Source organism: Cyclopterus lumpus, chromosome 3 (assembly GCF_009769545.1).
Source record: "Cyclopterus lumpus isolate fCycLum1 chromosome 3, fCycLum1.pri, whole genome shotgun sequence".
Classification (NCBI taxonomy): domain Eukaryota; kingdom Metazoa; phylum Chordata; class Actinopteri; order Perciformes; family Cyclopteridae; genus Cyclopterus; species Cyclopterus lumpus.
The window spans coordinates 16,808,937-16,931,414 of record NC_046968.1 but is presented as its reverse complement, the minus strand read 5'-3'; the positions used below and the strand labels follow the sequence as shown (position 1 = coordinate 16,931,414).

Genomic DNA, 122,478 nt, shown 5'->3' with positions numbered 1-122,478 from the left:
AGAAACATATGATAAGAGGAAAAAAGTAGCATTATTGTCAGTACTGAGAAGACCAAATACTTCCTGTCAGATGGTATAAGTAAACACCACAGTGTATATGAGCATGTACAGTATTTGGACATCATCCATCTTTTCTTTTTTTATGGATCGTTAGCTTCAACAAAACGATCTAAATCAATATCACTTAATTCAGGCATCCGTACAACATCAATCTACCACAAACTCTTCACTTTATTTTCACATCAGATACCAACACCATAATAGCTACTTCCTTTTAATTAACAAATGCATCAAATTGAGAATATATGTATCTGCCTTTTTCATGAACCCAATTGAACATGAAATCTTAAGTTGCATCTATGATGATGTCACACATAGATGGACAGTTTTGCTTTTATATACTGTATCTGAAAATAAAGGAAAGCATCTATCTCTCATATATTAGTTTGGGTGCGCACAAGTTACATTGACTTGATTGACATTGCGTTAATACTTAAAAACATGAACTTTTAGAAACCCTAATGAAACAGTAAAGTTATTTAATATGTGCACAGAGTAGCAGTTTTATGAATAGCCCAGGGGCGTTAGGACGCAAAGATGAGTTAATGCACATTCAAATCCCAAATCTTTGTCACAAAACAATTGTCTTTGCTCTTGTTCAGTTAAGCTATAAAATAAGTTAGCATTGTTTGTTTACTGGCCTTCAGGCATCTAAATGGTCTCAATTGGTGCATTTCATGAATAAAGACAAAGTTCATGAGAACTACTGACCTAATGAAGGTCTTACATCAGTACTCCTGTTCTAAGAAGTTTTACGTGCACAAACCATTGTGTAACATTGTGAATGTCTGCCTGAGTGTCGAATCAGAATCAGTGTACAGTACAGTACTTGTTATTTTCCCAAGAGCAGTTTCAGCCGCTGTGTTCAGTGTAGAGCATCGACGTGCCCTGGAATCATCCAGTTTGTAAGGTGCAAAGTTTAAATATGCGGAGGTAGACATTTACCTTCAAAGGCTAATTGATAATTGCAAAACAGCTTCATTACATTAGGCATCAATATGAATTATGTTTTAAATCATCTACATAGGTCATGAGAGCATCACCATTTAAGAAGTGGTCAAATTAGATTAAACAAAAGACTGCAGACGTAAATAAAAGCCAATGAGCCTTCCGATAGCTATTGAAATTAAGGAAACGTGTGCTTGCTCGTATTATTCCAGCAGCGACAAAAAGCGAAGGAGGTCAACTCTTTAATGAGTGGAAGATTGGGACAGTCATGATCCAATTAAGCTTTTTGATGACATGATTCAATTAATATCTTGAAGCTACACATTATCACTTAATTGGCCATCGTAATCAACTTTGTCACCCTATTTTATTTTGTCTGTTTTTGGAGTCAGACTGAAGCCTCCATACCAGGGCAGTGCACAAAACAAAACTACAAACTATTCAATGGAACAAAAAGTCATTAAATCATTGCACACATGAAAGACTTTCTCAGAAAGACTTGCATTTCACAGGGGCATAAATTCCTTCAATTGTTTACGATTAATTCTCATTGTGGAATTGCTGGCTTGGGAATGGGAAGTTGGACTGACAGATGAGTGTGTATCTGTAAGCCTGTAGCGCGGGTGCTGTGATGCAGTGGTTCTTAACCTTTTTTCAGTGATGTATCCACTGTGGATACAGTACCAAGTACCTCCTAACCAGCACAAGGCATTTTTGGTTGAAAAAAAGATGTAATAGTTTATGAACTTACACTTATATTTTATTGAACGTACCCCCATTTGAGAACCACTGCTGTAAAGTGTTTCCATAAACATTGAGATGCTACTGTTACTATATTATTGAAAATCACATGTGATGCTGATGAGTAACGTCTATGCTGGCATAAGGTAGATGGCAGTTGTGACATAAGAAAGACAACTATGTGTGAAAATGCCTTTATATAATTTCCTTTCATTGGACAGTATTGTTATTGTAGCAATCATGGAAGAATTTAGCCTTTTTGCATTATGGATTTTGAACAAACCCTTGCCCTCTTCCAAGAAATGTTCTTTTATACTCATGCCTGTTGGTGTCTAAGTAGGTATAAGGAAATACTGTATGTCTTAAACACAACAAGAACTTTGTTGTTGCTTGTTTTCCCAATATTCCTTTAACCCATTATTCAGAGGAGCACGTATGTCTTAAGAACTGTACTTAATACAGTGAAACCATTTTTATGTTCACCAGAAGTGGAAACCTTTCCACATTCTCAAGATGGATAATTGAAAATACTTGGCGATATTAAATAAAATACATATTAAAAAAATGTATTCATTCAATAAAATGATACATAAAGTGAGCTAAACCTATTAAAATCAATGTCTTTTTGTCTTCCTAACAGGATTCTCATTTCCCTTTTTCATGTGCTTGATCTCGTTATATTTGATGTTCCTCTGAGATTGATTTGAAAGTGAGACAAATGGAGAATGAAAGAAATATTAGCCTACGTGATTGAAATTAAATAAAAGATTTTATTAGAAGAATCAATCATTAATGTCTTCAATACCTCTTTTACTTTCTGCATGCCATTTGTCCTGATGAGTAATATAATTGAAACAATTGCTGCACTGATGCTCCACCTCCATTGTCTTTCAGTTTGCCACTTTATCATTTTAGACCAAATTAGTAGTAAAGGTGATTATTATGACCATCTATCTACACCACAGAGACTCATCCCTTGCACCATGAGGCAGATTAGTGGTTGAAGGTGAAGGGATTCAGAGGTTGGTATTTGTATAGCGTTAAATGACCTGCTGTCAGCCATGATGCCAGAGCTTCCATCGAACCCTAGGCCTCTATCGGGCTCAGGCTGAGTATCTCTGCAACGACACGGTGTGAGGGAATAATCTTGGTATCACTTTCTAGATTTCTGCAGAGGCGTAGGCATCAGTATACTTCTATGTTACTGGGCCACAGTAAATAAAGATGTACAAACCAGAATAAATTGTAAAAACCTTTAGCGTGAATATCCTTTTGGAATGATGCAGGTGCTGCAAAAAAGCTCTTGCAATTCACGTCACAACATCACAACAAGTGCAAAGTGGAAGAGGTTTAAGTAGAGGCATGTTAGGGCGGCATATCCAGATTGGCCATTTGGGTATATTTTGTCTCAGTGCAGGGAACAGGACAGGACAGGACAGCAAGGAAGGAAGGAAGGAAGGAAGGAAGCAAGGAAGGAAGGAAGGAAGGACCAACCCAAAGGCAGAATACACAGACTGACATACTCAGTGATGGTATTGCAATAGCATAAAGAACAAAGGAACTGCGGTGATATAAATGAAGTCACTAACTAACAAGGGAAGTGAGAACAGGTGAGAAGGTGAACGCAACTCATGAGGTACAGGTGAAACTGGGGCAGACAATCAAAAAAATTGTCAAACCAAAAGACAAGAATTAAAACCAATCACTACCTCTACATGTTCCTACTGAAAGAAAACCATAACCTAGCGGTCATCGTGGATAGCTCAGGTCTGTATTGAAGGAGAACGTCTTGGTATGAGTGCAGTAACCTTACCCCACTAAATGGGGACTCAGACCTTGGGCAGAAGTTCAAAGGCTGGAGGTAGAAGGCACTGCAGTTACTCCATGTCATGCAAATGAAAAGAGACCTCTTGAATCAACTCAAAATGATCCAGAGACATCAGAGTAGCCTTTTTCAGAGTTGACATGCCCTGGATCAGAACATTTGATAACAAAACAGCAAAGGAAAGACATCATTTATGGTTATGGCTGTATATACTGAAGTTCATTTGATTCTATTCTTCGGCTGCTGGTTCAGACCGTTTTGGTTATACGTTAGAGTAATAAAACAACATGTTATACTGTCTGAATCTGTGGGGTTTCAGTTTTTATATAATGATATTGTGCTGGTAGCATGTTGTAGCAAAATCACGAGCACCGCATGTGTGAATGCTTCGAGCTTTGTGTGCTCATTCAGTTGCTAGGTGTTGGAATCATGTTTAATTCAGGGTCAATTTGTTATCACAAGCTGAGTTTCTTCCAGTTTTGTGGGTATGCAGGATGAATATGTTGCTACACGTTTAACAAGTCCTTATCTGGTGTGGTTCCCATGTGCTCTTGATTCTGACTATTGAGACGTCTTTTTGGTGTACTGTAATGAATAGAGGAGAAATCATTATTTGATCTACTTATGTATTAATAATAATAACTTTGTCCATTGTTCTTGTCTTTTGATTCAAATTAAGCATAATTCCTTAACACATTCATACATACTGCAGCTTCCATCTTGTAGACTGGACTGCAAGGACGTCGTGGATCAGTGATTCTGATCCCTCCGGAATTTTTACTCTCAAGGAACATTGATGCAGTCGCTTGCCAACACAAACACCGTACACATTTTGTTTTGACAAGTGACTTCTGCTGCAGAACTTGTCAGCATACATTGTTAACATGATTTTATACCGTATGCACCAAAACAGCTGGACACGTAATGAGTGATGACCCAAGCTGTCATCCTGATGACTGGGCACTGATGGAGCCACAGCTGCTGACAAATGGCTGGTCCACATCCTCGGGCATTGTTCAATTAGAGCCATCAATTTGCCTTCATACACAATAAAACATATTCAAGTGCAGGTCCCATACACATTTACACAAGGGTTTGTAATTGAGGGGGAAATAAACCATACATTCATAGAAATGGATGCTTCTCACATTGATTACTACTGTTAACAGTAACTAAGCAAAAATGGTCCTCACGGTCCTCTTTTGTAATGTAAGGTCTCAACGTAAGGAGATCATTTTACTCTTCCAATGTTGGTTTGATATCAAGGTAAAATCACCTGCAAGCTTAGTGCTTCATTGGTATTTCTTTGGACTATTAGTTCTTTCTGCAGTTTCACCATTGTTGCATTAAATGCAGTGGAACTAATTTGACATTATCGTATTTGAGAAATATCCATGAATGTCACCTCCACACTTAATATGCTAGTTAATTGGTTTTCCTGTTTTGAATGCCCCGATATAAAAAATAAAAAAGGATAAAAGATAAAACAAGGACAAATAAATAGCATTTAGATAAAACAAGGACCGATAAATACTATTTAGATAAAAGGATGAATCACTTCAAAGCTCGACTTTGTGCAGACTATTTTTTCTAAATTTGAAACTAACCAGTTAGCCTCCAGGGGATTTGTATTTATCACAAGATCACATTCTATGTGTATGGATAACTGATTGTATGTGTGACCGCCATGTGTCAATACCATTCCAGAATCAGATTGCCCCATCTTTGTTTGTCTTGTGTCTGTGAACAAATAGTGCAGTAAATCTGTAGTTCAGCATTTTCCCACCAGGGCTCAGCCTTGTGCTCCGTTATATCTTCTTATAAGTCCTGATTTTAAATTGGCTGTTTGTACAACTTTTTTCTGATAGTGTCTTCTTTCTCAGGTAGAGTGTACATAACTAGAGTCTAATTTGGCCGTTATCAGATGTGATGTAACTCTTGAGGGCCTTTTATCTCCAGTAAAGGATAATTAAAGTAAGTACAGCCTTCTCTTGTGCAGCACAGGGATTAGATGATTACCACAATGGTCAGTGCAAAGACAGGTCAAGGAAAACACACTTGAAAGTGAATCAGTGAACAGCTTCCATACTCTGCATTTCCTCATCTCTGTTAAACTGGATTCAGACTGAGGTGTTGCTTGGAAGTATGGGTAATTACACAAGATTTGTGAAATGTAGCATAACCAGAGATTCTCTGTTTAGAAGGACTTGGTGAGACAAATGATTAATTACTTCACCCTAAAAGGATCTAATGACAATGGATATGCCGAATGATAACATGTTCCGCTTCTATCCAATTAATTTGATATGGATGAAAATGACACATTGCTTTCCACCGACAGAACCCTTCGCCAGTGGGGCAATTTTATTATGTGAACTCAGTGGGTGGTGGATTGAAAGTCAGACTTCAAACCAGACTGACTGCGTCTCATTAACTCAGGCGCCTCTGAACTGCACAGTGGAATAAAACATTAAGATTATCTTATTGCCTGTTGTGGCTCTGCAACAGATGCTTATTTCAAATGAATCATGCAAGTGCAGTAAATAAAGCTTTGCCACTGTTTCTGTGTCAGGGCAGTTGAGCTTTAAATAGACAAACCTTTAGGGTTTTTATAAGAGCAGTCTTGTGTGGTTCAGCCTGCTATTTGATGTAATTCTATTGATTATTTCTCTGCCTACTGCAGTCGGTGCATCTCAGTAAATTCCAGTCCACATAACTTGTCCACCTCCACAAAAAATTATCAGACCACTGCTATGACCTGATTACTGTGAGTGTAAAACTCTGCGTAGATTCTCAGCTCTAGTGCACAATAGGAAGATAACTATATGTCCCCCTCATATGCTGCTCCCTCTCTTCACATGTGTGTCTGTTTGAAGACAGGAGGGTTTTTCCAAGATACTGGAGCTTTTCTGCACGCTAAAAACCTACCTAACTCGATTTTTTAGTTTTAAATTATAATATATAAATTGGTCTTTCACCTGGCCACAGTCACTTTTTTATCTCCATGTTTGTTTTTGTTTGACTGTCTATTAAAAGCTCTGCAGCATGACTTTTAAAGGACTGCAGTAACAAATGGGTGCTCTCTCCCCATGAAGCAATTAACTCACTGGGAGTTTGTTCGTTAAGATTGAACTCATTTCTGAACCCACTCTTTACTGAGTATGCCATTTTTGCATACTCAGTAAGTATGCCATTTTTGCAGAATAATACGGATGGAATATTACTGGATCATGTTGTTTAGGAAAGTTTTCACAGTTTAACTTCTGGTGGTGGGTTGGTTGGTTGGTTAGTTAGTTAGTGGTTGCGTGGGTTTCTTTTTTGCTTCTGACACCGAGGGACGCAGAAGTAGGCGATGAAAAGAGTGGGAGTGGGTGGGTGGGGGTGGGATGGTTAGTTAATAGGTGGGTGAGAGTCTCTTCCTCTCTCTCTCTCGGCTGATGGCTTCTTTTTTTTGCTTCTGACGGTGAAGGAGGAGGCAAGGATGAGAGGGCGGGTGGGAGTGAGTGGGTTGGTTGGGTGTTAGTTTCTTTTTTTTGCGTCTGACGGCAAGATACGCAGAAGGAGACGAGGATGAGTGGAAGGAGGCGAGGATGAGAGGTGACAGAATTCACAGAATTGGTCAGCTGTTCCTTCATAGATATCTTAAGTTTGCCCACAGCTGCTTTTTGCTCAGATACATGGCTTTATTTTTGTCAAGATACTAATATATATTTTTAGCGTACAATAATAAATCTGCATTGCCGAGCTAACTGAGGCAATGCTGCCAAATAGTAGTTTTTGTCCTAAATTGCTAAACTTGATATCTTAAAAAGAATCAAACTACTTCTTCTTTGATATCATCTCTCTAAATATTGTCAAATATCTGGCCTTATTTCACAAACAGGGGAGAGTAAAAATATCACAACTACTTTGTCAACAAAGACACTTATATTTACGCAATAAATATTATTGAATAAAAAGGATTATGACAAGATACACTCCTTCCATGATATCAGTGCAGATCAGGAGGATTAGGCTGAAAACTCAATAGAAACAGTTTAAGCCTTATGTTTGTGCAATGAAAACCTGATCCAGGTTAGTTTTATAAGTGTTATAGCTTTATAACAGAATAAAATCAAATGTTTACATGACATCTGACAGCTTGGGTGGACCGATATTACAAATCCTTGTGGTTGCTGCTGAGCAGTTTGGGGTAGGACATGCCGATGGACAACTAGCTCCAGCACGTACTCGTCCACTTTCACCACCACAGACGTTCTTCTGAGTCGACATGAGGAAGACGATGGTGTAGATAGCCACCTCACCTGGATTCACACCAATGAAGCAGCTGCCAACCGGCTTCACCAAGCCGTTCCAGCTGAACTGCAGGTTCCGGACATGGTCATCAGACTGTAAAGCAATAACGAAAAAAGTGTATTAATTTTCTGCTCAGTGTGTTCAGTTAATAATCCACATGATGACACAGCATTTCCGTACAGTATCTTTGTTGTGTCTTGCTTTGTAGCCTTTGTAATCAACATGGTTGTGGTTTTCCTGCAGGTAGAACTGGACCCAGTTGTGAAGACCAGTGATCTCCTGGCCGAACTTGGTTTCTCCCACAAACACATGTTCAAACACACAGGAATCCTGTCTATAATCTAAAAAAAAACGACAACATATTTCAAATATTGGTTTATTATGTCTCCATGTGTGGCCTCATTCATCCTGAGATTATAACGGTATGTCCTCTTATCTTCTGTTATGTTATTTCTATCTATCTTTTCAAAAGGGAAAATTGGAATTGGTGGCAAGGTTCTGAACCTCCTCTACTCTGACGATGACATCACACGCTCTTAGTTGCGCAATACACACCCATTTTAACGTCAGAAACGGTTTGAAAAAAGTATAAAACATAAACAGTGACAGTTCAAAAAGCTTTATTTTCTCCTAAGCTGTAAGAAGTGATGCTCCCCTGTGTATGCAAGTACATGTGGAATATGTCTATTTGTATTTCTGACATTTGTATTTCTGTCCATCCAATTAATACAGTAAGTCAGTATTTAGGAATCAGTATGGCGTCATATGTTATTTTATTTAGTGGGCAAGTAGCGTAAGTGGCTGTGGCTAAGAAAAATGTCTTGCTCCCACTTTACACAAGACAATAACAATGAAACCAGTACTGCTTCAGTCTGCCCTTGTTCTTCCAAAGAGCTGATGAGGCAAGCCCACTGAATTTATAATTCCTCCTGTGAACCTCTATAAAACTGGGTAAGCCCATTCTCCCATGCTTCAATTGTCTGAATTAGCTCAATAGACAGTGAGAGCTGTGTATGGGCTCAAGTATTAAACAGTTCCTGCTGGTGAAGCTATCATGTAATGGCCCTTTAATCCGGATCCCCATCATTTGCTTACTGTTTTTAAGACTTATCCCTGCTCTGAGATTTTAACTATTTGGCAGAACTGTAAACAACAATCTATGGTTCAATAGATGATAGGCCAGTGAGGTTACATTTTGGATTAATTTTAGAACTAGGTTGGAAGCTATTTTGTGGTGTAGCAGGCTTGGTTTCTCCTTTGCAGCGTGGACATTAAATTACAACTCTGCCTCGGTTTTAATTGAAAGCATCTTTGCCTGTGTGGGAAATGCAGAGCTTTGGCTAGAACAGGAACAGAAAAGCTTAGCTCTCTTATGTGGACTAATATCTCCAATACCTGTCTTTGGGGAAATTAATGGGTGTTACTGTAAGCAGCTTTCTTTCTTCCTCAAACCTTTTCTGCTGATTTCTTATTTTCTTGACCCCTTCTGCTAGCTCCTTTTCCCTCTCTCTGTTGTCCCTCACTCGCCCTCTGTAGATTAATTGCTCAGTGATACCGTATGTTAAGGACTGCTGTGAGTTTCCCCACCCAGCTGTTTGAAAGTGCAGGAGTCAGCAGGATTTGGCTGCCTGGTCCTCACTTGCTACTTCTTATGCACTCCCTCCACTGTTAGAATTATTCTTCAAGGTTCCTCCTCTTGTCCTTTATCCCTCTCACTTATCTGTTTTTTTCCCTGCTACCACTGTCATGATGTAGGGAAAAAAGGAAAGACTAAAAAAGCCCTTAAATGTTACTTTTTATATTGCCACACGGATGTTTCGGGGAAGACACACCTACAGCGTGCATTCTGGCAATTTTACAAACAATATACACATGTGGGGTTAATTATTGGGCAGCCCCAACCTCTCCAGGAGCAGATTATCATGATGTAGGACACTTAAACATGAAAGATCCCAAGAAAACAACACAAATTATACAAGAAACTGTTATGAACTGGGGATGAAAATGAGCTTTCAGCTATATCTCTATATAATGCAACATTTTACAAATATTAAAATTGCTTTATCGTATGAGGTCCCAGGTGAAATACAGTTTGTGATGGTGAGAAGGCTGTCAATCGAACCTCAGTGTGGACAAAACAACGTTACCTTGATACATCGGAAAATGAAAATGAATGTGTCTTGTTTTTGGTCCTAATCTGTTGAAATGGGCAGTTCCTCATTAAAACGCAAGTGAGTGACCACACAGTTACTATGCCTTACATAATATTTGAGTAAAAAAAATATATAAATAAAACAAAAATCTTTGTGAAAGTCAAGAGCCAGTGTCAACACTAACCAAATATAAAATGCAACGATGATAATGCTTTTTTTGACCAGGACCAAATGAACAACAGTTAAGAGTCTTTAACACCCCTTCATGAAGCCTAAAGCAATACATTATTCATTATTGAGGAAGCAGAATCCTCTTCCTGATGTTCTGTGTTTAAAGTCAACATCTGTTACTTTGAGTGCTGGCTGCTTTGCAGCGTTTCTTTTCTTGACCCACTGTAAAGCTGAACAACTTTGCTGGAGTTTTTCATGAGATACAGTGTGCTCCAGGTGCAAAGCCACCAAACAAGCTACCATTACGTCAGGTTCATGGTGCAGTTGTAGTCTCACCTACAGACACTTTGCTTGGCAGATTCCACTTTCCACACTGTGACTTTTGTTACTGCTGCTGTCAAGAATAAGGAAGTGAAATGAGGTGAAGGAGGGAATGAGAGCCAAAGAGGCTTATTGAATACATAAATCACTTCCTGGATAGAGGGTATGTTGTTTCATTGCTAATGGATCTCTGCCAGTGCTCCGTAAATCACACTACACACAGCCAGACATAGTACTACTAGGAGGCAGGACTCTGATGATAGAAGGCATTATTCTGTTGCTTTCTAGTTTGCCTCCTTTCTTCTCATCCTTCTCTTTCAGGGATTTTGAGTTTCCGCAAAACAAGCAGTATTTAGGTAACTGCTGGGGGAAGCTGCAATAATACATGATATTTAAAAAATATGGAAGCAAATAAGGGTCATACATATTTTTGATTATGGGAAAGGATTTTCACAAATAATTTTACAGTCTGACACATTTTGCAAATAAAAAAAAATGCATCTATGCCACTGATTATAATAAATGCACACATATAATTTGCATGTGTAGTTGTAGAACAGTTTTGTGCATGTGAAATACAAATTTGTAGAATAATTTCAACCGTGAGGTTTCCCAGAGTCTGATAGAAGACACGCAAATTATGTGTTCCGTGTATGCGACACCGAAATAAAGGTAAGAGCACGATATTAACCCTGTTTTTAACCCTCTAGTAAACAAATACAATGTGTATTTGCGTTGTTGCTGGCAGCAGATTTTCCATTCCTTTATCCAAACCGCTAATCCTATTCAGGGTCGTGGGGCGCTGCAGCCGATCCCAGCTGACATTGGGTGAAGGCCGGGTTCACCCTGGACAGGTCGCCAGTCTATCGCAGGGCTCACACTGGACTGTGGGAGGAAGCCGGAGAACTCGGCGGGAGCACACGCTGCCACGAGGAGAACAAGCAAACTCCACACGGAAAGACCGCTCCGACCTGGAATCGAGCCCTGGCCCCTCTTGCTGTGAAATGTCTGCAAGCCACCGTGGTAGCAGATTTAATAAAGAATAATTAATATCAAGGTATGTAACGATTCTAAATGATGAATCATGAACCCATAAATTAGTTTAAAATGGTGATGGTAGTAAACTTCCGTGATAAGACACCGTTAGACAGATAATTTAACTTCAGATTCAATTTCGTATGCCACACAACTTTTAAGATGTAATTGATGTAAATAGGTATTTGTCTTCGTGGCTTTTTAGGTAGTAATTTAACACCTGAACATCTGAAAAGTGATTTTCTGCACCTCGGACTCCAACCGACCGTGATGTCACGGTGTACTGACACACCATTGAGTAAACTATTACATCACTGTGACAACTTTCTTGATCGCATGCCCTTTTTGCACATTTTCTCAACTGATGGCTGTCTCTGCAATAGGGATTTTGTAAGAAGTCTGATTCAATCAGATGTGCATAGTTGCTGCGTTTTAAAGTTTGATGTTGACCTACTCTCTGTCCTCTGTGAGGTGTGACTTTGGCTTTGTGCTCCTAGGCTCCTGACATCTCATGCTTCACTAGCCATACTGCAGTGATTGCTGAAATCCCTCAGCTGGAAAGAAACGCTTCATTAGAAGGTGGAGATAGTTAATGAACTCTGATCCCAGGCCCTTATTTGATTTACTCCCAGCTTTTACTACCTCTGGATTTTTCTTAGATAGAAAAACAAGTGAAAGGTGATGTCTTGGTTTTTGTTGTTTGGCTCTAAGGCATGTGGACAATAAGGATGTTTGAATGAAGCTACCCCACAGCCTTTCTAGTGTTTACCTTTCTATCGTGAGATGTGGGAAGCCAATTTAAAATCAGAAGATATGTTCAGTTCATTATGAAGCTGTAGGAGAAATATCAGGCTATTTCAGGCAATATCAGGCAATTTTGTAGAGTTTGTGCCGTGTCTTCCCCATAGAGCCTGACATGTGGCAATGGTAATATGTCTAATAATTTCATCACAAATTAGTAAAATTGTGCTCTTGAATTCCTTCCCTTAAATTACTGGATTCTCCCTCACATTAATAATTTGCTTTTTTAATGATTGTTTCATGCCCTCATGTTGCTGACACAGTTAGTCTTAAGTTAGTTGTTGGTTGTAGTTAACGGATATTTGTATCTAGTGAGCTGCTGACTTGTTGCCGACTGTGTTTTACTGATGATAATTATACAAAAGCAGTCATCCCAAGGCGTTATAGTTTGTTACTGATAAGATTATTTTTTTCACGCAGAAACAACTGATTAATTTCTCTTTACTGTGAGGAAATGATGAACAAAGCCAACAAAATGTAAAAGATGCGACTAATGTGGGCTGATGTAGGAGTTTAATGTGGGGCTGTGCAGGAGCGCTGGACTGAACAGAGCAGGGTGTGAATAATATATTTCTTATCATATTATGTAAGATGTTTTGAGTATTTATAAAAACAAAAACTTGTATTTACTGTAGGTACATAAGTATTAACCACATGCACATGACAACTTAATACTGTAGGCTAATGTTTTTTACAAAGTCATCTCTGTTTTTGTTATTTCACTGTGTAACATGGCCACTAATTAATTCAAGTTGGAAAACCTTTCTTTTGGGCAACCTACATTTTTCCAGAGGCATTTTTCACCTTACAATTAGTGAATGCAGATGGAGAGAGTAACACTGAGCCTTTCCTGCCCATCAAGCATGTACACGCTCTCACCCCTTGTGTTTTTGTCAGACTGACATGCACTTTGCTCTTTAAATTATGTAGAAACAAAAGCACAAGAGAAATGATACCTGAGTACACCTAACATTTCAGGGCTGTCAGTTCAGCCTTATCAAGGTACACCGTTATCAGCTCTGTTCAGGGTTCTAGTTTTGTTTTTGAGTAGGTGTCGACTTGTGAATGTTTGTCAAGAACAATACGCTGAAGGAAAAGATAAGTTACTCCAGAGAGGTATTATTTGTGTTTTAACAAACTGTATAGGGAATCATGTGTACTGAACATTTTGGACAACATGGAGGTAGGTCTGCTCCCGGAGAGTCCATAGATCTATGAAGAACTTTGTTCTCTTGTAAAGAATTTATAAACACATAGGTTGTATCGATATGAATGGTGATGACAAAGCAAATAAAAAGTCCCATCCACAAAAATGGTCAATGAGAGAGGGTCCCTGTTTCAAGATGTTGCAGACATTGCCACAGACATTTACTGAGGACATGCACTGAGGACATGAGGACATGCACTGAAGACATACACTGAGGACATGAGGACATGCATGTACATTTACTGAGGACATGCATGTATATGCACTGAGGACATGAGGACATGTACATTTACTGAGGACATGCACTGAGGACATGAGGACATGCACTGAAGACATACACTGAGGACATGAGGACATGCATGTACATTTACTGAGGACATGCATGTATATGCACTGAGGACATAAGGACATGCACTGAAAACATACACTGAGGACATGCATGTACATGAACTGAGGACATGGTTGACAATCGCACTGGGAGCCCCATTCCTCTCTGCAGGGAGCAGCGAGCACCACAGACTCGTTAAGAAACGAGGTCCAGGCGAGGACTGATGTTAAACCCAGACAGTCTCCCATGAGACAGTCTCACGGCAGTTTGTCAAATAGTCACGAAATGCAAAATCTAAAAAATATTAGTGTAAAGTAATTTATTTGGGACGGCACTAGGTTACAAAACAAACGTTAGGTTTAGGCATCAAAACCACTTAGTATTGTGGTTAAAAGTCCTGATTGTTGGCGTCCTAGGGAGAGGTCGCACAACGGGATTCTCCAACACCAAGCAGCTGTTGAATTGAATCCCGCTTGAGAAGTGTGAAGATATGTTCAGTTCATTATGAAACTGGCAGGACGCATTTTGACAATGTTAATGTAGTCAAAATCATCACTGAAACTCATGCACATGAATTTTTGGATTACCAGATAGTCTCGATGAAAAAGGGAACTAATAATCCAATTTGCGTAATGAACAGCCATATCCGATTTGAATCTAAAAATTCAAAGGAGATTTTTACTCCATTGGTACAATAGTGTATGGACCAATGGATGCACGGCTAGCAAAAACATTTTGAGAATCATGTTTTCTATACTATCACATCTTTGGAGGATAATTTTTGCATCATAATTTAATTTTGGTTGGTGGTCTGTATCTACGAGCATGGCATTTATTTGCTGCTTCTGTCTGTGTTTATGTTATAATTGTACACATTTAAATATTGTACAGTATATGCAACATTCTCATCTGTATCCTAGGCTGATGCAAACAGGAGTAGGACTACGCGTAAAGTGGTAGAAATGTATTTAAACCTGCAGATTCTTGTCTCAAAATACCTTTACTGAATTATTAAAAACAGATGGTTTACTGTACAGATTTAAAGAATACACAATTCCCTATGACCTTATTTTACTTATTTGGTCAGAGGGCAAGATAGTAGGGGGATGCCATATCAATAGCAACCATTAGAGTCTTTTTAAAGTTTTGATTACCAATTTACTGCCTGTTGAACCAGATGGGGTGGAGCGCAATGCATGAATGAGTCTATTACTCTTGAATAGAGTTTCTTATAAGATATAAGATGTTATTGACATAGAGGCATCCTTCTAGTGAACACTCTGTAGTCTGACCTTCATATCAGGACTGTTTAATTAAATGCTGCAAAAAAGAGAACAACATTACCTTTAAAAGGAGAGACGGGCAGAGGTGCAGACTTGATACAAAGCTTTCTCTGGACATGAAGCCTATTGTTGCTCTACACTTCTCTGGTGTATCAGTTAAGTGTATGAACTACACTCCAGACTGGATTCACTACTAACAGTGACACATGGAGTGACAGCTGACTCATATGAATGGGTCCAACATAGGTTTAATGTCTTATGGATGAAATGTCTGTATCCTCACAGGTCATGGGTCACATCTTCTTTTCACTCCCTTTTCCTCTCCTTGCTGTTCTCATATGGGATAACTTGCATCCGGTAACAACCATTTTCCTCTTGGGATTTTGCTTTTTCCGCCATGGCAGAACTTTAACAGTGGAAACACTGTTTGTTTTTGAAGCTTAGAGGATTGTTATGTTTATTGCAACTTCAGCAAAATTCCTTGCCTCATGTTTGACAACCAGCTGTGCTCACTCACCAGAGCAGCTCCAGTCTGCGTTTGTCTCTGCAGTCTATAGCACAGTAGTGTTTATCGGCTGTTGCTAGTGATGTATAACCATTTGGACAGTGCTGTGGGCGGGACATTGAGCAAGACTACAGAGGGATGACGACAGACTGAAAGAGGTGGCTGCATCAGAGCCAAAGGAGCTCGTTTTTTAATTAAATTATCTTATCAGCAACCCCCCCAAAAAACTGCAGAAATTCTGAATATTGCAGCTGATAATTGGCCACTACATTAATCGGTCAACCCTTAATCAGGACTGCTGATTTCTAAATATGTTTGATACAACAAAGAGCAAATCTTCTGAATAAGAATTGCATGCTCTTTTCGATAAAACAAGACTGTAATCTGTGGGTGTATCCTACAGGTTGTGGTATTGAAACTACCAAATCAACCCGCCACCAATAGCTCTTCTATTAGAAAGGCTATTACAGCATGTTGTTGACTTGGTGGACTTGATGGGAAAACATGTGCATGATCTCCAGATGGCCGTGCCCTAGTAATAAGATTGCACTGGGATCACTGCCATATGTATGAATGGGTCCATTTCACCATTTTATTTGTAATGTTAGTTTGCCATGTAAGAGATGGGCTCCAATTCTAGAGGCAATTCTACGCATGACTGACTCCTTCTCTTTTTCAGCCACCCCTTCCGTGTGAACTGAACTAAAATGGGAGATAGCTTTGATCCCTTATGAACACCTTATTTTCATCATTCATTTATTTTCCCTCTCTTCTGTTTGTGAAAAAGGAGATGTACGGTGTTCCTGTCTGAATAGTTTCATATATAGCTATCTTCTCTCAGTACAATAGCATTTCAGCAATTCCAGGTTCGGTGAGGAAGTGATTCGTACAATAGGTGGCCTGTTTCCATAAGGAGAGGAATGATTTCCAATGTCAAGAGCGCCTACAGCTTGGAAATTGCACTTCTATCTCACCTCTTCCCTCGCTGGTGAACAGTGACAAGCCCATATCTTACACTCAACCAAAGTGACATTGTTAAATAGTGTAGAGAGGAAGGCATGTAGATATGTGAGAGACATTGCTTTGTCCTTGTGGTGCTCTTAAAGCCTGCATATTAAATGCCATTGACCCTTAATCATCCACTGTATCCTGGTGCTGGCTCTTTATGGGCTGTCACTTATCCAGGGACAATGGACCGGTTTAAAATAGTGAAACATTAGTACTTAAAGTTGAAAGCATGGAACAGTACTATTGAACACACGCACACACACACACACACACAGACACACACACGCACACACACACACACACACACACACAACTTAATCATAAAAGTGTGTTAATTTACGAAGGTGGAAGTTGTACGTAGGTCTGTTGCAATTATCACATAATTACAATTATTTGGATTCCATAATGCAAATGTTACAAATGTAGCAACATAAAAATTAAAAAAGTAAATTAGGTGCGTTTCCATCAGCTTGGTTCAAATCTCTGTAAAACTACATGTGTAAGAAAGCTTGGCTGTCTAGAGCGTACTGCTGTAAGTCAGTTTCTCTCTGAATAAATACATTAATACTGTCTTTGTATTTCTCTGTTGCATATTCACTTTCAAAATCAAGCCTCCCTCAACATTAAGGAACCACATTTTTTGTTAGATTGAGTCAGCCTACACACACAACAGTTTTAGAACAAGCTATTTAAAATACAGTGTGTGCAGCAGAGCGAGAGGTGAAGCATTGTTTCAGCAAACAATTGATCAAATTGCATCATAAGTACCCATTGGAATTAACAACATGGATTAGGGCTAGTTGCAAAAGCATACCCGATTTACAGAAAAAGACAATGAAATTGTTCATTGCAAAATTATTTGTATGACAGTTAGTTCAGTATACAAAAAATGGACTGCCCTAGATGTAAGTTGTTAAATAAATAGTTGATGATGAATTAACACATACTTTACTTCAGTAAGAAACATTCTAGTCACAGTATCAGTTAGATATTGTATATATTGTTTTTCAATATTCGTTCTAAAAAGCTGTGTTTAATTGCCCTGAAAATCTGTAGTATTGAATAACTGGCTTTAAACTTTAAAATGAACATTCAGTCTTGACTGCAGTCAAGGTCACTGTGCTGTGATCCACTCATTTACCTGAGACACACACTATATAGATCCCCTGGTTAGTCTGGAACAGCTGGAGTCTTTGATTGCTTTGTCCTCTGTGCTCATTTTCTCATGAATCTAATTTAGGATCTCAGTGGTGAAGAGGAAGGAGGTCATAGATGACAGTGCACACTTATAGCTCCTTTGAGCGTAACATGCTTTTTTATGAGCTTTGAAATGGTACATGGAAAGTATACATAGAGTATAAAATTGGTGTTTGCATTTACAATCTTTTCATAACGTATTATGGTGGTCACTATGCTGCTAAGCATACTGGCCATTAACCAGTCTGCACCTCTGCCAACAGACATGTACATAATGCTATAGTTGAATAAAGTGCCAACAAATAAGAGCTTAAAGTTATTTATGGGATACTCTTCAAAGTCCTGAATGAAAGTCTTTTGATTATGGACGAGTCTGCTTTGGGCCTGCCAATCAGCGTTAATAGTAGGGAGTTGAAAAGGCTGTAATGTATGCTTGCAGGCATATGTGAAACATTATTTGTCTCGGAAAAGTTTTAAATTATAGTAAATTAGTCACTAAATTACCAGTTTTCTTGAGCGCAGAGCTGACGTTATTGTAAGTTTTAAATGATGCTGTAAAACATATGGAGGAAAACATTTAAAGATACAAATGAAGCAAACAACACAAACTTTTCCTGTCAAGATATTCCAAACAGGCTATTACATTTCACTCCCTCCAGCTGCAGCTCTCCTGATGTTTGAATGAGCTTTGCCAACTGCAAACCCAGCAGGAGCACGACATCGTGCATCAAACCGAGGCTCTGTAATGACCACTTAGTACTCAAAAGGAAGTCAAAGTCACTCTGCTGCTACTGCAGGCACCAAATGCATCTACAACTAATTTGATATGAACTTTCTCAGTACAATGAAATTAAAATATGGATGTCCTGTTTTGTTTAATGACTTACATTTTAATGATGTTCTTTACTTTTAAAGCAGAGCGATTGAGTTATCCAAACTTATTCCAAAATGCCATCTTGCAGAGCTGCAGACATCATATTTCAGCAGGCTTATCTGTCAGCAGTTTACTGCCATCATCTAACAATGTTTTTCACTCAAGTTTGAGGTACTATCACTATAAATAATATATAATATCGTTTGTTTACTTAATATTTTTTCTCTATAGCTATCAGCCGTATTTATGGAAAAATAGAATATGCTGGCAATAATAAATGTGTATTTCTATTGAATGTTTTTTATGAGATGAAAATATGAAGGGTCATTGATGGATGGAACAGGTACAGATTGAAGGTAAAATTACTTCACAACATGAAAAGATCTATTAAGTAATATTTTGAGAAAAGACAAAGCATGTATTCCACACTCACTGGTTGAAACATTTCATCTGCACCACAATAATTTGCTTGGATTCAGTAAGAACATACGGTGGAACATTGATAACACATTGATAAAAGAGATCACTGATGTTTAAGCTCGGTGTCTTGGTCTTGATGAATGTCTTTGTAATGCATGCTTTGAAACTCATTAGTACTCTTAAATGAGTTGCATGGTAACCCCGCTGAATTGGTTTAAAGTAATTAGTTCCACCTTAAATTATTCACCAGAATCCATCAGAAGTGAGAGAGTGGAGAGGGAGAGACATTGAAAATGCACACAGCCTTTATATCATTATGATCCTGGGGCTTAAGAAAGCCATGGAAGTGTTGTAAGAACGGAAGTGTGACAAGAATATTTGCTATTGTTTGCTAATGCTAACATTATAATCTTGGCTAATGCTGGTATGCTACTGCCTGTTTGTTTATTTACTTGCATCCAGTTCAATTACAATGTAAAAGCAATTAGTTAACAAGTAAGGTACTGTGTAAAATTATATAAAAACTATAAAAACAAGACCCAGGTTGGTCCACCTCCCTTAATTGGACCCATCTTCGAACTCGATCTTCATACTGATTTCAAGGATAATTTGTCATTGCAGTTGTAACGCATTTGCCACGCAAAAAAACCACAAAAAAAACAGTGGCGCATTCCTGTGTATTTTATTTTAACTTCTATCAGGGGGATGTAATAAGCAGCGAGATTTCACAGGGCGACATCCTAACATAAAACAATGTAAATGGGGGAAACACTGTCCATCGACTTTAACTCTGTTTGACGTACCATGGATGTGAACAGTGTCCGCCTCCTGCCGTCTCACTGGAGTCGAGGTTGAGGTTGATTTGGGAGATCACGATGGAGCCAATTCTCTGTAAAGATGTGGGCACAACAGTCACCGACTTCCCATTTTTGGTTTAGGCAGAATTTATCTACAAATTGCTAGGAGCAGATTGGGTGGTGAAATATAGCTTTAGGTCCTAGCTGGGTTAGCTCAGCTCTCCGCCCTCTTGACTCCTCCTTCAGTGGTGTTTGATCCAGCAGGTCTGGCCGGTAGTCAGCCATGGGCTCAAAATCTGGTCTCCACAAATTAATCCAATCTCCACATTTTCTTCTCAGATTTTGATGAGTTCAATGTCCTATTCATAAGAGTTTGAGAAATTAAGACGAAAAGACAACAAATAAAGGCAAAAATATAGCAAAACTATACCTACCTGAAAAGGTAAATGACGGTTGCGACGCTATCGCACTGAGAAAATCTATTCGCAGACCAGGGAAATATAAACACCTGGCACTGAAAAGCACCTCTGTGGTAGTTCCCGCTACACACACTTGTAGTATTGCTGTCGTGGCCGGTAACGTGTCTCTGAAAACCGTTTCAACAAAACATACTTCATAAACTACAAACTGACACATACAGTGGATTACATTAAATGCAGTGGGATCAGGTTTAGTACTGTAATTACACTTTAATGACACTGGTATATTCACCAATTAATTCACCATTTACATGTGTAATTCTTTCCCAAAAGTATAAAGGGCAGACGGCTGCTTTTCCTCTTCTTTCGTATATCTGCAGTGGAGATGTCCGTGTGTCTGTGTGTGCGCAAACTTGTTTGTCTCGTATGTCTGAGTCTGAGTTCGTGTTTTTTTGTCTCGTCGTGCACTCATAAAGTGACCAGACTGAGAGTTAATAAATGGAGCAGGTTCAGGACAAGTTCAGAGACCTCCGGCAACGACAGTCTTTTATTTCTTTTTCCATGTTCAAGGACAAGAGCTGCATACAAATTAGAGGTAGAAATAGTACAGCATAGATCGCCTGAGGTTTTTAACATCTAAATTGGTTGAATTTGGTAGTCAGATAATTCTAGTAAACTGAGTCAGAGCAGCGGGTGTTTTATAAAAGACTTGGTGGTCATTCAAGCAGTTGTATACTGTCAGGAGGCCAGCTCTTTGATCTGCTGTTTAAATAGTTGGTTAAATGTTGTATTACTGATTATGAAATGATACATTATAAAGTGTAATTGACTGACTGCAAAGAGTAATTTGTGTTTTGAAGACCTTACTTGAAAACTTGGAGCGTGTATCAAAACCCTGCAAGACCTCTACAGCGTTTCTGTTCTTTACTCTTAAAATGGGACTTTTGGCTTGCTAATGTTAAAGCTAATCAGACAGTCTTACGTTTTCTTCGTTAATGATTAAACTGCCTCTCAGGTGATGGGACTGTATCACATGTGAAATATTATTATCCATGTTGGTACACTTACAGTATAATGAATACATTCGTCTTTCAGTTAATGTTTTAGGAGCTTGTTATTCTGCTGTCATCCGGCATGATCTTTATATGCTGTGGGATTCCTATTGATTGTGATCGACTGTTGTGTTGAAGTGAATCTATAGTTTCCTTATGTTAAACCCTGTTTGGTCGCACTGTAGATTTGATCAAACTGACAGTGAGTTTGTCCATGTCTTTGGTAACTGCTTGTAGATTTGCTTATCATTGTCTATATTGCACTGTGTACTTTAAAACTGCTGCAAAATGTTACATTTTCTGCTATTGATTTTATGGATAATGTGTTGCTTCTATTTTCTGTGTGCTTGATTAGAGGATGAAAGCCTGTATTATTGTATAGATTATCTATTATTTAAATAGTGTCTTGTTGCAATTGAGAGCTTATTTGTCACACTCAGTCAGTAAGTGTTGGTCCTCTCGCTGGGCGGCCATATTGTGCTCATGAAGCTCTTACCTGCAACACTGTGGGATGAATATACAGTGGAAACCACGTACAGTAATCACATCTATCTGGGTCAAATTGATCACATAAGTAGATTATTATTATATAATATATATATATAATATATATAGCAGTACAGATTGTATCTGTAGTGTAAACCCTGTGGCATTTGTTACAATCTAAAAAAGGGGTTATGTGCAGCAAAAATGGCAGAAGATTTGGGAGTAACTATGTACAAAAGTCAGTAAACAAATGAATCATGATTTCTAACTGAAAATATTTCCTTGTACTTAGCCACCGTTGTCACAACCGTCACTAGACGGTAGTGCTTTTATTTTTGTTGTCTTGTCACTTCCTGTTTTACTTTGAAATCATCCTCCTGTGTCATGTCTGCTGTCTTTACTTCCTCATATGTGATTACCTCTCCCTGCCCTGATGTGTTTCACCTGTGTCTCGTTAACTCCCCTCCCAGTGTGTATATATACTCTGTGCTTCACTTGTCTCGTTGCCAGTTCGTTTTTCTTCACCTGTGAGTCAACTTACCAGCGTTTTTCCTGCCTGATATCCTGTTCTGATTCCGACGTCCCTTCGTTTCCGAGTAAGCCCGATCCCTGCCTGTACCTCTGCCGAGTTTGACTGCCTTCCTGTGAATGACCCTGGACTGTTTACGTTGACGATTCTACTCTCCCCTGAGTGAGACAGCTGCTCTCACCACAGCGGGTCAGAGCCTTGCCGACCGGTCTCAGTCCCTCCCCAGTTACATCGGGAGAACCTTCGGCGGTCCTTCTCCAGAGACTCTATCCTGTTGCAATATTACCTTTATCAATAAAGGAATCCTTGTGAACTTTACTCTCTGCCTCGGGTCGTGCATTTGGGTTCTTTCATTAGTGCTCCGGCGTGACAACCGTTTTAAGACTAGGGTGTAAACCTGTAAGATAAAAGAAGAAAGAACCACAAATCTCTTTTTGCATTCAGCTGTTCTGCTCGGTGTCAAGAACTTTGACCACTCAACGTGCACCTCTCTGTAAATAATGTGTTTACGGCTGATACCTGAAAAAGAGGGGTTTCACAAAAATAAATAAAAAGCATTTAATGAATGCTTTAAATTGTTTGAATCAAAAATAATTTAAATTGAAAATTAGAAACGCTTTGTGCATACAACTTTTAAAGGGTGAAACCAGAATAATGATACAAAATTGTAAAAAGAAAAATGGCATTTTCAATAAGTGACATCTTTACTGCCATCATTTAAGAGGTTTCTCCTGGTCTAAATTGAGATTTAAAATGTATTCATTTTTTGTTTGGCTGTATTTTAAATACATAAGTATAACGTATTGGTTCTTAAGTTGTGAATATATGGAAGCAAAGAAATAATCTGCTTCAATCATAGTGTATATCTCTGTTGCAGAGTGCCATAACTAATATTTAATGGAGATTTGATCTGAGTGCAGTGAGAGTGAGTGGGAGTCAGTGTGGCCAACAATCGACGTCCACGTCAAAAGACCATGCTAAAAGAGATGCTGGCATGTTTCTAAGCAACACAGGAAATGCACAAACACACACAGATCTGACCAGCAGTGTGAAATGTTTTTCTCAAAGTGTACTGCAGCTTCCTCTGATCCCTGATAGTCCTCCATTTGTCTGTTTCCAACTACAAAACGTCTCTACTGCTCCCCACAGAGGCCCACGCCTCCAGACTCAGGGGGATCAGTCAACCCTTCACACTTTAACTTCAGCATCTAGCCATTCTAAACTCCCCTCTCTCCCACTTACTTTTATTGCAGTCGAAGTAGAAACTAAGTTTAATTAACATGAAGTTTAATTGCTGTTCAGAGGATTTGGAGGGTAATGTTTGTGTTCACTGCAGGGCACATTTAGGTAAAGATAATGAAATTGAACAGTGGAAAAAAGGACAGATTCTGAAAATAATTGCCTGATAAATAAGCTGACCATATATAGATCTAACACACAACGTTATATCACATGCTGACATGTTCCACTTGCCTACTTCACCTCACTCTGCCCTTCCCTATTTCTCCTGTTGATCTTCCATAGCTCACTCAGACAGCCCTCTGCATGTCTCCATCTCAGACCAGCAGCATGCTTGACATTGTCTCCTCCTTGCTGTCAGGTTAAGATCACAAACTCTTCATTAGTATTCAGGTGAAGGATCGCTCCATGGAGCTGAGTGGGCTTCAACTATTGGCCAAAGTCAGGCGAAAATAAAGAGCTATTGAGAACAGGAGAACAACATACATTACAATTCATTATTCATCTGTGCCAGTATGCAATATTGTTATAATTCTTGTCAAACGTATTAATCCAAGCAAATTTGTTGTTTTGTTCCAAGCAAACCTTATTGTTTACCCAATTTAAAAGGGCATTCTCGTTCTAAGACTACCATTACCCCTTATTTTAGGGTTTCTGCCACCGTTTTATCACACACAATAAGTGGAAAAATATATTTTTGTAAATTGGGTGAACTGACCCCTTAAATATCAATAATAATTAAATATCAACAACATTGTCTCTATGTAGACTCTTTTGTTTTGATGGAACCGTTTTTGTCTACTGTATGTGATGCAAATAATTGGTCTGATTATAAAAAAGAATTAATGTATGCAGTATATTGTAAAAAGTTCAGCATGTAGCCATCATCCATTCATTTGTATTGCAGTTGAAATAGAAACAACGAGACAGACCTTTGGAGTGTGTGTCAGCAGAGAGAGGCAGAATAGCTGCTGTTTGCACAGATGGATGGATCAAAAAGTCCAGGAACCACAAGTTGAGATGATTTGCCTCTGATAGCAGCCATATTTCTTCTTCTCAAAGTCAAAAAAGAAAGAAAAATATATTTTTGTGGACAATTTGTGGCTAAGAGGCCATGATCAAAACTGATAGCTGTGGAAAGGAAACACAAATCTCATTATGTCAAGATCAGTTCAACTTCACAATCTCATTGTTGCAGCGCTTTCCTTTCATCCTGATCTTTACCACATATGAGGTTTTCAGGTATGTCACCACTTTGGTGTGCCAGTCAAGATCTGAGAAATCCAATATACCTGCACTCTATTAACACATACTGTAAATCTTCTGTGAAGCGACTCTAACTTCTGCTGCCATTTGAGTTTTTTCGTTACTACTTTCCCTTTATTCCCCACATCCCACATCTGTACCCAGGGTAGTCATTTTAAACTAATGATGCCTGGAATAGACATGTAGTCCTAAATCTGTTTTTGTTTTCTGTGTCCATACTACTTTCTTCATTGCTCTCTTAATACGATATAAATTAAAAAAAATATGGAAGATGTGACCTGCGGATGTGAAAATAGTTGACAAATAGATAAAGATATATGGACTTTATTTTCCCACTGCCTGGTCTATTCCCCCTTTGACAAATTGCAGATATTGAAGGCTGTTAATGCTATGAAACTTTGTCTTTTAATGCCTCATTTCAGAATGAATTTAATAAGTAGAGTTGAAGTGCAAAGCTACGAGGCTGTCAGCAAACTGCATCGAGCATCTAACCACTGTCTGACTGCATTTCAGCTTCAGACACACACACCATGTGCTTCCTTTGTCCACAGTCTATTGAAACACACCTCCCAACATGCTGGGCTGAAATGAGTAATGCCCCAAGCAGAGATTAAATCGGGAAAGAAGGCACCGGAAGAATGGTTTCATGTGAAGGTAGTGGGATTTGGCGGAGTAGATAGTTTGATGGAGAGACAGAGGGAGATAATGCCCCACTATTGTGATGATCTCTGAGACCATGAGCCATCCCAACTTCCGTCTTGGAGAGAAATGCATCTGTTCATTGCCTGTAGGTTGGTGTGAAAACCTGAGTCTGTTGTATTTGTGTGGGTAGGGGGTGGTGGATGGATGCGTGTATATTCATCTCAGAGCCAAAAGCGCTTATAGCCCCGTTGCTTTTACGTCTATGACAATGTATATTGGAAAATGACTCATGTGGGAGGTCTATGAAATGAGAATTGCTTTCTAGCAAGATGAAGTTCATGTCACTATATATGGGTAGAAGGAAGGAAGGCAGGACAAACACTGTAGAGGAATATGTTGGCTGTCTGGACAGCAATAAAACAAATGTAAAAAATACATCATGGGTATAGAAATACCTGGTTTTATTTAATGTCTGCCTTACTTCAGTGGTTAATGCTGGAAACAAGATCAAGATCGTAGTGTGTGGAAGCTAGATGTTGAAATAAGGAGCAGCAGGCGCCAACTCATTAGGTTTATAACATGTTGATTAGGGATAGGAGTGAGTAAAAGGTTATGGTAGTTTTAGGCCAATTGATTCTATGGAGTGAACCAGGACGTTGCCTTTCACATTTTACATACAAAGAAGCAGTAAAATACATATGGGTAGGAGCAAAAAAAGTGGGGTTGATACATTTAGGAGCGGCTGTAGCTCATGGGGTGAGTGGTCGCAACCACAAGGTACCCGGTACGCTGTAAATCTTTGTGTCTTTGTGTGCTTGCTTAAAACCTTTTTAAATAAGTAAATTAATAAATAAGCACTGCGTATACAGAATACAGCTGTCTCTTTCTTTTGTCGACAGCTGATCTTTGAGAGGACTTTGCTGTTCAATGGATAGAGGGATTGGGTTTGCTGGAGATGGGAGTTCAAAACAAACATCCTGGCTTTCAGGCTTTTTGATTCAACAACATCAAGAAAAGAACACTTGTGCGTTATTCATATCCAATTTTATAAAGTTGTCTCAGCAGCAATGAAGGGAAGAATGAAATAAATCCATTAGCTCAATAAGGGCAGCCCAAGATAAGCTTCTGCTGATTCGTTTGCCATAAATTGAAGAACTTGGTAGGCTGAGCATCCTTATATTTTAAGTTTTATTTCATATAGATTTCTATGCTTTTTCTGCTATCATACCATACATACTTCTGTATTATGTCCTGGAGTATAGCTCTATACTATTGAATCTGAAGGCAGTCACACCTTCAAAGAGAACTTGTTTGAGTTGTGTCAAAATGACATGTAATGTGTGACTGTAGAAAGTTCAACTGTGCGTATGTGGTAGGAACATGAAAAACATATTACCAGTGGCGGCTGGCCAATAGAGGGCCACAGGGCCTGGCCCCACCCACCTTGAGGCACAAAAAAAATAAGTATACACAAATTATACTAATATTATTAATAATATTTATAAATTATACAAATTGTCAATATTTGTGTTTTGGAAATATAGAATATACCCAATAATATTTGTAAAATAGGATATCTGCGCAAAATATATGCTTTTCCTGCACTTCGTTTTGGCCCAGAAGAGACGGGTCTAAGAAGCAGTTTAGCCTATTACTGATTAAATATATAAATGAGTGATATATACATATATTAATATACTGAATTGTATGAATAATATATCCTTATTATGTCAGTGTTGGAATAAATGTTAAATATTTAACTACAAAGTAGAAATGCGTGTTTGATTGCATTGAATCATACTGGGATGTTTGCTGAAATTGATTGGATGGCCCTACCAAAAAATACGGTGTCTGCCATAACTTACTCTGATGAATACATATTTATCAATGACTATTCCAATTACTGTATGTGCTCATGTTCACTGTTGTCCATTACATTGTCAGCATGTTATACAGTATAGTTATGTTACTACTTGAAAATCTCAAAGCTGCCTGAAAATACTACACTCGGATACAGTGTATAATATATCATGTAAAATATTTGTATTCTTTCTTCATTAACTTAAAGTTTGATTTATTTTCAAACAGAACTAGTTCATACAACACACTAAATACAGATTACACTATGAATCATCTGGCCTACTGAAAAAGTAACAATTTCCCGATAACCTTTTGAACTTCACTTGTCAAACATATTTAATTAGCTGTGTTTTGAACTATCAGTTTATAATTTGAAGAAAGCCACATCCACTAATGGAGTTGTAAAATACAGAGGTATGATGCATGTTTCCCAAACAATGAAACTGGTGCTTTAACTTACTTGATAGGATGAGGTACATTACATTACATGTCATTTAGCTGACGCTTTAATCCAAAGTGACTTACAATAAGTGCATTCAACCATGAGTACAAACTCAGAACAACAAGAATCGAGAAAGTACAATTTCTTCACTAAAGTTAAACTACAAAGTGCTATCAGTAAGAGACATTTAAGTGCTACTAAAGTGCTACTACGGCGCTACCTTCCCTATTCAATTTCTCTACATGTTGTGCTCTGAATATAATGGTATGAACATGTGCTGGATATATGTGTGATTAATGGAAATTTCTCCCCAGAGGAAAATGTCTTGTCAGAAGCAAACCTAGGCACTTTACTTAGATACGTGCAATTATTTGGCTTTTAGCCCTTTTTCTTGCACTATGTCTACTGCGAAATGAAAAACTGCAAAACTTCTTTGTGCCTCAGGATTTCTGCCTGCTTGTCTGCTGCTTTGCTGCACACTCATTCTGCCATCTCCCCTCGCTCTGCATTGTTTCACCATCAGCTCCTCTCTGACCTCTGCCACCACCAGCTGGATTCTCCCCAGAACAGCCATCTTCATACTCTGCAGCCTGTTGATACACTTGGCTTTATCATTCCACATTTAGAGTCTTATTCCTGTATTTGGTTTACCCCTTTGGATTGTTCATCACCGCTAACAACTCAAGAATGTTCACTAGTTAAATATCTCCAGTCTTTTAACTGGATATGTTGGAGACTACCGACTAATACTGAATTTCCCAGCTCCTGCTCAATTTACCTCCAAAAATCTCAACAACAACTTTTTAGGATCATTTTGTCTTTCATTTTCTTCTGCATTTTTCCTACAAACAGGAACACTATCTGAAAACATCACTACAGTTATAACATAAAAGGTCACATATTACATCATATCTTTTAGAATTAGCTGCTGCACCTTCAGTCATTTAGATTTGGCAGTAATCCCAACAAAACTCATGACATCCTGTTGGGCCTGTAGATTGATGATGTAACACATTCCCAACATATTTTACTACAGGTATCGATATATTCTTTGTGTGTATGTTTCTTCTATGTAATAAGCTCTGAAATGTCCACAAGGAGTGCTACATTGTCGACTGAAACCACTGTGCAGTGTAACAGTATTTTATAGAGCCCTTTAATAAATGCTGTTGAATGAGTATAAATGTTGCACATGATCGAACTCAAGAGTAATTTTTGAGTCCAGTCAAGATTGGTTGTTGCTCTGGATAAAACTATATTGTAAAATGTAATTGTTATTCTATCCACTATATAATAAATATGGCCTCAAGAAGTTGAATTGTCTCTCTGACACAACTCATTAGAAGCTTTACTAATGTAATATGTATGCAGAGTTATTATGTTGGACTGTACAATATGTACATTGTATCGTGCCCGCCCCTATTATGTAGTGTAGTCTATTGCACTGCATTGTGATGCCTCACATGATCTGTGAATTTCATTCAAATCATTGTTTGAAACATCAAAGTAACTATCTACAAAAAGCATTTGTAGCACATACAATACTACACTCAGGAGTGGACAATTATTAGTTCTTCATCCTATAAAAATGTATTATTTATTTGCATTATTATTTGTATTTGATTATTCATGTATGCAATCTCTTCATTATTATCCTTATTTCCCCTCTTTTTTTCTCTTTTTTCTTGGAGTGAGCACCATTTGATTGTCGTTCTTTCTGTGTGTTGTACACTGTACCTGAATATCATTTGTACCAAAACTGAAAAATGTACAAAGAAAGTGACTATATGAAAATACATACTAAATACAAAACTAAATAAAAATTGTGTAAAAAAAAAAGTAACGATCTATATATTATCCTATCATAACTGTAAAGGTGGTTTTCAAGCTGTTTTGCATTACTGTACTGATAAGTTTAGTTTATTATTATTATTATTACTATTAATGTGTAAGTGTTAACACTACTCCCTGCACCCTGTTCATATGTCCTCAACAGATTTGCAACCTTGCAGCGTCACCAATGCAGACATCACTTCCTGTATTCGTTACCCTGGCAACATAATTACCTCGATACTTTTTGCTGCTACTTTTGACATTTTACACCCCTGAAATTAAATATTGAATATTAGAACAAAAACTGATACATTCTATTAAAAACTGTAACTGTAAATACATGTTATTTGATTGAATGACAAGTACAGTGTCAAGAGGTTATATCATGCGGATTATTTACAGATTATTATGTAATATTATACTTTGATCATGTACTCTTTATTATGTCCTACACCAGCCAAACTGATGTAAATTCAGCTTGCTAGTAATTTTAAGGTCAACAGAATAGTATTTGATTTTTAGATTATTTTAGCATTGTTGTATTTAGGTCAACTTAAACAGTCAATAATCAATAATAAAGCTATTTACAATGGCAATACGTTTGTAAACGTCTCTATGAGTTTTACACAGTTCACCGTTCCCTTAGCTTAGCAGCTGAATACCCTGAACACTGGGCATTATACTTGGCATAGAGCTACAAGGCAATTGGGACGCATCTTGATATGTGCTGATGTACTGTTCAATTATTATCTCATTTTATGTCAAACTTGGCATTATGTTGAAAGTAGTATGTGTTTTGACTATTAACACATTCTACCGGGCTCATTTGTGGTCTGATCAATTAGTTTAAGTTCGGATATGGTTTTGAGCGGCAATAGAGTGGGATGTGTTTAGAAGAGAGATGCAGGACCTGAAGTACATCCAGGTGTTACATTCGAGGAGACAGAACACAACTCCGTCTTTTGCTAACGCAAGTGTTTTCCTATTTAAAGGTCATCAGCAAGTGGAGGCTGACAATCAGAAAAGGTCAACGCCTCTTTGTAAATGCTGGTAACAAAATGTATCATAACCAAGTGGAAAATACAGTATCAGGTCCCTGAACTCACAATGGTACAAATAGTACCATTAGTGGTGAGAAAACACAATAGATTGTGAATTGATGTAATACATGAGACAGACCTATTGTACAAAAGGATCGAGTTGTTGAATGACGTGCCAATGAAAGACTGTTGGCCAGAACAGTGTTGGAGAATGTCACAGCACTTATGGCACAGACCTCATAGATGTTAATGTGACATTTAAACCAGACCTCATCTCTTGCCCTTCAACTTTGTAAGGATGCTGTGTGCCACAGTCCTCTAAAAGGTACAAACTAAATGTCTCCTGTCACACGCATAACCTCACATGGTCAGTATTTGCATAATGTCAAAGACGTAAAGAATAATTCGCATTACATCTATTATTTACATTTCAATGTTCAGACTCAACTGATAATGCAATAACTGAATTTATATAAACTGTAAAGATTTTGCTGGTCCCCAGGTTTTCCTAAGGACTACATCTACAATAAATAATTCCACTTTTAGTGTAAATTGCTGGCAAAGTGATAGACTCAAGGACTCTCTAATGTGTCATTGTTCATGTGAGTATTTATTTGCTTTACTTGTGAAGACAGATAGAGTTGAAGCACTTCACACACTTATTGATACCTGTCATATTGGTTTAGAGATTAGAATGCTGTCTTAGTTGGCTGTGTTATTTGTTGTAATGTCCAGGCTCCTAAATATCATTATCCAAACACATTCAAGACAGACAGTCTTCAGCAGGATAACTCTATCTATTATTGTATCATAATAGACTAGTGGCAAACTTTGGCTGAGACAGCTGGTTTCTGAGACAGATACATAATAGTTCCTGACAGGGTGTGTGATTTCCTCCAAGCCATTTAGATATGGCCCAGGTCTCCTAAGAGCTAAAGACAGGATTCAATAAGTAATGCCTCAGCAGGCCCCAGAACCTGGCGATCCCGTCACCCTCTGGCTGACTGTAATCATTTGTGATAGCCCCCGTATGCCTGCTGGCCTCCCAACAGCACATGTTTCACTCAGGCTTTTAGATGGGCATCAAAATGCATTACCTCCAAAGCAGTAGATGGGGGCCTGTATGCGTGAAACCAGGGTGGAAATATAGACATTGACTCTGTCTGCAGACCAAGATTGCTGAACCGTGCAGAGTGACATCAGTGCCTGTTATACCGTTAATGCACTTAAGTTCAGGATATGTCTGTCATTGTAATACATACATTGAATCATGTATGTGAAATATATGTCTGAAAACTATACATTAATGCAATAACGCTCAAGGATTGTGAAAAGAGTTGTATTCCTTCTTTCCTGTCCAGTTTATCCAACTGCTTCTCTTTCTCTGTCAAATTAAGTGGAAACAACATGGCAGATCTTCTCAGGTTCTCTGCTTATTGTACTTTTGCATGGTAAATATGGCCTTAATGACTCGGCAGCAGGGGGCTCGGCTGTTTATTGAGCAGGCTCTCCTGCTCCACCACGATCAAATAAGAGCCTAATTTGATTTTCACTCTTGACCTCTATTCCTCTCAGAAAACAACGAAGCACAAGGAATGTTTTCAAAGGCTTGTGCAGGAATAGAGAAATTAAGAGGCGTGTAGAGGAAGAGTTAATAATGGTTTTGAAGATTTTGCTCATGAAGCTATAAAATGTATATTATACTTTCCTCCAACACACACATTCAGCATACAACGCATACCTATTGTGTGAATTCATACATGCACACACTGGTTTCAAGGGGAAAATGGATTCATAAAAGAAATGCTGAGAGGAATAGTCCAACATTTTGTGAAGACCGCTTAATTGCTTTTTCTGCGAATTAGATAAGAAGATTGATACAGCTGATGTGTGTCGGTTAAATATAAAGCTACCAGCAGCAGGCAGTGAGCTTACCTTAGCTTAGCACTATGACGGAAAACATTTGTCTTGACAAAAATGATACTGCAAATTATAAATGTTACACCAATATTTTTGCACGGATTGTACAAATGAGATATAACAGTTGCTGGTCATTGGACGTTCCTGGTGTCCATGTGCTAAGCCAAACAAACAGCCTTCAGAGTTGTATCAAGCATATCATCTAACTCAGTGAATTCAGCATATTTACCAACATGTAGCTTTAAGCCTATTGTGTTTTATATTGTGGTCAGTAGTAAAAGCAAACTAGACAAGCCAAACATCTTATTTAAAATGATAGCTGCTTTTAAGGATGTTGTGGGCAGTGATACAAATCTGAATTTGTGTCTGTTTTTTTGAAGACCCATCTTATGATTTGATCCCTTAGAAGGCTTCGATGTAACAGTACAAGAGACCACTTCAGTGGAAACCAGCAGACCGTGGCATCCCTACAGAGGAAAACACACAGTGGTTGTCTAGACTGACAGTAACAACCTCATGTGCTGACGACCAACTCCACAGACCACATGTGTTCTGTCACACTGACGTCAGAGGCGAGAAAGATCTCTGTTTTCTAACACCAGACATGAATCCCTAAACGACATGATCCATGCTGAAGTGCTGAATTACTAACTTTACACCAACATTTCAGCTGCTGTAGGTCCATATTGCTTCCTGTTGTTAAGTTTATCAGTCCATCATTTCTTTCTACATGATTTTATTAATGAACAACTGAACTGTCACTCTTTGTATATATTGTACTTTTGTGTCACCCCTTGGATTAAATCAGTTATAATATAATAAGGTTAAGTAACATGTATTTGTCCAGAACAGGTCAGCTAAGAGTCAAAGCTATTTCCAGCGTTGGTGCTTTTCACATCCCTAGTTGCATGCAGTGACACAGTACATTCACAGTCTCCTACTGTTGACTCTGAGTGGCTCCCCTGGAGCTGTTGGGGCTAAGTGCCCCATTCAAGAGCAACTCAACAATAGTGTTCAGGAAATGACAGCTCATAACTCATCCAACTTCACCACTCAGATTTCATTGACTTGTTTGGGAATTCAAAACAGATTCATCTGGCCACAATCTACTTCCCTAACATTATTGGTCAATAAAACATTTAGATATTGTCATCCCTTCAGGGTATGAAGGTATGTAATACAAAGCAGAGTTTTATATATATAATTGATATTCAGGAACTTCAGTCTCCGGTTTGTTGGGTCATAATTGTTCATTCATATACATATTTGTCCAAAGAATGCAACAACCATCACACTTCTAGAGCTATTGTTTGTTTTTCAGAAAGTGAAGAGTGACCAGCACTTTTTATAATAGATTAAGAAGTAAATGTCTTTGAAAATGATGTTATGCTGTTTCTCAGCTTTTTTTACTGTAATTGGCAAAATGTATTATGAAGATCTTGCATATATTCTTCTGCTGCACAGTATATTTAGTCAAAAGGGCCAGGAGTAACCAGAGAACCGAAGGCAAAGAGATACAGCTCAGCAGGGCTGCAAGACAAAATGCTTTCATGACACCTGCTGGTGTATCGTTCTGCTCTCCAGAATCTCTTCCTCTCCTCCCCCATCATCCATCCATCAACCCAGCGGTAGATGCACAGAGCTCGCCCCCCTCTCAGTTTTTCAATGGCCATCAGAAGTGGTTACATTCTCATTACATGCCTGCTGACCCTTTTGAAGGCTGAAATAAACTATGGGGGTGTTCCAAGAAAATGCCACAAAGAATAACATGTATCTTTACTTCTGTGCAAGATTAGGAGGCACAGAAAAGAGAGGAATTACATCAACATTTCTTTTTGGTTTATCGCCTCACACCCAGCGTTGTGTTGTGGAATGTTGTGTAACGTGTAATTTCTTTATTTCCGTGACTGGAGAACTGTGGTGAAAAGAAAACTATCAAATCCAACATGCTTTAGACGACAGAAGGAATTATGAGTGAAAAGGAATATAACGTGAGGATGATAACAGGGGGGAGGCAGTCAGTTATTTCTTAGTTTGTTAATGAGACACTGAAGGTCAAACAAAGCAAACCACATGATAGATTAAAAAGTGATTAGTATCTGTAAGGTAGTTTTCTTACCGGTTAAGTCCAAACACACACTATGTTTTCCAGACTGGTGCATACTTCAACCATTAAGGCTTGGAATGGGAAGTAAGTGGTAGAGCTAAGGGTCCAGCTCTTGGGACCACAACTAAATCACTATGCTTCTGTTATTTTATGATTTCTATAGTTGCTGAATCCAGCAATCAATAAATAAATGTAGGATAATATGTTGTATAAAAGAATAATGCAAATGTCACTCAAAACACTCATGCATTCTTCATCATGTATTAAATGACATCATACCTGGACACAAAGGACACAAAGGACCTAATAGAGAGCACTTGGTCACGATCATGAGTCATACTGGAACTCTATTGACATCCTGATTACTGATTCTGGTTTTGTCTGAAGGGGAGCGGGAAAAGTGTGTGTGTACATAGAGTATTATGAAAGAGACCGAGCAGACAATAAAGACAAATGAGACAGTTAGTGCTTTGATCCGAGGATCATATCAAAACTATTCTAACAGCTTGTGTCCCTACCAGGGGCTTGTGAATGACAACAATTAAAATACAATTGTTGTTTGAATATGCATGTTTTTTTTAATTTGGCTTTGCAAACAGTGAACACTTAAAAATATGACTATAGTGTATATGCCTGTTCTCACTAATGTGTGAAATCAGGTGGACACTGTACTGCTCCGCGAAGAGAGCCCAACACACACCAGTCACCGAGGTCCTAGACAACCGCTCGGGATGCTTTATCAAATCCTTTGCGTGCGTGCTCGTGTTTTCCGTAAAGCTCGTGAGTGGAGACGCGCACGCCGCCCTGAGAGTTCAGTCCAAGTATGTCAAACGTGTCGCCTCCTCTCCTCACACGCACTGGTGTGCATGTTTGTTTTACTTCCGTGTGTTGGTTCAGAGTTGTGTTCACGGAGTCTGTTAGTAAACAGCAGTGACCTCGGACACGCAGCGCGCATCCTCTCTTGGACATTTCCTCAGACCTCCCTCTCTCTCTCTCTCTCTCTCTCTCTCTCTCTCTCAGTCTAACCAGCCGCGCACACTGTGCAGTGCGAGAGTGCACAGCGCATCCCAGCCAGTCCTCCTCCTCCTCCTCCTCCTCCTCACACGCCGGGATGGATCGACCCTCCTAGCAGAGCACAAGTCCACTTCCCCAGTTGGCAAGTTGAGTTGTAATTTTGGAGCTGAAACAAACGTCTTCTCCGGCTGACTATTTCCTCCGCGCATCAACTTGGCTGTGGGAGAAGTCCACGATGACACCCGCCGGGCTGCGCTCGCGCCTGATGCTCCTGCTCTGCTTCCTCTCCACGGCAGCGTGCAATATGTTTGCATTCACCGACGAGCCCTCTGAGAGAGCCGGGAGAGGAGACGGGTACTGTAGTCGGATATTACGGGCTCAGGGCAATCGGAAGGAGGGCAACAGTGAGTTTCGCCTCCGCGTTGAGGGAGACCCGGAGAGCTACCAGCCAGGGAGCACATACAGAGGTTGGTTCATCCGCGGGAGACACTGCGCTGGTTGGCACAATGTGCGTATTGGGAAATAATCTTTAATCCGAGGTCAGTAGGCTTTGCAAACTTAAAACAAGTTGTACACTCTACTTTTGATGCGAGGCCATTGTATTCACCCAGAAAGCAGCCTAATCTGTATTCGGTTCGCAAAGAGACGATCTTTTCTCCCACTCAGGAAATATGTATTTAAACTATTAAAAGCCAAAGGTGATAATTAAAAATGTCCTTTTATTTTTATTATGTTGTTTAATATTATCATTTAAACATGCGTAAAGTGTCTTTGAGTACAATGTAAAACGCTTTATAAATAAAATGCACAATGATAATAATACGATTTAATATTATTAGTATTAATCCATCTACTATGGACATCCACGAGTAAGCTACGCAGTAACATCTCTTTCATGATCAAACATTAAAAAGGTTTATATAAAGCTAAATTCCTTTGAGAACACTTCCATGTTGGTATTCTCTTTCAAACATATTTATTTAAAGCAAGCAGTCCTTGATTTCATAGCTTTTGTCTAAAGTCGAAGTTATTGGGTGCTGTTAATAGGCATGTGCCATCTGCTCTGTGAATCTCTCAGGCTCATGCTGTTCTGGACTCATATGTTGCACTGTGGTTAGTTCATTCTTTTGGGGATCAAATCATAAATCGTTTTATATCATCCAAAGCCAAAAACTGAATAAGTGGAGAGTTAGTAATCACATTTTTTGCATATGCCAAAACTAGAAATTCATAATTTTTGTTAAACATGTATAAAACCTCTCTCTTAAACATCTTTTGGAAATAATGCCAGGCTGTCTGAGCTAAATCCTCAATAACAGGTGAAACTTGTGATTGTGCACGCATTCAGGAAGGTAGTTAATTAAGACCACTTCAGTCTGGTGTTGGTTTGGCAGTTAGGGTTGTAACTCAGCTGCTTTCTCTGTCAAGTGATGCTTGTTGTCTCTCTTGTTTGATTTCATCCAGTGACTGTGATTGCATCCAGCCCCGCCTACTTCAGAGGGTTCACCCTTATTGCCCTGAGGGAGGGAGCAGAAGGAGACAGGGACAAGGACTACGCTGGCAATTTCCAGGTAAGGTTGCAGCTAAAGATATGACTGCTTGTAAAATTGGAAAAGATGACCAGTAGCTATGTTTTCTTTATCATCAGAGCACAGTTACATGGCAATTAATTAAACCATATATCACACCTGTAACCCTGGTACTTAGTGTAGATACTTCCTCTGGACTCCAGCACAACACTGTGCATGAACTGTGTGAAGAAAGAAAGAAAAAAGGCAGATCTTGTTGTAGATTGGGGGGGTGGGGGGTCTTGACAGATTTTCTTTGCACAGCTTTCCTGTAATTACATGTCAAGGTGTGATTATTCTCACCTTACCTTCTCAAATGGGCTTGATATGAAAACGGCATACTCAGCTCAGCTTTTCAGGTTGTGAAAAGTACTGTGCACATGTGTAGAATGTAAGAGTTGTGTGCCCACAAGCACTGGTGCAGTTGAAAGGCTAATACGTATTTTACACAGGCAGAACGAGCTGGAGTACTGTAAGAGAGAGAACAGAGTGAAGCCAATAGTGTTGGAAGAAGACAAGGAAACCGATGGTGTCACACGCTTGTGATAATGGCCGAATATGTGAGGCCATTGTAATTATAATACAGTGTGAGGAGTCGAGTGGGAGAGAAAAGCAGAATAGTGGTTGATGGGATGTGTATGTGGGTGAGTTTGAATGAGGAAAGATATTATTTATGTAATATAACATACATTTCTTGAATGCTACAAAGGAGTATATATAGTGCTATACAGAGCATCATGTAATGTGCGTAGATGCTATTACAGCACATTCACAGTGTATAACTACATGGTTAAGTTGATATAACAGAACGTTCATAACCTTTAAATGAATTCCTCTTCACTGATTCTTGTTGTTTAGCTTACTGTGTCATACCAAATTGTTATTTCATCCATGTCTAGGCTGCAGTTTCATAAATTCATAAAGCTTACAGTGCAGGATGCCATCCTAAAACAAAAACTGAGCAACCGAGGAATTTGTTTTAGCTATATCAAGTACGCAAAATGTTAGATAAATACTTGATTGTAGTTCACAACAGTAAAACCAGTATACCATGATGCAGTGTATTTTTTCATAAGAAAATGCAAGGCATACATAAAGTACATGAAGCTGAGAACTTCAAATTATATGTCTTCAGACCTTGTAAAGAATGTGTTTTAATGGGTTTAACAGCATGTGTGGAGTTATCTTGTCATACCCCACTTGCAAGATTATTTTCAGTTGTATTTGTCCTTGCAATTGATTTCATGCTGTTGTTATATAGTGCCAACCTTGAGATTGGTCTTCGGAGGTATGACAGTGTGTGGCGTGGTGTGACCGGCAGGAGTAAAAAGGGGAAACACTACATCATTTAGCCACGTTCAGTCACTTTGCTCTCCACACATGGATGAGACTGAGTGAGGAGTGCACATCAAATGATAGATAGATGTGTGACCATAGATGTTGGCATCTAAAGTAAAAATAATGGATATGTCTGCTAGGTTTTAAGAAGTTGAAGGTCTCTTTCACAGCTGCAGATGATCACCTGTTTCGTTACAAGCACCATGTGACATCGAATTAAAGATAAACTACCGTCCAAAGAGATATTCCTCTAGCATCACCTGCTCAGGTAGTCTTTCATGTTTTATGTTTAAAAAAAGACACACACACACACACAGACACACACACACTCTCTCTCTCTCTCTCTCTCTCTCTCACACACACACACACACACACACACACACACACGCACACACCATTCCTCCACTCTGAAAGGGTCCTGGGTGGGCCGGCCCTCCAGGCATTGAGAGATGACAAAAAAAAAGCTGCAACAGAAGACGTCAGGCTTTATTTAACATACAGCTCATTTGAAATCTGTTGGTGTGCCCCATCTCAGCCGTCTCAGGACAGCTCCCGACTTGATGAAAAGCACTTTTATTGAGCTCTCTGGGAAGGTCAGATGCCACTGTGTGTATGTGTGTTTGTTGGCAAGAGCGTAAACCAGTGGGCCATGCTGGTGATGTCTGATGAAACATTACTTCTCAGCAGGGTGAGATGATAGAACAAAAAAAGGCAAACGTGGCTATGCAAAGGGTGAAATCATTGCCTCTTTGCTGAAAACACAACAGATATTGTTCCATTTGCATTCACTTTTCTAGTCCAGTCTTCATGTTATTTTAGATCAACGTTATTGTTTTGGTCTGACCAGGGCCCTATTTCTCGTACGTGGCTCAACTAAGTCGATCAAATGTCCTATTAGCCGGCTAAAATTAACATGATGATTGACATCAGGCTATCCCGGTTTCTTAAAGGCTGATCCGCACTCAAACCATCTCGTTAATTTGAGCCAGACGTCAGTTCACAGGATAGTTGCGCGTGCCCCTTTAAATTCAGGAGATGATCATGAACGTATATGAGGAATTCCAGACCATAATCATGGCAAAATCTAATCAACTCATTCACTTCACTCGTGCTGGAGAGGGGGCGTGGCTTATCTCCATGGAAACATTTATAACTTCCGCCATCCACCATGGAAGAAATAACTACTGCTTTATACTCGGAACATCTAATGCCCTCGTGTTTGGGTTCATAACATTAATATCATATATATATATATATATATTTATATATATATATATATATATATATATATATATATATATATATATATATTTATACATAACATCACCCGTGTGGATGACAATCCTCTTTATTTGCATCCATTTGTCTGTGCATTGACTTTCATGGAATCTACTCGCAACGCAGCATAAGTGTTGGGAAAATGTATCGGCTAATTTTAAGTGCCTCATTCTTTAAATGTGCCTGCTGGCAGTCGGCTTAATGGCATGCATCATCCAATGAGATCTAAATAGCTATCTCAACTCTTTCAGAACAAGTAGATAATACATATGTGTATATACATGTATGTGGAGATGACCATATAGAACTTGTATTGCATTTACACGGACATGGCCATGAAACGTAATGAACACCCATGAGTTCCACCAAAACCATGGCATACAGCGGCTTTCCCGATGTTCTGCATCGCCGACACTGTAGAACACTGTCGAACACTGTACCACAATGTACCACACTGTACCACAATGTACCACACTGTACAACAATGTACAACAAGGCTCTGCATACAGTCTGTGAGACAGTCAATGCAGGGCTGCGGCGTGTGGTGTTCAATGTACGGCTCGAGAAGGTCTTTAATAAATGATTCTTTGTGGGCAGAATTGATGGCACTCGTATAGGAAGTCATCATCACGTGATAACGGATCTTGGCGATCTCGGAGAACTCTCTCCCTATAAAACGTTAATCTAATTAATATCACTCCTTCATCAATGAGGAAGGGAGCTGCCATTTTCTTCAGGGGGCGTGACCAGTTTATCCAGCTAGACCGAATGAGCCTGCGCCAAACTTGCTTCGAGGAACCGAAAACCCTGACTTGTGTAATCTCATCCGGAATATTATCCCGCTAACCACGTTAGCCAGGTACGAGAAATAGGGCCCAGCTGCTAGAGCCAAACACTTGTTTACTTTGATGCACAAAGTTCTGCATAAACCATGAAACACAACTCAGTTTTTTTCAATTATATGTCACAATTTTCTTTTTTCCCAAAATTCGAGGCCTGTCTCTTTTTAACATTTGCAATTATGCACACGAAGAAACATGTCATAGGTAATTTAGCAGACAATTGGTTACTTCTGTTTGCAGATGGTGTTTAATGCATTCCCTAAGACTTCACTGGTTTTAGAATGAGTTGTAGTCCAGTCAGGCCACCCCAGGATGCCTGTTAGAAACCATGGGAACATGGAGGGGGGGGTCTGCATAATCCCTAAGACTGCATACACATGCACCGCACGTGTAAACACACACACACACACACGCACGCACTCACACACGCACACGCACACGCACACGCACACACACACACACATACAGAGGAATGCACATTCACACACAATCCACTTTAAGAGGGAACTCATTCATAACATGGTATGACAAAGGAAATTCTCTGCTGACAGCTTTATGGAGTGAGAACGTCCCCCTTCTCTACTGCCCTGATGTCACTTTGTATCAAACAGATCTTTAGTCTCTGGCCAGTGAATATTAGCTAACCGGCTGTACTCCCTAATGTAACCCCCTCTACTAATTTCCTGTCCAGTTCAAATCAATGAGATGCTCAATGTCTCAGTTGTACACCTGAGTTGAGTGCAGAATGAATTTGGACCATTCAGTTTGACCCAAAGTGTCTCAGGTTTTCTTTCATGCCGATAGTGATAGAATCATGTTTGGGCATTTGGGTGTGAACTCTCGGATTAATCGAACACTGATGACTTCAATTCAATTTACTTCATTCCACCAGTGTAATTCACTCTGTATTAATACCCATGTCTTATTAATACTTATCACCCATTCACTGAACTGGATTGATTACTTTGCTGTTTGGCGTCAAATTGTTATACTGTGGAGGAAGGTCTGAAGAAGCTTGTGTCCTTGTCCTCAACAAACAAACGATGAAGAGATTTCCACAAGGAACAGAATGAGGAAGATCAACCGGCCTGTCTCTGGCATTCTGATACAGTGGTTTTACCTTGTAATACTTTAAACATAAGCAGAATTTACTCCTTGTTAAACATTGCATACTGTTGTGTGGACTGAGTATCCCGTATCTCACAAGAAAAAAAACAGTAAAGATTAGAGAACAACATAATATAAACTTATGTTTAATGTGGCAGAAGCGGTTTTCTTCTCGCCTCTCTTGTTAATGATATCTCATATTCAACAATCAGCAATCCTATTGTTTTTGGGCCAATTGGAGGGATCCTGAACTTCAGGATGCTTTATTTAACACATACAGTATGCATGAGTATTTGAACCAGTGCATGTGAAAAGATTCTGTTCATCTCAGCATATTGCTGCTAAAGTCAAATGTGTTTGTTGTACCAACAACTGATGTTGTATATTTTTCACATACTTTGGGTTAAATCCCCTGAGGGGACATAAAAATATGAAATTAATGTCAGTTTTAGCTTCTAATTATTTTTATAGGCACTTGAGCTCACAGGCGAAGAGGAAATTAATGTGGAATTGTCCAACCCATAATGTATAAAATCACATGCTTCAAGTGCTTTTGAGGACTTTTGAGGACACTTTTATTCATCACTAATCCTTTTGTATGCGTATGTGCTTGTTTACAGATAATTGATGAGGAGGAAACACAGTTCATGACCAGCTGCCCCCCTGCAGTGACAGAGAGCACTCCTCGTAGACGCACCAGCATCCAGGTGTTTTGGACTGCGCCCCCCAGTGGCTCTGGCTGTGTCACCATTAAGTATGTATACTGCAACTGATGCTGAGTCTGATGAGGATACACGAGTCCTCAGCTCAAATGCTTAGAGATATGCTACACACTAATGATGGAGGATTAACTTTCAGCTAAACTTGCTGAACGGTAATTAATTATGTTCTATGAGGTCTGGTAATGTGCTGAGTAAGACGGCCCCTTTCTATCAACATTTAAAATGCCTTTCTCCCTGCATCAATACCCACGGATCACTGGAGAATATAAGATGCAAGCTTATGCTACAAGTCTCAAGGATATATTTGATATATGATTATCTCCTTATTTATCCCTATTTATATATCCCTATTTTCAAAGCATACCAAAAGCTTTTAGATGGTGTATTTTAGAAGTTGTTATTTTTACACCTTCCAGGCAGCCACCTGTTTTTGTATGTTTTGCAAGATACATTTATTATAGCAGATTGATAGCATTTATATCAACAGACTAAATAACAGAAACACCTCTTTGTGTAATGTAATACAGTTTCACAGCAGCACAAGTTACACACTCTAAGATTATCATAAGGATGTATTACTTGCCTTTTTTGTTGGACTGCGCTACTTGCGCTACAACGTTCATATTTATACACAGTGACAGTTAGTTTTTTCACGAAAGAGATTGACGTAAAAGGATGGTTCAACATTTTCACTAAACATTTCCAAGATTGGTATATGGTAAGTGAAAGGAAATTCAGGATTCAATGGGTTAAAGTTAACAATATTTAATGGCAACATTTTTTAACACCTCAAATGTTAGTAATTCGCTGGGTAAAACAAAGCATCACTTTGGTTGGCTTAAGGCCATCTTCAAAGGTGACGGGGTCAAACGCCACACTTCAGTTCAAGACAGAGAAGTTCCCCTTCAGAATAAAACCTCTTATCTTGCCTTCAGAATAAAAGTAACGTCACGGGTTCCCACCCCGATTCCATATTATCTAACATCTCTAAGCCATAAACTACCATTCATTCTCATGCATCATACAGTTATCAATACATACAGTTACAATAATAAAACAGTGATTGTCTCTTATGCTTTATAATACATTCCTCTTCATAATAATCCCTATTAATTATCCTAACTTTCTTTATGTATTAATTAAAAACACAAGACTCCCTTTATTTACATGTGCAAATCAAAATAACCTATTACAACTCTACATATGTTTTAATCATATATTGCAGCTTTTTGGGATTGCTAGCTGTGTGGCATACATCAAATCCACATGTACAGTAAATCTATTTTACATGCCTTCCACCAAGCTAAGCACAGAACATCTTGTGAGATTTTCATTTCTCTTGGATTTATAAACAATGTATTTCATTTAATAATAATGAATGCTTGACATAATAATAATGTTGATTGACAGCGATCAATTCTGCTTTTGTGTGTCCTTTGGGCTTGCCTGAGTAAAGAAGGGTAGTCATGCTCAGCTGAATCAAGAAAGATCATGAATCCAATTATTAATCCAGTACTGTGGGGAAATAATGTGAGTACAGGAGGTGGAAAGATACACAAGGCCTCTTGATCAATACATTATTTCACTGTGTTTGTACCCTTTTGGTTTCTATCCCTGTTCCTCTGTACAAAGGGAAGATAGAAAGGTTAACTTGTTTAATAATGCATCTTAGTATGTGTCTGATACAGAATGTGACGAGCTTTCCTTTTCTATGTAAATGGTAAATGGACCTGTACTTGTAAAGCGCTTTTCTCGCCTTCCAACCACTCAAAGTGCTTTAACATACATGACATCATTCATGCTTTCACACCCATTCATACACTGATGGGAGGAGCCACCATGCAAGGTGCCACTTGCCCATTAGGATTCTAACTAACATTCACACATATTCACACCCCACAGGCACAGTATGCGGGATCAATTTGGGGTTGAGTGTTTTGCCCAAGGACACATCGACATGCACTAGCGGAGCCATGGATCGAACCGCTGATCCTGTGATTGACCCTGCTCTACCACAGTCGCTGTGTCTCTATTTTTCCATTTCCCTTGTGCTGGTCTTTCTGGAGTATTTTCATGACCTGCCCTCTCAATAACATCTGAGCTTTCCTCTCAATCGCTCCTCTCTCTCTTGTCCTCTCAAAAAAACAAATTTGTTGTTGTCTTTGTTTTAATCTTCTCTGGGGTGTCCCCATTGGTCCCCATAGAGACCAATGGGATGATGGCAGAATTGTACTCAGTTCAGCACATGGATAGAGAGAAAAAGACGTACAGCCTAGAAGTGCAGAGGTGTATATAGTAATACCAGGGCGCAGGCGGTAGGACGAGGGGTAGAGTAAGACGTTCAAAAGAGATGCCTCTGAAAATCTTGAATACAGGTTTGGAGTGGATATTTGCACTAACTGGCACTCGTAAAGTGTGGTGTTTGCCTTTGTGCTGCAACAAAACAAAAGTTGAATAAAGTCTTAATGATTGAGGAGGTTCAACTCATTTAACTAACTAATGGGGTTTTTTATATGTAAACTGTTCAGAGGGAGAGACATTCTTGTCCACTACGGCTGTGTACTGTGTATCATACAGCACTTACCAGCAGAGAAACATGGGAATATAAACCAGAACATACTGTGTTCTCAACAAATATGCATAGAAAGAAACAAAATATTGTCAAATGATTGCTAATTTCATAGATTAATTTAGAGAGGACATTTTCCCCAGGCAGGATAAATGTTGTTTTCAATTTGTATCCAAGTGAGCTCGGTCAGTCATCCTGCCTGTAAAATATGGTAATAAAAAAAAAATACCTGGCCATGAAATAAGAAGTGTGTGTGTGGCATGCATGTTTCTGTTAGGAAGCTCCTGGGACTCAAACGTTGTTTCTCCTCTCGAGTGGTTTGTTGCAGTATAATTGTCAGGCAGCTGATGTCTTTTAGATGGAAAGACCGAACTTGGTGGTTTGGTTTTCGTCTGTGATGATAGGGTCAGACAAGGATACTCATTCAAACTCCTGAACTCAGAGCACAGACTTTGAACATCTTTCCATCCAATACAGTTATTTTCAACTGTCTTACATTCAAGAATCACATCAGGCCAAGGTTTCTACCACTGCACCTCAGTTGCTGGTATCCCACTCTTATTTTGTTGGGCTGTGCACTGCTCCCGCACTACCAAAGTCATATTGAACTACAAAAAAGAATGGTCCACTGTACAGTAGTGTTAGAGAGTGATGCGTCTTTCCACTTACATGGGATCAGTACTGGCGTGCAGAAAACACTGAACACAGAATTGTAATTAGCTCCAACTTATCAGTGGCTCCGACTTTCTTTGCTCTTTGCAATTAAATCAGAGTAAATAAAGATACACATTCGATAAGGGATTTATTAGCCTCTGAGCTTAATAAATAATGGTATTCTTCCGACTAGAAAACTGGATCTTCTAAAATTGAATCAGAACCCAACTCTCAACTCTACTCTACTCTGGTAACTCGTTTGGCACAATACACTTAAATGATTGCAACCTGAAGAACCCAGTTTTAGGATTGTTTTAAAGATGGTTGTTCCTAGTCATTACCCCTGACCATCAGACTCTCTTTCAAATCAAATGTTTAGCTTATTGTCTAATTGGATTAACAATAATTGTCTTCCATTCTAACATTACCTTTTGATCATGAGCTCTTGTTACAGGTGAATCCTTGTGGTTGAAGTCACATCAAAATATAGTCCATATATTGCAGATGCCATTGAACTTGCCGCAATCTTTTATCTTTCCATTTGTATGTATGAAGCAATATATTTGCCATCCCTCTCTGGCACTGTGCAATATGGGGGAGTGTGATTTGTTTTGATGGGCTGTCTGACTTAGGAAGTGTATCAGTGATCAGATGAATGTCACAACCACATGCAGCATCACAGTCTGTTAATCTTCTTCAGCTCAATGATAGGACAGTTCAAAGAATTTAAAGGCCACTATAGTCAAGCAGACACATATAAACTATATGAAAATATATTTAGTTTGTGCAGTGTCTCCTAGTTGTTTCTTTTTTTGTAAAAGAGAGGCATGCACATTTCAAAGTAGCCATAAAAACAAAAAAACAAAATATATCTTGCTCTTTTATTTTTTCTTTTATATATTTTTTAATATTTTCCTCTTGTTCTCTTTTTATTAAGCTCTTGAACTTGCATATATAGGCCTACTCAATCCCCCCACACACGTTTAAATCAGTGCACTTTTGGGGTGATTAGGATCGGTGGCGGTGTGGATACGGCAAAGTGAGATAGAATTTAAATTGGATGTTAAATAAGCATTACTCCGCTTGATTGTCTGGCCAGCCCGGGAGAGTGGGCAAGCAGTGAGGCAGAGTGTGCTCCTCTCTCTCAGGGAGATATGTGAAATTGGGGTGAGATTGAATTAAAGCGTGAACAATTAGAGATGTGCTGGTGGTCTCACTTACCTTGAATCATTTCATCATTCATGTTATGTTTTGAGGCCGTTTTGGCTATATATCAAACTTCTTCTTGGACACACCATCATAATCTCACATGTTCACCAATATACCCTCTAAAGTAAACATGATATTTAATTAAAATTGTGTCATTGAAATAAGAAATGCAGAGAGAGAATAGTAATGCGTGTGAATTTGTATAATGTGTGTGAGCAGAGTGAGTGTACTGACTGTAGTATATAATCGTATAACTATGTTGATCTTTTGTGATTTTCTGTGAGAACGAATGGCAATGCACGTGGTATACATTATTAGTATGTGGGAGAGAGTTAAAAAGTTAATTTGACTGAAAAGGAAGGCCGTCTTGGCTTACAGCTTTGAAATCAATGCCTGAATCCGATCCACTGTTAATGTGTTGAAAGACGAAATGGAGGAGCATTTAACTCAAGATAGTGTGTTTTAAGACACATTTCAATTCTTCCATTTTTTGTTAGAATGATAAAGATCAAAATTTTTCTTACCGTTTTCCATTTTTATTTTATTAATATTTTTACCATCTCAATCTAGATTTGTCGGACGTCCTGTTTCTATTCGTGTTGCTTGCTTTGAAAGCCCGGACGACGAACGCCTGATTCTTGAAGTTTGAAAAGAGAAGTTATCTAAGTGATACTTCCTCATGTCACTACAAAAAGCTAAATAATGTGGCAGCTGGTTGGAAGGAGATTGGCTGAAAGTTTCCTACTTTACTGCTGGCTATATTAATGTCATTAATGTATAGAATATGTATAGAATAGAAAACACGTTTATAGTTTAAAAAGTATTAATGTCAAAATCAGCGAGTACTCCTCATCCATCGTTTGGCTAGTCTCGAGTGCACAGCCGATCTGCCGTTCACACAACTTGATGCAACACTTGCTGTTGGGACACGGTGTCCCTCACACTGCGGCCGCCTTCTGTGACGTCGTTACAGTTGTTGAGTTATTCCTTGTTCAGCCTAACCTTATAATTCATTTTCAATGGATGAAAGGGGCATTGTGTTCCTAAAATCATGTGGTGCATTAAGCCATTAAGTGTGCTTGAGGCAGACAGCCGCTGGAGTGTTTTATTTACATTTTCTTATTTTTTCTATTTGTAATATATATTAGAATTAAGAATGTTCATTGACAAAAAAACAACAACTTTATGATGACATTACTATGACAATGGCTGCGGTAGAAAAGTAGTTTTACTTCGGAAGGTTCCTAACTGAGTGAAATTACCCGGAAGTATTGCCGTCATGATAAAAGCTTTTAAAATGATCTAAAGACACACAAAAGGTGCTTGGATCTTTTCCTTTCTTATCTCCTTTAGCAAAGGGAATACTGGACCATCTTTTACCAAAGGAAAAAAGATAATGCCTTCCCACAATTCCTTTAAAATGCGCACCATTTGGCCGTCCATGAAAACAACCAATATGCCTATCTTGTACAGATTAAACAATTGTTTTCATACAGTCCTCTAAATAATGGGATTCACATTGATGAATATGAGGGGACAGTGACAACCATTTTGTTTCATTGTCTTGAAAATGTAGCAAGTAAGTACAAAAACAAACAACAAATAACACATAAAATGAACTGTCAATAAACAAATTCTCATAAACTACATACATTAACAAACAATACACATACAAAAAGGAGTAGGGGGGGGGGGGGGGGAATACACACATATACATTTTCTTCAGAAGTCAAACTAAATATTTATCATACCTTTGTGACTGGCAGCCTATATTCCTGGCAGCCTATATTCCTTTTTTCATAGTAATGAAGTCATATGTTTCCCCTGTGTGTGCATGTTTAAGACAACACAATACTTTATTCCACATTTACAATGTTACAGCAGCAAAAGGGTTAGTGCAATCACAACAGCATCAGTTAAAAAGTATATGATAGGTCTAAAATCAATAATTAAACACTATAAATCTAACTAGAACTGAACGGTTGAATTCACATTACGGCCACAGGAAATACTGATATTGAACAGTTGAATTTATATTGCACATGAATGAATTGTCAGTTTTGGTTTGTGGGATCTGCTGGAAGCAGTGTTGATTGTAAAGGGTGTCAACTGGGATCAGCCCCCCCGTGACCCTGAACAGGGTAAGCGGTGAAAGATAATTGAAGGATGGATGAAGTCATCCATTATGCGATCTGCTGGAAGCAGTGTTGACTGAAAAGAGGAAGGAAGGACCTGTGCAGTATCTCTCCTCACTGAAGGAGCTCTTTACATAACCTGCTTTTATATATTATGTTAGAATGCACTAGTCAAAGTGTAGGATGCGGGTTCATTTAAAATGTCATTTTACCATGACAGCTCCTCTTTCATAACTTGTGCAGTCGCATCATAATTACAAAACATAGTGAAGGTGGAGTTGAGCAGCGTGGTTGTCTTTTCCTACATCCTTATGAATTCTCCTTCACATCTTTCCTTGACTTGAAGTTTTCCATCGAGGTCAAGGACAGGTGGTTTGGAAAAGACAATAGGAGGTCATTAAAAAAAAAAAAATGTATGACTTCTTTTACATACTAAATTATGACTGTTTTTGACATGCTATACTTTTAGTTTTTTATTACTTACAAGAAAAAAGTAGACTATAACATTTTTATGAATACATATATTACACACATATATTATTACTTTATTTTACACACTTTAAGGCTTTTATTCAATAAGCTATACTAGGACATTTCATGACTTTCTTTTGACAAACTATACTATTACTTTTTTGACATGCAATACCATAGCTATGTTGACTTTCTACAACATACTACATTGATTGACATTTTTTCACATACTGTACTTTACTAATACTTTTTTAGACATACTATATTATGACTAATATTCAAATTATATATTTTAAAAAAAACATAGTATAGTACATCTTAAAAATACAATATTATGGAATATTACAGAAATATAAAGTATAGTTTGAAAATAAAAATTAGTATAGTATAGTATGTCATGGTGTCATTAAAATATCATAATATAGTACACCATGAAATGTCATTACAATATCATAGTATAGAATGCTACAAAAATGCCAGCAAAATGTCATAGTACTCAATGCCATATGTCAAATGACATAGTGTTGTGTAAAACATTAGAATACCACTGTAAAGTAATTCATAAAAAAAGTAAAAATAAATGTCATAGTATCGTGTGGGATTATGTTGTAATACTTTTTTTATAGTACACTATTTTATGAAATGTCATGAAAATTAAAGTATGTCATACAACATTTTTTATAGTATAGTATACCATTTAGTGTATTTTATAATAAAGAAGTCATTAAAATGTCTGAGTACAGTGGGAAATCAAAATATAATACAAATATCATGTTATAATGTCTTATAAAAATTATTTAAAATACCATATTATAGTTTAATATAGAAATATTATTTAAAAGTTAAAATTTTAAATATGAATGGTTAGGTAGTCCTGATGTGCATTTATAATAAAAATGTAATTGTATAATGTGCTATACAAAATCATAAAATGTTGTAGCAGAGTATACCACAAATATGTCATAGTATTGTAAATGTGTCATGAACAAATTATACAACATAGAATGTCAATAAAAGTCATATTATAGTATGTTATGAATATTTCATGACAATTCCATAGTAGTTTACCATAAATAATCCATAAAGATGTAATTTAACAAATTTCCACAGCATAGGATGTAATAAAGATGTTGTCTTAAATTATGCTATAAACATGTCATAAAAAGTTCTAACGTAGTATGTCATAAAATCATCAAACAAAATATCATAGTATAGTATGCTATAACAAATGTCATGAACATGTCAATGTATAGAACGTCATCTAATTGTCATTAAAAGTATAGCATTCCATACACAAATTATTGTATAGTATATCATAAAAATCATTACAAATACAATGTCATAGTACAGTATGTCATAGAAATGTCATAAATGTCACAATATAGTATGCCATACTGAAGTCGTAGTATTATAGTATGTCAAAAGAATGTCGTCAAAAGTAATTCACTGCCACTGATTTTGACCTAAAAAACAGTATTGGACACTAGTCAGTTAACTAGGAGAATTACGGTGTGGTGAGGAGTATGTCATATTTACGTTATAGTATAGTATATTATGTAAAAAAAAAGTCATACAAATAACTATTAAAAGCATTACTGAAAACACTTATGTCCAAAGTGGTACTTAAGATTTCATACCATGTATGCCATTACAATGTGATAGTTTAGTATGTCATCAAAATGTATAGTGTCCCATTAAAATGTGATAGTATGGGGTTGCAATAACCCTAACCCTGGAGAATACAAATGCCAAAACAAAGGATGTAAATTAAATGTGCCAATAAAATGGAACTAGATTAAGTGAAGCATTTTTGGGTGAATGAATATCTCATTTCCGCTAAGTCACTGTTTTTCTTGCTATCTAGGACGAGTTCTGGGATCAGCTCAGCCCAATATAGCACAACACAGCTCTGCTTAGTGTGATACTAAATGATATCCTAACAGTCCAGCTGGACTCGGCCCACCTGGACCTCATCCATTTCGCACATCATTGTTGGGTTTTATCCCCATGGAAACCTTCCTGCAGCCATGGCTGGTGTAAAAGGCTGGTGTTTGTGAGGACGTTAGATGCCTGGAGGCTGGTTTTCTGTTTCAATCTTTTGGACTGAATAGGTTTATCTGTGGTGGATTTACATGTCGAGGCCCCCTCAGACCTGTGTTCCCCACCACCCGGTGGAACAAGCCTCTCAAGACAACTCAATCTAGAGAAGCTCCCCTGTGCCAGGCCTTTACATTTTGGGGAGCATTACAGTTGGCTTGTCAATCAGTTCTTATCGACACTGTGCATAGCGTAATATATACGTACTATGTCTTTTTCTTTCTGGGAATTTTTTTTACAAAGTGCCGTCGGGACTTTTGAAATGCAGAAATTACTGTTAGTTGTCATCTTTCTCTTTCAGTTTTGTCTTCAGCCTTTCAATTTCTTAATGCTGATGCATGCCTTTGTGGTCTCTGTATGAGACGTTGAATGCCTCCATCTGAAAGCGTGATTTTGCAATTATCATGTGAGCTTGGATACCTGCTTTTATAAGTCTACTGAATCAACAGGAAGATGATTATGAATAATGTTGCACCTGTTCCATCTGAGACAATCCTCTGTTCAGACTTTCTCACATCTTGAAAGCCAAGATGTTCCACATTTCCTGCTATCTTTTGTCTTGTATTTTATTTATTTTTTTAACTTGACTTTTCTCCATACTTTTGCCCCTTAGGCTTACATTTGCACTTGGTGCTGGTCCCAATAAACTTTACTCCTCACTGCCTCTAATTCTTTTTGTTCTCTTTGTGCAGGGCAAGCATTGTACAGAAGAGGATAATCCATTTCCAAGATGAAGGCTTACTCACCAAGCGAATGTGTGAGAAAGGTAGGCTTCTTTTATTGACGTTGAATAAATCATTTACCATGCATGTCTATACCTTCAATCTCCATACCTTCAGTTTCCACCCCACATACAGTCTCTTTTTTAGTCTGTCTTCTTTACTCTATGTTCCTGTATTCTTGTATTGTGATGCGGGGACAGTCCTCTCTGCCGCTATGCTCCGGCATGTAAATGATTATACATGAGTGTGACCCCCTGACTGTGCATATCATTGGCTGTCATACTGTGCAACAGATCAAAAGACCCCTGCTATATCCTCCCTTTTCTCATGCCCTCTCTCTTTTCCTCCCTTCTGCTCCCCCATTTTCTTAAACCACCCAGCCCATGTTATGATGAGCACCACTCTCTTCTGCTCCTTATACTAACGAGCAATCTCTCTACGCCTATCTCATGGTCTTCTGTATTTTACTCTCTGAATCTTTTACTTTCCCCCTCATTACTGCACAGAATCCCTATATGGCGACGTTACAGATAAACCTCTGCTTGACTGTTGTGCCTGTGGCACAGCAAAGTACAGAGTCACCTTCTTTGGGAACTGGTCAGAGAAGATTCATCCCAAAGACTATCCACGTAAGCACAAACTAATCTGCTCTTTGTCATGTGACTTCAGCTCCATTACACATTTTAAGTGTGCTGATATTCTATTTTTTCTCATGAAAAGTCTGAAACCAGCAGGGAATTAATATTGCTCGTAAGTATTCCCAATGTAGCCATATTAGTATAGTTTGTTCTATAGACTACCATGCCATAGACCTTTATTGTTTTCCAGGGAGCATTACAATGAACATGGGTTTTGCAGTTTATTTTCAACTGATTCCACCGACAGCATCTGTCTGTTATTATTACTCAAGAGTTCACCACACCTGCAGCTAAAACAAGTCACCAACAAATGCACCATTTACTCCTGTGTGATTAACCTTTGCTTAAAATAACAAGAAGTTAAAATATGTAACCTTTGTGAAAGGGAAAGTACATACTCATCAATATTTAAGTCAAAAAATATGAATGAATTGGTTTGGGGCGATTGCCACAGGCTGGGAAGGGAAGTCACAATATAATGAGGAATGGATTAACAAATTGATGATTTTGGTCTTTTATTACTATTTGTTGACAATAACAACAAACAACAGCTTTTGTGTAGCTCCGCAGCCTCAGATACTCTAGGATATGTTACCGGCATATGGGTGGTTTAGCCCCAGTACCTGGATCTCAATATTGACGTGTGGCGTTAACTCTAACTCTAACTATGGTAATATGATTGAGTGTGATATGTGTATAACCTTGAGCCACACTATCAGGATGTGAATGGATTTAGGGATTACACTGGCTTTCTTTCCAAGCTCTCGCCGGTCAGATCAATATACTGATGAGAGTGGAATAAGATAAACCCTGAAATCGAAAGGAGCCTTAATTTACTGTCTTATGGAGGGAGTAGTTGTTGTGTGGCTCACTCTCACATATTGATTCGTAAACACATCTTGAAGATAGATCAACTTAAAAGTAGTGTCTTTTTCATCCTGATTCATATAGTGTTACAGTTGGATTTCTCCTTGCACATTCGTTGGTAACTAGTTAGTATAACATACTGCATATGTTGTACTAGACAATATTATTCACTGACTACAATACTATAAACATCATATACATGATGATCTGTCCTTGAATTCTGATGATACATTTAAGTAAAGAAAAATAGCTAGAAGTAAACTTAGTCTCACTTTTTATTTCTGGTCCAAGTAGTACTCAGGCATGTTTTGGTACCTGAGATATACTACAACTTTTTCATGACATCCTCATATTTTAAGCCTTTGACCAATATGGTGACACACATTATAGACAAAAAATGTGCCTTAAAACAGGCCAATAGGACTGTTTTTATTTTAATTTTTTTATTGGCATTTTTTATTGATAAAGTACCCCATTCTAGTCAATTTCATATAGTAAAGACACAAGCGAACCAATATATTGAAGTTCAGCCTGAAATATTATACACCAAAAACACAGCTGCCCTCTATCTCCTGTCTATTTAGGCCAGCCAACACTTTCTTCCCCTTGACAGAATATAAAGTGGTTGCATATGATTGCATATGAGGCTTATGATGCATTCACAAACACAAGGAGAACGGAGAAAGATCTTCAAGCCTACTGTTAGATTTATTTTACATCAAAACATTCACATCGCTGTCTAATTAATCTAATTCATGCGCATGGTCACCTATAAATAAACAATATAATAATACAATAAACAGCTATGTATTTTCTAGCATTACTACAACTTTGCATCTTCTGTGTAGGACAGCATGTCCAAAGTCTGTTAATTTACAGACATCAAGCAATGCACACATCCTTAATTTCACAGACAACATTGAAGTCAAATGTCTGATGCTGGAAAGCACAGTTTGACTCTGTTTCAGCTGCACTAAACTCTTGTTGACCTTTTCCAAGGTGCGTCACTATTTAATCAGGGGTAAGATAAATATCAAGTATCTTTCTGTTAATAGATAGACAGATAGTTACTTTCTTAATATTGAGGCGACTGTAGAGCAGGGTCGTCCTACAATCAGAGGATCGGCGGTTTGATCCCCGGCTCCGCTAGTCCATGTCCATGTGTCCTTGGGCAAAACACTTAACCCCAAATGGCTCCCGTAGCTGTGCTTACCATGTGTGAATGTTGTATGAATATTAGTTAGAGTCCTGATGAGCATGTGGAACCTTGCATGGTAGCCCTTCCCATTAGTGTATGAATGGGTGTGAATGGGTGAATGATGACATGTAGTGTGAAAGTGCTTTGAGTGGTCGGAAGACTAGAAAAGCTCTATACAAGTACAGTCCATGTATCATTTATTGTTCTCAGATCCAGCAATAAACCATGTATCAGACAGCCCTATTAACATAGAGAGGTCAAAGGGTTCAGTTATGGCCTTATGAGGCTCCATATTCTGAACATATTCTTGAAGATGGTCAACAGCTTCAACACTGGCACTAATGTCTACTAAAACTGTATTACAAATTATAAATTACACCCACCTTTGAAGTAAACTAATACTGCCTCAACCTAAGGCTAAATAACTCAATGATAGATAAACTACAAACCAAAGCCATAATGTTAAAGCTATTTGCTTACTGGCAACGACTGCCTGCTTGCCAGAGTCAGACATTTATGAAATCTTGGGAATACAATTCCCTATTATAGCCTTACAATTTCATAAAGGGCCATCAACAATTATATTAAACCAATAATATGTTTGAAATAATATTTACAGTCATGACAAATATGGATGATTATAAAAGGCATCCTCTGCATTTGTATTTTCACCATTTCACAACAATGACTCCATACTTATGAAGTCTGAGAGGCCTTTAAAGATCAAATGAAGGACAACGAAAATAATAATAAAGTAATATTTTTACCCTGTAGCAACATGCAAAGCACCAACCATTTCCACTTTTTCATACTGGAACAGAGCAGAAACAGCCACCACTAATCTCTTTTCAGCAGACCACGTTTCAGGTCGGACCTCTCAAGGTGCTTCCCCGTGAACTGCAAGGCAGATAAATGTAATGCACCTGGAGCACAAAAGCATTTATGAAAAAAAAAAAAAAAACGTTGGCAGCAATAAGAAAAGAGTACCTTTCCTTGTTTATAACACACCCAGATCAGGGCCAAAGAGATGATATTGACATTGCTAGTCCCGGTTCCAAATTGTTACACGTGTTTTGTAGTTAGTGTGGGTTAATTGTGTGTAGAGTCCAACACACAGTTGACCAGTACTAACACTTCTTTGGAATTAACACTAGACTATTGATTGTGTGTAAGCATCCCACCACCCATGTGCAATAATCACTTATATAAATATACTGTTATTAAAGGATATATTTTCTCTCTCTTGAGAACTTCAAAATATGTTGGTCAGGGTCTAAATCTTCTGACTTTTAACAGCAGCCGGACCACTAATCTGGACACTAGTCCTGTGATAGCTGATACCATGTGATACAATTCTCCTGGGAAAACAATCATACATAAATCATCCAAATATTAGTAAAATACAATTTTGGAGAAGTAAAAAGTCATAAAAAATAAATGTCCTATTTGAAAGGTCCTACAATAACATTAGCAATGCCTGCAACATCCTATAAAAAACTGTTTATGTTTTCATAATTTGCCATTACAGTGACACTGCAAACACAGAGATTAGATTACCAGAGTGATTCATCTTGTTTAGACTTTGACTGGGAACAAGCAGAAGGCAGAAAGGGTGACTTAGAGAACAGCAGAGTAAGGGCTGCATAAAGATGAGAGGCAGACCTAACACCTATCTGAGGGAACCTCACCTTGACTAAATAAGTTGAAATAAAAGTGTTCATACGATAGTGAAGTTGATCATGTAAAAAAAACTAAATAATCGTTCTTTTTGGGTGATTATCTGTGAAAAGCAACTGAAGTTTATGTCTTTAAAACTAGGTCCCCACCAGTACAAAAGCACATATTTATGTTGATCCGGGCTGTACAATCATGATTTCCTCTAAGGGTAATGTTGCTGGATGTCATTTCAGTCCATCTATACAATAACAGTATGTATACAATAACATATTAGGCAGGGGGACTATATGGCAGTAAGGGGGTAATGATGGAATATGAGACAGACAGTTGTCAGGTAGACATATCAGACATCAGTGAGATAGTAAGGATACTTCAAAATGACCTGTACACATCAATACTAGATGAAAAGCTGTATTCCATGCCTTACTATACCTTATACAACATTGGTGGAGGTTACACCATCTTTAATTGCATACAGCTCAAGTAGCTTAAGCCTGTGCTGTCCTTTCTGATGGATCATCATATATACTATGGCAAACAGGGAGTTTGGTCTGTCGATCAACAGACCCAATGTACTTATCAACTGATCGATCATCATTTACATTTTTAGAGTTGAGCCTTTACAAGTGGCAAAAATGATCAGCTAATTAAATGATTAAGATATAACTTTTAGAAACAGGCTGGGATGTCCAACTGATGCCATGCTTTTTTGTCTTCTTCCACCAGGTCGTGCCAATCACTGGTCAGCCATTATTGGTGCCTCCCACTCTAAGAGCTATGTGGTGTGGGAATATGGTAGCGTGTCTAGCGATGGAGTGAAACAGGTGGCTGAGCTGGGTTCCCCTGTCAAAATGGAGGAGGAGATCAGACAGAAGGTAAGATTCTCTGATGATGAATGATGTGCCGTAGATGTTGTGTATAAAGTACAAAGGAAAAAGATTAAAAAAATAAAAATAAAACATTGATGCACACTATTACACATGTTTGAGAGATATACATTCAAGGTTTTTAATAAAAGAATGCACTTATTTTTGTTCTTTCTGTGAATATTTAGCTTTGTCCAAAACTAGTAAGAGGTCAGTTTCACAACACTGCAGGGCCCTAAGAGAATATTCTCGGATGTGTACACCTGAGTTCAGCATGGAATGAATTGCTTTGACATTGTTGTCCAGGTTGATTAGTGCTTTCAAGCATCTACGCTGTTCTTAGCCTGACTCTATATCTACTGTGTACTGTGTACACAGCCGATACACACGTTCTGGGGGAGGGGTGTATCTGCTGTCTGACCTAGTTTGAAGGAAAAGGTTAGAAAGAAATAACACTTCCTGGTGTGTCATGAAATGATGCCAATAATACATTACTCCAAAAGGCTCAGCATTCAATTCTTCATAATCAGTTCATCTTTGATCAGACGTTGGTGCTTGAGCCTCATAATTACTCAGGAGGTGCTTTGGAGAACGCATCCAATTCAATTCAATTCAGTTTATTTTGTATAGCCCAATATCACAAATTACAAATTTGCCTCAGAGGGCTTTACAATCTGCATCCACAGGAAGCAACTGATATTCCGTCATTAACTCAGTGTTAATTAGTAATCCATTTCAACATCTCCCTTATTGTGCCCAAGGGACATTTTCTCTACTTTCACGTTTGAACTGCCTTTCACAGCTTTCACCTTCCTTTTTAGATATTAAGTTGTACTTATTACATATGTCTTGGACTCCACACCTATGTTCTTACTCCATCCTTGGCTTATCTTCAAGGTATTATTTCCACAAACAGCACAGTATATCTTCATTCTTTTCTTCATCTCCATGGCTTCCTCTCTCACTCTTGGAATAACCGTGCTGGCAGAGCAGATGGTCCTGCAGAGTGCTTATTGCTGGCTAATATTGAAGACCTGGAGTCACGGCAGATAATGAGTGCATAGTGTGAGCAATGGTGTCTCTATGTCATTGCTGCCTTCCCACGGCTAATACAGCATACTTGTTTGTATTATTCTCATCTCTAATGCTGCGTTCACACCAAACGCGTTGCGAATATTCCTAACGCGTTTGGTGAAAAGCTTACAATCTATTAGTTATTTGTGATTAAGTATTGTTGGGTTTGCTGTTGATTGTGATTATTTCTTGAAGAATGAGAATGTACCCACAAAATCAATCTCACATGCCTACCCAGTGATCAGTGACAACCTTCTGCTCTCTATAGGTGTGTCAAGGATTACGTACAGGACATACACCCGTTTGATTGTATTGTGTTACAGCAGATATGGTGGACTGATTGAACAATACAAAGTGAGGCATTTTCCTTGACCACCAGCGGTAATATCATCTGCAGGTGCTCAAGCTGTGGTTGTCCAAAATAATTGCTCAAATTTAAGTGGGACTAGCTGACACATAAAGGGAGGATGATGATTATGTAGGCGATCAATAGAACCTCTTATTAGGTGGATACTAGCAAGCTTTATGCTATTTTTCACTGCCTGAAAAACATTTGAAATCAGCCTTTTTCAGTACATGGCTCAAGTAGTGTTATATATGTGTGTTTGTTGACGTGTGTTTGTGGACATACATATGATCTTACTGTGAATAGGCGATTGTACAGCTTTGTTCAGTTCAGTCTTTGTTTCACGTGACATTTGGGTTCTCTGTGATTGATGTTCACAGCTGCTTTGATACCTGGAAGCTAAACAATCTTTTGTTGCTCTTAACAGTTACTGCAAACGTTCATTGTATTCATCTTTATACAACTTACACTTAGTCTGGCACTGCCCTTGAGGTAAGGAGGCTGGGTAAAGGAGGCTCCGTCTTTTGAGGCGTGCAGTGCGTAAACGCTGACACAAACAGAAAGCTGATTCTTTTTTGTGTCAGGGGGAACATCTAGCTCTGAATGCAACATTGATATTCATAGCAAGGCTCCACTCCAGCCAAGAGGGCACTGATCAGAATGTTCACATAAAGTTTCATTTGCACAGCCAATCAGGCATGCAGAGCGTGCACGCATGTGTACACACACATACACAGAACCATTTTTATCACGCTCATGTCAATTCAGTGTGATGGCTTTATTTTATTTCTGAGTTTGTCACCCTTTTAGAGTTTTGACACGAGTGTGCTGCACCATGTGTCTGGCTGTTACTGATCATCAGATGTGTTGTGCCTGTTCCTGTCCTTTGTGAATAGATGCATCTTCAGAATTAGAGCTTTATTAAAATGCACAACTGTAGTCAAACATATGTTCTCAGTTAGCATATTTCATTTAATTTGTCCATCCGATACAAGCACGCTGCTTGGCCTTGTCATTTTATGCCTTACTATGTGAATGGCTGGTAATAAAAATGTGATTGCATGTCAGAGCCTCCTCAAAGCAGCCTACACCCTACAGTCTCAGCCCCTCTTCACTGCACATAAGCAGTCACGACAGCATGCCACTCATCGTATTGACAATACCTGAGATTATAAGTGAGACCATTACGGCCCTTTTAGGAATTCATATATTAAAATGAACTACATACATTTACAATGCTGTGGATGAGAAGGTTTGTTGATTTGATTTATGATAGCTTTTCACCAGAGATGCAGATAAAATGTGTATTAGTTGAGTACTTCTCTGTTGAAAGTAAATATATATATATATATATATATATATATATATATATATATATATATATATATATATATATATATATATATTTCTTTTATTCCAGACTCATGAGTCCATAAAGCAACAAACACAAATACAACAATATATAACATACAATACAGGGACACAGGTACAATTACTGCAGTTAAAAAGTCACTTGTTGTTAAAAAACATACAAACAACAATGTTTCCAGAAACGGGAAAAATACCTTGTATCACTCTGTGTTGGCTAAGTTAAAACTTTTATAATTACATTTTCTGAGTCATTTAATCAACATTTAAATTAGTATATAAAATTCCTCAACACAGCATGGAAAGTGGGAACATCACGAGTCACAAACATATGACTTGTCCATCTGGGAAGCTTGAGCAAGATTCTGAAAGCATCATTAAATGCCACCTGAATCTTTTTCATTTTCGCTTTACTATAACTGCACCACAGGTGGGCTGTATAGAGAGGAGTACAGTAGGCTCTAAAGAGAGCAGTTTTAACATCTTCTGTTAGTAAGTGTACATTGTTAAATAGGGGGTATGGCATGTCGTTTAGTCCATGGAAGTTCCAGTTGGTAATTTACAGAATGTAATGGGGGATGGTGAATAGCATATGGACTAGCATTTATATAGCTTCTTTCTAGTTTGCTGACCACTCAAAGCACTCAACACTACAGTTTAACATTCATACACACATTCATACACTGATGCATGGTTCATACAGTGTTCAATTAAATGCTCACTCACACACTCACACACAGATGGCACAGCCTTAAGGAGCAATGTGGGGCTTCAGAATCTTGCCCAAGAACACTTCAACATGCGAATTGAAGGAGCTGGTGATCGAACAGCACATCCTCCGATTCGTGAATGACCCGTTCCAGGCCCTGAGCCTCAATAACTCCCAGATCCATACAAACAGATGTGCAGTACTGTTCCATTTGCCAAGTACAAATGTTCTTATCAGAGCACTTGGCAGCACAGGGAAGCAGTCTTGGTCCGTTGGTTGTCCCTCCTTTCATGTCTGAGGTGATTTGTATATGCATTCAGTCATTACAGAAGCTCAGTGTGTCACTAATGAGAAGTTTAATGAGAAGCCCTCCATGGACCAGCGACCAGGGCAGAGGCCTCAGACGGATTATGAAATCCCCTATTTCCTCTCGCAGCATGGGGCGTTTTTTATTATTGCACAGTACGGAATCCTCTATTATCCTGAGCTCCACAGCTGCGCCGCAGAGCAGCGGCAACGCAACTCAGGCAAAAAGAGACATTTCAGCTTAATGACAGGAAATACAGATCTGTGTCACTTGATACAGTTGTGGTCCTTATTATATTGTTTCTTACAAGGTGTGCAGATGATACTAATAGATCATTTAAGTCTCCTGGCATGCCCCTAGATTCTTGTTTTAATGTAAGAAGTTTATGAAGGATATTTCTGCACATAATTCATATACGTTTTTTATAATAGTAATGCCATTTGCTACATATTTGGCACAGTTAAATTGTCCCGTTGATGGAATCTTATCACAGTCTGCAAGGAGTTTAATAACTGACTTGTGCATTTAGTTTGCATGATGAGCAAAATGACAAACGGTATTATGCAAAGAAACATAAACTATTTGTTCATCTTTGTCACTCTGTTCTTCTTTCTGTGCACTTTACAAGGATTCAAATGATAATTTTTGTGGTGAGAACAGTAAGGTTGACCATCTGTAAGTGGAAGGCCTGCATTCGGGTGTGTGGGTAGAGCATATTAGATATGCAGGTTCTTTTGGGTCCATGACTCTCACTGAATAAGCTGGTGTGTTTCTCTTTCTGTACACAGAATTACTTCACAACCATGTTTCAAAGCATATAAATCTGCATTCCCCATGAGTCTTTTAGCACACATTTTAATGACCTTGTGTATTAGCGTTCACCAGTCATACATCTTATCAGAGTTTATGATGTCGGGAGAAATTATGAAACTATTTAGTAGATGCTCAGGGAGAAGAGCTGTCTACTCTATTTATCTTTATTTATTCTAATCATACAAATCACCTGCTACTGTTTGCTGCCAAATTAAATGTAAGACTTGACATTTTGATAATGAGCCACTGAGAATATTTTTTTCTTTCTGCACACTCCTATGGCACTAAGACCATAAGGCAAACAGATTAGAGAAGCATCATTTTTGCAGTCTTTGCATCATTACATTTTGCAATGTCTTTTTGAGATCCAATCTCTCATCAAACAAAAGGAGATGAAAAAGCTCTTCACCTTGATGTATATTCAGATTTAGTCTTTCAACCCCCACATTTCATTCATTTCTTGGCCAACTAATTTTCTTGTGCCTGGGTTTACTGTATGAGAGAATATGTGGTGGTTTGACATTTTGTATTTTACCTTCCATGAAGCGGTCTGGTTCATGATTACTCATTCAGAAAATATATATGTATTTGAGATGACTATAATGATAGAAATGTGTTTGAGAGACAATTTACTTGCAGTACGCCCCTGTGCTGTATTCAAGTGTGCTTAAGACAAGTGGTTTGTTGAAAGGGGTCAAGCAGTGTAAGGGTTGGGGGTTTAAATGCTTACTGAATTCACAGATTTTTTTCTCTCTAGTGCCTCTGCGCTAAATCCTCTCTCAGCCATGTTATAATATAATTAAGCATGGGAGAGGGAAACCTGTGTACTTTATCATTGCCAGAGGTGTAATTATCTTTCAATTTCAATGTTGATTAAGTGATGTAAAACGTGCAAAATTGCAAATATATATTAGATACTTCACAAACTATTCTTAAGTAGAAAACACTGTACGTTGACTTTTGAAGTGTTTTTGCTTAGTTGTATTTCTGCATATCTGAGAATATTTGTGTCTAAATATTTAGAAGGATAGAAATGGATGCAAAATGCTACTTCAGCTCTCTGGACACAGCAGAGGGGCAACATATTGTAACATGATAAGTGACATAAGCTACAGGCTCCTTTTCTACCTTTCTTTGTTGCTGTTATTTTCATATCCTCGTATTCCTTCTGTATCTCAGATGCTGCGGTCAGGTTTGCCACAGTTTGATACCAATTAGCTATAAAGGGGCAACCCAGAGGGTGAAGTCTTGACCCCATCTCTGTATGTAACCTTGCCAAGGCCACGCTGCACCATGCCAAACCACAGTGGGTGTAAGAGCATGCGGAAAATCCCGAGCTCTTCGCCATCAACCCCCCTCTGGGTGTCCTCTTAGAGGTCTTTAAAAAAGAAGCAAATACCCATGTTTAGTAGGGAGTCATTTTTTACTTTCAGCTGGCAGTTTTCCCTTGGCCTGTCGAGTCAGCTTTATGAGCCAGGGAAAGATTTATATTTATACCTGTTTGGGAAAACAAAGTTCTCAAACACCCTAATGCCTGCCTTTGTTCCCAGGACTGTTATTATGATTGCCGAAATTGAGCAGTACAGTTGGAGGCAAGCGCATTTTGAAAGGCGGTGGTATAGTGTTAGCCAATCTGTGCTTTGTCTATGTGCATGTGTGTCTCAGTATGCGTGGGTTCTTTAGTTTTCCCATAATGAAGAATTCAGGGTAAAGTGTTACTTTATCATACGGTTATAATAGTTTTCCTATGCAGGTATTTCATGTAGATGGTATTCGTTTGAGTTGTGGGTGTGGCCCTTAATGTTGACTTAACTGGTCCTCAGTGCAGCTGGACTACATACACAGTTACAGAGATACAAGGAGGATTATTCTGGAATGTCAGACATCTTGGCCGGAGGCAGCTTTTATAAAGCTCTCCTTGTGTCCAGAGAAGTAAGCGGAATTAGAGAGTAGTAAAAGGAGATTGGACAGAACATTGCTTCACACACTCCTTTGCATCATCATTTAAGGATTAAACATTTGCCTTGCTCATCTTATTTGGCTGTCCCAGGAGTTTTACCTAAATATTTGTCAGTTCCTGGGAGTGTGAGATTACACAGTTAGGGGAAATTCAAATTCATGCTAAACATTTAGCTTTGTGCTTGTAGTCTCTCAGGGATATAATTCCATCTTTTATCAAGTCTATTAATGCACCTCTTGTGGTGTTTCATGTGTTGATCATTTTGTATGTATGAGGTTTTTATTTGTTTATTTATTTGTAAATTGAACTGCCAATGTCATAGTGGGACTGCCTGTTTGTGTGTTGTTGGTGCCCAAACTGCTACAGTTGGACAGGGGTTTGAAAATGTCAGAGAAAAGGTTTTACTGGAGAGGAAAATACATTATGTATGACATATGGTTCTAATATAAACAGGTTGTGTGAAATGAAAGAAAGTTTTAATAATTGAATTTCCATCCCATCTGTGGCAAACTGCAGCCACTGTGATTTACTTGACAATAACATTGGTTATCATTTAGTGTGTCCATTGTACAGTATGTTAAGGCGGCCAGGTTTTGGACACAGAGGCTGAGACAGGAGTAAAGTCACTGATGTTTATTGGAAATGTCCAATAACGTAAGCAGGCAGGCAGGCAGGCAGAACTCTGGAGCTGGAGCCGGGGCAATAATCCAGCTGCTGGTCCTGGGCAAGAAGACAGACACGGTTAGAACATGGAATCAACAGGACGTTTTCAGAATCTCAATAGCTACGTTTTAGCAGCAGCTAGAACTAACTTGAACTGAGTCTATAGTCCGGCGCAGACTGAGAGCAGGAGTGGAGCTTTTGAAGGCAGCTGGTCAATCAAGCCCCAACTCCAGCACACCAGGTTCACATCAGCAATTAGCCACCTACACACCAAGAGAGAGATAGAGAGAGGGAGAAAGAGAGAGCCTAGTAGGCAGGTGAGGAGGAGGGCATGACACAGTATAACAGAAATAATCACCCTAAAGGTGTTTGCTGTGTCAACTCAAGGCAACAGATGTAGAGGTCACAACAGAACCTTTAAAGAGCTGAAGTACTGATTCTCCTGAATGAGGTTTTTGGATTGGGAATAGAGACTTCCCATATCTTTTTTTAAGATCTTCATAAGATCAAGGCCAGCTAAATACAATAAACTCTCATTATAAATCTTTGTGATCTTTTATTCATGAAGTGGCCTTGACAAATCTGCTTTCAGTAATGGCTCTAGCTGTTATGTTGTCCCTATGTAAATGAGACCATGGCTCGGTGGCCTCCATACATTGCAATCTCCATATCATTTGGTAGGTTGGGGACCTGGAGTCTGTCTTCCTTGGCATGGGTCAAACAGAGGAAGGAAACAGAATGGGATTGACAATCCCAAAGGACAGTCCCATTATATATATATATATATATATATATATATATACTATTATATATATATATTATATATACTATATTATATATACTACTATATATATAATTGGATTTTCCTTTACTATTTATATATATATATATAAAAATATATATAGGTCTGGTTTGTCTACTGAAAAAAGTATTATCATCTGTTACCATCACTAGTATTAGTCTACACTAGCTTTTAATCAGTCGGGAAGAAGACAGATTTATTATCTAGAGACACAGTTTTTGTACCACTACAACTTTTGTAAATTCCAGGTTATTGCTTATTCCATTACTTTAAGTGCGGCATCTGTCATTTCTAATGTTGCATTAATTTGCCTCAAATGCATTAAGTTTTAAGAAGCTCATTACTCTCTCTCTCTCTCTGCACCCACAGTAATAATTGTTACTCTGTGGATATGATTCTTCTCTGCGCGTAGAGAGAAACAAAAAAAACAAGACATTTGTGTTATCAGCTTAGGCATGCTTCATATTGGATGATGGACTTTAAGGGCAGTGAAGCTGCCTAGTCATTGTAGCAGTATATTCAAAAGTTGAGTCGTCAGTCATAAATACTGCGTTGTGGTTTCTATTTGATTACATACGCAAACATTATATATTCTGTAAAGAGATATTGCTCTGACAGTCTTTTTAGTCTTGCATACTGTGTATCAATGTGAAGTAACATTTTCTCTTTAATATGTTTTTGTTTGGTTTTTCCCACTTTGAGTGCTGAGTTAATGCTTCCTATGCGTTTTGCACTGATTATGCTTCATAGCTTGTGAAATAGTGCTTCAATGAGGATATAAACTTTTCTTTTTATACGGAGTATATGGCTTTAATTTTGAAACATCCCGTTTCAGCTGGTCGGTAGAATTGTGGTTTCCTACTAGCGGTGGGGCCTTTTCAGGATCGTTATACATTCTGCAGTGCAGTACATCTAGTGTCAATGGCCACTGACCTCCTTACAGAGCAAGGATTCTGGAAGTACGAATGAAAGTTAGCAAAATGGAAGAAAAGCTTAGAGAGCGACAGACAGGCTGAACTGGGTCATCAAATGCAGTTACCTCGATTCATCTCTAATAATATCCCTCAGCCCTGGGCCCTGGGCTTGATGAATGAGTGTGCCAGGCAGCACTCTAGGCTTCCAGACTAGGCTGCAAGGCTCACAGATTGCCTCGGAGGACAACCACGGTCAGCAAATCAATTCACAGCTCTCTAGAGAGGTAGTCAGCGCTTACAAACTCATCTGCCTTAAGCACGGACAATTCTCTTGTCACCGCGTTTCGTCGGGACCCTGCGGAACGTTCTCCTGTTCTGTTTTGAACAAGATCGGTGTGACTGAAGTAAATTCACCGATGCAGTAGGCCTATCCGATCTGCCGCTAATTCTGCAGGGCACGATATGGGTATGTTAGAGGAGATTTAATTAACACCTGAAGTCTGTGTTAGCCTTTTTAATGTATATTAATTAATAATTTGTATGTGCTGGGACAGACGGATCAGATATTCCTGGGTAGAACTTTACATCAGAGGAGCTTCTCTCTCACCCAGGGAAAATGCTCCTTTAGACCAAGCGGGGTTTTGGCTCACAACTCTTTAAATTTCATGTAATTGTGGTCTCCTAGAATACTTTGACCAGTTTGAGTGCAGAATGAAGTATTCTACCGTCTTTAGCCGGAGCAGAATCTTTATGACACACAACTACAGCAAATACTTACAAAGTTAGGCAACAATATAATAAACAAAAGTGTATTTAAGTTTTAACGTGTTTAAGGTTTAACTACATTTGATTTGATTCTCCATGCTACAATTGTAAAGTTACTTTGATATATTGGAGGGATGACAAAGCATATTCATGGATTATTAGCATGGTTCTGCACTCAGGGGAAATTAACATTTCCAATAATATTAATTAAGTGAAAAAATGATAAGAAGTATTTGCATGGTAATTAGCATTAATTATCTTTTTAGCATGGGGATTATACAAGTATATGCATCTGATATTCCAATGGGATATGAAAAAAAGCAGAAGCTCCAGCTGTTACTGCTTCACGTGGATGTGCATGTACTCAATTGCAGAGAGTAAAGGGAATGTGACTTCCCTCATTTTGTTTTTATAGCCACCAGAAGCTGGGAATAGACATTAGTATTGTTCTTCAAAAACTTTGAATAAATAGGCAATTAGGCGGTCTTCTCTCTTTAGTTTTAATGTCAGACTGGCTTTGTTGGCATTGGCAAACTGGTCATCTGCACATCCTCGTCCGTTTTCTAGAGCAAGACTCTCGGAAATCATGATTACTGTTAATTAGGATCTTAAACAGGAAGAATCTTTTATTTCATGAATAGAACCGGGCTGCACGGCCATGACAACAAAGGGGGATACACACAATCAAGTAGTTAACAGAAAGGGGTTTTATTTAACTTAGGTAGCATAAACAGTGGCATGTGGAGTCAGTAGTTTCAGGGGTGGAGGTGAGTGCATGTGTGGAAAGCGTCTGTGGTATGTTGTATGGTATCGGGTCAAACCATACTCTTCTACAACCAGCCAAACGGGAGCTCTCGGGAGCTCCCGAGATCAGATGGCCTTTTAACTGAGTCCACTGGCACACAAGGCCCAGGTGTTGCCAGTGCTGCTGATTACCTCAGGTGTTTCCACTCTCCTGATGACCCTCTGCCACGCCCACCTGCAGGGACACAAGCCAGTGGTAGAGAGGGTCGTCACAACATGGTCAAGACAATCTGCTTAAGTTCAAACCAAGTTAGTCATGGTTAAACTTTATGTAATACTCCTTACCCACAGTTGCTGGACTGTTCTAAAATATTACATTTCTATGTAAAAGCCTGTAGAGCTAACATTAGCAGAGTATGTTAGCATATCATTAACTAGTGTTAGCACTTCTATGCTATGCTAGGCTAGCTACTGAAGGTGTACTGCATGTATAGACATGCAGATTAAGCTTTTTGATGCTTTTTGAAGACCTACCTGGCTTCGCAGAAACAGTTTTATTCCTTAATTGTATTGCTTCTATCTAGATCATAGTTTATGTGGTGATCCACAGTGGTCTCCCTTTTTAATTCATCCCCAAGAATGATCATATGTATTCAGTTAGTAACTGTGGGCTCCATGGTAGCTCTGACAGCTTGACGGAGTAGCAGTGTTATTGCAGTCTTGTATCTAAATTAATGTTCTTGAGAATTCTCATAAAAAAAGGCTTTGCTGGGCTAACTTTTTTTTTTAAACCAGAGCAAGTAGTAGATGGCTGAACTGCTGAGTTTTTAATTTCTTTAATTTAGTTGCTGCTTAAATTTATAATTCATGTTACTTTCTTATATCCACATCCGTACTCATGAGTTCCAGTCTTAATAGAGATGTTTGTGGATTTAATCATCAGGTATTTTTGGACATTATCTGTGTAGTGTTTTTACAAATAAATACATATCGCTATCATGCTGTATTAAACTGCTTTTCTTAAGCAGAGTTAAGGTAGTTGATTGAGTGTAGCAGTTTGTGATTGTTCATTCTGCAGTGTGAAAGCACAAACTACTGTATAGCTGCCTTTCCTGCCCATATTCATATTACACCATTACAAATGTCATTGGAGCAAGCACACAATATTAAACCATATTAACACTGTGTCTCTGTTAACCATTTTCTATTTGCAATGATGCCAGTTTAAATGCCATTTCTTGCCTAACAGGGAATTAGAACTGCTAAATCAAGCATTGCAAATGAAGGTTCACTGCGCTTGTCAGGATTAGATGGAAATTATTCATGCAATATGAATCTTTTCCATCCAAGATAAGAGAGTGTGTCATCTGCACTGCATGCTGTGTCTTTCCTAATGGATACAAGTAGTTCTCTGTTCTGGAAATTACGCCACTTTTTACAATAATCTTTTTTTTTACACATAAGCTGGTTTGTTTGAGTAAGCAAACATATTAAAAAAAGTAGAAACATATTTAAGCTAGTATATAGAAGAGCTAACAGAAGTAACCAGAACTCACTGCCTTCCAGGACTCTCAGGCAGGGAAAGGACTGTCCACACCTGATTTAAAATCAAATTATGTTTTTAGTTAAGATAGCAAACTGGGATGGGACTTGTTTGTCAAGATTTTAACAGCAAGTTCATTCTCGTCTGGCGGCGGTGAAAACAACAAATATGACAAATATTGAATCCGGGGGAAATCCGGGGGCAAGTTATCCATTTCTCCTTCAGGATCTAAGTGTTTGTCAACCAGCAAATTAGGACCAACATTGTTTCACCCCCTTTTAGCAATGTGAGGCGCATGCACGGCACATATTGAAGGTATATGCGCCGATGTGCTTATTCATGTAATGTTCATTATGTCTGAAATAAGTAATCTTTCTTTCCCTTATTTTGAGAATTTTAGGTCTTGCACCTAATTTCAGCGTTAACATTGATGCATCATCTCTTTTGCTCCTGTTTGCTCATTTGTAAAGTATTACTAGCAATATAAAACCCTGTATAAGGCTACTTAGGGATCAGTTTCTAGTGTGACTACTGTAGAAAAGTAGAGTGACCTTGTGAGTGGAGTTTTTCAAATTGTGTAAACAGGTAAATAATGTTGTGGTGCAACAAGTGCAACATGGATTTTGATGAATTTCATTTTCATTTTGATGTCTACAGTGTATACAACTGGGGGTTTCATTAGATTTGAGGCCTGCCATCTTCAAATTTTAAATGTGTTTTAAATGTGCATGAAAGTGACTGTATTACTGAATAGTTACTCAAATCTTATGATCTTTATGCTTGCCTTCCTTATCTCATGTCCATTATCAGTCTCTCTTCAGGGCATGTATTCTCTCACCAGTAACTACAAGTGGTAAATAAAGCTAAATATGCTCTCTACTCTCATTCTTTTCTGCTCTACCAACTGCAAACTCATCTTCAGGGAGGCTCATCTTCATCTCAGGCATTTATATAGCAATAGAAAAATGGGGCTTGATAATATAAGTCAGAATGACACCGCAGTCCTTTTCTTTTCCAGAGAGGGAAAAGTGATTTCAGCTATTCCAATGATCATACTGAACTTGTGATACTAACAACTCTCTAAGAAAACAAAGGCATGACACAAAAAACATATTTTGCTGCCTAAGTCACTTATTTATTTAATAGTCCACTCTTTTCCTGTCTCTGTCTGTATTTCTCATACTTATATTGTTGCTATAGCTAATGAAGGGAATAGAGGTGAATAGGGGTAGGGGAAAGATCGATGCAGCATAATATCGCAATATTTTGTGTGTGCAATTCTGTATCGATACACCAATGCCAAGTATCGATCTTTTGTTTTCATAACCTAAGAATACATTTATTTATATAGCACCTTTAAAAACAGAGTTTACAAAGTGCTCTACATAGAAGCAAGGTACAAACATAACATCAATACAAGTAAACATTTCAGAAAATACATGAGGCAAAGGAGACAATGCCATATAGACAATGAACACAATAGAGGAATAGAAAATTACAAATACAAAATAAAGCAGAACAGACAAACTAAAATAGGGGAAACAAGGGGAAACTGCATAAAAGGACGACATCACTTAAAAGCAGTTCTATAAAAATGGGTTTTAAGAAGTGATTTAAAAGAAGCTACTGATTCTGCTAGTCTTATCCCCTCAGGTAGGTTGTTCCAAAATCGAGGGGCTCTGATGGCAAAAGCACGGTCACTAGTGGTGTAAAGGATCATACAACTCATGGTTCATATTATATCACTAATCGGAGTCACGGATCGGATCACAAAATGGATCAACACAAAAGAAAAAAAGGGAGCAAATATATAACTTTTAGAGATAACTGATCAAGTTATTTTACTGCTGGTACTAAGATCATTGATGATCCATATTGGCAGATACAGATCCCTTTGTTGTTTTGATTATAGCACGGCTCCACGGCTCCTGGCCACAATACTCATTTTCAGTGAACGCCTGAATGCATCATAATGTAGCTGACCGGAACCTTCGTTTGTTGTCCATTAGCCATTTACTAGCCCTCCTCTGGTCAATTTCAACAAGGATTGGTTGTTTACAATGTAACATTATCCAGCATCGGTGAACAGAAAGCATAAATGCCTTTGTCTTAATTCCATATTTCACAGAAAATTTCTGGATAATGATGTCAGTAAAACGTTATTTCACCCTGTGAAGGATTTAAGGTAAACTGTGTAATTAATCTGTGCTTCACATATGTGCCGAACTGTGAGGGGGATTCGTACAGATTACGGATGGACAACAATCTGTTACACCACTAATTAACACTGCAATTAGGGATGTCGGGATTAACTGATTTTGCAATAACTGCTGTAAAATAAGTCACGGATTCATAACCATAACAATTAAAGAAGCTAGGAGATCTATGTTGTCCTGATTCCTGCATTGAGACATGTTTGTGTATGCAGTGAAATCTCCTCTTGCGCAATCCAGTAAAAATGAGTATTGGACAAAAGTAAATTCTAACATTATCATGAATTGTTGAATTGTAATCATGTAAAATGTAGTTTTTGGTGAGAAACTTGTATAACTACATTTGTTTGAAGGACATGTTTCGCACCAATATTTTGATATTAGAGAGTGATTTGACCAGTTTAACATCTTAATATTCGAAGCAGCGTATAATACACAATTCAAATTACTAATGTTAATATCTATTTAATCAATACGAAAAACAAATACTTTTGAATTGTGTGTTTTCATACAAATCCCCACTATAAATCACTACATGATTTGCAAATCAAAATAGGTGATAAATCGCAATTTATTGCAATGTTTTGATAACGCAATGCTCAGCATATCGCAACGATATCTTATTGTGACTTAGGTATAGTGATACTATCATATCGTGGGGCCACTGGGGGTGGGGGACATAGCCAGGAATGCTAGGAATGAATATCAAATTAAAGGCAGATTAAAATGTACTATTATAGTGGAAAAAGGAATAAGTATTAACAGTTACATTTAGTTTTTTAAGGGCCTCTTTATTCATCCTTGGACCAAGATGATTTAACAAAAAAAATTCGTTAACAAGTCAGCCAAAATATGAACACAAAACTGTGACAGCCATGATGACAGAGTGTACTCCTCTTTTAGCATCATGTTCCCCTCTGTCACAAGTCCATGTACATTTAAACATAATGGTGTCAGTACTGGTCACACCAACATACACACTCAAACATCGATGTGTATTGATGTTCACAGCCCAGATAAGCAAACACACAGACATCAATCCACATGTGGAAATGCAGACACACATTGTGAATCTGGGGATATATTCTTGTCTGTTTGCTTGTGAAGGAGTTCATTCTTTTTTACACAATAAATGTGACTTTCTGTTGTTGTTTTTTTGTTATGTGTACAAAAAATCCTGGATCATTTTGTCTTCAGTCTACAATAACACGTTTGGTAGCGCTGGAAACAATGTATTCCAAGCTATCTAAATCACCTAAATGCACTTGAAACACACATCATCCACTATTAACAGAGAAACAAAGCAGTCAAACTTTCCATTTTACAGCCACATAACATAAATGTATGTTTTTGACAAAATATTTCACCAAGGCATATCCTTATTTTAGCCCAAAATGGCAGATTTCAGTTCTACAGTAAAGCTTGGGCCAACAGGAAGTTGCAGTGATGCTCAGGGAGGAGTCAGCTGCCATCCTAATTAAGTTTGACTGGCTTTCACTGGTTGGAGCTCTGGCTGTTTGTGGACACTTGCTGGTTTTCTCTTAATACTTACATCAACAAACATTATATCATTCTATTCTGCTTGCTAAGACAAATCTGTAGAAGAATAAGTAGAAGGACATGACAGGCAAGAAGCAAGGGACATGTTACATTGTAATAGAGTTCAGCGCCAGACATCCCTGTCATTAGTGGAAAGACAACACCACTTGAGCAGCAGAAGCTCTACGAACACAAAGCCTGATCTTTGAAATGGTATGCCTCTCTGCCTGCCTTTGAAATAAAGCAGGGAGTGGATTTCAAAATAATACCGCAAGGGAGGAGACTTTAATTAGTAGTGTAAAATATCCAATTAAAAGTTAATGAAAATATTCATTATTCATATTTATATAAGTTAATAATATTTATTCACAAAACAAATCATGCTTACCATGAATATATTTAACAAAACTGGTAAAATGGTACTATACTATTGAATAACATATGTTCTAACAAATCTTAAGATAAGTGAATATTAACCTTCACATTAAATAAGAAATTGTAGAAAATCTAAATAATAAAATACAACTCTGAGCTGTGGTTCTGCTTCCTGGTAATTAGTCCATTCCTCACAATATTGTACAAGTAAATTATAGATAACAGTACTAATATGAATTCATCAGCTCACGTGTATTCAAACTGGCACCTACTGATTCACTTTTATAATTTTTTCTAATAGAAAATACTATTTATACTGAGCTATAGCTTGGCTAATAATAGGTTGATGGTTATTATTTAATTAGATATGTGCATGCACTCTGCCCAGTATGCCCAGCTAACATTTTTAATTAAATATTTTCAATAGTCAGTATAAATCCATTGCTTTATATCTTTCCAATCAAACCTTGACTGAGAGACTAGATAATCAGCACCTTGTTTTAAAATGATATGCGCCTATGAGTAGTACCATCACACCCAGCAATTGTCTTGACTGGTTTCCACGGAGGTTGCTGCTGGAAAGCTACTTTTGGCCCAAAGTACTCACTTTGAGTTGTGACGGCAGTTGTTCCTGTAGGCTATATGCTTGTGCTCGTTGATTCTCGAGATGGGAAAAAAGTTTGGTTCTAACGCTATGAAACATCCATATCACGTTAGCAAGCTTGATCCAGAGATGTTCTGGACTAAATTTAGTGACGATTGCTCAAAGGTGTTTTCATGAAATATACATATAGGTATATATATATATATATATATATATATATATATATATATATATATATATATATATATATATATATATATATATATATATATATATATATATATATATCTATGTCCTTGCTATATAGTTTGTGTCTTTTGCATATGTCACAGGCACACTATTGTTTAACGCAGTCATACTTTTTAATTGAGAAATTCATTGGGAGTCTTGGGATTCTGTGACAAGGTAATGATCTGTTGAACATGTTGTCATTAAGCCACTAAATGTCACTGCTACCAGTCATTAAACCCAACAGAGCAAAGGTGTGTGAAGCAGTGAAAGTGAGTTTATTAATGGCAGCATACTTTGATATGTTTATCTCGAATGGAAGAACACAATGAAATATTGCTTCCTCTCTTGAGTCGAAAAGAACAACAGTTTACAATATCATACACGATTCATAAATAGCACAGATACAATCCTAAATGTCTTCTCCTTCAAGGAGAGCTGCTGTATTGACCTTGCTTAAATTATGTAAACAAAGAAATGAAGTACATCTGTGTGAATAACTACACATTATATTGTTTATGTAACACAGAAATGCAAAAATGCACCTACGTCAATTGTCTCAATCGTTTTATTCTGTTTTTATGTCAATGAGAAAAAGCTATATATGTCTATAATTATTTTCAAATGAAGAAAATACAACAAACAGAAAGATTCAGGAATATCTGAGGATTTGTAATTCATATCATTGTCAAAAGCAGCCCATAAGGGTCCCTGACTGTAGATTAATATTCTAGCTGAAGTTGTGCTTCTTGGTGATTAAGGAGGCGTCTTGCGTGTGTCTTTATAATTGTGAGACTGTAGGTTAAGAAAGCAGACAAGGGCAATTTAGCATCAAATACAGTATAAATATATTACATTTAGATGTTGAAAATAGATCTTCACCAAAAGAGAAGATCACCGATGATGTCAATTAAAAGGAAATAAAAAATGAATAGTACTGTGTAGAGGGGCAGATGGGCCTCAGGCTCCAGCATAACTTGCGGACAAGTCTGCAATTAATTGTAAAACGTATCCATTCCATCAAAATGTCTCGGGAATTACTAAGTGATGGGTCTCTGGTAATTTGTAAGTAATGAAGGGAAATATTGGATTACATCCTCTATATTGATCCGACAGAGACTTTCTACATTTGACTGAAGATTCAATTAGTGCTGAAGGGAATGAGAGCCAACAGTGAGATTCTACTATGTACCCTGTTTTAGACACATGTTGGGAAAGTTTAGCTCAATGGTATCATGCGTTGGAGAGAATGAATATTATGAGACAGTTTCAATATGATTTAAGTCTTTGAAAGTCATGGATTTGTGTCTGTGGGCATCTGGGGGAGGTCCTGGCAGTGGTGTGTGTGTGTGTGTAATTACACACATAGTTTTGTTTAAGATGCTTCACAGGCTTTTATCATGACTATCCTCTCTCAGATGATACAATTTAATGCAGAGGACATTTTTAGTACGTTTTTGTTACTAAAATCATAGAAAAGGTTCAGCTTTATTTGAATGTCATTATCCTGGCACCACAAGCTTAATTGCATTTTCTGTGTGTAATTTGCTGATTTCCTTTACATTGTAACTCTTACACCAGTGACTCATTGGGCTGAATTAAACCTCCAGTCCAGAATTAAACCTCCAGTCCGTCCTGGTAAACAGAGCTCAGGTGATCCCATTTAGTGATTTCTTTGGGATGTGTATATATAAATAAATGCATACAGTATATACAAGTTTGCTTACCGATACTTTGAGAAAGGAGCAGAGTCCAGCTTGTCCTTTCCTAAGAAGAAACAAAGTATTATCAGAGTCACACTCCTTTAAAATCCACTCCACTTTGATATTTTATTATCACCATTATCAGCATTTTCCCACCTTCAAAGCAGCATAATGCACATTTCTTTCACAATTCTTGAAGGATAAGCTGATTTGAAAATCCCATTAAAAGGCCTTTCAGGTAGTTATTGTGGGATGTTCAAGAGCAAAGTAGAGAGAGAGAAAGAGAGAGGCCGAGCAAACTGATGCTGTTTCTGGGGTTGGAGGTGCAACACATGAAATCTGTCCTTTTCAGCAGTTATGAGTGGCATCTTAACAGTTCAATTTGTTCTGCAAATGGCTGCTAAAAGACTAAATAATGAGCAACGGCCTCTTTCTTTTTAGCTCGCTCACTCTCCTTGTCACTGTCTTTGATGTTGCTGTTTCTCGAAAGGTCACACAGCAATATTCGATGGCTCTATTCCTCAAAAGACCTGTATTTCAAAGCTCCTTTCTTTTCAACTTCAGCCAAGGAATTTAGATGATGAAGACATATGTACTTCATCACATTTAACACAGTGATAGTCTAATACAACCAAAATGTTCTGTATTTTTACCTGCAGTAACTTAAGAGGTCGCACCGGCAGAGCTCTAGTATATCTTCAAAAAAGATAAACATGCTGCCTTTTGTTGAAGAGCAAACCAAAACATTGGTCAGTGTGGGAATTCACCTGAAAATCCAAACCAGCACCTTGACTTTTTGCACTTTTCAGCAGCTATTCGTTTGCATGTGTCTCACTGACATATAATAATAGGGACTGAATTGTTTACTTCTAAGCTTCCCAAATATTGTAATACTGTGTCGGGTTGTGAATCCTTTGCACAAGCACAACCCATCAGTAACATCCTTGAATCTGAAATAGAATTAGTCTGTTGTGCTTATCATCAGCCTGTCAGATGTGCTGCAATGAAATTCAATTGCACAGAGCAAGAGATGGGGGACGTGTCATTTTGGTTACTGGAACAAACTTTACTTTCTGACCACAGAAAGCAGGGTTACTAAAGGTAGGATTAGTAGAGCAATAATGTGCATGGAAAATAAACACTTGTGACAGTTTCCTCTGCCGCTGTGTGGGCATTTGACCGGAAGGTTGCAAGTTTGATCGATCCTCAGACTGGCAGAATGAATTCTTTAACCATGATAGATTCTCATCCTGTCATGTGTTTGTGCTATCGTGAATTCAATAGACTGAGATTGAACTTTTGTGTCTTTTTGTCTGTCCCTCCTCATTAGGGTGATGACGTCCTGACAGTCATCAAAATGAAAGCACAGTGGCCCGCCTGGCAACCACATAATGTGTGAGTAATATATCCTGATTATCATTTTCTCACCACATATCTTCTTCTGATTGTGCTGCTGGTTCTGCAAGTTTAATCAAACATTTTATACAAATTGCAAATCATCAATCATTTTCACAATTGTGCAAAGTTTCCAGGCACCCAGTGGTTTTCAATCATTTTAATTAAAGTATTAATTTGTCTTCCTCTGTTCTCGGTATTATTAAATCTATCATAGGGGTTTTCTGCATATCCATATGCTGTCCATGATATTCAAGACCATAGAGAACCGAAGCATTCCCATGGCAGATGAATTATATATATTATTAGTATGTATCATGAATGAATGCATTAATTTATTTATTTTTCTTCTTATTGTGTAATGCATACAACTGTTCTCAACTCACATGGGCTTACAGTACAAGACACACCAACTGAATATAAACTCCATATACCTTTTCCAAACAATATTTTTCAAAGAGTTTTCAAATATCGTCAAACATATTTCACAATCAAAACTTTTGACCTTCACTGTCTACAACAATTTTCTTAAATGACTGGCAAAATCATTCACTATGTAGTACAATATAGTTCTAAAAGAAATACCAATCAAATAATCCATGTGGCTTTTCCGGGCTTTGAGACAAAGCTAGCAAACCTAAACACATCAAATCACTCATAACTCTTCAACAATCATAGATTGGACAGGACAAATGAAATGGAACTCAATTTCCATTTAATGAGTTATTCCCCAACTCCCACTTGTACTCTTTAGTATATTGGATGTGAGAGGGTTAAATGAAAAAAAACAGGATTACGTTGGACAGGAGGATATTTACATCAGGAGTGATGGGGTATTGCAGTCATGTCAAAATTCACGTCTTTTAAGTCAAAAGTGTCACGTTACTCTTACATTGTATACATTTCTAAAGTAATGCATATGTCGAAACAGGATTACCTTTAAGTCCCTCTGGAACTCTCCCTTAGCACCTCAGATATTCTCCGTCACTCAACACTTTTAAAACTGCACTTAAAACTCATCTATTTAAATGTGCTTTTTAACACGTGGCGCTAGTTATGTATGTTTTTGTCTTCTAGCTTGTTGCTTTTATTGTTTCTGTTTTTACCATGTAAAGTGCCTTTGAGTATCTTTTAAAGCGCTATACAACCTAATGTATTATAATTATTATCATTGCTATTATTATACTTTGTAGTTAATGAGCCAAAATATCCTAAACCACTGGTAAACCACATTTTATAAATTCATTCACATATATGATACCGTAGGCCCTAAGGTTTTATGTGTGAAAAGTCTTACAGTAAGTTAGTATCCAAAGTTGGACCCAGAGCTTGCTGATCAGTAAAAACCCAGCTCAAAAGTGCCCTGAAACTGCCAGCCACAACATGCTTACAGTGTGCATACTCTTTTACTCCTAAATTCACAGTAGCCATTTAATCTCTTATTCATGAGAAAAACAAGAAGCTTGTTGGCTCAGCTGGCTCAAAAGAACTTCAGTGGCAAAGCACAGGGCGTCAGTGAGGGCCTTGGGTTTAGTCTCCAAAATAAAGCCCACAAAGCAATGATATCCACTAATAAGCATACTCTATGCTGTACAGGTAACCAATTCATTGTTTCACACAGGGATTGTGTACAAAAGATCCATTATGTTGATTTGGAGCAAGAAAAAGGAAGGACAATTTGTATTGATAACTACATGAAAGTGTCCTCACCATAGAAGTAAGCTAAAAAAAAGTCTTTGTTTTACTCAGCCAACTGAAAACACTAGAATTTTGCTGTCATTTAAAACAAAGTGTTTCTCTCAATTAGAGTTAATAATCAAACGAATAATAATTCAAACGTTCAACAGTCCTTGCTTTGACAAGAGAGACAGGAAAAAAAAGACACAGCAAGAGAAAGGAAAACAGCAACCATACAGAATAAGGAAGTGATTAAATAATGCTTTGGTTAAGACTGTGGTTTAATTACATTACTAGTGTTTCATTTTAGTTTAGTGCCTCATCTTAAACCAAGCTTGCAATTTCATTTGGTTATAAAGAGCAAAATAATTGCAGGAACAACGGGCAAAGCAGCAAAGATATAGAAGGAGAGTAGAGGTAGGGAGACGAGAAAGGAATGGAGCCATTATCACACATATTACAGCAGTATGCATACTGCAGTAGCTCTCCTGAGACTCGATACATATTAGAAACAAATTATTAAACTTGTGTAAGGTAAAAAAATATTTCCCCGAAGATAAAGTATACTAGACCGATTCTTGTCACAAAAAGGAGATGACTTAATCACTTATATTCCAGGGTTAACAATTAAATCAAGCCCAATAGAATTGAAAGCACATCCATATAGGTCAGTCAGTAATTAAACAATAAATCAAGATAAAAAAAAAAGCTTTGTTTAAATTTCAAAGAATGTTTCACCACGATATGGCTGTTCAAGCTGTGATGATCTATGTAGTTCATTTAAAATTACAATTGCGTTGGCACACATATTGACAGAAAGTAATTTTGTTGCTAAGCGAGGCTGTCCCACTTGATAGTCCTGTCACTGACACATCATTTTTGACTCTGACGGGAATGAACATTCACTTAGTTTTTCAACATTATAAATCTGATGCTGTCTTTTTTTAATCCAATATTTTCCATCTGATCTCAGGCAACCCGTGCAAATGACTCAGTCGGTAGTCCTAGAACTGTGTGATTATAAAATAGGTCAGGCAACCAATAAATGCCACAATCAACAACAAAGAGAAGTAGATTGCAGAGGCTCCCAGAGGACTGGAACAATATTTAGCCTGTAATAAGAACAAATATAGCTTTTAAGTTAAATTATAAAGATACTTATTTTTCAGAATAGGAAGTGGCCCTGTCGCGTAATAGTAAAAAACAATATATATCAAGTCTGAACATTTTATTAAATATCACAAATTACTGTATGAATAATGTTCACAAATTTGTTGGCCAATTGGAGCATCCCTAGAAGTCTGGCCAGCATGGTCCCTAAACCGCCAATTTGAGTTTACCAAACTAGTGTTTTCAACATTCTCTAGTATGACACCTCACATTTCACAACTACTTGATCCTTCCCTAACTGAAAGACTTTTCAGGACAGTTTAATAGGTTAATGTTTGTAGAAACCCATCATTAAAACACAAATAATATCCTTCCTTAATCAAACTCAATCAAACACGTATTAATTCAATTCAGTTTATTTTGTTTAGCCCAAAATCACAAATTACAAATTTGCCTCAGAGGGCTTTAGAATCTGTATACTACATCCTTGTCAGAAAAAAAACTTTTCACAGGGAAAAAAGGGAAGAAACCTTAAGGAGAGCAACAGAGGAGGATCCCTCTCCCCGGATGGACAGAAGCAATAGATGTCATGTGTACAGAATGAACAGCGTTACAGAGTTACAACACATTCAATGAATATGACAGAAATGTATGAATAATGAGTAGTAGGCATGGACCACGATCCAGACCTCCACAATCCATGAAATAGAAGGAGGAAGAGAGGGAATGGGGGGGGGGCATCAGCAGGGCCATGGCAGGAGGCAGAGCCAAGGAGGCAGGAGGCCGGCCCACCAGGCAGGAGGCATCGTGAAGGAGGCCGGACCAATGAGGCCAGGCCCTTGAGGCAGGAGGCACAAAGAAGGAGGCAGGGCCATTGGGAATGAGGCCAGGCCCATGTCAGGGGCTGTATGCAGGAAGCAGGGGCAAGCAGTCAGGACCCAGGACTAGCTTTAGACACAGCCAGGTCCAATGTACCCTATGAGGTGAGAAGGCACAAAGACTCCGGGGAAGAAGTAGAGTTAATAAGGTGCAATGAAAAGACGTAAATTCGTCCATAAGGAGAGAGAGAAGAAGAGAGCGGGGCTCAGTGTATCCTAAAACGTTCCCCAGCTGCCTATAAGCCTATAGCAGCATATCAAGGGGCTCGACCAGGGCAAACCTGATTCAGCCCTGACTATAAGCACTATTAAAGAGGAAAGACTTAAGACTACTCTTAAATGTGGTGACTGTGCCTGACCAGCTTCCACTTTCAGTCCGGGGGGCAATAATGCGCAGCTCTCTAGTGGGGCAATATGGTACGACAAGCTCCTTAAGATATGATGGTGCATCACCAATCAAGGCTTTGTATGTGAGGAGAAGAATTTTAAATGTGATTCTTGATTTTACAGGGAGCCAGTGCAGAGCAGCTAATACAGGAGTAATGTGATTTATTTTCGTAGTTTTTGTGAGTACACGAGCTGCAGCATTCTGGATCAACTGGAGGGACTTAAGAGACTTATTAGAGCAGCCGATAATAAGGAATTGCAGTAATCTAGTCTGGAAGTAACCAACACGTGAACCAGATTTTATGCATCGCTTTGAGACATGACTTTTGAAATGTTACGGAGATGAAAAAATGCAATCCTTGAGATTTGCTTCACGTGGGAGTTAAAGGACAAGAACCGATCAAAGATAACACCAAGATTCTTTACAGTGGTGTTGGATGCCAGGGCAATGCCATCTACAGAAACCACATCACCAGATAATTGATCTCTGCGGTGTTCAGGACCGTATAAAACAACTTCAGTTTAACACCAGGAAGTTGCAGGTCATCCAAGTTTTTATGTCTTTAAGGCATGCTTGAAGTTTATCGAGCTGGTTGTCTTCTCTGGATTGATAGTGACATTGTTATGCAGATTGTCATCTGCATAACAATGAAAGTTTACTGAGTATTTCCTGATAATATTGCCCAAAGGAAGCATACAGTATATAAGGTAAATCAAATTGGTCTAAGTACATAACCTTGTGGAACTCCGTGATTAACGTTGGTGGTCATTGAGGCTTCATCGTTTACAAATACAAATTGAGATCGATCTGATAAATAGGATTTAAACCAACTTAGTGCGGTACCTGAAATGCCAATCAACTGATCCAGTCTCTGTAATAGGATGTCATGGTCAATGGTGTCGAACACAGCACTAAGGTCTAACACAACAAGTACAGAGATGAGTCCTTTATCTGATGCAATTAGGAGGTCATTTGTATTTTTCCCCAGTGCTGTCTCTGTGCTGTGGTGTTTTCTAAATCCTGACTGAAACTCCTCAAATGAACTATTATGATGTAGAAAGTCACACAACTGATTTGCGACTACTTTCTCAAGGATCTTAGAGAGGTTAGAGACTGGTCTGTAGTTAGCCAACACCTCTGGAGAGGTTTAATTACAGCTACTTTGAAGGAATGTGGTACATGGCCTGTTAGCAAAGACACATTCACAATATCTAATAGAGAGGTGCCAATTAAAGGCAAAACGTCTTTAAGCAGCCTCGTCGGGATGGGGTCCAAGAGACAGGTAGACGGTTTAGATGTAGTAACCGTTGAAGACAATTGGTTAAGGTTGATGGGAGAAAAGCCATCCAAATATACACCAGGGCATACAGCCGTTTCCAAGGCCACTCCACTTGAGGACAGATCGGCAGTGGTTGAGGGCAAGAGATCATCAATCTTGCCTCTAATAGTTTGAATCTTTTCATAGAAGAAGTTCATGAAGTCAATACTACTGAGGTCTATAGGAATACACGGCTCCATAAACTTGTATCTATCTCCTATCTGACTGCGGGTGAGATGCCACAGGATACTCACGCACGGGACCTCAGTAATTAAACACCTACAGAACACAGAGAGAAAGAGTTTGGATCAGAGTTCAATTCACGTAGATTTATTTGTAACAAACAGTTTCACAAATAACTTGAGTTGGGGCCGGTATTAAAGACAACAACCTCCTTCCATATCTGTCTTTCCCAACTCTATTCAGTTACTCTATTGTCTATGATGTTTTACACAATAATTACATTACATTACATCCGTCTTTGTCTGTACTCAAAGCAACACACACACACAGCTCATTGGCCACAAGACTTTAACTGTCACCAAAATAATCCTCAACTGACCCTAACCGTGAAACTTCGCCACTGCTTTCTGTTTATGAGTCTTAAACCCTCAATAAAACAATGACCTTTAATAAAAACACATCCGCTTCCTAAACATGAAACTTCGCCACTGCTCTCCAGCTATGAGTCTTAAACCCTCAATAAAACAATGACCTTTAATAAAAACACATCCTCTCCCTAGCTGTCAGAATTCGTACACTGCTCTCCAGCTATGAGTCTTAAGCCGTCAATAAAACAATAACCTTTAATAAAAACACATCCGCTTCCTAGCTGTGAGACTGTGACACTGCTCTCCAGCTATTAGTCTTAACCCTCTTAATAAACACAAAACCACCTCAGGAATTTCTCACACACGCCTTGTAAACACACCCGGGCTTTTTAACATAATTTTTTACCTGGAGGACTTTCTTGCACTCGTACAGACATCCAGCATGGACATACAGCACAGACCTACAGCACAGACCTACAGCACAGACCTACAGCACAGACATACATAACAGACCTACAGCACAGACATGCAGCACAGCTCTACAGCACAGACATACAGCACAGATCTACAGCACAGATCTACAGCACAGACATACAGCACAGATCTACAGCACAGACCTACAGCACAGACATACAGCACAGATCTACAGCACAGACATACAGCACAGACATACAGCACAGACATACAGCACACATCTACAGCACAGATCTACAGCACAGACATACAGCACAGATCTACATCACAGACCTACATCACAGAGATACAGCACATATCTACAGCACAGACATACAGCACAGACATACAGCACAGACCTACAGCACAGACATACAGCACATGTGCAGTGGAGATATATGTGGTCTTGCAATGTGAGTCTGGAATATGTGAACTAAATATGTGTCACTATATTCACTGACTGAATATTACATTAAATTATTTAAAACCTCCTATTCAGAGTCTGATTTGTAATTGTTAACATCCTGGTTGTGTTGTTGTTTACTGTTAACCTGATACACTGTCAGTAAAATGTCATAACTTGCAACATAAACTTTTCCTCCTACACTTTATTGGCTGTTTGAGGTTAACCTGCTGGTGATTCATTTGGGAATGTCTGACTTTGGGTCATTATGCTTGCGTCTCATTTAAGGTGGAACAGGTGCAGCCGAGCCTCAGGTCTTTTGAAGGACACACCTTTGTGGGCCAGTTGGGATACAGCTAACACAACTCCCTTGCCCTTACTCACACGTACATAGTGCTTTGAATCACACTGACCTCATTCTCAATCCCTTCCTCAGGCGGGCCGCCCCCTCAGCTGAATTCTCAGTGGACCGGAGTCGTCACCTCATGTCCTTCCTGACCATGTTGGGGCCCAGTCCAGACTGGAATGTGGGTATGTCTGCTGAGGACTTGTGTACTAAGGAGTGTGGTTGGGTCCAGAAGGTCGTCCAGGACCTGATCCCCTGGGATGCAGGCACTGACAGTGGGGTGACGTATGAGGTCAGTGAGAACATTGAAACAATTTGATTTTTATGTACAATGACAGATTCTATCTATTGAAAGTATTGTGATTTTTACGTGATTCCTAGGATGGAGCATTGCTGTTATTAATTACCACCCCTCTGGTTTATGGCGAAGAAAGCACAAACTGAAATATATTGAACATTGTAGTTATCTGAAAGGCCTTGAAAGTGTCTTAGTACAGACTTATCACAATTAGATTTGACACTTGTCAGCTGTCCCTGAAATGTATTACATTTAAAATGTTCCAAGTGATCATTATTTTAGTTTAAAAACTAGGGGGAAAAGGCACTCTCAATCATTATCATCAACATCATCACCGTCATCATCACCATCATGCAACGCAAATAAAAATGTTCCTCTGAATGTGGGACTCAACTCAGATTACAATCCCACAGCAATCACAGCCGTCTGCAAAGTGCTAATCTCTCCACCTTTTACCCCCCTGGATCACCTTCCTCCTCACCAGCTGAGTCTTCCCTTCACACTTGCATTTTGACCTTGTCTTTACGCCAACCTTTTCCTCTTCATTGACCTGTCTGCTCACATTCACCATCACTCCCTCTCTCACCTCCTCACATACTGCCAGTTTGCAATAATTCAAGTGTCATCACCCATGAAGTTAGTTCTCCTTGAACAGCCTTTAACGTCTTGCCCTCACACCCTTACCTGATATACTGCGTGCTCAGTGTCTCCAGTCAGCACTAACTTTTTAGGCTGTGCGTGTGCATGTTCGACCAAACCATATGACGACGCGTGAAACCTTTGGATGAAACTCACTGATGAACCCACTGGGTTTTTTGGTCGACCCCTGTGAACACACAGACATGATACAAATCTTTAATCTAAGATATTATTCCCGATGTTCATAAATCCACTAAGTTTTTCTTCAGGATCAAAGTAATCCAGTTATAGTGTGTAACACCTGGTGTACAGTGTACTGAATCTCAGGTGTGCTTTGTGTGACTTTGAGTGACTTTGTGCTCACTGTAATTAATTAAAAAAGAAAATATTCTGACTGTTATTTTTGAAATTCCAAAGACAGATGCATCTGTATGCTTCTTTTAGTCTCCCAACAAGCCCATGGTGCCCCAGGACAAGATCCGTCCCCTGACCAGTCTGGATCATCCACAAAGCCCTTTCTATGACCCTGAAGGGGGCGCCATCACTCCAGTGGCCAGGGTGATGGTGGAACGCATTGCCAGAAAGGTTGGTCTAATTTACCAGTCAGCTGTTGATGCAAATATAGATACTTGTGTTTCTTCTGTAGGATAATGATCATAATGCAAGCAATTGCATCATTGAAGCATAAAGGTAAACTTTCCGACCGTCATTTAGTGTTGCGACTGGTAACAATAATGAAATACTAACAAGACTTGAATTGTGTTGCACATAGCTGCAGAGAGCAGTACAGTGACGCTGTCAGCCCTTTAGCTTTCGTCTCAAAGCAAGTAAAGAAAAAAAAAGAAAAAATAGTCACTGATTGCTTTATTGCTGTATTGTGAGGTGATCTTCAAGTACTCCCAACTCAGCTCTGCACCTCCTCTTCACATATATTGCCTGCTTAGTTCACTCTTTAAACTTTTAATGCCATGCTACACTGATTAAGCACCCAAATATAACCAAAAGAATAACATAAAAATAGAACTGGCTTATTTTACTATCTGCCATCGTTTTGAAGTATAGACGTACATTATTTAAAGCTTCAAAAGCAGAGACAGAGGAGGAAAGAGACACCTGTCCATTGTCTATGTCACAGCTCAGCAGGTACGACGGTGAGTTCAATGATGTCCACCATTACAGCAATTGATCAATGCTGGATGTAATCCCTGTATTTGTGGTGTGTTGGGGGCGGGAGTATGTTTCACAAGGTGAAAATAAATCATTGGGACACCTGTCCACACGTTTGCTTTCCCAATTGACCAAAAATTACATCCGTATAAGCTCACAGAAATGTAATTTAGTAGTTTAGTAGTTGTGGACAGTAGTAGGTAATGTGCAGGTGATATTTCTAAAGTTTATTTAAGATTACCTATTGGTTCATTTATGATAGATGAGAGGGTAAGGAAATGTGGCAAAAGAGAGTAGGGTAATGACATCCAGAAAACTGCCGGCCTGATGTGTAATATCTTGACCTGTCATCAGCAGTGTCAATCATTCTTGATTCAATAAAAATGACACAAAGCATAAAATAATTAAAACATGTATGGCTGGTTGTACAATTCTTTGCTATGAGATATAGACTTTTTAAATTATAATTTGATGGCTGAAACATTCCCTTGGTACTCAAATCAGAGAGGGACAAAGGGTTAGCAGTCCTTCAGCGGCATCTGGAGGCAGCTGTGGGGAGTTTCATGGCTTCTGTCCATCCGGGGAGAGGAATCCTCCTCTGTTGCTCTCCTGAAGGTTTCTTCCCTTTTTTTCCCTGTGAAAGGGTTTTTTCTATTTCTTGGGAGTTTTTCCTGATCCGATGTGAGATCCTAGGTCAGGGATGTTGTATGTGTACAGATTGTAAAGCCAATGTAGAGGCACATTTGTAATTTCTGATATTGGGCTATATAAAATAAACTGAATTTAATTTAATTTAATTCCATGATCCCATTTGTCATCATTTACATCCACACATAGTACTTTCCCTGTGTGTTTGATACCACAATTAAGATAATTTGTAAGCGTGTGCTGACCATCTCATTTACCAGCTGTCAATCTGTCTTTTAGCTTTTTACCAGAAAACCAAAACAGCAGAGCACCTACAGAGTGCAGATGTCTGTCCCAACATTACTGTGTTTCTGTGTGTCCACAGGGCGAGCAGTGCAACATTGTGCCGGACAATGTGGATGACATCGTAGCAGATATTGGACAGGAGGAGAAAGAGGAAGGTCTGGATCCTGCTCCCATTTTGCTCCAATTTCACTCTCTCACACACACACACAAACACACACACACACACACACACACACACACACACACACACACACAGTTAACAGTGTAAGGCTAATATAATACTTGTATTCCCTTCTTACAGATGATACCCCTGAGACGTGTATTTACTCCAACTGGTCTCCGTGGTCTGCCTGCAGTTCGGCCACTTGTGAAAAGGGCAAACGGATGAGACAGAGGATGCTAAAGGCCCAGTTGGACCTTAGTGTGCCCTGCCCCCACACCCAGGATTTTGAGCCTTGCATGGGGCCTGGCTGCAGTGACGAGGGTGATTATTTATCTCCACAATGAGAATAACTGTGTTCATGAGGTAGCTGATGATACAAAAAATAGTTGTCTTGAGGTTTTGAAATATTCTGACTATTGCTTCTGTTAATGTTATTGACATTGAGTATTACAATAGACAATCGATAATACCCAAGATACCATTATACTGCGGCAATGAAGTGAGAGCAGAAGGAGAGGCAAGGAGAGCACTTTGTTTGTATGGCAGGCTTTTGTATTTTATTTATAAGTCGTGATAAATAGCATGAGGGCATTTAATATAGTCTGTAAAATATGAAGACAAATATAAATTGTCAGCAGGTTTATTTCTTTTAACTTTTTAATTTTCTCTTCCTACAATAATTTTTGCCCCGGAGGCAGCAGGTTGGGTGTCCATGTAAATCAGTTCATCTGTCATACATTGTTGAGCTTTGTTTTTCAACAATTTGATCTATAATGAGGCATTAGATTTGACCAAAGTGTTGTCAACACTTTGTGATGTGCATTCATAAGAGCCGATGGCAAGACACCATACATAATTAACACTTATTAAACTATAAATTCACTATTTTGAGTTTCCTTAAGCCTTTAAATTATTTTGTCATTTACCAAAATCGCAAACCCTCTGGTAAAGCTTGCTGAGATCTTCCTCTTTGTCATTTGACTCTTAGATGCTTCAACCTGCATGTTGTCAGAGTGGATCACCTGGTCTCCCTGTAGTTTGTCCTGCGGGACGGGCACACGTTCCCGGGAGCGTTATGTGAAGCAGTTCCCTGATAATGGCTCCATCTGCACTCTGTCCACAGAGGAGACAGAAGACTGCGTGGTCAACGAGGAGTGCTGTGAGTTTGACCTTTTCCCTGCCGAGCGGTTCAGCTCATATTATACATCTAATGCAGCATTGTAGGTTTACCGTGCCTCGTCTTTCCCTCTTGGCCTTAGCTCCCAGCAGTTGTCTGGTTACAGAGTGGGGTGAATGGGATGTCTGCAGCGCCACTTGTGGTCCGGGCATGAAGAGGAGAGAGCGCATGGTGAAGATGCCTCCTGCAGATGGCTCCATCTGTGGGGCAGAGGTGTTAGAAGTGGAAAAGTGCATGATGCCAGAATGTCGTGAGTAGCAGCATTTTTCAGGACCACAACTAACCCGACACTTCCTACACTTTTGCCTCATTAAGCACGAGGGCCAAGTATATCCATGTAAGGAGCACAGATGAGACAGCCTTACATTTAGTATTCCTGTAGCAACTCTCTGAACTTTAATCATACGAGACTTTTGTTCAGATTGAACTCATAAACAATGAACTTGGAACAATGACACTTTTGACACTTTTGTCCCCTTGATGTTACTGTGACTCCTGCTGTGTACAGACACCATCCCCTGCATGCTGACTCCATGGTCTGACTGGAGCGACTGCAGTGTGACTTGTGGAAAGGGGTCGAGGACACGACAGCGCATGCTGAAGTCCCCCGTGGAGCTGGGAGAGTGTACAGAAGAGTTGGAACAGGTGGAGAAGTGCATGCTACCAGAGTGTCGTAAGTATTTTTGATTGACACACTCACATACTCTACAATGTATAATTCATTGAAATTTATGATAATTTCATCTTTGATATACAACCTGGTACTCTATGCGGCAACATTCACTGCTAATGCCGGTTACTTCGCAGCACACAGTGCAGAGAATGAAAGTCAACTACCTCTTTACTGTGTACCTATTCTATATTTACAGTCGTGTGATGTTTGCTGGTATATTTAAAAAGTAACGTTTGAGTTAATGTGCTGTATTCATATTTAAGCTTAAATTAAAACTTTAATGCATGAATTGATTTGCAGGAGTTCATTAAATGTCATTCAAGTTTTACATCAGACATCTAACATTACAAAATAATTACAGAAAAATTTTATTAAGCAAAGATTTGTGATTTCTATAAAATAAAAATTGATTGAAAGGTGTTTGAGATCATTTGGAAACAATGTTTCCGTTACATATTTTGTCCTGACCAGTTTAATTTTGAAATGTCCCACACAGTAGATATTTGGTCACAATTACTTAAACAAATTCAAGAAATCCATATAAAAACATATATTTTGTTTGTAAAAAATGTTGTTTGGTTGAGATATTGTTAATTTTTAAACTCTCAAAATAATTGATTATACTTTTCATTCACCGTCTTTGTTTTCCATGGTAAATTGTGTTACGTTATCCCATGATGAGGTGTGTGGTTATCAAAAAAGAATGTTTATAACAAATGCATATTTTTAAACCAGACACTCTTTGTTTTAATATAAATCCCTCGATGTGGATTCATATATAATCCATAACAGCACACCAAACATTAAATCAAACCCTATCTATTTATCTCCTCATAAGTTGCTGTACCACTCTTGTGTCTGTGTTCTACTCTGTGACATCTTCCTCTAAAACCACTTTGTTTTTGTCCAATTCTGTCTCCGCAGCCATAGACTGTGTCATGTCAGAGTGGACCGAGTGGTCCGAGTGCAATAAGTCCTGTGGGAAGGGTCATACGATCCGGACACGCATAGTAAACCTTGAGTCTCAGTTTGGAGGAGACACGTGTCCCGAGACCATCCAGAGGAAGAAGTGTAAGATCAGGAAGTGCCACCGAGGACAAGCCAACAGTGACGAGAAGAAACGACGCAAGGAACAGCGTGAAAAGAGGAGGAGCAAACAGGGCAGAGCCGAAGTCGCCTCAGAGCATCCAGGTTGGTATTTCCCTTTACCTTAACAACTATAATGTCACACGGATAATTTAAATATGTTCAGAGAAGCATTATTGTGATGACCTCTCTCTTTTCCTTGGTTTCAATCTTTAGGGTGTAAAATGAGGCCATGGTCCAATTGGACAGACTGTACCAAGCGGTGTGGTGGAGGTATTCAAGAACGACTCATGACAGTTAAGCAGAGGTTTAAGACTGCCCAGCTGTCCAGCTGCAAGGACAGGAAGGAGATCAGGGCTTGTAATGTGCAACCCTGCTAGGAAGGAGTAGGGGAACATGGGAGATGTTTCAGGGAGAGAGGAATGGGACTAAAGGGCTGGGACCAGGATAGGGCATAGCACACTGTCACACAACGATCACTGAAAGATCACATGCTTGAAGCTGTCTTGGTTAAATCCAGAGCTCAGGTCGGTTGTCACCAAGAGAAGATGAAATTAAAACTGGAAACTCACTGAAAAACTCTGGATTTTCACTAGGATGATTCTTCTGTGCTTTTAAACTAGCTCTTTTGCAAGATTACTGTAAACCTGTTGTTGTATAATATATCTTGAAAAATATGATTATGAAATATAAATTGATTTAATAAAAATATAAAGAACTGTTATATGTGGTTTCCTTTAGTGCAGTATATTCTAGACTTTAAAGCACAGGTGCCCAGACATTCCAGTGTTTTATACGACCTTCAATTATTCAGTTGTTTATAGGACACAAATTCCCAGTTGGCTTTTTGCCGAGATATATTGTTGTACATGTAGATGCACCACGATTGAGATCTATATGATTTTAAGCATTGTTAGAATATTTTGTTCTTTTGATAAGAATGTGTCCCAAGATTCTTACCAAAGTCTTGTGTAGATGTTTTCTATATGTCTTATCCTCTGTCTTTATCTCTGTTCCTCTAACATATCAATATTTTGGAATAATATCACCTTTACAATTAAAGTAATTGTGACAACTTGTCACCTGGATCTGCGTTTTTTATTTTAGACGATAAAGGTGTAAGGTCGCCAGTCGAGGCTTTACACTCCTGCTGCCACTAGATGGCGATACCGAGCTGAACACCTGTAAGGAAACGGTTCATTCATGAGGCTGCTTGTTCTTCTAATGTCATGCTGCACCAACTGACTTATACCTTAAGCCAAATTAACCAAAATATATCAAATATCAAAAAAAAAGTTGGCCTGCTTAAAATGCAGAATGGCCCATATCAGATCATTCATATTAATACAAATCTATTCAAACTGAATGATTTCAAAGCCAATGGACAAGAACATTATTCTAGACAGAAATTAAGGAGCATTCAAAGATATGATGTCATTCTACATAGAGGTGGACGTCTTACTTTAAAGAAACAGTGAATTGGAGTGCAGTGACAGTTATGTGCATGTGCTGGCTGATATCTTGAAATAATCTGCCCCCCAACACTCTGGTGTAGTAGGTGGCGGGAAGGGGTGGTGTCAGGCTTTCCTAACTGTGGGGACCTGTTTCTATGTCAACACAATCACACATGGGGGAAGCTAACACACTTCACACTCGTTGGAAACATGGAAGAGGAATTATTATGGTCGTAATTTAGCTGTTAAAACCTAAATTGCTGCAGAAACCGTGAAAACAGGTGCAGGGGTTGAGAATTTAAAAAAGAAATGGCCGAAAGATGCGCGTTTGTTTATTTTTGTGTGCGATCTGCTTGGAAAACCCATTTAGCCCTGGGTAATACAAGGCAGACTGGTGGCTATCTAGCAATTCTGAGAGCAGACTCACAATGGAAATTCAACTCAAAGATGCAGTTTTGCCAGTGGACGTTCCGCGTCTGTGATAATGAGTTCCCTCTGTGTGTGGACACATTGATGAATATTTATATTCTGGGGGAAGGCCACACTGCTGTCGTAACAAACTGAACTCTCAAACCTCTCCTTTCTTTCGCCTGTTTCTCGCTGAGCTTCAAAGGTTTTAATAAGTGAGAATTCCGGTCCATGATGTGGAGATAGAGGGACTGCCTGATGAGTTACAGCATCTCTTAGCGTCACTCATCTGAAACATAAACTTTTTGATAGACTAGTTTTATTTCTGTGGCTGAAATCTTTGTGAACACTTGTTCAGCGGAGGATGGGAATGGCATTAGTTTTGCATGTATCGGACTAACTGAAATAGTGGCATGATGGTGCTGGATGAAAAGTCACCAACATTATTACATTTCATAGTGGCACATTGCTACGAAATTGATAGTTAGACATTATTAAGCATGTTTCTGAATAAACTCACCTTGTCACTTCAGAATATTAAACTTTACGAAGGTTGATTCAATCAGTTCAGCAGTGAGAAGGATTCACACTTTGTCTGGTGTCTTTTTTGTTATCAGAGGTTTTGATTTCACTTAATGATCCATTTAGAGGCTGTGATGTATGGTGCTGTTGAGATGCATTGCCTTATACTAAGAGGTGTTTCTAATATTGTGTCCACCCTATTGATATTAACTCTTAATTCCTCTCCATTTCTTGTCTTCTCCTCCACAAAGCACTCTCACTGAAGTATGTAATTTGACATTTTAACTACTCTCACACCCAGCTGTTCCAGGCAGGAGTTGGCATTTCCTGTCCTGGTGTTTCTTCAACAAGTCCACCTACAAAAGTAATTGTGTCATGGTTGTGTGTGGGCTGGACCCAAGTGCAAGAACAACAGAGCAGGAGTGGTTTACAGTTGTTTTTATTCAAACTGAACCCAAGCTGGAAAAGGTAAGGCATCAAGGTTTGTGGGAGCAGAGTGGCAGGCGGGTGTAGTGTTATGTGTAGAATAAGTTTAGGAGACTGTTGTATCTTTGGCTAACTTTATTAGCTCAACATTAGCATAACACCAAGACTGTGGACTGTACACCCCCCCCCCCCCCCCCCCCCCCCTCTCTGATATCACATACACCTGATCACTCTGCTCTGTATGTCAATAAAATAGTACCATTAAATTACATCAGCCTCTCTTTGAGTCATTTAAAACTTAGAACACATGTTCTATTAAGTAACACATTTTCATAACAACATACATTTACTTTCAAAATTTCTATTTTTGTATTAATTAAACAGTTATTTAACATAAACCTGAACGATTGGGATCTGGGTGGACTACCAGTCACCAACACAGCTGCAGTGGATTATTCTGCCACTTGGTGCAGGCTACGTCCCAACTACTTAACATACTCTCGTATCGGTCTGGTGGTTTTACAACTCTGCCACTGGAGGTTGTGTGTGTTGAAGTCTGTGTCATAGCATCTTGAGATGTAACTGGAGGTTTGTCTGCATCCGAACCGGGTGAAAAATTGGGGACCATTGTCTGTGGCTCCCCCATCTAGCAAAGATGTACTTCAGCTTAGCTCTCGTGGCTTCACCTGACATGTCATTGAGGTAGGCTATTTCTATATATCGTGAAAAATACTCTACAACTACCAACTAGTTCTGTTTGTTCAGCTCAAATATGTCGGCTGCTACTCTTTCCCATGGGCGACTGGGTAGCGATCAGAGGTTCTTTTTTCTGCGTCGGCTTGGACTCCTGACAGTCCATACATGTGCAGACAGCATCCTGGATGTGCTCGCTTACTCCAGATCACCACACACTACACCTCTCCTGCTCCCGGCACTTCACTATGCCTTGATGTCCATCATGTATGCACTGTAATCTCTCAGACCTCATCATTTGTGGCACTACTCTATCATTATACAACACCAGTCCTTCTGAAACTGTGAGGTGATGTACTGACACACGCCTTTGCCATAGTCACACTGTAGGGTCTGTCTGTGTCTGCTGGGCTGGCATCACTCAAATGCTCTGTGCTTTTAATCTCTTCTATTCGCTTGACTGAGCGCATTGACAGCTACATTATGGCTCAGCAAGTTGCTGCCATGTGGCCTCTTGATCACGTTTACTTTAAAAATAAAAGTTAGCTTTTTCCACTCTGGTAGCTTTGAAGCAACCCTTGCAGTTCTCTACCTCCTGGGCTGCCTAATTTGGTTACACCAGCTTTCAGTCGTGGCTTATTTCTTATTTTGTGCAGTGACCTCGATGATAGCATTACACTTGTGGCATTCTGTGTCACGTGTCGTCTTTAGTATGCACTCTGCCACATATAGAACATGTGTGTCCCTGATGCTGCGTTCACACCAAAAACGCGTGAGTTTACTCGCCCGACTATTTGTGGTTTATTCGCATCATTCGTGCCTGAAAGGACTTATCTCCTTGGCTTAACTGTTATAATGTCCGCCATCCACTATGGAAGAAATAACCACTATTTCTACTTTATACTTGTTGTGGAAATTATTCCACAACAAGTATTATTATTTCATCTATGGCTGAAGGAGGAGTAGTAGTAGAACCGGACTTAGTCGCAGATTTACTTGCCACGCCATTCTCAAGGAGGACGTTTGTGGAAAAGGAGGACATCATAGCAAATGGCCGCCCTACCCCACAGCTAACAGCCTTGATCCAGCAAGGAAAAACATGTATGCTGACTTTGAAGGCAAAAGCCCGGCTGATCTACTGGCTTTCCTTCAGCAGAACAATAAGAGCATGGGGCAACTTTACATTTATGTTTGGCGGTGACCATCCCAGCATCTACTGCTACTGTGGAGCGGACATTCTCAGCCTTAAAACGCCTCAAAACGTACTCCAGAAACGCAACTGAAGAGGCTCGGCTGTCCTCACTGGCATCCATGGCCTTTGAGAGGGGCCTGTTGGTGGAGCTGCGACGCACTTCATAGCCGCGTCATAGAACTCTTTCTTCCAAAAGAGAGGAGAATGGACTTTGTTTTTAAGTGAGCATCTGGTGAGTTCACTGTTTGTTTTTTTACATCTGCAGTAGTGTTGTGTTAATGTGTCTATGGTGTTTTTATTATATAATTAATTAATACTTCTGATGTTAATACTATTTGAATGCCTCGTTATTTTAAGTGTACAGTGTTTTACAGTGGCTGTGCCCACCAGAGGACTGGAGGTCAATTGCTGTGGGGTTTGAAGAGTTGGAATATTCCTGTGGAGCATTGGATGGAAAGCATGTGGTCCTCAAAGCCCCCGCCAATTCAGGATCCCAGTTCTTCAACTACAAGGGAACCTTCTCATAGGTTCTCCTGGCTGTATTTGATGCACAATATTGTTTCCGGCTGATTGATGTTGGGGGCTACAGCAGAACCAGTGATGGTGGGAATCTGGCCAACTCAGCTTTTGGTCGAGCACTAAAATCTGGCAACCTCCAACTGCCTGCTGACCTGTCACACCAGAAGCCGTTCACCGAGGACTTCAGCTACACGTCTTTGTTGCCGACGAAGCCTTTCCACTGAGGAAAAACCTCATGAGGCCATTCCCCGGCCGCATCCTTCCAAGGGAGTGCTGGATCTTCAATTACTGTCTCTACCGAGCTGGTTGTGGAGAATGCCTTTGGCATCCTTTCTTCTCAGTGGAGGATGTACAGGCGTGCCATTGAGCTCCAACCAGAAGTTGTGGAGAAGTGTGTGAAAGCTACATGTGTACGGCATAACTTCCTGCGGAGGACAACCCAAACTGCAGTGAGCATAACGGTTGGAGAGGTGGACCCACTGCCAGATCTTGGGAGAATTGCTGCCAATAACTCAGCGAAAGAGGCCATCAGGGTGAGGGAGGCCTTCACATCCTTCTTCTTTGCTGAAGGAACTGTCCCATGGCAAGACACCATGTAATGCCCGATCACATCCAAAAACGGCTCTTTTAAGAGCCAACCAGACATTACTAGTGATCAAACTTTCCTGTTTGTGAGGAGTTTTCTTGTAAAACTAAAATGAAGAACATGGAATAAATAACCATAAATAAAGTGCATTTATTGTAACATGAACTATAAACATCAATTTTATTCTCTTCCTTTTAACAAAAACACTTATTATATTCACACATTGATCAGGTTCGTTCCCTGGAAAGATTGTGCCCAGACATTTATTCCAATGTTTCCAAATTCAGCACCACAGTGCTGGCATCATAAATAATGTTGTATATTTGAAATTTGACAATCTTTTTGCTGGAGTGGCAATCTTTCCTGGGAAGGAACCAGGCTTTTCAGGAAGAATTCATCTTCTGATGGTTGTGGAGCAGAAGAGGCACTTCTTAAGACCTTGAGCAGCTGCTCTTCGATGTCCCTCTCACTTCCCATGGACCTCTTTTGGGCCCTTCTTCTTCTTCTTCTTGTATAAAATGGAAACACCATATTTTGTGAAACTATTGCATTTGATCACTACAATAGCTTGTAAATGTAATATTTGTCATAGTGAAATACATACCATGAATGCATAAATTATAATCATACCAAAAAAATGCAATCCAACTTTGGTCATGCACAAAACTGGTGGTTTGGAGGGAGCAGCACTTTGAGGCGCTGCCTCAATGTCCTCCGATGACTGATCTTGTTCATCTTTAAATATTAACAATAAAACAATTGTATAACCCAAAAGTGCCACATTTATTACATAGTAATTTTTCAGCAAATACAATCAAATTTGTCGTCATTTAAAGTTGCATATAGTTGATACTATATATTTTTTTACATCCATGTTAAAACTCAAATAAAAAAACCTCCTTATTCTATAGCAAAACAAAATTGTAATAGTAAAAGTTAGTTTTGTACCCTGGTATCTGGAGGATTAAACTATAATTTAACTAAACCTAGCTTTTACTAGCAACAGAAAGATCTGATTTTAATTTTGACATCACAGATGAACAATAGCAGAAACTTTGGTCTAGTGTTACTTTTTCAGCCGTATTAATCCTTTCCGTATAATAACCAGACTGATTTTCTGTCTTCACTTGTCAACTAACCTTCCCTGTTAATCTGATGGCCTGCTGCTGCCTCTGAACCTTCGTCCTGTATCGATCTCTGCAGTCCCGTCTTCCTCGACCCTCCGCCCCATGTTACCGCTGGTCTCCCTCAGGGTAATAAAGGGGTTGAGGAAAGACAGGACCGCAGAGTATTTCCACTTCTTAAGTGACCCTGCTCTTGAGCCACTTCTTTTGTCCATCTCCTTTCTCTTCTCTTTGAGATGTGTGGTCAATAGAGGGCCAGCGGGCCTGGACCACATTGAGGCACAAAAAAAATAAAAATAAAATGTATACAAACATTATAATAATATTTTTTTTAAATATACAAATTGTCAATATTTGTGTTTTGGAAAGACGGAATATACCCAGTAATATTTGTAAAATAGGATATCTGCGCTAAATATATGCGTTTTGGCATGTCCTCTCCGCCTGTCTGCATGTCTAAGAAACTGTTTAGCCAATTACTGATTAAAGATATAAAATGAGTGATATACAATTTAGCCAATCAGCGTCCTAAAATACATTCAGCTGCGCATTCTCGTCAGGCGCTTTTTTAACGACATGACAACGGCCAGCACGAGCACTTCTCTTCCAAGAAACCCGACCCGGTAAAATCTCTCCTCCAAGACCCGTTTTAGAGAAGAGCTTTGGCGGAGAAACTACCGTATTTTCCACACTATAGGGCGCACTGGATTATAAGGCGCACTGTCAATGAATGGTCTATTTTTGATCTTTTTTCATATAAGCGAAACAAAACAGTCAGTCAGTCAAACTTTATTAAACGTGTTCACAATAACTCTCAACATTGTTCAAACGTTAATGAGCGTATTCACAATAACTCTCAACCTTGTTCAGTTGTAACACGTAAAAACAGTCTGATACCGCTAAATCAAACGTTAGCGTAACTCTGTGTAGTCATCTTTTTGCTTCCTCCACTTCCTTACCATTGATTCATTAATGTTGAATTCTCTCGCAGCTGCTCTATTCCCATGTTCTACTGCGTGCCTTGAGTTTGAAATCCACATTGTAAGCGTGTCTCTTGACAGGTGCCATTTTGGGGTCCTTATACACACACACACACTGTAATATTATGGCGAAGCACAGTATGTATTACTCCGCGACGCTCCTGACTACGGTAGCCGTAAAGGGGCGTTCACACCAAACGCGTTGCGAATCTTTCGCGCGTCTGGAGCCCATGTAAAGTCAACGCACAGACGCGTTTGGTTGAAATTCACCGGACGTTGCAATAGACGCATTTCGAAATTTCGCCTGAGTTGAAATATTTCAACTTCCAACGCGAGTTGCAAAACTTTCGCAAATCGCCAGCCAATCAGCGTTGAGATGCTCCGCCCGTTGGGCTGCTGCTGCTCTGGAAGCGCAAGCTATCGAGGCGGAGTCGGTGAAACTCCCCGAGCTGTGTGAGCCTACGGGTGATGTTATGAACCCAGACACCAGGGCGTTAGATGTTCTGACATTTATGGGATGTCCACAACAAGTATAAAGCAGAACTAGTGGTTATTTCGACCGTGGTGGATGGAGGAATTTATAACTGTTTTTACCGAGACAAGCCACGGTGATAAGCCACGCCCCCTTTTCGCAACTGGTAGCGAAAGACACAAATGAACACAACTTGACTGGCGAATAAACTGACGTGAGTTATAAAGCCGTTTGGTGTGAACGCACCATAATGCTGCAAGCGGTGCGGCTATGTAGTTTACCAAAGTCATACTAAAACATTTTGACAGAGCGCCGTGTACCACACAAAATCGCTTCGAGGTCAGTAAGCACAGCCAGAATTAATTCATAAAAAAGGCGCTCCGGATTATAAGGCGCACTGTCGTTTTTTGAGAAAATTAAAGGCTTTTAAGTGCGCCTTATAGGTACATGTAAAACAACTGGGCCCAGATCAACCGGACTTAAGACAGGGAAGCAGAACAGGAAGCTTCTGTAGAGCCGGAAGGTTTGGCTAGCTGGATGCTGTCGTGCTAATGCCGCAATGTGCTTTTTAAATCAATGGGGTCAAATTCAGCATGGACAGATACGGGAGTCTTAATATATAAACATGTTCTATTATATTTTATATTATACAATATTTATATTTGATTATATATATATATATATATGTGTGTGTATGTGTATATATATATATATGTGTGTATATATATATGTATGTATGCATGTATGTATATATATGTATGTATATATATGTGTATGTATATATATATGTGTATATATGTGTATGTATATATATATATGTGTATATATATATGTGTGTATATATATATATATATGTAGGCAGGTGAAACTTGATAAGACACCAGACACAATACTATCTTCAGGGATCTTTATTTCTCGACTACTCTTAAGGAATTAAGAGTAGTATTAAATTAATTTGGAATGTTCAATTTAGAATAGATTCAACAAAGATGGTCCAGTACATTTACACTGTGCACATAGAATCTCACTTGAAAACCTAACTAACTCAAAGTGCAAATAATCTGTGTATAATTCAAGTGCATACATTCAGTGCATAAATACAGTGCAAAAATAACTGTAGAGGTAGTTCTTTATGTTTTATCTTGGTGCTAGCTTAAATGCACATGCGGTGGCTACAGACACTCATCCCATACAGCAACGGAAAACAACCAACCCGTCACCAGTTCGTCACTTGATACAGCAGAGTTTTCTTCCTTCTTCGCTCTTTGCTACTGGCTTCCTCTAAAGTACAGTGCCCTCTAGTGGCTTTAGTGGTGACATCTTTCCCACTAGGTTACATATATATATATACTATGGTATTATATGATATACATATTAATGTACTGAATTGTATGAATAAGATGTCCATATTATGTCAATGTTGGAATAAATGTTAAATATTTAACTACAAAGTAGAAATGCGTGTTTGATACTTGTTTTGCATTGAATCATTCTGGGATGTTTGCTGACATTGATTGGATGGCCCAACCAACCGCCACTCGTCCCTTCCATGTCTTTCGGGCATAACTCCACTGACATGAAACACATGTGCGCTGGTTGATTGGTTCATATTTAAGTACAACACATAGCTAGATTCAAACACATATACATACGACTCAGACTTACCAGGTAGTCCTACATCCTCACTTACTGCTCTCCAAGCAACACATTTCTTCGTACGGAAGAGATCGGGGTGTCTGCAAACGGCAACTATGATCAGGCATCAGCTAGCTCTGCTTCTGGTGTACTCCTCCGAGGTTTCCCCGCGCTTTTGAGTGCGCTGATGGAAACGTGCTCTTTCATGAATCGTATTCACCTTCGGTACAAACTAACTGTCCAGTTTTACCATTACAGTCTCATAATCATCTTCCTCACTATCTTCCATAAACATTTTTTTAAAAAACGTTTTGAAAACATTTTCGGCTTCTTTCCTCAACGAGTAAAGACGCGTACAGACCTGTAGGTTAACTTAACCTACTTCTTTCGTTGCTACCCTAAAGCCATGACATCTCTGCCGCAACTCCAGCCACTGATCCGGGCGAGAGAAATCGATGTTTTCTGGGAGGTGGGAATTTCGCCATCTTCTGACACCGTGTAGTGTTATGTGTAGAATACGTGTAGGAGACCGTTGTATCGTTGGCTAACTTTATTAGCATTACACCGAGATTGACTGGGTTCGTACAACTCCAAGTGTGGACTGCGGACTGTACACGCACCCCTCTGATATCACATACACCTGATCACTCCGCTCTGGATGTCAATAAAATAGTACCATTGACCCTAATTTGACCAAAACGGGCCGTTCTCCGAGCTTGGACCGTCTGCAAAGTGCAATGCACTACAACAATATTCAATATCTTCACTGTTATGAAGTTTACCGTGACCAAAATCCTTTCATACATCAATGGCTCATCCCTGTTGTACTACAGCTGTTATTTGTTGTTTGATTTATTCTAGGGAGTATTTATTAAGAGACATATTTAATAACTTCCCTATTGTAAAGTGTAGTGACCAACATATTTTCATACATGAATGGGCTCCTCCTTGTTGTACTACAGTAGTTATATTGACAAAACGTGCTTTTGATTAATTACTATGAATTAGGACACACTCTGTTTAACCACCAGGGGTCGCCTTTGGGTTGCACTAAAGCAGTAATAATTGTGAAATCTGCTTGTGTACTGCAGAATATTTGTTATTTGGAGGATAAATCAATAATTTCACTGTTATAAAGTGTTGCATGACCAAAATCATTTCATACATCAATGGGCTTCCCCTTGTTGTGCTACAGCTGTTATTTTGAAGTAATGTGATTTTGAATAACTATGATGAATTATTTTGAATATATTCTGGAAACAATATTCAATAGCTTTCATTATATCCAGTGTAGGAACAAAGCCTTCAACGTGTTGCATGACACGTATTGCAGTAATGCCTCATACTGGTATGCCATCTGCCTCCATTATGTGAGACGCTTTTTTTATCAGTTGTTTCCCTTTAAATTATTCTGAAAGACAGGGGTATACCCCAATTGAATGGAGTTTGGTTACACTCCAAAAAAGGATATTGTCTGGCTGTTAGATTTGTTGTATCTTTATGCTACTAGTATAGTACACTGTTATAGCTGTACTAATGCTGCCGGTACATGTGCATGGGAAGTACATTTGCATCGGCGCCGGTGTCCAGCTTGAAATCAATTGCTACGCCTCTGACTGTGGCTGTTTCATGCCATACAGTCCCTTTAGCTTGGTGAGCTCCTTTCTTTTTGTATTTTCCAATCATGCCTATGTATAAGGAGTCAACTTCACTCTCCAAATTATTTATTGTCTTTGTCTTGTAGTTGCTGCTTTTCTCAGTGCCAGCTTTACATACCTTAGAAAAATGGTTGTTCTTACCACATTTATGGCACACTGCACCATAAGCTGGGCATTGACGAGGCTCATGCTTGTTTCCACATTTATGGCAGACAGTTGTTGTTACATGCCTCTTGCTGCTTGTTTTGCTCACGTTCCAGTTGCCCTGTTGCTTTCCTTAAAGCATCTACTGAGGTGTCTTGGACAACCTGTGACGTCTGCATCGCTTGTATTTGTGACTTAGCGAGCTCTGCTGATCTGCATGTCTCCATCGCTCTGCGCAAAGTGAGCTCATTATCACGCAACAGTCTCTCCTTCAGACGAATATCGTTTATGCTAAACACTAATTTATCCCTAATCATGTCATCTTCATTTCTGCCAAACTCACAGTCTTTGCTCTTCTGGCGTAGCTCTGTGATGAACCTGTCCACCGATATTCCTGCTGACATCGCGTGCGACCAGAATTGATGGCGTTCGAAAACCACGTTCTTTCGAGGGCTGCAGTAGTCCGTGAAGGCTTGGAGAACTTCCTCCATCGTTACGTCGTCGTCTCCATCTGGGATGATGGTAAGTGTGTTGTACACTTCCAGCGCCTCCTCGCCGACAGTGTGGAGCAGAATGGCTATTTTAACCGTCTCTTCCTTATCCAACGCACCGGAAGCGGTCATATACAGATGGAAACGTTGTTCCCATCTTCTCCAGTTTTCAGCTATATTCCCGGTAAGTATCAGCAGTGGTGGCGGCTTGAACTGCTCCATGTTCGCACGTGATAGCACTTTTTTTATTTTATTTTTTAAGCTAACTTCTAAAATACCGTCCTCGAATTATTCCGTAACTCCGTCTTCTGACACCATGTTGTGTCTTTATGCTACTAGTATAGTACACTGTTATAGCCGTACTAATCGTGGGTTAACTAACTCACCGTTAGTCACAAATGCAGGTACAAGTGACTCTTTTACTCGCGGGCTAAACACGCTACATGTCCGTCGTCACAGACCAACACCATCGAGCACCGAGTGCTCGATCCAATATACCACAAGAGTTACTATAGTGTGACATGTATTTCGAACAATATTCATCCATATTTCCAATGTGAACGTGATTCGGTCACGTAGGATTTGCATAACGTTCAAAAACGTAACATTTATTAGATACATTCATGTTGAGATAAACTGAAACAATTGAGTATCTAGGCATAACCGTGAAAATCAAGACGAAGAAGACTGTTGAGAAGACAAACTGTTGGCTTGAACATGGAAAAGGTAAGCAGAAATCCATGCAAAAATGTGTGCATAAACGTCTTCAGCTTTTAGCTAACTGTCTAGTTGTTCTGTTAAGGCTATTTGTTATTTAGTGATATTTTCTACCAGACTTAAAAAGCCGACGGTACAAAACGAGCTGTTGGACTACATGCTGTCGGTTATAAAGGATTATATTCGGTTTTCTATAAACATGTTCTATTAAATTTTTTATATATATGTGATTTATATTATATGATATTTGTATTGTATATTTATATATCATATTATACTGAATATTATATGCCACTGCTTCCGGATGTGTGACGGTACTCCTCATAAGAGCGCTGAAGAAGTGTAACGCTTTGCATGACCGCAGCGACGAGTGCACAAGTGGATTATTATTGTTTTCTTTTATTTTGACAGCAAACACTTTGTTTAGCTTTGTCAAAGGTAGTGAGGCGTGGAAAAAGCTCTGTGGGACTTGGATGGTGTGTGCTTGAGTTGGTAAATTATGCTCTTATTGGTTGGATTTGCCTCTCAACCTTTCTGAATGTGAATAGGTTATTTTATTAATTGACAAAACATTTAAAGGGAAGGAATAAATAAATAAAGCTGCCCTTCAATTTTGCAAACAAGGAGGGAAATACATCGACAGTAAAGCTCTAATTTGTATTGGCATATACAGTTCTTCAGACTGGACAGAGACAGAGGAAATATAGGATTTCATAAACTAATACACCTTGGAAATAAAATAAATATGGTTACCCTGCACAGGCTCTTTTTCACAAATGTATAGACCATAGCAGCAATCACTGTCCTACATTTGAACTTGTTCACACTTTCTGTGAGAGGTCAGTTACCATTAAAGCATCTACAGAATATTTAGTTAAATAAACAATTAAAGTCTGTAAGGCAGAGCCGGTGTGGTGTGAAGTTTGCAGCCAGGCAGTCTGCTGGGCTGCAACTGCCTGTTATTTATGCAAGTTTAATTTCAAAACTGAAAATGGTTATTCTGCTTATTGTCCTGCTCATTTGTTCTCTCTTTCATTTACTGTCACCCTTGTCTAGTGCTGACAAAAACTAGGGAAACCCTTTTACAGAATAGCACAAGATGATTTTCCTGTCATGTTATCTTCCCGTTGCTGGGGAAACGCATTTTGAAGGGATTCACAGAGCACTAATCTGAACTAATAATAATAATACATTTATTTATATAGCACCTTTAAAAACAGAGTTTACAAAGTGCTCTACATATAAGCAAGGTAAAACATAACATCAATACAAGTAAACATTTCAGAAAATACATGAGGCAATGAACACAATAGAGGAATAGAAAATTACAAATACAAAATAAAGCAGAACAGACTAACTAAAATAGGGGAAACTGCATAAAAGGACGACATCACTTAAAAGCAGTTCTATAAAGATGGGTTTTAAGAAGTGATTTAAAAGAAGCTACTGGTTCTGCTAGTCTTATCCCCTCATGTAGGTCGTTCCAATGTCGAGGGGCTCTGATGGCAAAAGCACGGTCACCCTTTGATTTAAGCCTTGACTTTGGAACGGCCAAAGGGCTCCACCGGAGGATCTAAGGTTGCGAGCTGGCTCATATGGGGCTAACAGTTCAATGATTGGGGCCAGACCCAGGCATGCTTTAAAAGTGATCAGCAAAATCTTAAAATCAATTCTAAAACTAACGGAGCCAGTGGAGAGAGGCCAGGACTGGAGTCATGTGATGCCGAGCTGCTGCATTCTGGACTAGTTGGAGGCGGGAGATGGATTTTTGATTTATGCCGGAAAGGAGGGAGTTGCAGTAGTGATGACAGACTTTCTGCGGGAGGCTCTGTGGATGTAACGGGGCCGACGAATGAGTCTGATTGCCTTGGTGGCTGAGATGAACGGAGGAGCAGAGAAGTTGTTGAGCCCGAGGAGCTGCGAGGTGGAATACTGCAGAACCATGCCAGCCGGGGAGGATCAATGGTGAAGCCACAGAGCCAGAGCAGCTGGGGCAGAGGAGCGGAGCGCGCCGGCAGTAGCTTCGCTGGAGACGGGGAAACCAGCTGGATGGCGTCGGATATCAGCAGCAGGCCAGCCAGTCGGCAGCCGGACATCGGTGGGCATGGGCATATCAGAGAGGCGGCATCCTCCGCGCCGACAGCAGTCCGCGGGCACAGGCGAGCGTCCAGGAGCGCTGGCAGGGCGACAGCGGACCGGTCCGAACGGGTGTGCCTCGCGGGGCACACCAGAGCAGGCTGTCCAGCTACAGAGCGCGGAGATGAGCCACAGGAGCCCCACACAGGTGAGCCCTGCACCCGCGAAGAGAGACTGTCCAACTGCTGCTTCGGTGCCGATCGAGCAAGCCAAATCCAGCAGACGGATCCAAAATCCAACATTCACACAAGACACTCCTAATTAAAGTTGTCCAGGATTGTCCAGGCGGCAGCAGTGGAGAGCATCCAGCAGGGAGTTGGCTGGCCCTTTGGCAGATCGCAGTGGTGGAGAGCAGGAGCAAACGGCAATCACAAAACAAAAAACAATCCAAGATTTGCAGAATAATGAACTCAGAAGAATGGCTACACTGTTAAATACAATTAAAAATAATTAAAATGAATGTTAAATTGTAAAAAAAAAAGTAGGGAAAAAACAAATAAAAACAGTAGACGGAGCGGCGTTAAATTTCGTCCCCGCTGGCGAAATTGACTGGCATCCCACAGCCCGGCTACAGAGAATCACCAGGAAGCTTCCGAAGAGCTTGAGTGGGTGACAGCACAAATGAAAAACATAACATTGAATAATGTAAGAATAATGTTGCTAAATAGTTTAGCACCTCATTTCCACTAAGGTTTCTATGTACGTAACTGTATATATTGTTTTATTCTATTTCAATTGTATCTAACAATGTCTCTCTGTCTGTCTGTATGTGGACATGTCCTTTGCATATCTTGATAATCATTCATCTGATCTACTTCACACTTGGTGGGTGTATTGCTGGGGACCTGAGGGAGTAGTGTGACCAATCTGGTGCAATGTGGACACGCGACACATGGCAGGGTTTGGGGCTGTGCCGACTGAGTCCAGCATGTTGTCCGCAGCAGACCTGACAAACATTTACTGCACATTACTTTTGATGGATTTTGATATTTGATACAACTTTACAACAAGACTCTTCTTCCCTGGAGTAAACAGGAGCAGATAGATAGCTGGAAGCCCAGAGTGTATATTTCACTTGTGTTTAGCTACTTGGTGTGTTTTTCCCATAAGGATAAGATTGTATTTAATAATAACATTGTGGACATTTATGGCCATGATTAACACTAGTTGTGTTTTTCAGGGGATTTAGAGGCCCCAAGCAAACACCATAACGTTTTACTTTTTACCCTTTTTTTAACCAGGAATGTTGATAGTAGTAGAAGAGATTCTGAAGTAAACTGTTAACTATTAATGTTTAAACTATTAATACCGCACAGTACACATCCTGCATTACACTTTTTACATCATCAACACAACATGCTTATTATTGAATATCTATTTTTCAATTTGAATATGGATAGTTTAATGACTATTAATACATATTATTTCATTTTTTATATTTGGTCAGATACATCTTAATCTGCAAGGTGACCATAACATTTCAAGTAAATGTAGTACTATAACGTTTTCCTTTGAGGTGGAAGCACACAGTAAGTTAGTAAATATACCCAAAAAATGTGCTTGAGGGGGGCTTTGCAAGTCATTTCAGGGTGCAATGCGTTAGAATAGTAACACAATTCAATAATTATCATATCTTAACATCATAATCAATCTAAAGCCGTTTGGGTGCTCATGGCTGGTAACGCTAAAGTTTGTTCTGAACAGGCATGAACGGCCACTGCACTATATACTCTAATTAAACATTTCAATATCAAAGATTTAAATTTGAAATCAATGTCTGTTAATTCACTATGTAATTTAAAGGAAATACAATCCTATCATGCAATGGTCACTTGCCTGCATTCATGCTTGTTGAAATTATAATAATTTCGTGTAATTGTTGTTTTTCTCCATTGTAAACACAAAAATTGGACATCATTTTTAAAAGTATATATATATATATATATAGTTGATACACACATTTGTTAATACATGACGTTTGGTCTCTGAGCCATTAGTATAGCAGTGTTGGTATCACGTGTTATCTCTGTGTGGTCAGTGATAACATTTCCAGATAGTGTGAAAAATAAGAAAATGTCTGGGATTGATGGTAACCGCAGCTTCCCTCCGGTCCCATTGTCAAATGCTCAGCGACACAAGAAGGCTACCTCTGCCATGCCTGGCTTGACTGATACTGGCTCTTCATCAGGCTGCAGAATACATTCATATTTATTGAGGTGACAACTGACCAAAGACTGTACATAAGTGGGCGTAGTCGTCGTGACATCACCCATTGGTTTGTGGCCGCCGTTATGAAGCCTTGAGTTTAAGGATTTCACCTTCGCCATCTTAAAATACGACCGTCGCCACCCTGACATTAGCACATATTAGCTATTTTAGCTCAATAATCCAAACAACGATAAATATAATTATGAATTCTGTATATTTAAGCAAAACAAACAACAACCACCAACAGCCATATTCCTTATAACCCCAACTAATATGTTGTCATGGGTTAGATTGTCAAAATATAAAACAATAACCGCTTCAATCCCTGAGAAGCCATGTTACCATTAGTGATGGTTCCCTCAAAGAAAGAAGGGAGTAATGAAGATGTGCAACAGAGGGGATTTAGAAGTGGGTGTGCGACTGAAAAATAAGATTGGATGAGTTACTCTATACTCTGCACTTCACCACTGCTTAGATGAGAAAGCTAAACATGACCTTAAACTAGAGACCCATAAGATTAGCATAGATTACATTCCATTAATCTTGGGTGGAGCTAACTACTTTTTGCAAGAAGAGGAAAAGCTGGCCATTAGAAAGGATTTGAAGTGTACAGCACTGCAGCATTGGCTTCACTTTTCAGACCTGGACGTTGCCACTTGAAAGTAACCTAAATACAGTGGCTGGCTGTCAGGGCCAGCAAGATCTTCTCTGCTGGCCGAGACACTGACAGAATCATACAGTTAGCTATTGTATAATTTTGTTATTTTCATTAATACACTACATGTAGCGCAGCTTGTTTTAAGTATAGAGCTTTTATCCAATGAGATTTCGCCCCTATGTTGTCTCAAAAAATCTGCCCGTAGGCCATCAGAATGACCCATTGCAGTTTAAGTAAATGAGGACAATATAGTTGATTGTCATAGTCTTCAACCAATCAGATTAAGGTCTAAATCAAACATTACAATTAATTCATAACTCTACCACAAAAGATGAATCACTTGTGACTTCACATGACTGTCTGACTGAGTCTAACTCAACACGACCATAACATGTGCAGGTTGTGCTACGATTTTGACAACTAATGAGTCCTTGATCTTGGTTTATCTCATTAAGTAATTCTGGAGGACATGGGGTGAGCTAACATACAATATTACTGTTCTCTTTACCTCCTGAATCTCAGCCAATCCTGTCAAATCCTTAATACACAACCTATGAGTAAAGATGCACACTCCTACATTCATCTTTGACAGAACCGGTGACCACTTATTGTGAAGGGAATGCAAAGGAATGAGGGAGAGGGAGACATCTAGTGGTTGAATGTTATCAAATGTTTTCAATAGCATAATAAACATTTATAATTAAAATAATCTAGAACAAGTGCCGTCAAACTACTGTTTTAACCAAATAAAACATGATCAAAGTATTTGGTGTATCAACTCTAACAGATAGCATAGTTCACATTATGGTAATTCAAAATGGCAATTTCATTAATAATGCCTGGGCGTCCGTGTTACATAAGTAATTAGATCTTTTACTTTAGAGCCCGCTTTATAATCCATTATAATGTCCAATCAAACAAACCTAATTTCAAATCAAGATTATGCAGTTGATTGTGGGTTGTTGGTGTGTGTGCGTATTCAGTATGGTTCTGTGGCTACATCCAGAGAGACCCTATACCCCCTCTCACACTAGATCTTTTGATTCCTTCGCTACAACTAGGTAGCTCATGGTCACAATGAATCAGGGGAATTAAAACAGCCTCACACATCCATCTGTTTTCATGTGTTTACTTATTGTTGTCAGTCAATGTAATAGAACATAATATCAAGTAATTAGATGACACAAGAGTAAACAGCTCACCAACGCTGGGCAATTCTCTAACATGAAGCTTCCAAGTAGTTTCTAATTTTAAGAGAAATATAGGGTTGAGTATAGTTTTCTCACTCTGGAAACAAAACTTTAGGATTTAGATTAATGTTCTCTCTCTGCTACTTTGATGAAAACAACTGGTTTGATAGCAGTGGTGTATGAAGAACCCAAAAGCAATACTTGAGTAAAAGTAAAGATACCTTACTGGAAAATGACTCCAGTAGAAGTGAAAGTCACCTATGAGAATACTACTTGAGTAAAAAATCTTAAAGTACCTGATATTTATTGTACTTAAGTATCAAAAGTAATTTTCTGGTATTAAATGTACTTAAGTATTGAAAATAAAATGCTGTTAATAACAAAGCAAAGGGTCTTCAACACTGCAGTGCTGTCGGTCCAAAACACTGAATCCTTCAACTGTAAATTCAACTCTTTCGTCAACATTAAATCCACTCTGACAGCAAGGACGGCGGCTGATAACTTGAGTCTGGGAATAGTTACAGCCTTCAGTGGTGTCACTCTGGCTTTACCGAGCAACAAGCTGACCTGGATGTGGTTTTCATGATTTAACATCCAAATGTACGTTACAGTTCCGTATCCACCTTCGCTGGCATCAGCTTGAATGTAGCCAGCAGCTCCAAATCCTCCAACCACCTTTTCCATTGGGGTAAGATGTCTTGTGGTAAACCATCATCCCAGCCACAACCTCTCCTACAGAGTTTGTGCTGCATCATTTTGGCAAGCAAAGTGACTTGTGCCAAGAACCCCAGAGGATCGTACACTGAGCTCGTAACTGACAGCATACCACGCCTGGTGAGAGACTGTTGTTTTAACTCCATCTTGAACCTGAAAGTTCGGATGGTGGACACCATGGTGTGGAATGTACCACACCTTCACTTTCCCACAATGCAGTTGTTGCTGCTGAGGTACTTGCTCTGCGTAGGCCTTAGTGATGAGTTTGTTCATGCAACCTGCATACTCCTGGTGCAAACGCGTGTTGTTAATAAACCTTTTTCTCAAACCCTGAATCCTTTGTCTCGCCAGAGCAAAGTTATAGTGACGGCGCTACAAGCCGATTGGCAGAAGCCGAGCGAAGTGAACGAGGTGGGGTGTACGGTTTGACCATGTCCTGGATGTAGACCGGACCCGATCTGTTCGCAGCACGGCACGGTCTTCTGATATGAAGCACAGTGGGATGAGTTCTACCACACACTTTGCAAACCAAACGCCTTTCGCAATCTCGGCTCATGTGACCAATATATAAGCAAAGCAAACTCCCTGTTCCCTCAGAAAGTGAAGTTGTTCCTTGTACTTCCTTCCATTGAACTGTTTACACTCCTCTAATGGGTGATTTTGAGCACAGCAAAAGCATCCAGATTTCTCAGTCTTCCCTGGATCTGATGTTGGTTTCCGAGCTCCCTCAGGCCAGTCCATAGAGGTTACTGTGGTGGCAACACTATTTCTCCTCACTCTGTTAATGGGCTGGGATTTAAACCTTGTCCCAGTAACACCGGTTGATGTGTCCTGTATATCACCAAACAGAGGGTCCAAAAGAATTCTGACACGACGCTCAATGAATGTGACCAGATCCATGAAGTGAGCTCTGTGGCTGGTGGTTTCCATTATCCCATGAGCTGAGGTCCTCCATTGCTCCCTCATTTTGAATGGCAACTTCAACATAATGGCTCTCGTACAGGCATATCCAGTTCCTGCATGTACTGGAGCTCCTCCATAACATTGCCGCAGCCATGCAAGAACAAAGCATATAGGCTAGAAGGGCTTTACCATCTTCAGAAGTTATTGTTTGCCAGGACATAGCCTTTTTCATGTATGCTGCTGCAATGTTATACTGATTTCCAAAGTGTTCCTTAAGAAGACCCTTAGCGACTCCATAACCACGCTCCAGAGCCATATGCTGGCAGCTACGCACCAGTTCTTGTGGCTGTCCTCTTGTAAATTGTTCCAAATTATATAAACAATCTACTCTTCCTGCCTTTTCCTCCACTCTTTGTTCAAAGGCTTTAATATAGGTTTTGTACTGTAGAGGGTCTCCTTCAAATGTGGGAATATCTCGTGGTGGCAGAGATGATGAATGCTGCTGATGCACCAGAGCAGCCGTTATTTAATTTTGCCTGTGCATGATGGTGAGTATGTCTCCAGTTGGATTTGGATTGATTGGATGGTGGTTTGTAGAAGGCCTTTCTTCGTCCTTTAACTGAGCAGATGTTAATTGATACTGAAAACGATCCGTTCCCAATATATTGCTTTCATGCTGTTGTTCATTGGGACTGCATTGGGACTGCATTGCTGTTGTAAAGTTGGTTGCATTGCTCTGCTTGCTTTGGTCGTGCATCCGTCGACAGTGGTGTATCATGTGGTAACTGCCATTAGCGACGTAGCTCCGTCCTCCAAACTTGCCAGAACTCCAAACAGCTCGCGGCAGCTCTCCTCGTCCTGGATTCTCGCGTCACGTTCCAAACGCGCCGAAGTTCTCCAAACAAAGTTCCAACCGGCACCAGCTTTTGACTTGGGTTTTGACTAATGTTAAAGGAGCCCAGTCTAGTACTTAGGCTACTGAGTTGTTTTTCCCTCGGATTGATCTGGCTGACGCGCTCTTGTTCAGCTTCCACCTGCGTGTCCCTTTCGCTTTGCTGACATCACCCACAGACTCATTTGTTTCTGTATAAATATAATGTGTTTATTCTCTTTGTCGAGATATGCCACAATATCGCCGGAAAAAAAAAAACGTTTGCCCTTTCCGGGGTCCAACACCTGCAGTCAATCATGATCTGATTGACTATATTAGGCAAGCACAGGAACACAGAACAGTGCCACCCAGTGTACATATATAGTTACATTTTCGTTAACACATTTGGCTCCTACATATATGACACTATGAAGGAGTTGTAACAGTGCGTTGCTCATTCCGACTAGAGGATGTAGAGGGCAAATGCATAATATTGTGTTCAGCAAAAAAGATCAACTTGATCAGGTCAGTGTTTACACCTGCCTTGTAAACTCCTCTGGGCCTGATGTGAACACAATAGGCAAAGGTTTTGCTCAAGCTGAATCTGCAATTGGGCAACTGCGACTCGATCTGATCATCCACAAAATTACTCAAATATCCAAACATGATCAATACTAAAGCAGCACCGAAAGTAACAACCCAGTCATTACTTGAAACTGAAAAATGTCCTGATCATCTTCAAAAGAAGTTGGTTTTCAAAATTGTGAGAATTCAGTCTCGCTCTTTTGGGGCTGAAGACTAGTCAAAGTATCAGTTTTCTTTGCAAAATGTAGTGAAGTAAAAGTGAAAGTCAACATGAATATGAATAAAAAAGTAAAGTACGGATATCCAAAAGAAAAAAACAACTTAAATACACCACTGTTTGATAGTCACGGCTAAATAGGGTAATTGTTTTATGATAGAAATCCCTAAATCCAGATTGCCACCAAGAGAGAATCTATTATTCCATGGCCTGAGGACTGTCTACTGAATTTCACAGATTATGTAGACAAGTTTTTGAGATATGCTGCAGAATCAGACACACAACATGACCTCCTTAGCAGAATTCACTGTTATGGAGGCTCTTGATGAATAGACCAAGAGGACATACAGTTTCATTAAGGGAAGTGTTGTTTTCATGGTGCTCTGTCAAAACTTTCACAACACCCTCTGATTGGCTGAGGCCCAATGCCCTAAAGTTATCCTCTGTCCATCCAATACACTCTTGATATAAATCTACTGCCACATCCCAATTTATGTTTCTAGAAATGCTTTTATTCCTGTTTTAAGTTTATGTTTTGGAGGCCTTTCAACTCTAAAAATATGGTCCTAAAACACAGTGTAGACACTGACTGAAGACTTGGCAAGCTGCTTGTGAGATGGTTACAACCTGCTTGTGTGTGGCATTCTGCCACATGTTGTATTTACATATGGGACTGGTTCAAATCATGCTTACTTAATCATGCTACTTCTATTTCAAATGATGTAAGCCACGCAACAAAATAGGGACCAAATGGTTTCTGTCTCACTAATCTACTTGTTCTCTGTTTTGGGCTCCTTGCCTCATCCACACAGCAAATGTGAAAAGAGAGGGAGATCACAAGTAAATCAGTTAATACATGTTGACTTTAGAGGTAGACACATTCTCTCGCTGGAGGTAAACTATATTCAGGACATGGCCACAGATTAAGTATTTTAGAGTCAGAATGAAGCCCCAAACCAGCCTGTGTAACTGTTATTTTGGCCTTGACAGATTTTTGTGACAAAGATGGGTAAAAGCATGGCTTCTGGCATAATATATTACTGTTAATGTTGGGTAAAAGGCATCACACACCTGGAAGGTGTGCTAACCAATATCATTACAGACAGGACACCAGAGGTGTGATGGTCGTTTGGTTGCAACTACAGTTTTTTTTTCTTACATCACCATCAACAGAGGAAACTTTCTACCCAGACTGATTCTCTGTGATGGAAATAACCTGCACTAATGAAACAGACACAATGATGGTTTCCTTGCAGCCATTAGTGTGAAATAATGGAGCAGACCGCCAATATTTCTGCCTGCACTGACATGTACTGTATGTACGAATGCCGACGCTTTGTTAATGAGATCAGGAGAAGCACAGACAGATTATCTGAAAATAAATGAGTAGAGCTCATTTAAGGAATTACCTGTTTTTAGGGCTCCCAGTGCAGCGCCAGAGCATGTAGTGGTTCCTACTAATGTTTTCTCATATTGTTTAAACACACACTCTCTCTCTCTCGCTCTTTCTCTCTCTCGCGCTCCCTCTATCGATAAGGAATTATTTATCAAAGGAAACATAACTCACTGTATTAGATGGCTTGGTTTTCACTTGACATTGTAGGCTTGCATGGGATGTGTAAGCGTGTATAGGTGTTTGGTTATGTCATATACACAATAAGAAGACTCAAAAAAAGAAACTGTGCGGAATACATTATAAAGGTACAATATGCACTATTTCCTAAAAAACAATGTAAAGACTAATAAGAAAATAACCCCCCTCTTAAGGCTCACTAGAGGTGTCTGCTGAGACCCTGCCCACTGCTTATACTTTCTCTGTTCTTCCTATTTAGCTGTGCTGGGGATTCTTCTTGGCAGCAAAGAGCATTGGGACCCCATGTGCCGGCCAATAAACTGGGTGTGCAGCTCTTTCTCATTTCTAGGCAGTACCGAGGCCCACAGGCCTCACAGGCCTGACAGTCAGGCACAGAGAGAGAAGACAAGCCACAGCGGGATGGAGCGTGCCTTGGGCCGCATTCATTCAAAATCTGCCACCTTCCTGCATGTTTGTGAAGAGGTGATGAATAGTTTTTTTGTGCTTAAGAATGTAACCGCCATAAAACGATAAAAAACATTTTATTCTTTTGATTCATAGCTCCGTTCTCACTCACGCCTGCTCCTCTCTTCATTCACTCTCTAGCTCGCTCCACCACTGCTGTGCTCTCTCTCCCCCCTATCTCTCTCTCGCTCGATGAGCCAGAGATTCAAAACACATTTTGAATGCTGCGTTTACAAACAGCAAACATTAATGTGACTTCATATTGTACCATTTAAGAAGAGTTATCAGCAAACAAGTCTGGGAATATATGTATTATACATATACAATATATTTCTACATTGTACTCCATCTACTCCCAGTATTCAATAAAGTAGAAGAGTGCATTAAATGTCAATAGAACAATAAATGCAGGTCAACGCTTCAATGATGGCCATACCGTTTATAATAAATTATACTGATGTGCACATTGAAAGTTTGGATAACCCCCCAAAAAAATCAATATTTATGAATATGTGGAAACCTTATAATTTATTTCTTCTCATGTTCCATGTTGTGGAAGTATCGTGCGGAGCATCTTCTGAACTGGGAGCATGCATCTCAATACAAACACAAGTCTGTTCAATATTATGATACAGCTTTTGTTGCTGCTTTAAAGATGCCTTTCCAAGAGTAAACAACACAATCAGCAAGTGGTCTCTGAATATCATCACTACAATATGAATACTTCCATAAAATGTGTGCAGCCACTAGAGTGAAATATGTATTAAATAGAGGATTTAACTGATATTATATTATAAGAAAATGTTATTAGCATGGGTCATTACTGCTTGTATGATGTCAAAATGATGTGCTATGACTGCTTTTTTTTTTCTGTGAAGAGACACAGTTGTGCCTTTTGTTATGGCTATTTACATATTAACAGGTTCAACCATCCATGTGACTAACTGTCAGGACTCAGCCAGCCGGACTCCCTCCTCAGCCCGTTCACACAGTGACACCCGGTACCTCAGAGCGCGCTGCCAGGGAGCTACGGGCTTGGAGGCGGGGACAAGCCAGGGGCGCTCCAACTCACACCTGAAGCCACTCAGCTCGTCCCACGGCTGCAGCTCGTCAGCTCGTTGTATTCGGGGGGATAAAGATCAGGACTGTCTGTGTTGACGTTGCGAGTTCGTGCCATGATGTCCGTGGACTTTCCTCCTTGTGTCGTCACTGAACTTTCCCTCGTGTCTTTGCTGACTTTTTTGTGTGGAGTATTTTCTTGGATTTTTTGGGGTTTGATGTTCGATCACCCGTGGACTAAGGGGACACTTTGAGTTTTTGTGTTTCTTTTCTAAGTAACTTGTTGTGCTCAATAAACTACGCCGTGTGTTCGGCTAGAACTAAACCTTGCTGTTGTCGTGCGCTTGGGGTCAGAGACAAACCATAACACTAACACTGTTATCTTATGAGTACATTGTGTTTCACAGTGATACCCCAAACACACACAGAATCGTAATTTTGTAGTAATAACGGTCCCAAAGAGACTGGCCAGCTGGGAGTCCTTGTGCGCCATTTCCATGTGGACGGAACAGATTCCCTCTGAAGAAATCTGTGTTTTCATCAGGTTTTCAGAAAGCCATAACCAGGGACATAAGAGCTACAGAGGTACTTGCTGCACTGTTACCACGGCAACAGGCTGTGTGTGTGTGTGTGTGTGTGTGTGTGTGTGTGTGTGTGGGGGGGGGGGGGGGGGGGGGGGGCGCATCATCATCGCCTTTCTGAAACTGGCTGTTGGTGGTTTGATGCAATGGTACACCGTAGTTGGTTGTTCTGCCCTCCGGGAGACACAGAAAGTGGTTCACTGGTTTCCAATCTACCTTTATCTGGTGGACTCAGATGTATTGTATTGAAAGATGGGGAAGACTACATGCAAAACTAACATGATTCAATTCCATAAAAAACATACCAGAATTGACCAAGAAGCATCCAATTCATTTTGTGTTCCACAAATCTCTGCCTGTGGCCAATTCTCACTACCCGTATTGGACAGTAAGGGTCAAACACTGTTTGGCTTTTTACTTTTGCAAATCAAAGTATGAAGATGAACAAATTAGATTGTTATAATTATTTCCATATAGTTATTCCCTAATGGCACCACTTTCATGTCTGGAGCATGTATTTGTATGTATCCCTCTATATACTGAACCCATGGGACATATGTGCAATATACACAACTAACATCACAGATTCTATTCGCTAAATTATTACTGACACGATAAAGTAGTGAACGTGAGATTTGTCCCTAGGTGCATACTGTATGTTCAATATAACATGAGCTCATGAAACATGCTTTAATGAAGGATTTAGCTGTCTCAGGCCATTTCAGTTCTATGGAGTGTTGGGTCAGGAAACAGAGACTATACTTTCGGTCATCACACAACAGTTAAGGTTTACATGGATAAAGTCCTTTAATGGAAGATTTCTAAAGTCGGTCTGGGTTAGCATTGCTATGGTGATTAATTGGCTTGTGAATGTGCGCGTCGCCAGAGCCTTTTCTATTCATACATTATTCAGTACATGTAAGTACAGACATTAAAACAAACAGATGAATCCTTACACACACACACACAAGCAAACACCAAACTGACCAGCCCTACCCTGCTCCCCTGAGTCTATTTTAAGAGCTCTCTCACTAAGATGCCATGATCCTGCTGATGCTCTGGGAATGTGTCAGATAGTTACTACGCTGGCCACAGTGGTTACCATCCCCAGGATATGGATATCACTTAAAAGATAATCAATCAAAGGGTGTTACACACAAAACATTTCAACATTATTTTGTGTTCGCAACTGTCAATACACACCAATAACAAGGTGCAACCATCCTACTATTGTAACACCTCCATTTGCTCACAGTACTTAGTCATTTCATTACTTTTCGTTGAAAAAATGTCATTTTATCATTTTATTAGATATTACCAAGCTTAGTGCAGTGCCAACTTGGGGAATGGCCGCTAAGAGCACATGCCTGTTCAGAACGGAACAACGGGCTGGTCCAATACCGGCCCACCTCCATCAACCAACCGGCCCTCCCTCTGACATCGCCGGCTACGACTATATTCTATGCTTCACAGAACACGTTAAATTTACTCTAATACCTAAAGTCAATAATCACTGACATTTATACCACTCCTCGCGATCTGTATTCACACTCATGGTTTCCATTGTCTTTACTCATCTAATCTCTTCCGTCAGTCTAACTTTATTTTAGGTGTTATTAAAGTGTTATTAAATGTCAATCACTCTAGCCTAAGAGTAGAGTTTGTAACATTAGTATATCCAGCATCTAGCAGCAAAAGTTGACTGCTGTCAATAAGCCGTGGCCTGAAAAGGCCGACCACGGACAACGCGTGTTGTTGTACATGTAAGTGGCCACAATGTATAGATGGCAAGTGCTATTTTACACAAAGGAAAGCTTATATCCATAAATCATATCAATCAACTGGTAGTTAGTCCGACTTGTTTATCGCATAGCATGTGGTGAAGCAAAGAAAAAGAGAAAGAGACTGAATACAGCATACAACCCAGAACAGGCTTGCATTATTGAATATTGTTCTGTTATCGTGAACATGTGAGGACCATTATCGTGGCCTACCAATAATACAATAATTTTGTCATATTGCCCAAGCCCATTGCCCAACATATTGCGTACCAACTGCAACACTGCATGTCTTTAGGACCCCAGGAATACACCTACCAACACACAGACAGAGATCCCTTTCTCTACAGTTACAAAATGACTGTCGACATTAAATATATTTTTCTCCAAGAAGGAAATATGTTTAAGGGAGCTTTTAATCCTTCCTTGATTATTTCATCACACTGTAACAAATTGAATCTAGTAATGTCAGCTCAGTTGTTTCCTCATGTTTATGAACATTATGTTCCTTATAATTGACCAAATATGGAACATCTGGGAGTGTTAATAGCGCTTATAGTTAGGGCTGAATCAGGTTTGCCCTGGTCGAGCCCCTTGATATGCTGCTATAGGCTTATAGGCTGCAGGGGGATGTTTTATGATACACTGAGCACCTATCTCCTCTTCTCTCTCTCCTTATGGATGAATTTACATCTCTCCATTGCACCTTATTAACTCTGCTTCCTCCCCGGAGTCGTTGTGACTTCACGTCTCATAGGGTCCATTGGACCTGGAGGTGTCTGATGCCTGGTGAGCCGGCCTCCCGCGTTGGCCCTGCTGATGCGCCCGCCCCCCCTCCTCTCTACCTCCTTCTGTTTCATGGATTGGAGTTCCATTCATACATTGTCATATTCATGTAATGTGTTTATGTAACTTTGTAAATGCTGTTCATTCTGTACACATGACATCTATTGCTTCTGTCCATCCGGGGAGAGGGATCCTCCTCTGTTGCTCTCCTGAAGGTTTCTTCCCTTTGATTTCCGGAGTTTTTCCTGATTCGATGTGAGGTCAAAGGTCAGGGATGTTGTATGTGTACAGATTGTAAAGCCCTCTGAGGCAAATTTGTAATTTGTGATATTGGGCTATACAAAATAAACAGAATTGAATTGAATTGTTCTGCAGACTTTGTGACTAGTAGCAATTTAGCAATGTAAACAATACAGTGTAAATATCGGAGGAAAATAATTTGCACTTGATGTGCTAAATATGCTATTTATATTGTACAATCAAAAGGTGTTATATAACAATTTGATGTTGAGAATTCACATTCATGTATACAGCAGGTATAGTGATGATAATTACTGAGGTATATTGTAGACTTGGCCCCAGAGATCTATTAAAAGAGCAAGTTGCCTGGCATCAATTCTAGGCTTATTTCTCTATTCTGAGGCTCATACCTTGAACCAATGCTTGAGGTGGAAGTCAAATACCCTGTGTAACAGACAGTAAAAAACAGATACACTGAGATGTCACCAATTATTTAGACTGTCTTGATTTCATACAAATGCCAATTTAATTTATCTGTGCCCAGTACAGCAGACATGTCAACTGGAGCTGGAAGCGGTGTGCATGTTTATAAAAAATCCTTTTTATAGGAGCGTCCTCCCACGAGCCTCAGCAGGTTTAACAGGTGATAACCTCTCTCTGGATGGCTCCCTCCGTAGGCAACACAGAGTCTAGCAGAGCAACACTTCTCATTCCCTAAGCAGCTTGCAGTCTGCCAATCATACAGGTGGAGATGATGGAAAGGGAGATGAGTCTCCCTCTTCCCCTATGTAATATATAATATTATAAAACCCACACTGCCTTTCTAACAAGTTCATGAAGCAGCTCAACAACAACTTGTTCATTGGATCACTTTTTATTTGCTTTGTTTTCTCTTTCTTGTCTAGTCATCCATCTGCATTGAATAGCTATGCACACCCTTCAGTGAAATATGCCACTAGATGGAAGGATTTCAGATGCAGATGCATTGGGCTTTCAGACACGGTATTGTTTTGCACTTCAGGGCTAACCAGTGAGCACATATTTCCACAGCATTACTCTACCACAGGTAGGCCTTCATGTGATTATTGAAAGGCTGTTTTGCTTGGGGGCCTCTTATTACATTATCTGTAGGTGCAGATACTATTTATTTAGTTTTTTGCTACTAACACGTACCCACATTTTGGCCTTGGCTGTGACTGTGTCTGCTCTCTGTCTTGTTATTGTCTGACAACTGCAGTAATGATGGTGAATAATTGTGGGAGGACATTCTTACCACTAACTACTGTCTTGGGAGTCTTGGAAAGTATGTCCCATTTTTCTGAAAGTGCCTACTGCACAGAAAGTAAGACAAATCAGAGCAGTGCTCATAGTTAATGATGCGTTGTATTATGTCATAATACAGGGACATGCAATAAAACAAGCACCACAATGCAGCTGTAGAGATTCTGTAGGGTCTGTAATAATGGTCACATTAGATGAGAACTATTGTCATTTTTGTCTTTGCTTTTCTTTCATCATGTCCTCCCAGGTAGCCAAAATGACCAGGCCCAGCTCCGGCTTAAGCTCAGCATGCCAGAAGAAACATGTTGGGCCCAGTCCAGTTGCCGACTCGGCTGAGACTCGGGATGAATGACAGAAGCACCTATTTTATTTTATTTTTCACCGTCTTATTGAGTTGAAGTACATGAACTTATGTTGTTGAGTTATCACAGCAGACTTGATCATGATCAACCTACAACAACGTAGGAGCGCATCGATTTTGTGCATTCCGAGTAATTAATGGAATTCAAACAGCAAGTTGGGGAAAGAGTAAGGTGTTATCGAATCCAATTATTTCTGTTTACGTAGACTAGCAAGTGCCTCTGGTGATTTTTAGCATAATTCACATATTATTCTGCATTCAAGCTTGAGGAGCAGTTTTTGACCATCCATTTAGTTAATACTGAGACCTTGAAAGTATCCTTGCAGTGCCTCTGTGAAACATTTGTAACATATGATTATTTTCAGGGTCACCATAATGATATGTTGTTAATGGAAAAGCTTCAGAGGGATTGGATATATGCAATAATGGTCATTCTGCATGACATCCATTCACTGAAGCCATTAATGCTACAACATGGGTCAAAGTCTTTTTAAATGCAAAAGGCTATATATATTATATTATTTTTCTCTTTTTTTATTTTTCATTTGAAGTGAAAGGATGACCAAAAGAAAATACTGAAAGACACTTTATAACCCAGCTCACTACTGCAAAAATATCTACTGGGTGGCACATTGGTTCTGTCATGCATGTATATTGTAAAATAGTTTAATTACTCCTGAAATTGCTTCGTCAATTTTCTTTCACAATAACCAATGACAACATGTGTTTATGTCATACAATAAAAAAAC

General features: G+C 39.1%; 1 protein-coding gene across 1 annotated transcript; it reads left to right on the top strand.

Annotated features, from left to right (window-relative positions):
• The first annotated feature begins 36,054 nt into the window (after positions 1-36,054).
• On the top strand, positions 36,055-91,482 carry spon1a (spondin 1a). The gene is made up of 16 exons (XM_034528049.1): positions 36,055-36,286; positions 37,284-37,390; positions 42,573-42,706; positions 52,502-52,575; positions 53,038-53,160; positions 57,638-57,786; positions 77,778-77,842; positions 85,057-85,258; positions 86,348-86,488; positions 88,083-88,158; positions 88,305-88,487; positions 89,155-89,325; positions 89,426-89,593; positions 89,852-90,016; positions 90,941-91,207; positions 91,319-91,482. The coding sequence occupies exons 1-16, from the start codon at positions 36,055-36,057 to the stop codon at positions 91,480-91,482; spliced, it is 2,421 nt and encodes an 806-aa protein (XP_034383940.1).
• Positions 91,483-122,478: the final 30,996 nt, after the last annotated feature.

Coding starts and splice junctions, on each gene's coding strand:
- spon1a (XM_034528049.1), top strand. CDS start 36,055: ATGACACCCGCCGGGCTGCGCTCGCGCCTGATGCTCCTGCTCTGCTTC. Junction 53,161..57,637: donor TCATCCCAAAGACTATCCAC/GTAAGCACAAAC, acceptor TTCTTCCACCAG/GTCGTGCCAATCACTGGTCA. Junction 77,843..85,056: donor GCCTGGCAACCACATAATGT/GTGAGTAATATA, acceptor TCCCTTCCTCAG/GCGGGCCGCCCCCTCAGCTG.